Below are 144,179 nucleotides of genomic sequence, written 5' to 3' on the forward strand. Positions count from 1 at the left end.
GGGCTTTCTCTAGTTGCGGCGAGCGGGGGCTACTCTTCGTTGCGGCACGCGGGCTTCTCATTGCGGTGGCTTCTCTCATTGCAGAGCACAGGTTCTAGGCACGCAGGCTTCGGCAGTTGTGGCACGTGGGCTCTAGAGCGCAGGCTCAGTAGTTGTGGTGCACGGGCTTAGTTGCTCCGCGGCATGTGGGATCTTCCCGGACCAGGGATTGAACCTGTGTCCCCTGCACTGACAGGTGGATTCTTAACCACTGCGCCACCAGGGAAGTCCCCAAAAATGTCTATAACTTTGGCTCAACATTTGTAATCTTATATAGAAAACAGTTTCTTTAAATTTTATCTATTTCAGGGTATGTATCTAGACTCTAAATTTTTATTAGAAAAGATTTCTTATTTGGAGATTTCCTTTTTAATGGAAATAACTCTGCAAATTTAAAGCTTTCTAATTCTAATATTGTCTCCTTTCACCATTGCTGAGGCCATTTTGATAGTTCAGTCAATGAAACCAAAATCAAACCATTCAGGCAAAAAACAATTTGAAAGATGGTGCTGACAGACATAATCATACTAAATTTTTAAGAATCTATGACTTTTCTTTTCCATGTAAGTTTAGATGTTTCTCAAAATGTTTTCAAAGAATAAAAACATAAAATACTCAGACTATGAAGAGATATAGTAATTTCAATGTTTACTAAAAATAAGTATGAAAAAAATTTTTAAGTTTATCATTACAGATAAAATATTTACCCTTTCCTAGGGCTTCCCTGGTGGCGCAGTGGTTGAGAGTCCGCCTGCCGATGCAGGGGACACGGGTTCGTGCCCCGGTCCGGGAAGATCCCACATCCCGTGGAGCGGCTGGGCCCGTGAGCCATGGCCGCTGAGCCTGCGCGTCCGGAGCCTGTGCTCCGCAACGGGAGAGGCCACAGCAGTGAGAGGCCCGCGTACCGCAAAAAAAAAAAAAAAAAAAAAAATATTTACCCTTTCCTAGAACATCAGGGTAGCCTCCTAAGGGTGGGGTCAGAATTGTTTCTGGATCTGCTTCTCAGAGGGCCAGTATTCATAGCCCCCTTATCTCCTGGCAGTCCAGTTAGGAGTCATATTTTCCTTTTAAAGCAAAAAATTACAGAAGACCTAAAATTACATGTTATTTCCAGGAAAAATAGGTCCTATCGCCCTGCATTCATCCTTCTGAGTGAAACTTCCTTCACTGTTTCTAGGATCCCCGTCTCTCTCTCTTTCTAAAGCATCAGTGGGACGCTTTCAGTGAATCACAGACATTTTCTGGCATGGTCCTTCTGAAAAAATGGGGCAAGGCTAGAATCTCACAAATTCAGTCTCTTGTGAGGCTCCCTGATACATCTGTTTTCCTTTGTATATTGCGAATCACTGTTAATTTCATTTCTAAAAATGTTTCTAAAAGTTGTTCTGCTTTACAATAATGCCTGTGAAAACCTGATACAGGTAATGGAGAGATAATAAAATGTTTCCAGCATGAGGACAACAGGACCAGCTTTCTAATTTACAAAGAGTGTGTTCACGGCAGCCTGGAAAGTGGTTTGCCATCTGGACCCACAACAGCCAGTACCGATGTTATTTGTAATAGTCTACAGGTCAGAACCTGAACCAAGACACTGACTACGGATGAGCAGAACACAGGAGAAATTTGAGAGAGATTTCTAAAGTAGAAGTACCAGAATTTGGTGACTGATTTGGTCACTTCATTTAAAAGTTATCTTATTGTTTTTGTTGTAGCTGAAATTAATCAGCCCAAAAACAAACTTTTGGTGTTGGCAAAGGTTCCTGGCTACCCTACTCCTTGGTACCCAGAGCAACTCGAGATTTGCTGGGAAAGAGCTGGGAAACTTCACAAAAGAGCAAGGAACTGCCTGTGAAAGAAGCAATCAAGACCCTATTTCCAGAGGGAAACAGTTCTGGGTGTACTCTGATGCTTTTGCAAAAATGTTCCTATAAAAGGGTTTCATCTTCAAGGAATTCATGGAAAAGACTCTGACAAGTACAGATTTCTGGTAACTGACTATACTGCTGAACTGAATGAATAAGCATTTTCAGAACTCTAATGGAAAACTGATGAATTCATAAGAGTGCTAACAAAAGATCAAGATGAAAAAAAAATTAATTACATGGGACTGAGTGAACTGATGAGGATGATTATAAGTTTTGTGACTTTCTGTTTGAATAATGAAAAAAACAATCCCACAAGGACTCAGAGGCAAAAAATATACAAATCAATTTTCACTGCAAGTAAAGGAGCTGTTACCGTGGAGGATTCCTGGACTGTATGTCAACATTATGACATAGTATGAGTGTGTTTCGTGTTTGGCACTTGCAATCATTGTTGCTTTTGTTGTGGTCATCCAAAATAAGTAAATAAAAATGAAAAATAAAAATAGAAAAAAAAAAAAGACCCTATTTCCTCTTCGCTTGGAGGAAATCCCCACAGAGATTAGTAGGCAGGAAAGATGACTCAGATTTCCTCATGGGAGATCCCAGCCTGAAAAACAGGGAGTTGAAACTAGCCATGAGGTACAAGACCAGGGGTGAGGGGATAAAGTTGTCAAAGGATAACTCCTAATTTTCTATTTGGGGAGCCTGATAGGAAAGACATTAAACCACGGAGAAAATGCAAGACGAGGAGGCAACAACGACTGGAGAAATCAAGGAGACAGAACTATGTGAGCTAAAGAGATAAGACAGGACTGGAAGTGTTGACACTTGAGCTAGCAGGGTACGTGATATTTAAAACGTTGGGACAGATGAAATCACCCTGGAAGGGTGTACAGAGGCATGTGGCAGCTTGAGAGGAAGCTGAGCTAATCCTGGCATGTAGAGATGTCTGAGCACCTTTGAAGTAAAACAGTGTGGACAGGTCTAATAGGGGTCTGATAGTAAAGAGGAAACAAGACAACACAGGCAAAGCACCCATTCTGAGGGAATGCCACATTATGAGAGGCAATTTTTAGTCCTGCAAGACATCTGTTCCTCAGACCATCCTCAGACCTGGCTCTTTGAACTTGGACCACCCATGCTCAGTAAATACATGCGATGAGGCAGAAGACAGGGACTAAAGGGAGGAAATGGAGGGTTTGAGGGGCTGTGTTCTCAACGTGGCCAAAGAGCAAAGACAAGCGACTGGCCAAGATGGGAGGCTGTGGTCTGAGAGAAGCATTATCAAAGTGCACGACTTCAGAGGTGTAACAGTTTCCCTGAACATAGAGTCCAAAATGTAGCCCTCAGCGAGAATGATGCAAGCGGAAGAGAGATGAAATGAGTTTGATTTGAAGAGATCAAGCAACTGAAAATTGGAATGTCAGTTGCTCACCCACATAAACATTGAAACCTTGTAACTACTTCAGAGTTAGAGGAAGAGAAGAAACTGTGAACTGGGTTATGGGAGCCACCAGCTTCACATGGCTACTGAATACTTGAAATGTAGCCAGTCCTAGTTGAGATATGCTGTAACTGTAAACTACACACCAGACGCTGAAGACCTAGTATAATAAAAAGGCTGTAAAATAAGCATCCAATTAATAATTTTACATTGATTTCAGGTTGAAATGAGAATATTTTGGATGAGTTGAGTCAAAATATATTATTAAAATTAATTTCACCTACTTCTTTTACTTTTTTAAGAAGATGGCTGTGTGAAAATCTAAAATTACCTTTGTGGCTTTCATTATATTTCTAAGGGCAAGGGTTGACCTAGAAAGTTAAATGGTTTCAGGTAATCATTCTATCCCTTCTTATTACTGACTGCTGATACAGCGAGGGCTAGTTTATTTACAAAGTTTTGATATGTAGTCTTATGATTTAGTAAGAAAATATAAAGTTATTAAAAGTAGATGAGGGCTGGCTACAACAGAATATTGGGGATAAATTTCAGGCCCACTCCTTCCCAGATTCTGGGTTTGGATTGGGGTAGGATTATAAAATCAGATAGTGACACTACAATTAACATTATTCTACTGATTTCTGTTCCTGCTTCTACAGCGCCAAATAAGTTCCTACTTAGATTCTTCCTTACCTAGGAAGAGGACGTCAACCTAGGTCATACATCATGTTACAGATAATTTTAATATTGAGATTTAAATTAAAAAACCTAAATTTTTCAATACTATATATTACTAAGTATACAGCCCCCAGCTAATCGATGCAATAGAATTCCTGTGTCTGATTTGAGATGTGAGCTGATTTGTAAGTTGCAACCTCCAATACCACCAGTGTTTTTAAAACAACTCCCACAACTATTATAGGAAGTGTTCCCTTTTTAATCACACAAACTTGTTTTTTCTTTACCTGCCCTTTTCCATATTAAAAACAAAAGTACAGTTTCTAAAGATAATAATTTCATAGAATATTTTCTTAGAAGCAGCACTTTATTTTTTTTTACTTTTAGACGTAATTCCTCTTTAGAGATAAATATTGATAAAGTAAGACACGGTAAAAATCTAAAGTGACATATAGCATTAGTTTGGGAGCAGGCCAAGGAGGACCACTGGCCAAAGAGAAAACAGTAATAGCGACCTAACATGCAGCTAAGGGAAAGCTGGGCCAATACTACCTAATTTACTTCATCGCTGCAGGAGGCAGGCCAAACATTTGTCGATAAGCTTGAGAGCAGACAGACAAAAGGGAGAAAGGTAATCTGATGAAATATTTAGAGTGACCAAAAGAATAAACCAGTTACTTTGGCAAGCTATGTCTTTTTTGCAGGAGTGAGCCTGAGGAAAAATTCCGGCTGTGGTTCTCTAAATGGAACATAGTATGTGATATGCTTTATTGAGTCCAAGAGGAAATTTAGTTTTTAAAAAATCTGTAATTGGGCTTCCCTGGTGGCGCGGTGGTTGAGAGTCCAGCTGCCGATGCAGGGGACATGGGTTCGTGCCCCGGTCCGGGAGGATCCCACATGCCGCGGAGCAGCTGGGCCCGTGAGCCATGGCCGCTGAGCCTGCGCATCCGGAGCCTGTGCTCCGCAAAGGAAGAGGCCACAACAGTGAGAGGCCCGCATACCGCAAAAAAAAAAAAAAAAAAAAAAAATCTGTAATGGAATCTCTATATTTTTGTGTACACACACACACACACACACACACACACACACACACGAGTCCCCCTTAATCTTTTTCTTACCCTTACCTGTCTCCACGGATAATTCTCTGATTGTCTAGTTTTCCCTATTACGTACTAGAGTCGGGCCAGTCCTACCACGGCTTTTCCCATTAAAAGTTAACTTTCTAAGCTAATTTTTCAGTACCCTGATCTAAGTAACAAACCTGAAAAACTGAGTATTTCCTGGAAGCAATAAGTGATAATAGGTTAATAGGTTACCTCTCCTGAGAACTGTATGTAATTTAATGGCTTTTGGTTATATGCCACACCAGAGATGTTTAACTTTCCTTTATTTAGCAGAAAATGGTATTTTTCCCCCAAAGAAAGCATAAGTGGAGCTCTAATATATCAAAGGGCACAGAAGGAGCTGCCCAGGGTGAAGCTTGGAGCTACCTGCCTCAGCTATGCCTTTGACCTTTCAGTGGCTGCTGGGGACCCGCAGCAGGACGCCAGCATCTACAGGGCACGGTTTCAACACTACTGCCTTCAACAAAATGGATGCCAAATTCCTATAACGGTAGTGGGGACATTCGGGGCTTATGAACCCCTCAGTTCCCTCCACCTAGAGAGCAGCTACTCTGCCACTGATTAGAAGCACCCCTAACTCCCATGTGGCAAAAAGTGTCTCAGAAATATAAAGTCAATACGATAACCAGGAGGTATCATGTTGGTAAGGATACATAAGGATGACGGAGAGGAAATAGGGTTGGTGCTGCACAGGACAGCCAGGCAACTCTACGCCAAGAGCTCAGAGGATTCTCGAGGGGCAGTATTTAAGAAACAGCTAACGTGGTATCAGTCACCCAAGGAATCTGGTTAAAATGCAGATTTAGACTGAGTGGGTCTGGGGTGGGGCACTGGACCTCAAATTTCTAACAAGGTCCTTGGTGATGCTCAGGCTCTTGGTTGGAAGACCACCCTTTGACTAGCAAGGCTCTAGGGAACCTCCTGGTAATACCTTATCTGGCGGTAAGAAGTTCATTGAAACATACTCTTACGATACGATCCATCAATCATACTTCCTGGTATTTACCCAAAGGAGTTGCAAACATGTCCACACAAAATCTGCACACAGATCTTCATAGCAGCTTTATTCATAATTGCCAAAACTGGGAAGGAACTAAGATGTCCTTCAGTAGGTGAATGGATACATAAACTGGGGTCCATCCAGACAATGGAATATTATTCAGTGCCAAAAAAAAGTGAGCTATCAAGCCATGAAGATGTGGAGGCACCTTAAATACGTACCACTAAGTGAAAGAAGCCAGCCTGAAAAGGCTACATGTTGTATGCTTCCAGTTATATGACATTCTGGAAAAGCAAAGCTATGAAGATAGTAAAAAGCTCAGTGGTCGCCAGGCGCAGGGAGAGGAGAAGGATGAATAGGCAGAGCGCACAGGGTTTTTAAGTCAGTGAAAATACTCTGTATGGCATTACAATGATGGACATACACCATTATAAATTCGTCTAAACCCAGAAAGTATACAACACTGAAAGTGAACCCTAATGTAAACTATGGACTCTGGGTAATTATGATGTGTCAGTTGGGTTCACCTTTAGTAAAAAATGCACCACTCTGATGAATGATGTTACTAATGGGGGAGACTATGCATGTGTAGAGGCAGGATGTATACGGGGAATCTCTGTACCTTCCTCTCAATTTTATTACGTACCTAAAAATGCTATAAAAAGAAAGTATTTTTTAAAAAGAAAAGGTTGATTATAGACTACTGCAACCCATATAGGCAGAACCAAAAAGGGCTCAGAATTTGCAGGAATAAAAGTTCAGGTCATACCCTCTGGTAACAAATCCTGACCAGCTGGGGTGCTACCTAAGGGCAAAACAAATATAAAATGCAGAGAAAAGGAGGAAGTGACAAATAATGATCATGACTCACAATGTGCTGCAGAAATGAGGACCCATTAATTTTTTCTGGTACTGTTATATGCCAATTTATTTTTGATTTCATCTTGTGTCTAAGGTGGGTCATTGGCAGGTAACTTTACAATTTAGTCTATAAATTCTAAAGTATCAAATAGTGATTGTGGCTGAAGCATTAGAAATCAAAACCATACAACATACTCTCGAATTTTGCAAACTGGAATTATAGATTCAATTTGACATGACCTTTAATAGAATTAGACACTGGGCAGCAATCATTATGAATTGTGAGGAACAAGAAAGTCAGTGTAATCTAATTCACTTTTATAATAGAATGAAACCCCCAGAGGGCTTGGGTGATGGTGAAAAATTTCATAATTCTTGACATAACCATTCACAATGGTTATATTTCTGTATCATATACTAGTCTCTACAAAATGGAAAAAAAATATAATAAAAAGTTTACTCCAGAACTTTCCCAAGGGTCAGATTAGCTTTATGAAATATTGGGTGAAGCAAAGATGGATTTGTATTTAATATGTATGTGGTCTCTTCTGGACTATCTCAACATAATAACTGTGAACAGTTAATCCTTAGATTCTTAATTTTATTTTTTATCGTTATTATTGAGATTTTTATTTCAAATCACTAGTAACGAAACAGCTTCGTGAAACAAAACAGAAAAACACCCAGTGAAGAAATTTAGGGGAAAAGGACCATTAATGTTCCCTTGTGTTGATTTTGAGAATAGCTTTCTCAGAAGGTATACCTTTTCAGAAATACCTTTCTCATGATCTAATTACTGAATGGTGTTAGAAAAGTCTGAGATAGTCACTATTTACATTTTCTCTTACTTTTTAATTACAGAAAATATCATACACATACAAAGAGAACAGTATAATGAAATGCCACCTTCCATTACTCAGCTTCAATAATTATAAAAGTCCTTTCTTACATCTATACCTGATTGACTTCCTACTTCTCACTCAATAACATTAACAATAATAATTATAATGACAATTACTTTACGGGTATGAGTAAGGACTATTCATATTATTATTATAGGTCTAATTTGGGTATAAGATATACAAAAAGGCTTTGGAATCTCAGCAGTAAAATTTTGACAAATGGTTACAGCTATGCAACCCAAACCCATCAAGATATGGAAAATTTCCATCTCCCTTTATAATGTATTCACATTATAAATCCCTCAATATGTTACAGTTATTGCTTTGCCTAAGAAAATAAAATATGGGTGTGTATTTACAGATTTTTAATTTTTAAAAAATATTTAACTACATATTTACACTTTTGGTGATTTTCATTCCTTCCTACAGAGCCAAGTTCTACCTGTTGTGTAATTTCCTTCTAGCCTAACAAGCTTCCATTAGCATTTCTTACAGTGTAGGTTTGTTTCATTTTGCCTTTCGAGAGTAGATACTCCTCCAGTTTCTGTCTGATTTTGGCAACTTTCTCACTGACTTCAAATAGTCGGAAGTTTTGGGGGAGGAAGGGAATGAGACAGATTTTATCATTGTTATCTGTAGCTGGCTTAGTCCACCGTTACCAGAAGCTAAAACCCCTCACTGTTTATATTTTAACACACTAAATGGTAGTCCCGTTCATTCATTAAAGACACACTCATTAGAACTTAAAAATGTGCTATACATTAACAAAGGCAAAGCTTATTCCAGGAATTCCAAGTGATTTAATATCTTAGAAGATAGGACATGCTAGAGAGCAGTCTATGGGAAAAACAGCTACACAAATACGCATGCATTTTAGCTTGTAGGTGATAAGGAGCTGTTGACGGGATTTAAGCAAAAAAGAAACATGAGCAGATATGAATTTTTGAAAGACCAATAGTATGGATGAAGAAATTTATAGAGTAAAACCTGTGGGTAAAAAGACAAGCTGGAATAGAATTCATGTGGGAGAAGAGGAAAATCAGAGACAGGAGGTAGAACCTGGGGACTCATTGGTTACTGAGAGTAAGTAAAAGTGATTTGATGACAGGTGCTGATCCCAAATCTGATCATTAAAATTAAGTTCTGAGTATTTGTTTTTCTAAGTTTTACTGATACAACTGTCTGAACACGTAGTACATGTTCCCTGATATTTATAACAAGAGCTCCTGTCATCTGCTGGGTGCAGAGGATACTAAGCAAACAGGGACACAGATATACCATATGATCAGAAGCCCAGTATCTCAGACTTTAGGAATTACTTCCCAGAGTAGTGGTTCTTAATCAAGGCTGTACAAAAACGCCAAAGGAGTATTGTTTTTTAATTTTTTAATTTAATTTTATTTTTTTAACCATGCCATGAGGCATGCGGGATCTTAGTTCCCTGACCAAGGATCGAACCTGCACCCCCCTGCAGTGGAAGCACAGAGTCTTAACCACTGAACTGCCAGGGAAGTCCCTCAAGGGAGTATTTTAAAGAACCTGATATTCAGTCCCCACCCCCAGAGACTCTGATGGAACTGGTCTGGGGTTCAGCATGGGTATTGGGATTTTAAAATTAGTGATTCTCAAACTTTACTGTACATCAGATTCACCTGTAAGACTTGTTAAAGATTGCTAGGCACCGCTCCCTGAGTTTCTGATTTAGCAGGCTTCTGGAGCAGGGCTGAGAGTTTCCACTTCTAACAAGTTTTCAGGTGATACTGTCACTGTTGGTCTGGGGGCTGTACTTTGAAATCCACCGTCCTAGAGAGACTTAAAAGTCCCAATAGACTGTTAAAATTAAATAATGACATAGGTGCTGTACTATTAGAAATAAAAATTGCTTTGGCTGATAAGACAATAGTCTGACCAGTTTTGAATTCACTTGTAAAAGTTTAAGCGATATAAGCCATAAGGACAAAAAAAATACAGGCCCAATAAAGATATAGAAGGATCAGCTAAATAATAATAAATTCAAGAGACCATAATTAAGAAGAAGTTGAAGGTAAGCTATCCGGGTGATTAAGAGTGAGTTGAGTAAACTTTCTTTAAAAGAGTGTTACTTAGAAATAAGATCATACCTAACATCTTTCTAGATTCCACATATATGCATTAATATACGATATTTGTTTCTGATTTGCTTTGCTCTACAGTACAAACTAACATAACATTGGAAAGCAACGATACTCCAATAAAAATTAAATAAAAAACCAAACAACAACAAAAAAGTGTTACTTGGTGATCTTATCTTCTACGAGGACAATTCAAGGTGAAATTTACTTTAAGATGCAGATGAACGATTTAGACAAATGTAAGAAATCATTCTTCCCAAGGGTGGTGATGAAAAAAAGCTTACCAAAGTTGCTTCTGAGACAGGGTATTTATGTATCTCAATTCTAGAATGATTTGAATACAGATTTTTCCCAGAATCCGTGCATGTGACATCTGCAGCTTCCACCTGTACTTTTGTCCACTGCTTGTTCTTTCATTCTATCTACATGAATTTAGGAGCTCAGATTATATAAAGAAGTGAGAAGGCACAAGCTAAAAAAATTAATTCAAAATTATGAAACTCATGCCGTATTTTTCTGCCAATCAATAATTTTAAAGGAATTTTCTTTTGCCACCTTGACTTTTGCTTTAACTAGTTTACAGACATTCAGAACTATTAACGCCTTCTTAGATATGATCATCATTTTTAAACATGACAACGTTAGGTGAATTTCTCTCAGAATAAATGTTATTTTACTAAACAATAGATTACTGTAGAAAAAAGTATTCATGTATGCTGTCAACTCTAAAGGACCTATTCAATGCAAATACCAAGTGATGTTATCTATAGCACTTTACAGTGTTCTTTCAGAAAAGAGGCATTTCCTGTTATTTCTTTTGCAGCTTATCTGTATCCTAAAATGTAATAACTATGGATGAAATCATTCCACTTCTAAAACAACTATATATTTATGTGCATGCCATTTTGTTATAATGAAATTCCTATAAATATCTTGTTTTCTTTAAAACCAAAACCTCAAAAATAACCTGTGAAAAAACGGATGGTTAAATATATTCTGTCATGAACTTAAGGTTGTATTTAAACACAAAGAGCCATTTGGCTGACTATGAATAATGATCATTGATAAAGTAATTCACTCGGCTCTATGTGACATTTATTTCACATACTTTTTATTTCCTCTTTAGTCCTTCTTCATTATATTTTCCTAAGCTTATTATCCTGTTAATTGTTTTTAATTTATATACTGTTTAAGTATTACAAACTGACATAAATTCTGCAGGAAAAAAGTGAGAAAAATAGATAATAGATGGATAGATGGATGTCTATCCAGATGGATGGCCATACAGAGACAGATAAGAGATGATGAGTTACAGAAGAGAGAAGGAAAGAGGGAAGATAGGAAGGAGGGAGGGAGGGAAGAGGAAGGATGGAAGGAAAGAAGGAATTTCTATTAATAATTTTGGGTAATAAAGTCTTTGGATTGGATTCAAGAAATGCCATTTAAAACATTACAGTTGTCCCTCAGTATCCAAGGGAGATTGATTCCAGGACGCCTGTGGATAGCAAAATCCATGGAGGCTCAAGTCCCTTAGATAAAATAGCTTAGTATTTGCACATAACCTATGTACACCTTCGCATATACTTTATTTTTTTAGTAAAGTTAGATTTTAATTCCAAACACTTTTAGACATTTGCATTCCCATATCATCTTCTTCCCTAAACTTAGCTTTTTTTTTTAAGTTTTTATTGGGGTATAATTGATTTACAATGTTGTGTTAGTTTCAGGTGTACAGCAAAGTGAATCTGTTATACAAATACGTATACCCAGTCTTTTTTAGATTCTTTTCCCTGATAGGCCATTACAGAGTATTGAGTAGAGTTCCCTGTGCTATACAGTACAGGGTCCTTATTAGTTATCTATTGTATATATAGTAGTGTGTATGTGTCAATCCTAATCTCCCAATTTATCCCTCCTCCCCTTAACCCCTGGTAACCGTAAGTTTATTTTCTACATCTGTAACTCTATTTCGGTTTTACAGATAAGTTCATTTGTAGCCTTTTTTTAGATTCCACATATAAGCAATATCACATGGTATTTGACTTTCTCTGTCTGACTTCATTCAGTATGAGAATCTCTAGGGCCATCCATGTTGCCGCAAATGGCATTATTTTTTTTTCCTATGGCTCAGTAATATTCCATTGAATGTATCTCTACATTGCTTATACAGTCGACCCTTGAACAGCAGAGGTTGGGGCACTGACCCTCAGAGCAGCCCCATAACTTTATGGTCAGCCCTCCCTATCTGAGGTTCCTCCCTGTCTGAGGTTCCTCCGTATCTGAGGTTCCTCATTCTCAGATTCAACAAGCCACTGATCGTGAGGTGTACGAGTGTATATATGAGTGATCCTACTGTACTTCTATTTTATCCTGAATGTTTGTCCATGAAATTCCATATTTCTTGAAAACACAATTTTAATGCATACATAATATTTAATTAGAGATGAAGGTAGCAAAATTTGGCCTCAGTTCCCCCTCTGGCTAGCCCTGAACTCTCTCTTCTCTTTCCTCCACACATTTTCCAGAACATTTTCTATACTCACTGTCTCTATCTCCTTGTTTCCCTTTGGCTTTTCAACCTACTGAAATAAGCCTTATGCTTCCAACATTACACCAAAATGCGTCCATCAGGTCAGCAGTGTTCTAGTGCGTGCTCTTGAGAGCCCATCTTACTTACTCTCTTGGCAGGATTTGACACTGCTGGTGGATACCTCTATGTTAATACACTCTCTTTTCTTGGCCTCTGTGACAACCCCGTCTCCTAGCTTTCCTTCTACTTCACAGGTCACTCCTCGAGCTCCTTTGCAGGCTCATCCTCTTCTTCTTGACTTTTTACGATCATGTCCACCGAGGTTTGGTCTCAGAGTTTTCCATTCTTACCTAATACTTTCTCTGGAAGGGATCACTTTTCACTCTGACAGCTCTAATTATCAAACATTGATTGCTCAGAAATGTATATTTTGAGCCCCAGGCTTCTCTTCTGGGATCTAGTCTTGTATATTGGCTAAGTATTCAACATTTCCACGTGGATGAATCACTGGTGACCAAAACTCCACGTATCCGACATGGAACTTAAAATCTTCCTGCGTACACCTGGTCCTCTTCAGCTTTTAGATCTTGCTGCGTGGCATCATCACCAATCCAATGGTAAGAGCCAGAACCTGAGGTTTAGTTCTAAAACTTTCTTGTTGCTCATTCTTCTGTCCAATAAAACCAAAGTATTGTAAACTTTACCTCTCTTGAATCAGTCCAGCTACTTCCATTTCTATGCACTATCCTAGTTAGACTTATGTCCTTTCTTGACCAAACTCTCATTATTGTATCCTGACTCTTATTTGCTCATAAACTCTTCCATTCCATTTTCAGCACTGTAGTAAGGGTATTAATTTAAAAGTAGAAGTCTAATGATATCACTACATCATCATGAATTCCTCCAGGGCATTATGGGGTCTGGCTGAGAACTAAGTCATCAGCTGTCAGCTGGAAAGTTAATGAGTCCATGCAATTCAAGCAAACTGCAGGTGTAACACTCCTATTGGTACAAGGGGTTTCAAAAGAACAGCAGTAGACAAAGAGAGTTAGCTCCTAACATATGCCAAGCTCAGAGTATACTGAAGGTAGACTATCAGGCAAGTAAAAGTCAGGAGATACTTTTGTTCCTTCTATCCCCATACCTCTCTCCTTTTTTCCTTTCCCTTCACTTCCCTTGACATCAACGCATCAAAACCTTCAGCTAGCAAGGAGGCTGAGGAGTAGCAACCGTAACCACCCCCTTCCTGCCATTGGTAGTGAGGCGGCAACAGGACCAGTAGTGGAGGAAGGCTGCAAGTTTAACAAAGATAGGAACTCTTTTTTTTTTTTTTGCGGTACGCGGGCCTCTCGCTGTTGCGGCCTCTCCCGTTGCGGAGCACAGGCTCCGGACGCAGAGGCTCAGTGGCCATGGCTCACGGGCCCAGTTGCTCCGCGGCAGGTGGTATCTTCCCGGACCGGGGCATGAACCCGTGTCCCCGGCATCGGCAGGCGGACTCTCAACCACTGCGCCACCAGCGAAGCCCAGGAACTCTTTTTATCGATATTATTAAGAAACTGAATGACAGCAATAAACTACAAAATTCAGACTGTTTCTATGTCTAGAAGGAACTGGAAGCCTTTTTATTATCTAAAAATGAGCCGAAAACTCTTTGAGCCCGCCTTATTTTCATGCAACGGGCAGGAGTAAGTGTAAGCACGTACCTGTGGAAAAAATAGGGATTTCTAATTATACACTGTGAATCTTTCTTGTTCAATGCACCAGTTTGAGCAAGTAAAATATGCAGAACTCTGTAATGTAATGACCAGTGAGAATGAGAAATCAAGGGCTGAGGGCATGAAGCCTGAAGCTCTAGCTCCCGTCTTGTGAGCAATAGGACAACCCTGAGATAGAAGCCTTGAGACAGACAGCAAAAAGCAGAAAGACAGCGTGGCTCTGACCTTGGTGAAAGTGCAGCCGCCACACATCAACCCTGTACTTCCCACCTACGGACTCATATTACAGAAGGGAAGAATGGATCTCTGTCACTTTTTAAGCAGATTGAATATATGTACCAGTATTCCCAGGACAACTGAGGTTTATGTCTATTGTTACAGTGTAATTATCATCAGAGCCCCTTTTTACCCTCAAACATTTTTTGGATAAAATACAGCACACGAGAGAGATTAAAGATACATGAAACAAAAATTGATGCAACTGCAAAAGAGATATGGACAAACCCAGCTGGAGGTATCAATGCTCCTCTCTCAATGATTGATAGAACATGTAGACCAAAAATCAGAAGGGATACAGAACTGAATAACACTATCAGTCAACTTGACTGAATTGACATTTATAGAAAATTCCACCCTACCATGGAAGAATATATATGCATTCTTTTCAAGTGCATATTGAACATTTACCAAAGTTGATCACATTCTGAGCCAGAAAATAAGGCTTAATAAATTTAAAAAGATTCAAGCCATACCATGTTTTCTGTTCACAATGTAAATTAGATGTAACAGAAAGAACTCTAGAACATTGGAAAATATTTGGGACTTATGAAACACAATTATAAGTAACCTATTTGTCAAAGAAGAAATCAAAAGGCAAATTAGAAGGTCCTTTTCACTGCATGAAAATAAAAGCACAACATATCAAAATGTGTGGTAAGCTGCTAAAGCAGTACTTAGAAATTTATAGAACTAAAACTTTATATTATGAAAGACAAAAAGTCTCAAATCAGTGACATCTTTTAGTTTAGGAAATTTTTTAAAAATACACTAAACCCAACCTAGACAGAAGAAAATAATGAAGAGTAGTATCAATGGAAGAGAACTTAAAAATTGAGAGAAATCAAGGAAATAAAGTTGGTTCTCTGAGATGATCAATGAAACTGATTAGCCTCTAGCCAGACTGATCAGGAAAGAGAGAGGGAAGGCGCAAGCTATTACTATCTCAGGAATGAGCCCCATCATGATGGACCATACAGATTTATTAAAAAGGAAGAAGGTAATATGAAAACTGTTATGCCAATGAATGTGTGACAACTTAAATGAAATGAAAGAAATCCTTGAAAGGTAAAAACTACCAAAACTCATTCAAGAAGAAATCATTAATCTGAAGAGACCTGCATCCACTAAAGAAACTGAATTTACAGTTAAAAATTTTACTACAAAGAATACTTGAGGTCCAGATGGCTTCAATTGTGAATTCTACCAAACATTTAAGAAAGAAAGAATGCCAGTTCTATACAAACTCTGGGGGTTATTCCAGCAACAGAAGGTTAGTTTAACACTCAAAAACCAATCAATGTAACTCACCATACTAAGCAACTAAAAAAGAAAAACCATCTGATCATCTCATTAAAGCTTTTTTGTTTGTTTGTTTTCGTTTTTGTTTTTGCGATACGCGGGCCTCTCACTGTTGTGGCCTCTCACGGGCCCAGCCGCTCCGCGGCATGTGGGATCCTCCCGGACCGGGGCACGAACCCGTGTTCCCTGCATCAGCAGGCGGACTCTCAACCACTGCGCCACCAGGGAAGCCCATCTCATGAAAACTTTTGTCTTTTTGTCATACAAAGATCTGTATATGAATGTTCATATAAACTTTGTTTGTAATAGCCAAAAATAGGAATGCAAATGTTTATCAACAAGTGAATGGATAAATAAAATATGGTATCTCTGTCCATACTATGGAATACTGATCAGCAATAAAAGGAATGAACTTCACATGTCCTCAGCAACATGGATGAATCTCAAAATAATCATGCTGAAAAGAAAAGAGGTCAGACCCAAAAGAGTACATACTGTGTGGTTTCATTTACATGCAATTCTAGAAAACGCACGCTTATCTATCTGATAGAAAACAGATCAATGGTTGCCTGGAGATGAGAAAGCAGAAGGCAGTGACACACAGAAACCTTTGAAAGTGATGAATAGGTCCACAATCTTGATCGTGGTGATTATTTCATGGGTGTGCGCATATGTCAAAATGTATCAAATTCCACAGTTTAGATATGTTCAGTTTATGGTATGTCACTTATATCTCAGAAGAAAGCTGTTCAAATAATGAATCAATCAACCAATAAATGGATAGATGGATAAATAAATAAATAAGTTTTTGTTTCAAATTCCTTGCTCACTTTTAATTACATTCAAGAAACCACTGCGCTAACGTTACAAGGAAGACCATGACGAGTGAGATCCAGTCCCTACATTCAAGCTGGTTACAGTTAAATGCAAGGGCTAAGGCAGAGGCAAATATAATTTTATCAGACTGTGATTTAGAGAAAGGGGTAGAGAGGGAGGATGGGAAGGAGGAGAAGAAGGAAAGAAGAAAGAGAAAGAGTCGAAAAAGAAGAAGCAACGGTGCTTTGGTCAATCAGAGAAACAAGAGACTCACTCACCGTTCAAGCCTTTACTAAATGTTTATAATTTTCCAGGCACTATGCCCATCATTGAGAAAATACCTTTAAGAAGTAAGCATCCGAGGAGAGAAACGTACATGTAGATCACGGAATACACACCAAAGATGAAGATTTATATTAGAGTGCTCTAGTGACAAAAGGAGAAAAGAATTCACTCTGATGGATTAGAAAGAAATATTTCACCGTGACCTTAAAAAAAAGTATTTCAATGAATCTCAAAACTGGAAAGAATCTGGTGGCTTCCCTGGTGGCGCAGTGGTTGAGAATCCGCCTGCCGATGCAGGGGACACGGGTTTATGCCCCGGTCCGGGAAGATCCCACGTGCCGCGGAGTGGCTGAGCCTGTGAGCCATGGCCGCCAAGCCTGCACGTCCGGAGCCTGTGCTCCGCAACGGGAGAGGCCACAACAGTGAGAGGCCTGTGTACGGCAAAAAAAAAAAAAAAAAAAAAAAGGAAAGAATCGTTCCTCCTATGGAAATAGCTAAAAAATTCCCAGACGTGAGACAGTTTATCTGGTGTGATTGGAGAATGAGAATTCTTCAAGCAGCGCTGGCAAACAGGACACATAAAAGGAAAGTAATGAGAAACTAAGCTAAAAGGCGGGGCTGTGATGATATTGTGAAAGAAACTGCATCCCATAGGAGGCAGTTTGGAACCAATTCTATAAGCACACGGACACTGAAAAACAGTAGCATGACCACCTATTGTTCCAATCAGTTATGAGATGGGCCACAAGTAGTTTGTTAATTATAATGATTATACGACTCATGTTTGTAAATTATATGCTTTTAAAAAGTCACTCAAAATTTTCACTCTCATAACATCACACTCATGAACTGGTTTTCCACTATTCTTTCTTGAGTGTGAGGGTAGGATGTACGATCACAATTGGGGAGTGGTGGAATTTCAATAATCCTTTAATAATCACAGGAAAGTGTCAAAAAAGTGATTTATAAAACAGGTGTATATGGCAGGAAAGTTACATATGTATATATACATAGAAAGAGAAGAATCATTGACACAAACCATGGAAGGTAAGTTCAAAATCAGATGAAAAATTCTAGAATGCCTGAGGAAAGGATGAATAGATGGAATAAACACAAGAAAAGCCAACACACATGAAAATAAAGGTTAAATGTCAGTACCTGTATACAATAAATCCTAGAAAAATATAAGGGGAAAATGTAAGAGTTTGCATAAGTTATCTGAAGACGTGTGATCCATAATTTCACAGATATATCACACACAAACACCCATAAACAAACATAAACTCAGAATGAAAGATCCCAAAGCGTGCCAGAGGTGATAAATAAATCACTCTGGACATACTACAGTAAAACTTAATATCAAAGACAAAGGAAGCATTCTAAAAGTTCCCAACAAGAAATGGCAGATCATGAAACCAGGAAAAGCACCATATCAACATTCTTCAGGAGGCAGTAGGGGGCAGTGCTTGACCTCCTAGACGCTGCGTCAAGTACTTAGAATCCGGCTAACGCTAGCTCTAGCTCTAAAATTAAACAAGACATCTAACTTCCCTATAGCTCAGTTTCCTCATTTATATAATAAAGATAATAATGATTTCTATGTCATAAGATTGTTGGAAGTACTAGATACATCAGAATATGTGAAACCCGTAAAAATACATTAGTAGTCACTATATGGCTATAAATGATTATTTTTCTCAGATTTCTTGGTAGCATTATTTGATGGAGGAATACCACAGGATAGCATTTGAAAGGTGCTTAAGAAAAGATAGTCCATGTTAGAATTTTATATCTATTTGAATAATCATTTAAACACAAGGGTGAAAAAAAATAAGAAAGAAATCAAGATAAATATATCAGACACGACATTAATAACTTACAATTATATATGAATTTGTAACTATTATTCATGCTCTATCCAAAGTTTATTGAGGGACTGTTAAATGCCAAGTATTATTTTAAATTGTTTTTATATATGAACTAATATACTATTCGCATAAGCCCCATGTGGAGAAGAGAGGTTCACCAAGGGTCACGCAGGGTAAATCTGATAGGCAATCAAGTTACCGCCGTAGTAAGCCTTCTTTGTAAGATCTGTAAATGTGAGACAGGTCTTAAATACAAACCATCTGTTCCTTGTTCCCTTTCTGAGTCTTTCCTCCATGAAAGTTTGTTTATAGACGTTATCTCTGAGAAATGGTCCTTGAGTATGGTTTCAGTGGTTGCAGAAACTCTGTTTCTAAGGAGTTTTTCATTTTGGTTACCTGTCCTGTTGTGTTCTCTTCCACAAAAAGAGCCAATCTGTCGTTGAGTCCAATTATGGTTAAAACCAAATACTTCCTAACAAAGGGTTGCCACTAGCTGGTTGGCCCTCACAGGGAAATGTGTGCAAAACAGAGAACTTTACTGTTTGTTTGTTTGTTTGTTTGTTTTGGACAAAACATGCACACATTTCTCCCAGTATGTGAGTTATAGCAAGAAATGACTACAGAGAAAGGAAATAATATTAAAGTTAGAGACCTTGACTTTTCACTGGTTAAGAAATAACAGTGGTTGGTTAACTACCCAGAACCTCAAGGCTACAATCATGTAAGGAAATAGCTAAGGAAAAACAGCTTTAAAAAAAAGCATGCAGATGCAAGCATAGCCACAGTCATCTAAATCTAGTTCTGTAGGTCTGGAGTGGAAGCTGGTCATGTCCTACAACCACCACCTTGACACAAAGCCCTGCGGTGCAAGCTCTTTCCATCTGAAGACCATCTGCTTCTAAAAAATTCTTAAGAATCCCTAATTTTAAATGTCCTAAAGGGATGTCAATTCTGTTGTCAGTGGGTTAAACCCTGTGTCTTTTTTAGCTAGGACACATGAATATAGGTTTTCACTTTCTGAAGTCTAACTGCGTTCTAGTGGTCAAAATTACCCTATAGTTCCTTTCCATTGTGGGTCCTAGGCCTTTTTTTTTTTTTTTTTTAAATGGTGTCTTTTCCAGATGACAAAGTCTCTGTTTTTTAGGGCATGTAGAGGCCACTTGGGAGAATGTGAAGGAAATGCAACTCATACTTCCTCGTGATAAGACTGGTTTTATTGCTTGCAGGAATCCCTTACAGTGTTTTGCCACATCTGCAAGGTAGACCCCAAACTTGGGGGAGAAATACACAGCCTTAAAGGAAGACCTGTGATGTGTTTTTATGACACGAGTCAATGAGTACACATTTGAGCTTAAAAATACCACTGACTTTCTCTGCTTTTCATGAGGATTGGAAGTGATAGGGACAATACAATTTCTGGGTAAACAGCAAGGATTTGCAAAGTTCTCCAGTAAGTATCCCAGTAAAATGAGTGCCTCTAATGGTGGAGAGATAGGTTGGAATTCTCCAGCTTGGAAACACAAAGTCAAGTTAACATTTTTGCTACCGTCCGAACCACACCTTTCCAGCAAAAAAAAGTTTTATTTCACCTTGAAAATTAGCACATATTGAGTAGGACGTTCAAACTCCATAACAAGGTGTAATTGTAGAACCCATTTGTAGGTGTTCAAAGGTATCCTGAGACTTGAGTTCTCATCCATGTCCCCTCTTTACAGTTTTGCCAGGGTTAATCTGGTGCAGGTGAGACATGCAAACAGCGATAGCTTCAGCAACCTTAATGCAATTTTCTCAACGACACTGAGAAAGTACAGTGATCAATGTGTCCTCCTTGGGGTTTGGCATAAAACTCTTGCAACATTCCAGCTGAAGGCTTCTGGTGACACCAAGCAGTCACTCTGAAGGTGACAGAGATTATCCTCATGTGATGTTTCTCGATAACTCTTTTCATCCTCCAAAACAGGTTGTGTCGCAAAGAACACTCTTCAGTTAGTCTTTGGGATTTGAAGGGTAAATGGGAAATTTGAGTGCTTGGTACTACACTGGAGGAGTTTCCATTGATTTCCCTTTTTTTCCCCTTTTGTTTTGCTCATCAAAGTTTTGGAGGTCTGGCAATAGGACTATTTTCCATTCCAGCTTTAGCTTGTCTATTAAATCCCCTATTTCTGACTTAAGGCCACTCAGAGAAAATGGGGAAAGAGCTGTGGTCACATCATCTCTAAGATCTACACCTGAATGTTTTCTGAATGCCTTAAAGAGCCTATCCTGAAAGTCTCCAACGTATTCATCTTTTTGTTTGCTTGTTTTGGAGCATGTCCTCCGAAAACGCTGTCTAATAATTTATAGTTTTCTAAATTCCTCTGGTTTTATTATGGAATTTGAGGATTCTAAAGTCACACTCAGGGTATTCACAGTGCCTTTTCCATTCAGTTTTATTGCACATGTGGTTCCTAATAACATATAAATGACTTGATGTAGATCTGGGAGCCTGGAATTACATGTTCCTAGAACTATTGCAAATTGCTCTCTAAATTTCTGCCGACCCGGCTAGGCTTTTGGAAAGTCTTTGAAAACCACTTTCAGGTCAGACCATGACCAGAGCTTAAATTCCACCATAAGGGGCTTGTTCTGATCTGGGTAACTTTCAGAGCCAATTCAGCTTTTAGAGTTTCTGGCTGGCCACAAGGAAAGGGAAGCTAGTCGGAAAGAGTGTAGGGGCAAGGGATAAGAGAGGGCCACAGGATGGAAGAAGAGGGGTAGTAAAATTAAAGTTTTTATAACAGATTCAAGTTATGATTTGGGTGGATCTAAAAGAGAGATAGCCTTTTGCATTTTTCATTTGTCTCTTCCACAGAATAGTTAGAGAGGCAACTGTGGAATCTGAATTTCTCTTGCAAGCTTCCTTAAACAATTTAAAAAAAATACAGGTCACTGAATGTTTGGAGATCTACTCCATGTCCACTCTAAGGCACTGCTCAAAGGAACCATTCTGTTCTCATGAAAAGTTTCCCCGAATGGCCACTGAAATGCTATATAACTGTTGGGAAAATTATGCCTTTTAGAAAGAGGCTCACATGTATTAGAATGTACCTATATGAACAGGGCAGGAACCTGGCCTGTAGGAGACAGGAACTTGGGTTTAGTCTGAGACAAACCCATGACAGTCCGGCAACAGTCGGTCCAATCAGTGGTTTGCTCACCTTATGTCCTGGGCTCTCCAACCTAGTGGCTAGGCAATCTCCAAAGGCAAACCTGACAAGTCTTAAGCTCTTGGAAGGTTTGGACATGAACTTCCTGCTATCAACTACCAACAGAAAATAATGAAGAGTAGTGACAAAAAGCAACGTTGTAGTAATGAGGCAGCTTTCAACCAAGGATACACTGTTTTCAAAACTGATCAAAGAATCAAAGCATTCCTGAAAGGGATTCTTAGGGGACACAATACACTTAGCGTTTGGTAGCCTGATGAACAGAAATTGGAACTGAGATCCACTGTGAGACTTACCCCCTCACTGTAGGCCTCAGTGGTTTCCCATGTTTCTGAATTGAAGGTCTTAGGCTTCAGCAGCAAGGGAAGTGGCAATAGGATCTTGGTAGGACGTCCAGGTTGTTGAACTTCCCAAAATATCACCAGCAAACCTTTGAACACACAAAAGTCACAGTTAGTATAACTTACTGCAGTACGAGAGAATACTGTTTTGACAGAGTCTAAGCCGTGTTTCAAGAGAGTTAAGTTAGAAGTAGAACAATTGTAGGACTCTGGGGTCTGGACTTGAGTAGGTTAAAGTGGGTCTGCAAAAGTGGAGAACTGTGTAGGACTGGGCGAAGTTCATGATGTAGTAGTTTAAGACTGGCTGACACAGGGGAGTGAGGGTCTTGATGGACAAAATGTCATTGACAAGCAGGTTGTTTGTCACAGTGAGATTACTATCTTCAATATACAGATTTGTGGGCATTTCCTGAAGCAAACAGTGGACTTAATTATTAGTTTACAATCTTATCTTTCCCAGGCTAAAGCTTCCTAGAAGGAACAACTAAATCACATTGACTTTAAGTCTGCATCATTTTATCTAAGTCATGATCACAGATGGTCTCAATTCTCAAAGACTAAGATTTTAATATTACAGAAAGTAGAATTTCAAATAAAATCATCAGAAGTTACAAAAATGGACATTATACACTAGTAAAAGGAAAATTATATCAAAAAGATACAGTCATCATGAACCTCCCAGACTTATCAATATAGAATCAAATTATATAAAGAAATAACTGAAAGAATTAGAGTTAGAACCAGAAAATAAAGTCAATAATTATAACTGGAGATTTTAACAAGTCACTTCCAAACAAGATTTGAATACTATAATTAATAAGCTCAAACTCAATATCCAACAAAGAGAGCGCACAGAGAATGAGTTCCAGTAACTGACCATGTACAAAGTCACAAAGAAAGCCTCAATGCATTTCTAAAATCAACATAATCTGTAATACAACTAAATATAATAAAATTTAAAATTAATAACAAAAATTCCATCAGTCTGTAAACTAGAAAAGGAAAATAAAATAACTTTTCAGGTAAAGAAAAAAATCATAAGGAAATTAAGATAAATTTACAACTGTTCAGCAAAGAAAGCACAACAGGCCAAAAGTGGCAAATATACAGGTAAAGCAGAATTTAGATGGAAACATATTTTTAAAGTATGTTCATCAGAAAATAGAAAGACAAAAGAAAACCAGTCTAAGAATTCAACTAAAGAAGTTTGAAATACAGCAGCAAAGTAAAATTAAAGAAGCAAGAGGGCAGAATAACTGAAATCAGAAATAAATGAACTAAAGAAGATGGTCCGAATGGATACTGGAGGACACAGGACGAATACAGTATTTTCATTATGTGCCTTCAAGCAAAACAGAAACCCAATACATAAGACAGACAAGAGGTGTCCCTCTGGCTGGGGTCTGGGGAGAGGACAAGAGGAGCCCTGCTCCCTAAGTCCCCTTCCTCAATTTCCTTCCTCTGAGGAACACTCTTTGAAAAATCATCGTTTTAGAAGCCCGGTTATTAAATAGGTCCTGTATGAAGCTAGTGCTGGACTCACAAACCAGGAAAAAGGCCCTTGTTATGCATCAGAGTGTGCTGGTGGTAGGAAACATTTTCTAGGGGGTAAGCAGGCAACACCAAAACATACAAACAAACAAAGAAACAAGCCCTGAAACAACTAACGCAGGACTGTTTCCTGGGATTTTTTCTTTTTCCCCACTCAGGTAGACTTTTTGCAGGATTTCCTTTACTTAAAATAATAACTGTAGTAGGAAGATAACATTTTTGAGAGGAAAAGAAAAAGTCTGTATGTGCTTACTGCTGTATTTCAAAGAAACAAATAATATACTCAATATGACACATTCTGATTCTGCTGATTTCACAGTCCTCACCCTGTGCTAGGCTCCAGGAGTGGTGGAAACACCTGAGATTCTCAGCTTGGTTGCCTATCAGGATCCTGAAGCTCACATCTTACCCCAGGCCAATCAAGCAGAATCTCTTACGGTGCACTCAGGCATGCGTGTTTGTGAAGTCTCCTTTTGGTATTCCAGGCACAAAGTTGAGAACCACTGGAATAGGGAATGGTTAAAAGGAAGCTCCAGCGTCTACTTGAATCCCACCCAGATCTGTCCTTAGCTCTTCCCTTTGCAGGGCTTTATCGGTCTCTGAAGACAAATACGGCAAATTAATCAAACAGGCAGATAGCAGGAAGACAGCGGGAACACTGCTACCCTGAGAGCGCCAGCATCCTCGAACAGCTCAACAAGCTATGATGATGGACTCGCTCTGAGAGGACAGCACCTGACCAAGAGAAACAACGAAGCTCAGAGCTTGAGCACAGTAAACCAACTTCACAGATGTAGGGTAACGTGGACGTGACTAAACAGTAGTACAGGTGAAACATTTTTGAGGAATTCAGCTGACTTTCAACGTAGTGTGAGGCAACACTGATTTGGCTGCCAGAAAATAAACTCCATCCAAGGCGGCATCAGCAAATGTATGATGTCTGGACAAGGAAGACCCTTTCTGCAGGCTTGCAGGAACCCTTTCAGTACTGAGCCACGTTCTGGGGCGTATACTGTCTGAAGAACATGGAGAACTAGATCATGGTGGATGAGGGAACTTGGAGCTGTCTTTAAGAAGGGGCGGGGGGAGGAATAGAGCGTAGGGAGAACACGACAGATACTTTCAAAGTATGTGAAGAACTCACATATAGAAGTTAGAGTCGCTCTGCGGTGTAAAGTCCAGAAGTCAGAGCAACGGACAGATGGGAGGAAGCACTTCGCGGCGATGCTGACCGTCAAACGGGCAATGGACAGGCGCGCAGAGCGGGGGCTCCCGTCCCAGGCGGTACCGAGGCTTCAAGTAAACCGGGGGAGGGGAGTTTCAGAACCTGCAGCGCGTTGCCTCAGATGGGAAAGTCTCCTCTCCACCCCGGGCAACCGGCCCCGGGGTGCCTTGCCAACCAGGAGATGCTGTCGCCTTCGGCAGATGTCGCTTCCGACGACAGCGTGCTTAACACGTGTCTCTCCGTCACCCCCTTTCTCACTGAAAGCCAACGCCGCCCCTAAGCTTCTCCGTGAGGAGCCAGTTGCTCCTTCCGCATCTGCCCCGAGTCTGCGCCCCCGGGCCTTCCCCACACGGCCTGCCCTCATCCGGCTGCCCCGGGCCCCCGCGTGGCCCAACAAGCGGGGGTTCCCGGGCCCCGGCGGGGTCTCCCCCCGGGGTTGACTTTCTCTCGCCCCTTCTGGAATCCGGGGCTCCTTCCACCCCTCGAGCGGGACTCCCAGGGCCGGGCTGCCGGGACTCGGACCGGAGCCCCTGGCTGCCGAGGACAAAGGGCGGGCTCGGTCCTCCCGAGCCACCTCCCGGCTCCCGCGCCCACCGTGCCCGGCGCGGGGTCAGCGCCCCCGAGCCCCCGAGCCGCCAGCGCCCCGGGCCGCGCTCCGCGAGCGGGCGGGGGAAGGGGCGGGGGAGGGGCGGGGGGCGGCGCGACCCGGAGCGCGGGGAGCCGCTTCCGAGGAAAGGGCGAGGGGAGGGCGGCCGGGCTCGGCACGCTCCCTCCCTCGGCCGCTTTCTCTCACATAAGCGCAGGCAGAGGGCGCGTCAGCCATGCCCTGCCCCTGCGCCCGCCGCCGCGCAGCCCCGCGCCCCGCGCTCCCCGGCCTCGCCGCCGCTCCCGCCGCCCGGCCGCCCGGCTCGCCCCGCCGCGGGGAAGGGGAGGGCGGGGGCACGCGGGCTCCGGGGGCGCCGCAGGGCCCGAGCCTCGCGGGGCGTCTCGGCCTGCCCCCCTCGCTCCCCGAGGCGCGCGCCGAGCCGCCGAGCGGGGCGCCGTCCTCCCGCGCCCTCGCCTCAACTCGCCTCGCCTCGCGGGCCGCGGCCTCGGGCGCTCGGATGTCCGGTTTCCTGTGAGGCTCTGCCCTGACCCCGTCGCTTCGCGGGCGCTGGCCGGGAGAGCGGCTCGCAGCGTCGGGAGCGCCGAGCCCGGACCCGCTCCCGCCGCCGCGGCTCCGCGGGGTCCCCGGGCGGCCCTCGCGGACAGGGCCGAGCCGCGAGGCAGCCTCGCCGGGGCGCCCGGCCCCGCGCGCTCGCGGCCCGTCCACCATGCACTTGCTGGGCTTCTTCTCTCTGGCGTGTTCCCTGTTCGCCGCCGCGCTGCTCCAGGGTCCGCGCCGGGCGCCCGCCGCCGCCGCCGCCGCCGCCTTCGAGTCGGGACTCGGCTTCTCGGACGCGGAGCCGGACGCGGGCGAAGCCAAGGTGGGTGCGCGCCCGCGCGCTGCGGGGTCGAGCCGCGGGGGCTTCGGGGTCGAGCCGCGGGGGCTTCGGGGTCGAGCCGCGGGGGCTTCGGGTCGCTGAGGACCCGGAACGGGCTCAGAGGGCGGGTTCGTGTTTCACCTTGTGTGCCTGGGCTCCACAGTTACAGCGCTGAGGGTAGGGTTTCTGGGAGGAAGGTTTTCATGGAAAATAGGACAGCAAGTTAGGCGAGCGAAGGGTCCGGAAGGTGGCTGGTGACAGCGATTGTGCAGCCGCCGGAGGGCGGCCCCCGCCGGTGCGCCGAGCGCGCCTGGAACCCGGCGCGGGGAGAGCCCGAGTTCAAGCCGTCGGGAGGGCTCTGCTCTAACCTGGCAGGTTAGCGGGACTCCAGCGGCTCCCGGGCTTGGGTGAGCAGCCCTCCGAGGCTTGCTTTCCTGGAGAATTCCTCCGATATGGCATTTAGTAACCGGGCTTGAGGGCCTCAGACTGCAGATTCACTCGGAGCAGTTGGTCGAGCTGGAGATGCAACAGGATCTCCCATCACCATCACGCATGGCTTTTCAACTTAGTAAACGCTGCGTTTCTGAAATTTGGTCGTCAAGTACTGAAAAGTAAGGTGGATTTCCTTGTTGGTTTTTTAAATGCGATGTTTAACTCTTTGCCTAAAAAATGTTGCCAGGAGACTGTTGAGACATTGGGATTTTCAAGTGTCGTATCGTATTGGTGCCCGCTTCTCCCTTGATCTCCTGAAAGAGTATCTATTTACCTTAAAAGTTCAGAACTGACCTAAGGATGGAGAGTATGCTTAGAAGAGTTCTTAAATTCCTGAAGAAGTTTTATATTCCACAGAAGACTGGAAGTGTCGGTTCACACACTGGCAGTACCCCTGGCTGGAACTAGATTGCAGCACTTTATTTCACCTGACGGCAAGTGAAGGGCCAGGGGTGTGCAGTTGCCACCCTTGAGTGGACTTTATTGATTAGCATCTATCGAATGTGTGCAAATTAAATTGCCTTCCCGGTTTTCTTTTGAAATACGCTGTAAGACTGAGAAGACTGAGTTTTGAAAAACCAAAATACCTTTGTGTTTAAGTTTTGGGAAAAAATTGAAATATTGGAATTTCAATTGTGGGATCAAGGGGGGAAAAAAACTATGGAGTAGAAACATATGCATGAAAGTTCAGAAAAGAGCGCTCTATGTGCGTTGTGAAATAATTTTCAACACAGATATTTACATTGGTGTAATTATTGCCCTGAGAAAGTCTTCCTATCCTCAAATGCCACAAAAATGTAACCTTAGACCCACTAACACTTCCTGTAATTTAAATGCCTTGGATTTCATGGTATCGATTCACTTTGTTTCCTCCGACGATTTATTCAAAGTATGACTTAGGAAGGCAACTCCTCCCTATTGCCTATGTTAACTCACTTTGGTTTACGGCAAGAAAGCGTGAAATAGGAGGTGAAATGAGCAGCCTGTCCTGATAAGCCTAGAGCCTGTGTGAGAGCCGCTGCCTGCTGGGTGGATCCTGAATGGATGGATGGGCCCGTGTGTGCCTGTGTGTACGTCTGTGTGGCTAGAGGATAAAAGTTAATGTGTTTTTAGTTTTCAAAATTGTCTTCATTGGTGATGTAATGAGAGTTTCCCTCTGCCATGAGAATCTTTGTGCATTCTTGTTGGCTTTTCATATTTGACTGTCTCTTATATATTCTGTATGGTGAGTATGGGTTGATAACTCTGTATGCGGTATGGACGCTTTTCCACACGTGACAGCACCTCGTTCTAAGGCTCTGAGTTCCACAGACCACAAGGCAGTGTTACTCCCGCACCGAAGTGTTCCCCAGTGGTTGAGCAGCAGCCTGAGAGGGCATGTGTCATTAATGCCTGTGGCGAACTGCTGTGTCCTTGCCGGGAAAAGTCCAAGACACGTGGTCCAGACTCCATGTCTCTCCCTAGTGGACAAGACTAGTCCCTCATTTGGACGTAAGCCCTGGACGGGAGCTGATTGTTAATTTTCTGTGCTTTACATAAACCCCAAGAAGAGATTAGAGGAAGGTTAATAGAAGATGCTAGATATATGTAATCCCCAATAAATGCATATGTTTGGTAATTTACGCTACAGAAGTGTTTTTTAATATTAAAATAAAATAGAAAACAGCTCACAGGCTGTGAACCAATGTTAGCCATACCCTTCTTCACCTCATCCCCAAAGCCATACAGAAAATTGGAGGTAAAATCACAAATGGAAGCCAGATCTCCTTGTTTCTAGACCTATATTTACTGTTATTAGGTTCCTCTTTCTAATTATTCATGGTTGTAGACTTACTAAAAACTTCTGAAGTGTTTTTCCCAAGGATGTTAGTGCAAGCAAGTCAACATCAGAAAGTAAGGCAAGCAAAGTATTGCCTAATTATATAATTAAAATTAACCACACATGATGGGGATAAAAGAGGAAATATTTAAAATTATCATCAAACTAAAGAAACCTGCAAAACCTAGAAAAAGCACTGGATTACTAACTACAATCATTTGCCAACGTGAGATTAGGTAGAGTTTTTTTTTTTTTTTTCCTTACCTGAGAACAACCAGTTCACTGTGGTTGGTTGGAGTTGAGTGTGGTTTTAAGAGAAAGGTTGGTTTATGATTAACAAAAGGAGGAGTTACTTCATTACTTCATATCATGAAATATGCTTTTATTCCAAAAGGTGGGTTGGACTGGGAGTTTAAATACCTAGATCTTTACAGGTTGTTAGAGTAATAAATGCAAGGAGAGCATATCTTACATTGCAAATGCCTTTGTTAATAAAGATTGAACTCAACAAAAGAAAGCTTAAAGATTTACAATCTTGTGTCAATTAAGTGAATGATCAAAAAGATCAGGGCTTCCCTGGTGGCGCAGTGGTTGAGAGTCCGCCTGCCGATGCAGGGGACACGGGTTCGTGCCCCGGTCTGGGAAGATCCCACAGGCTGAGGAGCGGCTGGGCCCGCGAGCCAAGGCCGCTGAGCCTGCGCGTCCGGAGCCTGTGCTGCGCAACGGGAGAGGCCGCAACAGTGGGAGGCCCGTGTACCGCAAGGAAAAAAAAAAAAAAAGATCAAATATTATTACATAGACAAATGTAACTTACCTAATTTTCTGTATTACATAAATAACTTTAAATATCCCTAAATTTATAGTTTAAATGCAAAAAACTAATTAGCTTAGTATTAACACTAGTTGCTTTAATGAGAATAGCTATTTTCAATTAACATAGTAAGAGTGCATATGGTTTATGGTGACTATCACAAAAAAAACTTCCTAATGATGGCAACTATTTTGTAACATGCCTTATTTTCTTTCTCATCATTTGTAATTCTGCACACTTTTGTATTTGTTTTATTTTTTTATTTACTGTTTCAAAGTAATCAGTGGCAGTGTTTCTCAAAATACCATCTTTGTGCTAACTGCTTCTGAACTCCCTACAGGTCTTTAATTTTTTATTTTTTCCTTACCTGAGAACAAGCAGTCTCTGGACTTGGGTCTAGGAACATACATTTTTAACTAGCATCCTAAGTCATTCTCATGCGCAGTGACAGTCTTACACTCAGTATCTCTGGTGTGTAACGATGACTAATTTCATTGGTTTTATCATATTCATTACATAGTTTTTGTGTTTGCAGGGTAATCTGTTAGGGATGGGGCATCTTAAAAGACAGAAGCCATTTTCCTCTCTTCAAGGAGCTTGCAACTCAGGTAGGAAAAATAAAGCCTGAAGCACAAAAATACTGTGAATTATTGGAAGTAGAGTACCAGAGCATTGTCTGTGTCCTCAGGTTTGGGCAAGAGAGTCACCCATGTGGCCTAGTTGGTCTGGGTGCCTTGACTTAGGGCAGAACTTGAGCTGTAACTTGGATAGGAATTTCCAGCAGATGACTACATCAGACATCCCTTTCAGGTCTTGGATGGAGTGAGGAAGTGAGAGGGCAAGTAGAAGTGTTTGATGGCAGCCGAGGGGTTATATAGAGTAACAGTGAAGACTCTTAAATAAGAATAAGCTTTCAAGGTGGATGGAGATCACAGTGTATATGGCCTGAATCAGTTTAAGGAATTTGAATACTCTGAGTCTTGCTGTGAGTCTTGGAGGGTTATTCATGATTTAAGCACCTGACAGACATAGGTAGTAAGAAGGCTATCGGAAATCATTTATGGGATTGATTAGAGGTCCGACAGACTTCTGCTGGGGGCCTGATCTAGTTGAGAGGCAGCAGTAATAGTCTAGAAGGGAAGTGACAAATAGAGCAGAGTGAGGATAGTGGAGACAGAAGAAAGAGATGTTACAGAGGAAGAACCCATAGATCTGGTGACTGATTAATATGAAAAGTGAGGGAGTGGGAGAAATTAACCTTGGCATCAGTATTTTAACCATAGGAAAATGTTGGTCCTACTTGTAGGACTACAGCACTTCAGAGAATAGAAGAGACTGGTTTCTATTGATGTATGCTGGAAGCTAAAGGCATTATTCCGTAAGTCACTTAAGATTTTACTAGACTTAAGACTCTTAAGAGAAGAGAAGAGAAGTAAAATAAGCTTTACAAATTTACATCCCATAAAAGGAAAATAACTGTCTAGCATCAGTAGGACTTAAACTTTCAAGAACTGTTTGAGCTCTTAACAAGTATTATTACAATCCTGAAAGGAAAATTACCAGTGTGCATATCCTATTACCCTGCATTAGAAATGAGAAGGTAAATTTTATTCAAATAAAATAGGCCGTAAATGTGGCTGTAATTTTTAATCATTTACTTGCAGCCTGCCCTGTGCTTCTTCTTGCTTCATGATATTTCTCTGATGTACTTCAGATACCCATACTTTTTCGCAGTAACCAACCATCAATCTTGAGAAAAGAAGTTCAGTACTAGGGACATGTGAAATGTTTGTGAAAGTGGAAACCTTTGAACCCTCTCCCTCTCTTTACCTCACTCTGCATCAATTCATGTTAGAGGCTCCGAGTCTGACATAATTAGGTTATAACTGTAATGTCCTGAGTATCTGTAAGTTAATTTCATTTTGTTTTTCACTACATCCCCCAGAGATGGATGTTATTATATTTTATTAAAGATGACGAATCTAAGACTCAAGTGACTCAACCAGGAGCAAGAATAGAGCTTTTTTCTTTTTGAAAAACTTTTGCAGCATGTATTTTAGAAAAGCATGGTAATGGGTTTGAGCCTTTGGGCGTTGCTGAAGACCCACTGTCCATACTCCCTTCCTCCTGTAAGCTGTAGCAGTGTGCAAGGGGGCAGAGAGAAGTATTGCTGTACAGCGAGGACCCCCTCATTACTTTTATTTCGGCCACATTCCCCACAATGGAACAATCTGAAAGAAACCTGGACTTTCTTCCAGGGTTCACCATACGGTGCCCTCTGATTAAAGATGGATCATAACTGGCCTAATGCATGGTACTGTTGTAAGAATGGCTGCAGAACTGGAGGCCTAAGCAGGCCTCCTGACGATAATTGAACAGTTTTTCTAAGTTGCACTAATACAACTTCTGTGAAACATTGTGATCTTACTATGTCAAGTGACCTCTCAGGATTAATTGGATTTGGAAAGAACAGACTTTAGTTGCAGAGGCATGATACTTCCTCCAACGTCTAAACATTACCTTGTCCCCCCTTTCACCTGTTACATCATTCCTGGCGGATAAAAGCATTCTCTAAGTACTACACAGGCCTACTTTTTGTTGCAAAACACATATTTGTCACTTCAGATTTGTACAAGTTGTGACTTAAGGTATCATTAATTTTTCACATTAGAAATATTAGTGTAGCAGAGAACTTTAAACAATAAGAGGTAATAGTTCATTTGATTTATAATGTAACGCTAAAATTTACTGTAAATATTTTAGATTTGTCAGTGTAATTGTTTCTTCTGAAATTTACTCAGGCAGATTATTCAGGTGCTTCCAGCCCTCAACTGATTTACTGTTTTTTCAGAGTTCCTAGTTTAACTGTTGGAGAGAGAAGAAGTTGTGTTGATTTAATTCTCTTTATTGGGCATCCATTATAGAATGAAATAGGCGCCTTAAATTAAAATACCTTTTGCCGGTGGATTCTTACCCTTTCCTGGTACTGATAGCACCCTAGTAGCTTTCAGATGTTAGAAGGGATTCCTGATGATCCCTTTTCTGCAATTCTGAAACCCCAAACCTCATTTTCGTAAATTATTTGGTGCTATACCTTGATCTGATCTGACATAAAGCTATTTATAGTCTTTATTTATCCTCTAAGTTTGGATATATCTAAACTTCATTGAAGAAATAGTGATGTATTTATGAGATGCTGCCATAGACCTTGCTGGGGGTTGGGAGAGAATTAAAATGTATATGGACTGGGTTTCTTGAAAATTCTGGGATCTGAAGTTCATGCAATCCCCAGGGCTTATGGTAAGGGATTGGACTGGAGAGCTGTTCTTTTCCAAAGGGCTTCCTTCCTCAGTCACCTGTTGCCTCAGTGACAGCCTGGAAGGGAAATTGAAGGACTCAAGAAGGAGGCCCTGTGGACACCCTTACCTCCATTTTACCCATTACAACAGGGTTTATGTACTTTTCACTCCAGATTCTCATAGTTAAATCTACTTCGATTCAGGGGCATTTTAATTAATTCTCACTAGCGGCAGCTTCAGTTCTAAGCAGGAAATTACAATGCAGTGAGTGATACAAAAAAATGTAGAGTGAGTGATTCCTGTCTATGACAGGAATCAAGAAACTTACTCATTAAAAATACCAGAAATGAGTTAAACTGTAAATGCAGACAGTATAAGGGTTTTTTTTGTAAGAGTCTCCTGCTTTACCACAAGTCGTTGGCTAGGCTTCTGGTGTATGCATGGGCAGTCATGGGAAAGGTGGGGTGATGTTGAGTCAGCTGTGAAAAACGGGTAGATGCCGGTTACGGAAGGGAGGGAGGGAGGGGTATTTCAGATATTGGAGTGTGAGAGCAGAGTACAGAGGCTAGTAATGCCACTGCGGTCAGGGGGTTTTTGGGCAACTGGGAGCAGACCCCTTTGGCTGGAGAGCCCAGAGCTTCACAGGAAACAGCAGGGAATATTGTATTATGTATTACCGATTTTATTTTTAAAGGTACTTGCCGTTTATTCAGTGTTCTAAAGAAATAAGGTTATCTTCATAAGTGAATTTTCTGGACTCCCGAAAAGTTAGCAGTTTTAAGTATAAAAACTCAAATTTATCGCGTTGATTAAAGTATACTATACATAACTTCATTTTAATGACTCAGCTATAATGAAAACAAGAATTACTGCATTCCTCCACTGCCCTTCCTGCGACCATTATTTACCACCTCTGCTATGTGCAGTCACTTAACGCACGTTTTAAAAATTTTTATTCTTCTCTCTTTTGCCTCATTTCCCCCAAGGTTTCTCCTATACTTCTGTTCTTTGATGCCTGGGAGGTGTTTTTGTTTTTTATAGCTATGACCCCACCATTAAAGAATTTTATTTCAGCCTCTGGTGATCTCACCAACTACTTCAAGAATAGCATTTGAAATGGGATTTGGTTGTATGTAACAAGAATCTAACTTCAGTGTCTTAAGCAAATTTGAGTTTATTTTTCGTGCCAGTGGAGTTAAGGGCTGGTGCCATGAGAAGCTCTCTTTGGCTATCAATGTCCCAGACTCTCCCACACATTCTCCCCCAAAGTTGCAACAAGACTAATTCCTCTCCAGCATTATGTCTGATTTCAAGGAAGGAGGAATTAGGAGACAGGAATCTGGTGCCTTAACAGGAAAGCAAAGGCTATCTTGAAATCTGTAGTAGATTTGCACTTATTCTTATTGGACAAAACTGTCTTTTGGCCATCCCTAGCTGCAAGAGAAGCTGAGAAATAAAGCACAGGCAACTTGGAACAAGATTGGAACTCCCTTTATGTGGAAGAAAAGGAGAATGGATTTTGAGTAGCCTGTGTTTGGTTTGTAACATTGTATCAATATGGTTTCTAATTTTTTCTTTTTCCCACAGATTTCTCACTTTTTTCTCATGCTTGCAAACTTAGTGCCTTCCTTGTATACTCATGTGAAAGATTAATGTTATTGAAGGATTAAATTTGAAGTTATATGAATGTTATTATGTAAGACCTTTTGACTGTTCAAAAGATTTCAAGTTTAGTTTGGAGAGAGAGTTCTTACCCGAAACATTTGCAGAACACGAGAATTGAAACTTACTATTTTGTTGTGTCAAAAGTAGGTGTAGTAACAGAAGGGGAAAACTTGGGAAAGCTAGTACCCTTGAAAAATATTCAAGTTATGTAGATTTCTGTGTAAGAAAAATCAATACCAAATCAAGCAAATATAACATTTTTAATTTAAATTTTTTAATATTGGTGTTGGTTTTCCTTTTACTCTGTATTTTGTGTGAGGTTGGAAAGAGAAAGTTTTCTAATTTTACTTGACTTCTTTCTAATGGATTCATCTCCCTTGCTTAATGCTTAACTGTAATAGGACTTTCTTCAGCCAACATGCTCACTTTTTCCTCTCACTGAGCTGTAACTTTTGTGAGACCAATTTGGTGTTTGTGGAGACTTCCAGTGTCTGTGTGGAGGTGAGGGACAACTATTGTCAGATCACAGGCTACTCTGATAACAGATAATCCTGACCTTACTGTGTTGATTTTCAGATCACTAGCTTGTGAGAATGGCAAAAAAAGTACGCATAAGAGGGAGATGGATGATTAAAATTTCTTCACACTACCAATAAAACACCAGGTACAGATTCAGCTGGATTGTCCTCACAAAGGAAAAGCAGGGGTTACTTCTCCCAGGTGGAGTGTCCACGGTCTTACTACCAGATAGAAGAATCTTCACGTGTGTTCTGTGGTTTCTGCCTGCACCTCTTCACGTGTCTTATACATTTACTGAGAAGGAAAATGGGAAACGGAAGCTCATAAGCATGTATTCAGTGCATGTCTGATGCTCATGGAGCCCTTGGGCACAGTTCTCTGTTATTTCTTCATTACCTTTAATATTTTACCATATTGATTTTGTTATTCAAATTTGTAAACCTATGTGTTAAACACATTTTTTTTTCCAGTACGCAGACCGTGTATCAAATGTAATGGGAATTTGACATGAAAAGATATTTCGAACAGAGAAGGAAATGACTATTATGAGTGTTTGAAGTTCAAGTATTTACGTTGTTTAATTTCCATAGATCATCATCTGATACACTAATAAGATTGGACCAGTTTATGTTATCTTAAACTTTTCCCCCTGCAACTGGATTATTTATCCTTAATGGTTTGAATTATTCTTCCTAATCTGCCTTAGGGGCAATTTTCATACGTGCTGATGTTTCAAAGTAGTCTCCATTACAATTTAATTATTGGATGCCAAGCGCTGATTCTTTTGTTTTTTAAGTGCATTTTCTTGAGAAAAGTTAAGTTTTGCACGTTCATTGGTGATTTGCACTTTCATGTGAATGAATGATGAGAGTGTGTTAGGGCAGAGGGAGAGAAGGAATGGGTATGTACCTAGAGGTCATGTCACAATCGGCTACTCTGAAGGTGGGAGGGGAGGCAGAGGAGAAGGTGCTCGTCATTCAGAAAAGCCAGACCTTCGTGTGTGACAGCTGCCGTGGAATTCTCGTAACGGTTATTGAACTCTTTATCCTGATCACTTCAGACCAGCTTGGCAGGGTATTTGTTGCTCAAATAGGAGCTCAGTTAGTTTTTCAGGGGCAGTGGTCCAGAGGACACGATAATAGAAATACATAATTTCAAAGTTGAGTATATGTTAGATACTATTTTTATTCTCTGTTTGGCAAGTCTGCATTGAGAATTTATTCCACTCTGCTTCCTCAGGGAAATAGCCTATTCAGGTCGCTGGAAATAACATGTCAGGTTTGATAAGAGACTTCATATGTAGCCAACTAACCCTGCTAAATATATTTAGAAAATCATTCTAGTGACTAATATCTTAAAGTGTTTCCACAATAACAACGTTGGTAATGTTAGGATTTACCCTTTTGCATTGGAAGTGACTTGTCAAGTCTTCAGAGACTATGAGCAACCACATATACTTGCTAAGCATATTTAGAAAGACTTCTACTAATATAAAGTTCTGTTTAACATAGCCTCTTAATTTTAAGCAGTCATACTGATTGAAATCATTAGGTAGCTGGGAAGAGAAGTTAACCTGGTTTTTGTTCGTTTAACATTTCTAAATATTTTCCATCTACAGTTGGAAGTTTCAATGTGTAGGGTTACCAGGAAATAGGATTTTCAGGGAATGCAGGGGCCCAGGTTTGATTCCCCGATAATTCAAGTATGCCTTCTTTAAATATTCTGTTTTATTTTATTTTTAGAGTGCATAGGATAGTGGAAACAGCATGGACTTTGGGGTGGGAACTGTATTTGAATTTAGCACTGCACTTAGGAGGTGTATGATCTTAACACTTCTGAGTCAGTTTCTCAACCCTAAACTAAACAAGAAAGCAAAGTCTATCATACCCGGAGGAACGGGTCGCCAGGAGAGGTTTTGGTGAAGAGGCAGAAAGCAAGAGCGAGGGGGAAAGCTGAGACTACATACAGCCTTCCTTGGGGTTTCCCAGGGAAAGGCGAGGCAGGGCAGCTTGGACAGTTAGGAATTGGGGAGTTTGAATAATTTCAGTGGCACTAAGCTAGAGGGGCGGTCCCTCGTTGCCTGGTACCTGGCCCTGGGATGGTTAAGGCAGAGGAACATTGCTTCCTGGAGTGTTTGGGCCAGAAGAGAAGGCCAGGGTCTGGATGGGTTAGTTTGTCTATCAAAGGCATGCTCCCAGCTGAGCGCTTCTAAGAACTGGCCAGCCTCAGAGCGGCAGTCTTTCCCCAACCAGAAAGGTGTTTAAATTTTCAGTTGTCAAAACATCAGAATATGCAGAAATTTTTAAATGTATACAGTGTGTCCTATTACTTGACTTGGCAACATTCGCAATAGTTGATCTTTCCTTTTCTTGATACGCTGTCTCTCTTGGTTTTCTTTGACTCAGTGGTTCTCTTTCTTGGCCTCCACTGCTGGCTGTTCTTCTTGCAGAATTTTTAATATTGAAGTGCCCAGGGATTCCCCCCCCGTGTCCTCTGTTCTTACTGACAACCACTCACTCCCTTGGTGGTGTAACCCAATCCCATGGTAGTAAATAGCCCCCAAAGTTTAGAAGATATAACCAATTCACTCTTCCACTTCCTGTTTGGCATTTCCACACTTCTGATCTCCTCCACCCCTGGTGAAATTTGCTCTTTCCACAGCCTGCCCTAACTCAGTCAGGGTGACAGATTTCCTTAATTTGGTCAAGTCACAATCCGTGGAGTCATCCTTGGCTTACTTCTTTCCTACCTCATATCCAAATTCATCAGGGAATCCAGTCCTGGTGGCTAAGCCTTCAAAGAATAATCGAACCACTTCTACACGTGGCTTCTGCCCCTTCTCTCACCTGAGCCGCCATTGTCTCTCAGGGGATCACAGCATGGTCTGGCCACTAGTCCCGCTGGGTCTACACTCAGCCACCTCGTGGAGTATTCTCAACAGAGCAGACGCACTAACGCTTTTGCACTGTAAGTCACATTACATCCATCTCTTATTTAAGGCCTTAGAATAGCTCCCTATTTTACACAAACTAAAAGCCAAAATCTCTGCAAAGGAATAGCAGTCAGGGTCCTGCAAATGTTTTAGTTGAAAAGAACTTAATGAGTGGTCTGTTTTACAGAACTGTAGGTTTTTATGAAGCACCCAGAGACCAGCAGGGGCGGGAAGTCCTAACCATCCTATTCTTGCAGGGCCAGGATGAAGGGAATGGTGTTATCAACCCTGGAAATTGCGGGGCACCATGGCAGAGGGGCTGCCCAACAGGCTCTGGAACCGTGGAATGCACACACTCTCGTGTCTACGGCGAGGCAGGCAGGAAGTGAGGGGAATATATATCCCAACCTATTTTTTGTTCACGTCCTAGTCAAACACTCGGTTTTGTTAGCCTTTTCCATTTTAGCGATTCTGGTGGTTCCATAATGATATTTCATTGTGGTTTTGTTTTGCCTTTCCAGAGTGACTAATGAGGCTGGAGATCTGCTTATAAGTTTTTTGCCCGTTTGAATATTCTCTTTTCTCAAATGCCTGTTTAAGTATTTTGCTGATTTTTCTCTTTGGCTATATATCTTTTTTAAATGGATTTTTTAGAATTTCTTTACGTGATTTGGACCCCAGATTTTTGTAAGATACATACATTACACATATCTTCTTCCATCTCCTACTGGCCTTGTTTTTATTTTTTCGTTTTTGTTCTTTTCTTTTTTTAATGACTGGAACTTTTAAATTTTAATGTAGACTGAGTGGTTCCCTCTTTTTCCTTAATGTAGAGTGGTGTTTCTTCTTTTTCCTTTATGGCTTTTCATATCTTGTTTAAGAAATCTTTGTCTATTCAGTGTCATGATGATAGTCTTATAGAAGCTTTATTGCTTTACCTTTCATGTTTAGATTTATAATCAACCTGGAATTGATATTTGTATAGGGAGGAGAGTATGAATCAGGATTGTTTCCACTTAGATGTCTAAGTATCTCAGTGTCTTTCCCACTGCTCTGCAGTGTTATTCTTGCCATCAGTGATCTCTCTATACGTATACAGTTTTTTTCTGGACTCCCTGTTTTATATTTCACTCTGCTTGTCTTGCATCAGTATCACACTGTCCTAAATTCTGTAGTTTCATAGAAAAACTTGATGCATGGCACAGATACTTCTGATTTGTCCTTTAATATTGCCTTGACAGTATATGGTGGGATTATTGCATTGAATCTAAAGATTGATTTGGGGAAAACTGGCATGTTAGCAATATTGAGCCGCCTTTTAGGTCTTTTAAAATTTCTCTCAAATAATATTAAAACATTTTAAGTTTTCCTTTTGCATAGAGGCCTTGCACATCTTCCTTGTTGGTACCTAGGTATTTGACATTTCTGAAGCTATTGGAAAGGGATTTGTTTTTGTATTTTATTGTCTGTTTTTCTGGGTCAAGTATTCTAGGTTGGCATTTATTTTCTTTCCATACTCTAAAGATTTTTTCCATCATCTTCTGACCAATCTTATTATCACTTCTTTGAACAAGAAATGATTTTCATTGTTGGCTTTTAAGGTTTTTCTGTCTTGGAGTTAAGTAGTTCTGTTACACTTTTAGGTGTAGCTTCCTTTGTATTTAATCTGCTCGGAGTTCATAGCAGTTCGTGAATTTATAGCTTGGGTTTTTTTTATTACTTTGAAAAATTCTGGACTATTATTTTTTCAAATATTTCTTCTGCCCTGCAGTCTCTGTCCTTCAATTGAATGTATGTTAGCACTCTCCACTGTCCCCTCTGTGTCTCTGTGTCACTTTTCTGTGTTGTCTGTGTCTGTTATGCTTTTTCTCTAGTTTTCTCTGAATGTTTTCTACCGATTTACATTCCAGTTCACTAGTCCTCTCTTTGCCCTAATACTATCAATCCAATCTGTTAAGATCTATTTTTAGTTATTATATTTTGCAGTTCTCAAATTTCAATTTTTTTAATAAATTCAGTTTCTTTGCAGACATTCTTCATCTTGCCTTCCATTTTCTTAAACATACTAGTCACCATGTTTTACAATACCTGTTTCAATATCTGGCTCATCTGTGGTTTTATTTGTATTGTCTATTTTTTCTAGGTTTTTTTTTTCCTCTTAGTCTTATTTGTAAGTATGGTTGAAATTTTTTATTGAGTGTCTCACATTGTATATGAAAAATTATAACTGTCGGAGTTATGCTGTTTGGGTTTTTTGTTTGTTTGTTTTTCCAGAGAGGGTTTCCGGTATCCTCTGGTAGTCAGGTAAATTGGGGACAGATCACTCCAATTCAGTCAGAGTGTGACTGAAGTCAGTCACAAGTCAGAGGCTTGTCTCCAGTCTTTGTGAAGGTCATTCTGCTCTGGTTTACCCACATTGCTAGGGAGTTGTCATTCAGAAGAACCATTTGAGAGCTTATGGGTTTATGCAGTCCTTCTTCCTCGGCAGGTCCTGAACTCCGATTTTGGTTTTCTCAGCACTGTGATACTGCTGAAAAAAGTCCTTGTGCTTTTCAGATTTTTGTGTGGTTACTTTGCTTCTTGCCCTGGGCGCTTCAGACGTTAAGCCAAGTGCCTCAAGAGGAAAACCATAAGTGTCAGACTTGTGTCTCTTGTGTTACCTTCTCTCCAGGATCTGAGCCCCTCAAATCCTGACTACTGCAGCCTCAAACTTTAGTGTTTTACCTGTCCATCCAGAGTAGAAAGTGTGCCAGACAGATAGAATGCCAGAAGTCTCACCTTTTTCTTTTTTTCTTTTACCTCTTTGAACTTTTCCTGGACTCTCAGCCTCTTTCCCATCCATGGACTGGCGTATTACCCGAGGGAAAGAGTAGCCCTCAAAATGTCAGTTCACCTCTCTGAGTTTTTTTTTTCCTACCCAGGATCTCGGCCACTGAAGCCTGGGATGCCTCTACAGTTTTGTCTTCAAGTAGGTGTTGGCTGTTTTTAATTTTATCTCCTGTTTTCTAATTCTCAGCAGGAGCATTGTTCTGTCACAAGGTGCTCCATCATGGTTAGAAGTGGAATTCACTAAATAAGCCATCTGAATCATGATCGTGAGGTTAGCATGGCTTAGTGACTGAGGGAACAAAGCTTTCGGATAGGCTCATGGTTTAAATTCCACTTACTGTGTTTGAGATGCTTACCCACTGGAAGTTCAGTTTTATCATCTGTAATCAGAAAATCAGACTTTTTTCATAAGATTTTTGTGAGGATTAATGGGAAAAAATGCACATAAAGAATTTGTTGCCCAGGGTGAGTACAACTTGAGTGCTTATGTAATCTCTCATTTTTCTCTTTCACTTCATTTTTGGCTTCCTAAAAATGCTTACTTTCTTATTAGATCTTCACTATATATGGAGACACACACACACACACACACGCACACACATGTATATATATATATAGATAAGTAGATGGAAAGATAAATGGATGGATGCACTTTATCAGAAAGAATCTGTTCTACCAAACTGTCAGAAACGTAAGTAACTAATTTATAAGAGATTTTAGGATTGTCCTTAAGACTTGCTGACTCGAGGACTCATGTTCTGAGTCTGCCTCTCACCTCAGCTGTAGTGTGCAGATGCCAACCGCACAGCCATGAGCAATTTAATCATAGATACAGGGTGAAATAGAAGATTTTCACTCCTCTCTGAGCGTGGCTGGCCCAAAGGCATGGCAAATTGCTTAGTCATAGTGAATAAATTTATGCTACATAAGGCTAATAAACAGGTCAGAGACAGCTGGGTCTACTACCTGTCACTTGCTAAACTTTCTCTGTCTCTGACCAGATTTTCTTCTCAGACAATGATTTCTTCCAATTCAGAATGAGTTCTAGTACTCTCTGTCATCTCATTTTATATTCCATGTCCTTCTTTCTCCCCTTGGATCTCTCCGACTGCCTATGAGGAGCCTATATGCACTTTGTCTTATTTTTGTGTCCCATAAGATACAAGTAACATAAGTGCTAAGTATATGTTTATTTTTCTAGTGTTACATGGGCTGTATATAATGTGCACGGGGGAGCAGATTGACCAAGGCAAAGAGTGTACACACACACACACAGAGTAATTCATTGTTGTCCTTGAGGCAATATTCAGTAGTAGAAATGCTACAATCTTCATAAATCTGTGACAGTTTTGGGGGGATTTATTTGTTTTTTAGTTAGCACCTACAAAAACTGTATATTTGTTCTCCTGAAAACTCACATGTGCACATGTCACTAAAGAGTTTTTATCAGCTGTTCTTATATTCACGGATATTAGGTTAAAGATACTTATATTAGAATGCCCACTGATATTTGAGGGAAAAGGTTTAGCGAGAAGAGGTAAATATATTTGCTTATCAATTGTATTATTTAATTTTCTAGCAAATTTAGGACAGTTCCATAGAAGATCAGTAATCATAACACTTTTTAGTTTGTTTTGGATTGTCATTTGCTTTTATTAGATCACTAGCAGGAATCTACAGAATCTTTTCACCTTAGGGAACAAATCACATTAAATTCCTAGGATCCCTGACCTTGCTCTTTGGGCTGGGCTTGCAGGGTTCCAGACTTCTTTACACTGACCTTGAGTGATTTTACCATGTGCAAACCGCTGGTGCTGGTACTGTGAGTGATAATAAGCCTAAATGACATCTTAAACAACATTGATGCTGCTTGGAGCTGCCTCAATGTGGTGTGTGTTCAATTATTTAAAATGTAATTCTTTGGTTTGGAATCAGCAGATTATTAATGAATGGCATGTTTCTGGGGAATAAATAGGACTTTTTGAAAGCCCATGCATGGGGAAAAAAATGGCCAGAGAAAGGGCTCTTTCTTCCATTCCGTGTTTCACACAGAAGCTTTAGGTTGTATGAGAAAACTTCTGGAATAAACTTGTGAAGTGTTGGATAAGAAAAGGAAACAGTAAAAGTTTGTTACAAAGTGGAATTCTTGTTACATCTCCTTGGTACCTGCTACTCTGGGGACCCTTTAGTATGTTGGCTTATAAATGTTTATTAAAAATGTATAGACAGTATAGCCTAAAAACATCAGAAGACATTTTGGCTAGACATAATTAAGTCAGATTAATCCTGCGAAGCACTGAAAGATGGTTTTGCCTGGAGACATTTTTTATTCTTTGGCAGTAACTGTTAGAGAAAAGCCCATTGCTTAGTAACCTAATTGAAATGTCTGCATACAATTCAGTTAAAAATAGCTTTTATTTTAAATTATTTTCCTAAATATAGAAAAAATATAAGGGTCTTTATAGGTAATTTTTTAAAGCAGAAATATATTAAAATAATTATCTGTAACATTACCATCAGAACCTGCCATGCTTTGCTCTATATATTCTCAAACTATATTCAGAGAAAATAAAGTCATGCTTAAAATATTATTTTATAGCCCACTTTTAAAGTATAATATTCACTATTATTCATATCCTGAACTATTCCTTAAGAATTTTAATGACTGCATTTCTACTTACGTTTTGTATCCTCCTTGCTGTTAACTATTTTCATTTTTCTCTGTAAATACAGTTATTTCTTTACATATTTTCTCTAGTAATTGGAGAGGTATGCCTTCTTCAGTGATATTCCTGTTTACCTTTTAAGTTTTAAAAAATACCTTAATCTGTTTTACTCTGACAATACCAGTAGTAAAATTTATTTCTCTGGCAAAGAGATATAAAACATTTGCTGCATCCATCCTCTCCAAAAAGCATGTCTAGTGTTGGTGACGTAATTGGAGAATCAAGACATATTATTTTAATATCTTATTATATTTTACATTTATCTCTTCATGAAAAATTGAATAAGTGTTTACAACCACATTGCACATGTATTTCATGCACATGTAATTTACAGCCATGCAACCCCATATAATTTACATTCACATGTAATTTACATGTCGGTGCTTTTTACAACCATATTGTACATGTATTTACAACTACCTTGAGATGTATGTAAACCCAGATCCCTGTGAAATGATGTCCGAGCTCACTCTCAGTTATTTTGTAATGTAAGTTCTTTATTTTGATTTAGTTTTGAGTCAGCTGAATGATGTCTTTTCAACAAATGCCAGGAAAAAGTGTGGGAGTCTGTGGATTGTATTCCTTATACGTATGAGGATATCATTTCGTTCTGCTTTATTCACACATTAATGGCAAAATCCTAGGCAGTAGAATTCATAGCACACAGTATCCCCTACTTCATCCACCCCCCTACCCCCAACTACAAGAACAAACTCTATAAACGTTCTTTAATTGCTCTTTGGCATTTACGTTATGGAAGAGAAATATAAGATATCAGTAGAATTTTACCTGTGTAATTATTCTATTTCCAGGTTTGGGGGGATTCTTTTTATTTATTTTTATTTGTTTACATATTACAGAAAACTTTTCTTATCCTTAGAGTTTAAATATTTCATTGGGATGTGTCTGCCTATTATTCAGTTCTCACAAATTGTGACTGGCGCTCAGACTGGTAATAAGTGAGCGTTCTGCCACAGAGCTTTCATGCACTTGGAGCTATTGTTGATGATACCATTATTTTCTTTAACATTAGTCTCTCAGATGATGCTTCTTCTCTAGCTCCTCTTCTTTTCTATGGCATTCCAATTTCCTGTATTGATTCTCCTGGAATTGTTTTGAAATTTTATAATTTTTCTTGTTTTTATAATTTTACCACTTTCCTCTGAATTCTGAAAGAATCTGCAAGGATTATCTTTTAATTCACTGATTTTTTTGTCACAGAGTGCCCCTTTAGCAATTTTGAATTAAGTAGTTTGATGCTTATCTTAATTTCAGCTTTCCTCATTTAAGGGGTTTTTTGGGCCCTTTTTTGTGGACACAGTGTGATATTTTGAAATAATCTCCTATGTTATACAGTTTTATAAAAAGTCATTTATTCTAATTTTCAAGGTGAATGTTTTGAAGCTGTTTTATACTTTCACAGCTGATCATTTTTCTCTGATCTCCGGCCTTATAAATGAATGAAAATTACCGCATAGTAGAAGTTGAGGAGGGTTTTGTTAGAGGATATATGACTTCCTGTTAAATAGAATATTTTAGGTCCAAAAATATAGCTGTAAGAGTTTTGAATTCTTTCAGCTTCTGTCCCTTTTTTTATGCAATTAAAACTCCCTCTCTCTATACTTACATTCAATGAGAATCTTGGAGGAATGGGGTTAGAAATATGCACTCAAGTCACCATTTAGATTGTAAAGTGAAAATAAAGCAAACAAACCCAGATATCTTCATGTATGAACTGTTTCAATATGCTTCACTCATTTTAAAATAATGTTCAAAGTATCCTAATGGTTAGATTTTTCTACAAGTGTCTTTTATTTCCCCCGCTCTCTTAAATGAATTGGCTCAGCCCCCAAATACCAGGTGTAAGAAGTCTTTCCAAAGGGAGGCATATTAAATTTAATTTCTAAATATAAATTGAGGAATAGTTATCCTGACAATTCTAAATTTCAACGAACAGTATAGTTGCTGACTTTTTACTTTGATGAGACATTATTTTAGCTTCTTCTGTGTTTATGAATTTTTACAATTCAGTTGTGACTTTTTACTGGTTCTCTCTTTCACGAAGGTAGATAATTTTCATAACACTGAAAATTGTCCTTCCAGTGGGAGTTTCTTGGTGTTTTGGAAAGTCCCCTAATCATATCAACAGGAAACTCTTCTAGTGCATTTAAAATACAATTCAGTAACAATGGACCTGAAGATGAGTTACCTTGGCTCTGCTATCACTGGGTTTGGATGACAGTGGGATGAGCTTACAAAGGCTGGGGTAGCACTCAGAAAACGCCAGTCAAGACTAATACATGGAAGAACCAGGGTCTCTTCTAGGGATGGCCATGGGATAGTGCCAAGACATATGATACATAGTTGGAGATTTATGAAATACAGGCAATGTCCTGGAAAATTATGCTTTCACTTGTATGGAGTTTTCTTATATAACTATGAATATGTGTGTATCAGTGGCATCGTGTTACTTCTGAGTGTCTTAATTTGGGCTTCCATAGAAGTAGACTTTAAGATGGGGATTTGAGGCAAAGAGTTTATTTGGGAGATGATCCCAGGGTACACTGATAAGGAAATGATAAGAAAAGACGGGATAGGAGAGGACCCAGTAAATGGCCCATAATCGAGGAAGCTACCACTGTATCTGGAGTTTAATTCCACTGTGGAACTCTGGGAATCAGCATAGAACCAGCACCTCAGTGTGTGGTGATCTACTCCAGCAGCAATGGGAAAATCATGGGCTACCTAATCAAACACATAGCTGCTTCTGTCACTTCGAGTAAAGAAAATGTTGACCAGCATTTTAAAAATCGTATCGATTTCCAAATATATATGTGGTGATAAATGCTGTGTTTTGAACATTATAAAGAATTTGGAATTTGAGAAAACAACTGGTTTGGAATTCTGCCTAATTACTCTCTATTTGATCTCAGTTAACATTTAATTTCTCTTCGCTTTAAGTTCATCATCTGGAAGCTAGTGACAATAATAATATTCTTGCCTCTCTCAGGAGTCTGTTGTAAGAATCAATTTAGGCAATTGACATGAAAGTACATTCTAGACTACAAAATAGTACATGCAGTCTTTTTTTTTTTTTTTTTTTTTTTGCGGTACTGGGGCCTCTCACTGTTGTGGCCTCTCCCGTTGCGGAGCACAGGCTCCGGATGCGCAGGCTCAGTGGCCATGGCTTACGGGCCCAGCTGCTCCGCGGCATGTGAGATCTTCCCGGACCGGGGCACGAACCCGTGTCCCCTGCATCGGCAGGTGGACTCTCAACCACTGCGCCGCCAGGGAAGCCCAGTCTTTTTTTTTTAAACATCTTTATTGGAGTATAATTGCTTTACAATGGTGTGTTAGTTGCTGCTTTATAACAAAGTGAATCAGCTATAAATATACGTATATCCCCATATCTTCTCCCTCCTGCGTCTCCCTCCCACTCTCACTATCCCGCCCCGCTAGGTGGTCACAAAGCACCGAGCTGATCTCCCCGTGCTATGCGGCCGCTTCCCACTAGCTATCTATTTTACATTTGGTAGTGTATATATGTCCATGCCACTCTCTCAGTTCGTCCCAGCTTACCATTCCCCCTCCCCGTATCCTCAAGTCCATTCTCTACATCTGCATCTTTATTCCTGTCCTGCCCCTAGGTTCTTCATAACCATTGTTTTTTAGATTCCATATATATGTGTTAGCATACGGTATTTGTTTTTCTCTTTCTGACTTACTTCACTCTGTATGACAGACTCTAGGTCCATCCACCTCACTACAAATAACTCAGATTTCGTTTCTTTTTATGGCTGAGTAATATTCCATTGTATATATGTGCCACATCTTCTTTATCCATTCATCTGCTGATGGACACTTAGGTTGCTTCCATGTCCTGACTATTGTAAATAGAGCTGCAATGAACATTTTGGTACATGACTCTTTGAATTATGGTTTTGTCAGGGTATATGCCCATTAGTGGGATTGCTGGGTCGTATGGTAGTTCTATTTTTAGTTTTTTAAGGGACCTCCATACTGTTCTTCATAGTAGCTATATCAATTTACATTCCCACCAACAGTGCAAGAGGGTTCCCTTTTCTCCACACCCTCTCCAGCACTTATTGTTTCTAGATTTTTTGATGATGGCCATTCTGACTGGTGTGAGGTGATACCTCATTGTGGTTTTGATTTGCATTTTTCTAATGATTAGTGATGTTGAGCATCCTTTCATGTGTTTGTTGGCAATCTGTATATCTTCTTTGGAGAAATGTCTATTTAGGTCTTCTGCCCATTTTTGGATTGGGCTGTTTGTTTTTTGATATTGAGCTGCATGAGCTGCTTGTAAATTTTGGAGATTAATCCTTTGTCAGTTGCTTCATTTGCAAATAGTTTCTCCCATTCTGAGGGTTGTCTTTTCGTCTTGTTTATGGTTTCCTTTGCTGTGCAAAAGCTTTGAAGTTTCATTAGGTCCCATTTGTTTATTTTTGTTTTTATTTCGATTTCTCTAGGAGGTGGGTCAAAAAGGATCTTGCAGTGATGTATGTCATAGAGTGTTCTGCCTATGTTTTCCTCTAAGAGTTTGATAGTGTCTGGCCTTACATTTAGGTCTTCAATCCATTTTGAGTTTATTTTTGTGTATGGTGTTAGGGAGTGTTCTAATTTCCTTCTTTTACATGTACCTGTCCAGTTTTCCCACGATCACTTATTGAAGAGGCTGTCTTTTTTCTATTGTATATTCTTGCCTCCTTTATCAAAGATAAGGTGACCATATGTGCGTGGGTTTATCAGTACAGGCAGTCTTAATTGGCTTTGTTAGCAAATGGTAGTGCCAAAGAGTTAATCTCAGAAATCAAAAATGCAAAAGATCTGTTAAGCCACATAATTTTAGTCAATTTACAGATTTTGTAGTGTTTCTGAATAAATATGGCAAGTATATGTTATATTTATATTGAACAAGCCATAACTATGTTAAAAGATTGTTTACTGAGAGTGAAAAATCTCATTGTTATTTTTCTATCATACATTTTAAAATTGCATTGTTTTCTCTCCCTTCATTAGAAATGTTTTAAACCAATTCATTTATGTAGGAATAAAAACATTTCCGTGGTCTATCAGACATTGAACTCTGCATCATCTACTTTGGAGGGGTTATAAGACTGTGTTCTGATTCTAGATTTTCTAAAACTTTGGCAAAATCGGATTCTGAGTCTTCCTTTGCATCTGTGTTAATATTAGCAAACTTTCTTTGGGGGCACAGTGAAGAACAAACCGTCTTTGATGAAGGGGTCAACCTAGCTGCCAGTGACCAAAAGCGGTGCCTGCTGAGAAGCTTTGTGGCAATACTCCAGGCAGACAAGGATTCAGGGGTGAGGAATCCACACACTAATGAATTCCAGAAGGTGTGATTGCTGGCTTCTCTCTTCTTAAGCCCTAGCCATAACGCATTGGTGCTCAGGTTTTTTATCCTGTAGGCCATGCTTCATTCTTTGACATCCCCTGCCATTTCCCACCCCTACCTAAAAGAAGCCCCAAACAAAACAATAATAAACAATTTGCTGTTTGATTTTTAGACAGCACTACCATCAAACAGCCCTTAAGAATGCCACAGCTGCAACCTGTCACTTGGTATTTCAGCAGGATCAGGCTGGAGGCAAAAGAAAGGGGCAGGGAAGGCCAGGGTGTGTCAGAATTTTTCTTTCTTACAGATTTGAGTTCATTGCGGTCAGTATCAGTGAGCTGTTTTGGACCTGTTTCTATGTGTTTAGTTCCTGCCCTTCATCAATAAATTGTAACTAACCCATTCACTGAACGCTGTATGCCTTGCACTGTAGTTTTTGGTCCTTAAAAATAACATCCGACCATAGGTATTACTGTTCTCATTTTACAAATGAGGAAACAGAGACTTCTAAGTCACGAATCTAGCTCGTAAGCGGCAGAGCTGATGGATATCTTAGCTCTTTCGGAATACCACCTCTCTTTTTATTAGCCAAGTTTCGATTCTTCTGTGAGAAAGTCATGTTTCTGACTTATGTGTGAGGGACACCCTTTTTGGCTATATAAAATGTGCACATTTATATCTTACATGGAAAACTTTTATTAGAGGATGTCCTCATCTTTGCAAGACTGTTGAACTAACAAAAGACTCAAGAAATTTCCATTTTAATAGTGAGTAGAAGGAATGATTCTCTTTGCATTTTTCATCCCTTTATATCTAAGTGACTTTACTCTGTCAAAAGGTATCAGAGTGAAGGAGAAAACAGGTTTTTGTTGGCAGTGCCATTTGTATCTTTAGAGCTAGAAGATCTTGTCTGTATTACATGCAGACCATGGAAAGTCAGGAGACCATTACAAATGCCAGTATGAGCTATGTCTAAGCCACACCACCAATAGGAGAGGACTTACTCTTCAGGCCTCTATTTTCCGTATAAATTTTGTCCTGCTTTTTCCTGGCATTTACAGGATCCTGGACAGTCTGATGTTTTCTGTTTGTTTAGTGTATTAAAATTTCTAAGAACTTCTTGATTAATTGTGTGGAGGTCTCCACTTTAATATTGAGGAGACTGAAGTATCCAGCCCAGGAAAGATCCATTTCAAAAGTTTTAATGCAACTTAATGGAAATTTAAAGAAAAATTATTATATTTAGCAGTAATTTTGTATCACACTTTACAGAATGCAAGTTAAATTGGGCTTTTCTTGTTAGTCAGATTTTACAGATGAGGAAACCAAAGCAGAAAGATGTAACATGAAATGTGAAATCAGTTCATCTAATTATTCTCTCTCTTTCTCTCCCCTCTCTTCCTCCTCTCTCTCTTTTTTCTTTATAGCTTTCGATCTAATGCTATTTATCTAGTACCTAAATATCCAGACACTTTACTAATTGCTCTTCTGTATTTAATTCACAAACCATCTAAATATATGATATTATTGTTCTCAGTTTATAGCTGTGGTTAAAGAAACTGAGAATGATGTTCGGTAACAGCCCCACATATTTTGTAGCATAACCTTGTAAAGCTCGAAATTGGATTTAGGTCTTTGTTTATTGCAGAACCATGCTCTATCTACAATGTCGGTTTGATTTGTTATTTTATAGCAAGGTAATTATTCATTACTTCAACAGCTACCTAAGAACTGTTTTTAAAACACAAAAAATCTTATTTTACAACAGATTTTACATATGTCATCACATGATAACGTGACCCATTTGAGGTCTATACAAAACTAATCTAGTGCAGTGTGAGTATAGTCTAAAATTTCCAGGATGTTTTGCTCACATTTTAATGTCTCGATACACACATAAAAAGCCTTTGCCAACCCCAAAGGGATTGTTTTAATACTTTGAGAAGTATTAGGCTAAACCCAAGGTGTATCTAGGCAAAGTAAATATTGTTTGGTCTAAGCTGGCTTCTCCCTCCCTCCTGACCGTCGTTTCATCTGCTCTCCTCATAAGCTGCTTAATGAAACAGAACTTGATCGTTATTTGCATGGTGTACTTAACAAGTCCCATCTTTGCTTCTGACTCAGAGTTTTCAGTCACATTCCTTATAGTTTTTGAAGGAAGACTGATTGTAATATTTCTTTAAAAAATGGTGGATTTGTTTTTATCTAATTTATCTCTGCTTTTATTTTTACTGTTACTAATTACTCAAAATAAGATTGGCATCACCATTCTTGTGTAAATCATTCAAATTAGTCTTTTTTTTTTTTTTTTTGCGGTACGCGGGCCTCTCACTGTTGTGGCCTCTCCCGTTGCGGAGCACAGGCTCCGGACGCGCAGGCTCAGCGGCCGTGGCTCACGGGCCCAGCCGCTCCGCGGCATGCGGGACCCTCCCGGACCGGGGCACGAACCTGTGTCCCCTGCATCGGCAGGTGGACTCTCCACCACTGCGCCACCAGGGAAGCCCAAATCAGTCTATTTTAATGCAGTGCCCTAGTGAAGATCATATTCCGTTCATAACTTCAATCTGTATCCGTCTTGATTAGTTTTTAAAAAGTAATTTTAAAAAAAGCATCTCAGGGCTTCCCTGGTGGCGCAGTGGTTAAAAATCTGCCTGCCAATGCAGGGGACACGGGTTCAAGCCCTGCTCCGGGAAGATCCCACATGCCGTGGAGCAACTAGGCCCATGAGCCACAACTACTGAGCCTGCGCGTCTGGAGCCTGTGCTCCGCAACAAGAGAGGCCGCGATAGTGAGAGGCCCGTGCACCGCGATGAAGAGTGGCCCCCGCTTGCCACAACTAGAGAAAGCCCTCGCACAGAAACGAAGACCCAACACAGCCAAAAATAAATAAATAAATTTAAAAAATTAAAAAAAAAAAAAAAGCATCTCATTTCCCTGTGCTTCCACTTTCAAAGCATATATACCCATGCTGTTAAATTTCACACATGATGTCACGGGATACAATCCCATGATACATTTTCATGATGTCAAAGCTTTGAATTATGAAATGGGAACCATGAAGCAGAAGCATATGCCTTATTCAGTGTGCGGTGCCATGCAGCAGTGAAATGGTGCTGTGTATCCCCCTATTTACATATTCTTAAAGTGCATGTCTCCCTGGAAGCTAACCGCTCAAGCAGTAAGTAAATGTCTACATCCGGTTAATCAATTAAGCAAACAGGAGTTTATCAACATCTGGCATCTGCCTTACTTTACTAGCTTTATGTGAATAACTGATGCCTGGTGACCTTTGATAATTTGGGGGGTTGCTTGGAATTTCAGCAGTGGTTTAATAGTGTCAATGTGCTGTTGTGAATTTTGATATTGTAACCAACATCCTCTTGGTTGCTTTACTCACACTGAAAATCACAGCGTCTTCCAACCAAAGTCTGTGTAGCCTTCTGTTTTAACACAGATACTCTAGCTTGCGCAACTTTCCAAAATATAAGCACCAAGAGAGAAAACAAGTCAAAATATAAGAATGATTATGGGAAGTGGGAGATTTTCAGAAGTACATTATTCAGCAAGTAACACACACTGAATCTTAGTAACTGCTAACTTAAACTTAGTTAAAAGGGATTTTTTCCCCTTAAAAAGCCTGTTACTGGTAAACTGCAAAGAACCAAGTAAAAACTGCCTAGTCAAGAGTCTGGAAGGTTCCTGGCTGCTTCCGCTTTTCAGCAATAGAACTTCATCTCTTTCTCTGACATATTTATGTTCAGATTGTTCGGTTCCACAGACTGTCCTCCTCTGCATTTTCTTTATAAGTTTGGAATTCCCAGAAGGGGGAACTTACGGGTGGAGCATTGGTTGCTTTGATGCCAGCATCACTGCTGTCTCAGATTAGGAGACAGTGTCCACCTGCCATCTCTAGCACCTGGCCCTGTTCTTGCCAAATAAATACTTGTTGGAATAAACTTAATGTTTGGCCCTTCACATCATTATAAGCAAGACTTACACCACCAATCATGGAAAAATTTGAATAGAATTGACAAAGAGTAAAGTTGTTAGAATTTTACAACTTAATAGTGCCAACAAAATGCATGAGGATGATGACATGCAATTACGGAATACACTGAACATTTAATCTTCAGAGTAACCCTGACGATAGTTATTAGGGAACATTTAAACCTAATAAAACTGTAATTGAGGATGATTATTAATAACAATTTGGAGATATATGTGATCCCAAATTCATGATCTTCCCTTAAACCATGCACTTAAAGATAAGGAAGAGAAGAAGAAAACAGAAGGAACACTTAACTAAATAAGAGAATTAATTAATACTACATCATGTATAGCTTTTCTTCCTAAATTAGGTGGTTTCGTGCCAAGGAAAAGCATGAGGATCACTCCAGTTCACCTTTACTTTCCATTATGTAGGTCTTGGGTACAGTCCAGAGTTTTCTTCTTCTAATGAACAGCATGATCAGTAACAGTTGCACCAAACATTTCAATTTAAAATACACATTAAATGACTTTTCAAGTAAAGGTTACACTTTATCTTTTTTATTCTTCACAGCACGGTGTGTTTTAGGATGTATGGGACACTGCACATTCTTATTAGTTTACAATTAGGAGCTAGAGGTCTAAGGCATTCAGTAGCAATCTGGCAGTTTCCCAATTTCGGTGATACTAAAGATAACCGTGGCAGATAAATCAAGCCCCAAAGTAGACTCTGGCCTGGCTTTCTCACGTTTTAATATGCCTACAGAGTGTCCCAATACAGTCTTCATCAGTGTTGATTGTTCAGCTGGTACAGCCCTGGGCACTAAAGAGATTTACTTAAACTAAGTCATTATTCCAACAATTAAATCAGCTGGAATTAGCATAAGAATTGTTTTGTTTTCTGTTTCTTATATTAAGGGTGTTTTTGTGCTACAGTGTTAGGATTGAAGTCAAATGAACGGAACCTTCCCTGTGTTCTATAGCTTTCCAATTTACTGAAAGAGGATTTTTTTTTTAACATCTTTATTGGAGTATAATTGCTTTACAATGGTGTGTTAGTTTCTGTTTTATAACAAAGTGAATCAGTTATACATATACATATAGCCCCATATCTCTTCCCTCTTGCGTCTCCCTCCCTCCCACCCTCCCTATCCCACCCCTCTAGGTGGTCACAAAGCACCAAGCTGATCTCCCTGTGCTATACGGCTGCTTCCCACTAGCTATCTATTTTACATTTGGTAGTGTATGTATGTCCATGCCACTCTCTCACTTTGTCCCAGCTTACCCTTCCCCCTCCCCATATCCTCAAGTCCATTCTCTAGTAGGTCTGTGTCTTTATTCCCGTCTTGCACCTAGGTTCTTCATGACCATTTTTCTAAGTGTCCGTCAACAGATGAATGGATAAAGAAGATGTGGCACATATATACAATGGAATATTACTCAGCCATAAAAAGAAACGAAATTGAGTTATTTGTAGTGAGGTGGATGGACCTAGAGTCTGTCATACAGAGTGAAGTAAGTCAGAAAGAAAAAAACAAATACTGTATGTTAACACATAAATATGGAATCTAAGAGGATGATTTTATATGGACAGTACATCAAATGGAGCTTTGGGTTTAAAAATGAGTACTTAGACTTTTCTATGTGGCAAAAACAAGATCCAACTTATAATAGATATTGGATAGTGACATTGATAAACTAAGAATGTAAAGCTAAATATTTATTCATTAGCTTCTTTTCATTTTTTGGTTATCGCTCAAATTCAGGGAGTTCTCATTAACTCATTAATTAATGGATTAATAACTATACAACAAACATTTGTTTATTCCTTGATCATTGAGTTATTCATTTAAATCAGTAAGTATTAATTGAGGTCCTACTATACATAAAGAACTGGTTATGGTGCAATGAAAAAAATTACCTGCAGTTGGGACAAATGAGAAGTTTTCTTTTGCTTAAGACATTTTTGGAATATTTACTTTGGAAAATGTCTCCATGAGCTATAGAGTTTTTTTTTTTCTTTTGAATAATCTAAATGATGCCAAATATAATAACAGCCAAATCATTTGGAGCCAAGTCTGGTAATAGTGTAAGTGTTCCAATTATTATGAAAGGCTGGTTTTGATCAAAGTGTCTATATAACTATAAAATGATGAGATGATTTTTTCCTTTGTATTCTGAAAACCATTTCAGACCGTTGGTTGTGGCTTGTTCCTAGCCCTTTTCACAGCCTCTGAGGACAAATCCTCCAGACAACTTATAAGAGGAGGAAGCTGATCCTAGCTTAGGGCTCCTTGCATTTTCTTGCACAAGACTAAAGGATCTTGGGGTTGATTTCTTTGAGGACCAGTCTAACCATCATCAAGCTATAAACAAATGGTTGGTGCCATAAATCAGTATGGAAACTAGCAAGTCACCATGTAATTTAAATGTGGCATTTATGAAAACTCCTGCCTCTGATTTGTTTTGAGAAGGTGATCCGCAAAGTGACTTTAAATTCTTGAAAATCTGGTTTCAGCTACAGCAGAGGCACTTTGGCCCAGAGCCAACTTTGTGCAAAATATCTTCTCAGTCACTTGTCCATCACAAGTTATTAAAATTACAAAGCATAACTACATATTAGCCTGCCATCTAGAATCAGAAGTTTCAACCCATTACTTACCCTGTTCTGTTTTATTTCTTAAAATATTTTTTTCACATCTTTATTGGAGTATAATTGCTTTACAATGGTGTGTTACTTTCTGCTTTATAACAATGTGAATCAGTTATACATCTACATACATCCCCATATCTCCTCCCTCTTGCGTCTCCCTCCAACCCTCCTTATCCCACCCCTCTAGGTGGTCACAAAGCACCGAGCTGATCTCCCTGTGCTATGTGCCTGCTTCCCACTAGCTAGCTACTTTACATTTGGTGGTGTATATATGTCCATGCCACTCTCTCACTTCGTCCCAGTTTACCCTTCCCTCTCCCTGTGTCCTCAAGTCCATTCTTTACATCTGCGTCTTTATTCCTGTCCTGTCCCTAGGTTCTTTAGAACCTTTTTTTTTTTTTTTTTACATTCCATACAGATGTGTTAGCATACGGTATTTGTCTTTCTCTTTCTGACTTACTTCATTCTGTATGACAGACTCTAGGTCCATCCACCTCAATACAAATAACTCAATTTCGTTTCTTTTTATGGCTGAGTAATATTCCATTGTATATATGTGCCACATCTTCTTTATCCATTCATCTGTTTATGGACACTTAGGTTGGTTCCGTGTCCTGGCTATTGTAAATAGAGCTGCAGTGAATATTGTGGTACATGACTCTTTTTGAATGATGGTTTTCTCAGGGTATATGCCCATTAGTGGGATTGCTGGGTCGTATGGTAGTTCTATTTGTAGTTTTTTAAGGAACCTCCATACTGTCCTCCATAGTGGCTATATCAATTTACATTCCCACCAACAGTGCAAGAGGCTTCCCTTTTCTCCATACCCTCTCCAGCACTTATTGTTTGTAGATTTTTTGATGATGGCCATTCTGACTGGTGTGAGGTGATACCTCATTGTAGTTTTGATTTGCTTTTCTCTAATGATTAGTGGTGTTCAGCATCCTTTCATATGTTTGTTGACAATCTGTATATGTTCTTTGGAGAAATGTCTATTTAGGTCTTCTGCCCATTTTTAGGTTGGGTTGTTTGTTTTTTGATATTGAGCTGCATGAGCTGCTTGTAAATTTTGGAGACTAATCCTTTGTCAGTTGCTTCATTTGCAAATAGTTTCTCCCATTCTGAGGGTTGTCTTTTCGTCTTGTTTATGGTTTCCTTTGCTGTGCAAAAGCTTTGAAGTTTCATTAGGTCCCATTTGTTTATTTTTGTTTTTATTTCGATTTCTCTAGGAGGTGGGTCAAAAAAGATCTTGCAGTGATATATGTCATAGAGTGTTCTGCCTATGTTTTCCTCTAAGAGTTTTATAGTGTCTGGCCTTACATTTAGGTCTTTAATCCATATTGAGTTTACTTTTGTGTATGATGTTAGGGAGTGTTCTAATTTCTTTCTTTTACATGGACTGATGTAAATCAGTCCAGTGTTCCCAGCACCACTTATTGAAGTGGCTGTCTTTTCTCCATTGTATATTCTTGCCTCCTTTATCAAAAATAAGGTGACCATATTTGCGTGGGTTTATCTCTGGCCCTCTATCCTGCTCCATTGATATATATTTCTGTTTTTGTGTCACTACCATACTGTCTTGATTACTGTAGCTTTGTAGTATAGTCTGAAGTCAGGGAGCCTGATTCCTCCAGCTCCGATTTTCTTTCTCAAGATTGCTTTGGCTATTCGGGGTCTTTTGTGTTTCCATACAAATTGTGAAATTTTTTGTTCTAGTTCGGTGAAAAATGTCATTGATAGTTTGATAGGGATTGCATTGAATCTGTAGATTGCTTTGGGTAGTAGAGTCATTTTCACAATGTTAATTCCTCCAATCCAAGAACATGGTATATCTCTCCATATGTTTGTATCATCTTTATTTTCTTCATCAGTGTCTTATAGTTTTCTGCATCCAGGTCTTTTGTCTCCTAGGTATTTTATTCTTTTTGTTGCAATGGTAAATGGGAGTGTTTCCTTAATTTCTCTTTCAGATTTTTCATCATTAGTGTATAGGAATGCAAGAGATTTCTGTGCATTAATTTTGTATCCTGCTACTTTACCAGATTCATTGATTAGCTCTAGTAGTTTTATGGTAGCATATTTAGGATTCTCTATGTATAGTATCATTTCATCGGCAAACAGTGACAGCTTTACTTCTTCTTTTCTGATTTGGATTCCCTTTATTTCTTTTTCTTCTCTGATTGCTGTGGCCAAAACTTCCAAAACTATGTTGAATAATAGTCGTGAGAGTGGACAACCTTGTCTTGTTCCTGATCTTAGAGGAAATGGTTTCAGTTTTTCACCATTGAGAACAATGTTGGCTGTGGGTTTGTCATATATGGCCTTTATTATGTTGAGGTAAGTTCCCTCTATGCCTACTTTCTGGAGGGTTTTATCACAAATGGGTGTTGAATTTTGTCAAAAGCTTTTGCTGCATCTATTGAGATGATCATATGGTTTTTATTATTCTGTTTGTTAATATGGTTTATCACATTGATTGATTTGCATATATTGAAGAATGCTTGCATTCCTGGGATAAACCCCACTTGATCATGGTGTGTGATTCTTTTAATGTGCTGTTGGATTCTGATTGCTATTATTTTGTTGAGGATTTTTGCATCTATGTTCATCAGTGATATTGGCCTGTAGTTTTCTTTTTTGTGACATCTTTTTCTGGTTTTGGTATCAGGGTGGTGATGGCCTTGTAGAATGAGTTTGGGAGAGTTCCTCCCTCTGCTATATTTTGGAAGAGTTTGAAAAGGATAGGTGTTAGCTCTTCTCTAAATGTTTGATAGAATTCGCCTGTGAAGCTATCTGGTCCTGGGCTTTTGTTTTCTGGACGATTTTTAATTAATTAATTTTTTTTTTTTCGGTATGTGGGCCTCTCACTCTTGTGGCCTCTCCCATTGCGGAGCACGGGCTCCGGACGCGCAGGCTCAGCGGCCATGGCTCACGGGCCCAGCCGCTCTGCGGCATGTGGGATCTTCCCAGACCACGGCACGAACCCGTGTCCCCTGCATCAGCAGGCAGACTCTCAACCACTGCGCCACCAGGGAAGCCCTGGACGATTTTTAATCACAGTTTCAATTTCAGTGCTTGTGATTGGTCTGTTTATATTTTCTATTTCTTCCTGGTTCAGTCTCGGAATGTTGTGCTTTTCTAAGAATTTGTCCATTTCATCCAGGTTGTCCATTTTATTGGCATATAGTTGCTTGTAGTATTCTCTCATGATCCTTTGTATTTCTGCAGTGTCAGTTGTTACTTCTCTTTTCATTTCTAATTCTGTTGATTTGAGTCTTTTCCCCTTTTTTCTTCATGAGTCTGGCTAATGGTTTATCAGTTTTGTTTATCTTCTCAAAGAACCAGCTTTTAGTTTTATTGGTCTTTTCTTAAAATATTTTAAAAGCTTCTTCTCAAGCTGAGGTGTATTCCCACCTTTTGCCTGAGTTGAGCATCTTACTCTGTCAAGTGGACATTATAGAGACTTTTGTTCAATTTATCATCCTCAAAATCAATAAACTTAATTTGGCAGCTACAGAATGTTTAACAATATCTCTCAAAGTTTGCTAAACATTCTGCTCATTTTCTGCTTTCCGCATCTGCAGCTTATAAAGATACAGAAATATGTTTTGAACTAAATTTAGTAATATAATGTAATTACATATAATGGAACTCATGGATTACTTTTAAATAGCCACTAAGGAATAAAATGTGAAAAATAAATTATAAGGAATTGATGTGATTTCCCAGGGAGTGTTTTTTTTGGGAAAAAAGCAAAGCTATCATATAAAAGTTTTATAACTAGACTATCTTTATGATTATTCTGTTCAGAACACTACATTGTTATTTGTGGCCTTTTTTTTTATCAGATGAAGGAAGATATTTCTCCTTTTCAAATAATTTTTAATTATGAGTATTACATGGATACTAAAAGATGAATTCTTTTTTTAGAAACACAGTAAATTCTGGATTAATCTAGATCTTATTGATCTGGAAAACATCTCACATTTAACATTTTATGTTAAATTAACAATTACAGAATATTTTCAAACTTATTTTATAATAATTCCCTCCCCTTTAGTAAATTTTTATATTCATTTACATTTCTTTTTCAATGTTGGTTTACATGTTAGGGTGTTTATTAGTTAATGTAACAAACTGTGTGGTCTTTTAATTAATACTACCACTCAGGTTTATAAATAATACGTTTTGTATAACCATTTAGAATTTGTACACTGATACATTAGATATTTTTTTAAGAAGAGTTTTTTTAAAAACAATTATCATTTGTTGAACTAGTAGAATCATTATTTTAAAATGCATCCTTAAAAATAAAATGAGTTATGATTCACTGTGTAGCTTACTAATAAATATTTAGTCTATAGTTTTCTTCTTTGTGTTTCTTCTATGTCTGTGTGTTTAGCTAAGAATTGTTTTTAATTTGGTTAACAGTACCCCATTTAGGAATATGAAAAATGTTGAAGCAATTACAAAATACTTAACAATTTTGTAAAAGAAGAAGCATTTTAAAAATCACAACAAAAGATATTCTCATTGAAATGAATTTTTATATCCAAGATAATCTTTCATTCCTTATATGTGTATAAGTTTAACTTTAAAATAAATACTTCTCTCGCAGCCTCAGAGAAAATAGTTTCATACTTATACAGTGTTTATTATGTATACCAAGAATTACACTGAATTCTAATGCACATCATCTCTTTTAATCATCACAAGTCGTGAGGCAGCTGCGTTTATTATATCCTTTTTAGAGTAGCATTAATTGAGGCACAAAGAGACTAAATAATGTATATGCAGCTGAGTTTTACCTCTAAGGCTAGATCTAAAATCTAGGCTTTTAACTTATATATTGAGTGCATAGACAGACTAATAGTTATTTAAAGTTACAATTCGAGAGAAAACACCACAAAATCTATCTATAGGCTAATTAAAGAAAATATGGTCACTTTATTATGAAAACCTCACTTGAAATGTGGGTGAACTTTAACAAATAATGAAATTCAAAGCTATCTATTGTCTAAAAGCATGCAGTCTTTTATTTTTGTATTAGTGATTTAGGTGCAAATTATTCCAATATTTTTCTTCTCATTCAAGAAAAAATTTTCAGAGCTGGAGCCCTTACAGAATTCTCTGCTTACAAAAATTAAGGCATAAATCTCCCTGGAGGAGATGATCCTCAAAAGGGGAGATGGTGCCTTTGCTCTAGCAGGAAAGAATGGAAGTAAATCCATTTTTGAATAAACAGGTACCCCTTTTTCAATTAAGACCAATTAATTTCCAAAGCCTTTGCTATTTTCCATATTACAGAGAGCTATTAAAATGTGCCAGTTTACGTAAGATAGATTTCAAAAGACTATGAGAAAGAATTTTACATACCTCACGGAAACAATAGTCTTTTCAAATAGTAATTTTGGAACTGAGCCAAATGGCAAGCACCTCCTGAAGCAGTAGGTGTGATGCTACTTGGCCCAATGTCCCTTCACACTTGTAGGTCAGTATTAGGTCCCCCAAGATTAAACCTCACGGTATTCTATTCAAAGTGTCAGCATTCATAAGCCTGCAGTTGCAAGCTCTTATATGTTTCACAATCTCTTACTCCACTGAATTCCTATGCACCAAAATAGGCAAAGATAAGAATTTAGTTTCTGGGAAGATTTCCTTTAAGAGCCTCTGTCCAAAGCGTCCAGTGCTGAAGAAAAAGAAAAGGTAGTGGTGGTGTATATCTGCTAATATTTTGTTTCTTTTTCTTTTCTGTCTTATAATATATAAAGAATAGAACTGGGTCAAAAACCTATGAGTCAGAATTCTATCTTTTTACATGCAAAAGATTTTCACTGTTCTGAATAATGCAAGTTATTTTATACTGTTGAAATTTAAATTGTTAAAGTAAAAACACATGCAGTCACCACTTTTACCGAGGTGAAGTAGAAAGATTACAAAGCAATCTTATTTTTGATCCTGAAAGTGTGGATAAAAGTGTTGGATAAGAGAGAATGATGTTTGAAAAATATGTGAAGAAAAATAAAGAATGAAAGACAGATTTTCATTGTACCTGAAAGACTAGTTTTGAGAACTGTTAATAGAAGTTGGGGAATTGAAAGATGTGTTTGAATCTATTTAGAGTTAGTATGTGTTGTAGGAAGAAGCTCCAAGAGAAGAGAGAACTGAATATTGCCAGAAAAAAGATTCCCTGTAGATTGAAAAATAAACAGCAAAATTCCATCACAGAGGAATCCACTGGAAACTCTTTCCAAGCAAGGAATGGCCCCTTCAACAGCTATAGATGACATCTTTAGCAAAATCAGAAATAGTTGCCTTGCCAGTAGTTTAAAGGAAAAGGAAGAAACTTCTGCCTTTGTACAGTCATAAAATGATCATTGTCTTTAATATTTTCTTAAAATTATTATTATAAGTCCACATACTTAGAAGTTGGGTAAACATTTCTCCACAACCATTTTATTAATGACATCCTAAACTTTGCATGTGAGTATATAATTTATAATGAATATGTTTATATACGTATACATACAGACAACATATTATATTTATTTTAAACATTTTCTTTTCAAATAATTTTATACTCCTTTAGGTTTCTCCTACTTTTGCAGTTTTTACCCGTTTCTTATAGTCTACAAATTCCTTTCACTCACTTTTCCTAAAAGTAATTAGTCAATGCTGACTACAAATTAGGTTTTGTAAAAGTGGTTGTTTTTATTTAAAAATATAACCATCACGAAATTGTTGTGCATTTTTTGTTACCAGTCTAAAGATGGGTTTTCTAACATAAGAACGTGATAGTTCCTTCTATTTATTGAGTGCTTGTATTGAGCACAATATAACTCATATATTATAATTATTAAATGTTTTTAAATTATAAAATATTTGCTAAAATTACAGATGATAATGTAGCAGACCACCATGTAGTTTTCACCTAAACCCGAAGTAGACTTGACTTTCTTATTCAATCTTTTACTTAATCGTACTTTGCATGTGTCTATAAAAACAAATCAATAGAACAACTTTGTATACAAGTATTAAAATCAGTATCTTTTTAATGGGAAAACAAACCCAGAGAATTTTAGTAACTCTTCCAAAGTTGCTTAGCTAGTAACAAAGCCCAAATTTGACCGCAGTTTACCACTTTTCTCAAGTCCTGCAAGATAGTACAATATTGCTCTCAACTCAGAAGGTAAAAATCATACTATTTGAAATGAAAAAAGAAGAGGAATCTCATGAAGTCCTGTGTGTACCAAACAGTTTTTTCTAGGAAAAAGCTAAATTATATATTTAACTTTTTAAAGAAAAAACAGTAATGTTAAGGTTGTGTTTCCGCTTTAAACTGACCTGTTAGTTTCTATTGGTGTAAGTACTTTGAGGATGTTTAAAATTTTACTTTAGCCTTCAGTTTACATATATTTAAATTTTAGTTAGGTTTAGGTTCCATTCTTTTTAATTAAGATATAATTACATATAGAGAAATTCACCCTTTATAGTGAGTTTTGATAAATTATATACATGTGTTAACCATTGACACAGTCAAGATGTAGAGTAGTTCAGTCAGCGCCCTCTCCAAAAATTGTTGCCTTGGACCACTTTGGAGTCAACCTTTTTCTCCACCTCCAGCCTTTAGCAACCACTGCTCAGATCCGCTCCCTGTAGGTTTGCCTATTTCAGGATGTTATATAAAGAGAATCATACAGCAAGGAGCCTTTTGAGTCTGGCTTCTTTTACTCATTATAATTCAGTTGAGATTTCTCTATATTGTTGCAAATATCAGTAGTTCCTTTTTATTGCTGAAATAATATTCCATTGTATGGGTGTATCATAGTTGTATCCATCTACTCTCTTAAAGGACATTTGCATTGTTTTCAGTTTTCATGATTATGAATAAACTCTCTGTAAATGCATGTGTACAAATTTTTATGTGAACTTAAATTTGCGTCTCAATTAAATAAGTATCTTGGAGTAGTATGGCTGCTAAGCATATGTTTAACTTTATAGGAAACCACCAAACGGTTTTTACAAAGTGGCTGTACAATGTTACATTTCCATCTACGATATGAGATTCCAGTCTCTCCACATACTTGTTAGCACTTAGTATTGTATTTTTTTAAATTGTATCCATTCTAATGGATGTGAAGTGGCATCCTGTGAAGGTTATAAGGACCATTTCCCTGATAATCAATGACGTTGAGCATTTTTTCATGCAATTATTTGCTGTCTGGTAATCTTCTTTGGTTAGGTGTCTGATCAGATCTTTTGCCCATTTTTGTTGTTGTTTTCTTACCATTGAATTTGAATGGAAATTTTTATATTTTAGAATGAGCTTTATCAGATATGTTTAAGTCATGTATTCATGCCTTTTTCAGCCACTTTCATGGATTCCACTAGAAGGTGAGGCGGTTTCAAAGTCTGTTCTCAAAAACTGGAGAATCTTGGATCTTGGATTTTGTGATTGTTATTAATATTTGGCTCCCTTGAAAACCTCCTGTAGGTGCGTTTTTAGTAGTCTCTTTCTTGTCAGGGTTCCTCAAATCTGTATCTCAGAGACCCCCAAACCCAAGTTCATTCTTTTAACAAATTAGAAAGAACTGGTTAGGAAAATTCTCAATCTCTTGGGTTAGACATCAACCAATGACTCACCACCTCTCTGTCTCATCCACCTGCTCTCTGCCCTGCACGCTGCTAGACCAGTCACCACCCTCGCTCTAGTGCCCAGTGACGCAGCTTTTCGGTTGTCATCTTACAAACTGTGCAGAAGAATTAGACTTACTTTTTTTTTTTAGCTTTTTAAATTTTTATTTATTTATTTTTGGCTATGTTGGGTCTTCATTTCTGTGCGAGGGCTTTCTCTAGTTGCGGCGAGTGGGAGCCACTCTTCACCGCAGTGCTCTGGCCTCTCACTATCACGGCTTCTCTTTTTGTGGAGCACAGGCTCCAGACGCGCAGGCTCAGTAGTTGTGGCTCATGGGCCTAGTTGCTCCACGGCATGTGGGATCTTCCCAGACCAGGGCCCGAACCCGTGTCCCTGCATTGGCAGGCAGATTCTCAACCACTGCGCCACCAGGGAAGCCCTAGACTTCCATTTTAAACTATTCCCTCCCTCCAGAAACACTTTCTTATCTTTCGATTCCATGACCATACCTCTTTCTGCCTCTCCTTTGGCTATTTCACTGGTTCATCCTCTGGATTCTGAATGTCAGGTTGTAGCTCCCCAACCTATGTCCTGTGCAGCTCTCTGCTCACTCTGTACCTTCTTAACCGCACACATGGCTTCATTTTCCAACCAGACACATAGACAGCTGTCATATTTAAATTTACAGGATAGGCTTCTCCTGATCAATAGAACCATATATCCTACTGCCACCTCATTTACACATGGATGTCTTAAATGCTTCCCAACTAGCATGTCTAAAATGAATCTTTTTTTTTTTTGTTTCTCTTTTATTATTAACTTGTATTGGAGTATAGTCGCTTTACAATGTTATGTTACTTTCTGCTGTACAACAAAGTGAATCAGCTATATGTATACACATATCCCCTCTTTTTTAGATTTCCTTCCCATTTAGGTCACCACAGATCACTGAGTAGAGTTCCCTGTGCTATACAGTAGGTTGTCATTAGTTATCTATTTTATGCCTAGTAATTTATATATGTCAATCCCAGTCTCCCAATTTATCCCACCCTCCCCCACCTTGGTGTCCGTACATTTATTCTCTACATCTGTGTCTGTATTTCTGCTTTGCGAGTAAGTTCATCTGTACCATTTTTCTAGATTCCACATAAAAGCGATATTATACGAGATTTGTTTTTCTCTTTCTGACTTACTTCACTCTGTATGACAGTCTCTAGGTCCATCCACGTCTCTGCAAAGGGCACAATTTCGTTTCTTTTTATGGCTGAGTAATATTCCATTGTATATATGTACCACATCTTCTTTATCCATTCATCTGTCGCTGGACACTTAGGTTGCTTCCATGCCCTGGCTATTGTAAATAGAGCTGCAATGAACATTGTGGTACATGACTCTTTTGTTTGTTTGTTTGTTTGTTTGCGGTACACGGGCCTCTCACTGTTGTGGCCTCTCCCGTCACAGAGCACAGGCTCCGGACGCGTAGGCTCAGTGGCCATGGCTGACAGGCCTAGCCGCTCCGCGGCATGTGGGATCTTCCCGGACCAGGGCACGAACCCGTGTCCCCTGCATTGGCAGGTGGACTCTCAACCACCCGGCCACCAGGGAAGCCCACATGACTCTTTTTGAATGATGGTTTTCTCAGGGTATATGCCCAGTAGCGGGATTGCTGGGTCATATGGTAGTTCTATTTTTAGTTTTTTAAGGAACCTCCATACTGTTCTCCATAGTGGCTGTATCAGTTTACATTCCCACCAACAGTGCAAGAGGGGTTCCCTTTTCTCCACACCCTGTCCAGCATTTATTGTTTGTAGATTTTTTGACGGTGGCCATTCTGACTGGAATCGGTATTTGCCCTCAAAATGGGTCCTCCCATAGTCTTCTCTTTTCATCCTTTGTCGCACACTCTAGAAACTGGGTTTTCACATGGACATTTTCCCGTCTCCCTCACTGTGCAAATATAAACGAAGTAGTCCAGGTTTCAATGCCCAATAGCTCTCCAATTACCAGACTCCACAAAGAGAATAGTCTCGCATACACAATAACTTAAGTACTTGTTGAATAGTGATAACTGCAATTGCCACATGTTAAAAAAGTGAATAATCAGGAGCCAAGAGACGAATTTAAAAATATTGCTTAAATGCCTGAAGAAAAAATACGCCTCTAAGAAATTGTTTTGCCTGTATGTGTTTATCTCACTTTAGTGTCAGTAATAACGGCTTCATCGAATAAGATGGTACGTGTATTTTTCCTACTTTATTTTTTCAAAGTGTTTGTGTAAGTTTGGTATTATTTCTTCTGCTGTTGATGTTTCATAATGTCTTCTCTAATAATATCTGAAAATATTATAGGGTTTTTCTTTAAGGGTTATTCTACTTCCTGTATTTTCTGTTTTTGTTAGATTCCATTTGTTTGTTTTATTTCTCTTTTTGTTACATTGGAGATTTCCCTCAAATTTCTTACCTTCCTTTGCTGTTGTTATTGTTTATATTTAAGGCTGAATCACTGAAAAAAAATCAGCAGAAGTTCCCTCTGGGTGTGGAGCTAGTCAACTGATAGGATTTAATATAGAGCGAGTGGGTAGACATCTGGGTTTTTTTTTCCTCACTGGGGGAGACATCTCTGTAAGCAACTATATATCTTTTCCCTGCGGCCACAGAGACTCTCCAGAGAAAAAACATTCTATGACTTCGGTGGGCGGGGGTAGGTGTGCACGGTGGTGGACGGCTATTGAGGGTGTGTGAGTCCGGCTGCCAGCCAGGATGGGGACCAAGCAAAGTAAGGAGCTTGAAAATGTACTGTTTTCTGCGTAGGCTTTTCCTTAGTTCTCTCTTCTTTTCAGTGAGTCTTGTCCTGCTTTTCGCTCTCCTAGTGACCCTGGGTTTGGAGCTGTCTCTTTCAGTTTCTCCCTGGAATGAGCCTCTAGGATCAGGCTAGGATTTCAGAGACTTATCTCCTTGACTGGGTGGAGGGGATAAATGGAGTATCTGAGGGCTCAATTTGGGCTTTACATTAACTTCAACCAGTCTCCCCGTGTTCACCTGTTTCTTCACCTCCGTTTAGCCAAGTACCTATGAGTAAATACATTTGTGGATCTGAGGCATAAAATGACTTGCTTCTTCCCAGCTCTAGGCACATGGTTTTCAGCTCTGTCTCCTCTGATAACACTTCTATGTATTTATCTTAAAATAAACATCAGTATCTTTCATCTACCATGCTCTCCTATCCTGTTCTTTTTACCTCTGTGCTCATAATACATTACCCCTACTTTAGGGTGAAGCTCTGGGGAGGAAAGCAGAGCTGTACGATTGCTTTGAATTTGCCAAATTTAACTGGAAGTTGAAAGATAAATTTTTCATTCATGACCGACTTGGTTTTAGCTCTGATGCCAATAAATATCGTTAGTAAACTTTAAAAAATGTGTGTAGAAGCATCAGCTCTATCGGAAAAACTGAAACCAACTAGATGACAGGTTTTGATATTACTTCATCATACATTTGTCATGACCCATGACTGCTTATGCTCATTGACTGATACAAGAATCGACACATTAGAAATGTTATGTCTAATGATATTTTACCATCGCAAGGGGAAGGCTATATAAATTAAATATTTAATTCTCACTGATACTGAACTCATGGTCCTTACCCCTAAATTTTCTGTGGACTTTGTGGTTGTTGATTTTGGTTTTTCGTTTGGTACCCTTTTGCTTTGGGTCTTTGGCAAGCACCTCTGTCCTTATGTCCTTTTCACCTTTGTTTTCTGGGTGGCAGGACTTCCATTCTGATGAAATGGGGATAGTTATAAACTTCTATTACTTTTTCTGGCCAATAAGAGGTTAGGGCCAGACAGGGTACGTGACAGTCCAGTAAGGCTCTGTGTACTAGAGATACAGAGGTGGTGAAAGGAAGATCATTCTCCAACATCCTGGACTTTAGATCCCTGAGTTTGAGGAATAAAATGAATGGCAGCCTTATAGAGCTCTGCAATGCTTTTGATAACCTTTATGATGTGAGGCAAAAAGGAGCTAAAAGTGTAATGTTTCAGTTACAACATAATTCTGTGTTTCCTGTTCATGCCCCAAACTACTGACTTCAGAATGTATTTCTGAGGCCATGTGCTTTAATTCACTTTGCATTACCTCAAGGGGGAAAATGCAATTAAGTGCTTAAAAAATTTCCACTTAAAATATAAAATGAATAGAGTCTTCCTTAATCCAATATTATTTATATATCTTTTCATGGATAAACACTTGTTTTGTGACTTTTTATGAAGTCTGTGTGGATCAGACTTTCTTTTTTTCCTTCTTTCTTTCTTGTATTCCTGGATTTAAAATTTTTTTCCTATCCATACATGATTTTTGAGTATGAAAATAAGATAGAGAAAACTATTCAGATTAAAGTATTGTGGATTTCCTATGTTTACTATCTACCATTGACTTAACCTTGTCAAAGAGTTTAAATATTGAAATAGTTAAAATAAAAATCTTGTACTGTTTTTCAATATTATTTTTAAAAAGAAAATTGTGTTTATTTTCTTATTCCTTGATTCAGTTTAAACAGGAAACTCTTTCCTAAATGATCTTTCCTTTGTCATCTTAAGGAAAAAAATACATCATTATCAATAATTACTTTGGGGCCATTTTAATAAGATTTGAGTTAAATTACATTTAAATATTTTTCTAACGTTTTGGGTTTAGGAAAGCATTATTTATAGAGTTCTTCCATGTCATGAAAAATGACAGGAAACTGATTTTAACCTATCCTACTCTTTCATTTATTCTTTGACTAAATTCCATATGCCAGCCTACAAAGGTAGTAGACAGTAGGCAATAAGATAGGCATGCAAGGGAGTAAATAAGAGTAAATAAGCTAGTGTTTGCAATGTCTGAAATAATATGGAGGAAACAAAAAGGTGCTGAAATAGTTTATGTCAATTAGGATATCTAGTTACAGTGGATGGAAAGCTGCAGTAATTATGTGACCTTACAGTTGAAGTCTCAACGAAGAGAAAGCACCACCCGTGTATAGTGCCTCGACATACAATTTTAGGAATGGAACAGATTTTTCTGAGGTTTTAAATTTGAAAAAAGCTTGGCATTTTGGAGATACCAGTGTTCTATGACTGAGGGTGGGAATGATATGAGATGAGATTGGAGCATTGATGGGAGTCAGATGCTCAGGGCCTGAGATTGGATTTTATCTGATGTCTAAGCCACCAAAACCTGGATGAGTGGGATCATTCCATCAATGAGTGTTTTTCAAGGATTCTTGTGATTTGTGGGTGGAGAGTCCATTGGGGGGGTAAACAGAGCAGCTGAGAAGATCAGTTATGAAGGTAATGCAGTAAATCAGGCGAGAGATATTGGTGGCGGAAACTAGGAGGTCAGCAAAGGACATGGAGAAAAATTGCTATATTTTAGAGGTAAGATTATTAGTACTGGCTGATACATTATATTTAGGAGTAAAGGAAAGAGAGATAAGTGTTAATTCCCAGACTCTTGAATGAGCAATAGGTTAGTAAGTTTTAATGAACTGGGAAAAACCCGGGAGGAAGTGCATTTGGAGAGGAAATTCATCAATTCCGTTTTAGATGTGTTAAGAACGAGACCTTAAGAAACCTAATCATTTTCTCAGGGTTGGGAATGGATGACGATACTCAGAAAGAAGTGTAAGGAGGATGTAAGGGAACTATTTCTGAGCCCTGAGAACGCAAACATTCAGGATTATGTATCAGAGAAGTCAGCAGAGGTTACTGATAATAACAGCCACTAAAGGAGAAGGAATAGCAGAAAAGTGTGACTCAGGGAGAAACAGAACTCATGGTTTTGGAATAACAGCAGGTGATCCGCAGGACGGAGGTGTGAAGTATGGTGGGGTACAGAGGGTTCGCACAGAAGCTGTGGGAAGCCAGTTCCAGTGGGTTAATTGTGGGAGCCTTGACAAGTGATTAGGAGGTAGGAAAAGCACAGATACAGACAGAACATTCCAGAATGGAAGCTGTGAAGGAGAACAGAACAATGGCAATAGCTCAGTAGGGATGTGGGCTTACACAGGGTTTTCTTCTGCTTGTTGATGCTTTTGTTTGTGTTTATTTTTTTAAATCTGGGAGAACCACAGTTTCCTATGCTAATAGGAACAGTACAGTAGAGAAAGAGCGAGAGAAAGGCTGAACAAGAGGAGTAGTGTTGCTAGAACAGGATGGTTCCAAGCACCTGTAGGGTTGCTAGCTTTTTGTTTTAGTTTGGTTTGGTTTGGTTTGGGTTTTTTTGCGGTATGAGGGCCTCTCACCGTTGTGGCCTCTCCCGTTGCGGAGCACAGGCTCTGGATGCACAGGCTCAGTGGCCATGGCTCACGGCCCAGCCGCTCCGCGGCATGTGGAATCTTCCCAGACCGGGGCACGAACCCGCGCCCCTGCATCGGCAGGCGGACTCCCAACCACTGCGCCACCAGGGAAGCCCGGGTTGCTAGCTTTGGACAGGATGAGGAGAAACATTTTACTCGCTCTGTATCTGAGTTGCTCTTTAACATCTGTTTCCTTTACGAAGTGTGAGGTAGGTTTGTCCACTGAATGCAGGAGTGAGGGAATGGAAGTAAGTGGAGATGGTTTGAAATTAGCATGGGAATAAACCAGCATGGGATAAATGAACTGGTGGTGAGCACTGTTAAAGGAAGACTTATTCTGACACTGGCTAACACCCTAAGGAAGACTACTGAGAACTTCATCAGGGTTGAGCGGAGTTGTTTCTGAAGTAAGCAGCTGGGGATCTAGGAGTACCTGGCTTGATAAGGGAATGGCTGTGGTTCCCCCAAAACTGAGAGGTCCTGTCCCCAGAAAACATTCCAGATCCGGAACGCTGAACTCTCATCATTCATCTGCGCTGAACGCAGCAGACCCTCATCATTCTTCTAGCTCGGTTACCTACTGAGTGTGTATGCTCAGCATACCCCACCACACACACACACATGCACTCTCACACACACACACTGTCACACAGACTCACACACACACTCACACATACGCACACCCCTTTCAGAGCCAGAGTGCAACTGTGGTCCAAAATCAGTACCAAAGAAAAATAAGTAGTTGAGTAAATGAATTTATAAGTAAAAGCATGCTTAGAATTTATGCTTATGCTATTTTGAAAAAAAATCCTTGAATGGGTTTTAATTATAAAGAGAAATTTAAGAGCTCAAAGGTTAGTAAAAATGCAAAATGAAATTTTTGTGTTTTCAGACACAGTACTTCTGGTTAAATAAGTCAACTTTGCTTTACTCAACATTGTTTCATAGCAACAAATTCCCCCCACCCCCGCCGACACTTTGGTAAATAATCTGGAACCTTTTAGACATAGAAGCACATAAGGAACAAAAAATTTAATCTGGATGTAATTGCAATATACAAAACAGGTATGCCTTAAAATTAGCAAATTCTTTGGAAAAAAACAAGTTTGAGGATCTTATAATTAATATTCTCAGCCCTCAAAAAATTATATATCATTTCTAGCAGGTAAACTCAATGAAATCTTGGTTATAACTAGCATGCCTAGAACAGTCTTTGGCACAGAGTAGTCATTCAGTAAAAAGTTGTAAAAGCATAAAATTTTCCCTTTGGTATTTATTTTAAACATCTTATAGGGACAAGTGTCTGCTTAGTGTACCAGCCTTCTTCCTATGAGCTTTACCTTTCCAAATACTGTCTTATTTACATACACAGAAGCTTTGCACAATACATTTTAATATCTACATTTATAAATGGGAAACCAGAGGCTTAGGGTATTATATCAGCATTTTCTACACTTATGAAAAACCTACTATAAATAAGCACTGGGCTATTTACATACTTTATTTCAAAGTAGCTCATTTTTACAGCAGTCGTCACATTTCACAGGGGAAAATGAGCCTCAAAGGTCACACTCATAGTAAGTGAAGGTGAGATTCAAACGCAGGTATATCTGTGCCCCAAACACATGTTCTTAGTGTTATTCTATATGAGGTATGTGTGGTTCTCCAAAACATGATCTGTCCTAGAAAAATCAGAATTCAGTTAGATATTTTGTTAGAAATGTATCTCTGTGTATGCATTATGTGATTTTAAGTACTGTGTAGACATGGTGGGAGAAAACGAGATTTCACAAGGAACACAGGTTTTAAGTGAATAGGAATTAATGTTAAAGTATGCTTTGAGAACTGAACCTTTTATGGAGTTTAATGAATATCCCTTAATGTAATTATTGCCCACATGTTTACTGCTATTACCACCACTACTACTATTACTAAGCTATTGCTATCCTTGAGTGCCTAATGTAAACCAATGCAGGGGACACGGGTTCGAGCCCTGGTCCGGGAAGATCCCACATGCCGTGCAGCAGCTAAGCCCGTACGCCACAACTACTGAGCCTGCGCTCTAGAGCCCGTGCTCTGCAACAAAGAGAAGCCACTGCAATGAGAAGGCCGCGCACCGCAATGAAGAGTAGCCCCCGCTCGCTGCAACTAGAGAAAGCCCGCGCGCAGCAACGAAGACCCAACGCAGCCAAAAACAAATAAATAAATCATAAATAAATAAATTTTAAAAAAAGAAACAGGACCAGTGGAACGAAAGTTCCAAAGCAGACCCAATGTAAATAGTCACATGATTCACAACAAAGGAACTAGTGCAGTGCTATGGCAAAAGTGTGGGCTTTTCATTAAAATTAGATGTGGGAAAAAAGAGAATCAGGACCTCAACCTCACACTATACTAAAAAGTCAAGTCTAAGTTAATCGTAGGTCCACGTTTGAAAAGTAGAATAATAAAGATTCTAGAAGACAACATAAGATAATATGTTCATGACTTTGTGGTAAAGATTTTTTTTAAATACACCAAAAGCACTGACCGTAAAGAAAAGTTCAAACATCATTAATATTAAGAATTTTACTTCATCAAAAAACACCATTGAGAGAGTAAAATTACAAGTTTCGTAGTGGAAGATGTTTGCAATACACATATTTGACAAAGAACCTGTATCCAGAATACATCTTACTCTTATAAATCAACAACAAATAAAACAGCCAACAGAAATGGATCAAAACCTTTTAATTGGCACGTCTTAAGAGAGGGTAACCCAGTGACCAAATAAAATGAAAGTGTTCGGTGTCATCAGTCCTCCAGGCATTACTCATTAAAACCACAATGAGTTAGTATCCCATACTTATGAGAGTGACTAAAGTTTAAAAACTGCTAGTTGTGGGCAAGGGCATGGAGCCAGGGAACAGCCCTCGGAAGTATAAATTGTCATTTGGTGCAATCACTTTGGAAAATGGTTTGGCCATATTTATAAATACATACCTCCTGAACTGTCAATTCTGTTTCTAGCTATGAAGTCCCCCAAATGCATACTTTGTCCATCAAAAGACAAGTGGGGGGCTTCCCTGGTGGCGCAGTGGTTGGGAGTCCGCCTGCCGATGCAGGGGACATGGGTTCGTGCCCCGGTCCGGGAAGATCCCACATGCCGCAGAGCGGCTGGGCCCGTGAGCCATGGCCGCTGAGCCTGCGCGTCCAGAGCCTGTGCTCCACAACGGGTGAGGCCCCAACAGTGAGAGGCCCGCGTACCGCAAAAAAACAAACAAACAAAAAACTAAGTATGTATTTTACATTTTAATTGTGGTATTTAATTTCATTTTAATTGTATTGATTCAAATTAAAAGATGAATGTAATTTTACCAAGAATAGTTAATTTGGGGAAAATTAATATTTTAATAGAAATTTAGCATATATAACATATATAACTATATATACATATATATTTATACATATATAACAAGCCTAAAGGTTTTCTAATGCATATATTATGTATATATATATATATTTTTATTTATTTGTATAGGTAGATAGATATAAAGCAAGGCTAAAGGTTTTCTGGTGCATCTGTCCCATGTGCCTACTCTGACAGGTAACCGATCTTGCACGCCACTTTGACAGGCTTATGCAGGCAGAGAGCTGGAGGAGCAGCTGCGGTCGGCGTCCAGTGTAGACGAGCTCATGACTCTGCTCTACCCTGAATCCTGGAAAATGTACAAGTGTCAGTTAAGGAAAGGTGGCTGGCAACACAGTAAAGAGCAGACCAACGCCAATACGAGGACAGAAGGGACTCTAAAGTTTGCCGCAGCACACTACAACGCAGAGATCTTAAAAAGTAAGTATGGGAAAGAAAATATATAGTAAGCTTCACATGTCAGCCCAGGGAAAGCTGTCACTCTGGTCCTTTAGTTTCAGCATTTGTGATACCACTGAATACCTTTAGGGCCGAAAGTAAATAAAACAACAAAATAAAGAATTATTTTCAAACTACAGAATTTTATGATTTCACTGTGAGTGGTTAAGATGATTTCTTGAAAAAGAAAGACAGGGAGGTGCGTGCATATCAACACACTGTAATTTTTTTTTTAATTGAGGTGATGTCCCATCGGAAAAAATTTTAAAACATACAGATCAATTTTACACACTATACCAGTTTAATCACTTAAACATTCTGCATCATAAAAATAATTGCGCATACATTTTCTTTAGCTTGGGATATAGAAACGTTTAATTTCTAAATCATCCAAAATCACCTTATCAACTGCTACTTGCTTCTGTGTTGCTTCAGGAACTTGCTTGAGAGCAGGACTTTGGTAAAGCTACAGCCACAAAAAATTATGATGTTGCTCAGAATGCCATAGCATAAATAGGTGGACACTTTTAAAACGTTTAACTCCTTCCTGTTGTTGGATGTTAACTGCTGTAAAGGTTTGAGATTGCAAATTATTTTGGGAACAAACGCAAACAAGCAAAATGGTTTTATGGTTGAATAGCAGTTGCTTATAGCAGTAGTTTGTATCAGTTTAAACTACTGTTTATAGCAGTAGTTTATAGCAGTAGTTTTTATGGTTGAATAGCAGTAGTTTATATCTTTTTTTTCCCCAAAACTTTATTTGAGGGGAAATAGGGGGAAAATAAACTAGAACATTTCAGAAGTACATCATTTTTAATGCAGTCTTTAAAGAGTCAGCAGTGTTATAGGTAAAGCACTGACTCATTGGGAACAGAATTCCAAGAGAGAGCATGAAAGGACTAGACTTTGACTTTCTTGAAAAAGCTTAAGTTCAGGATGCATGTCCCAGTTGCTGGAAAATACCCTCTCACTTCAAGTACCTATCACCAGGGCACTACGGAGGTTGCCAGATCGCCTGCCTGAAAATGAGTTTTGAATTGAACCCAAAACCAAAGCCGTCCTCTCATTTACATCTCAGTTTAAAAAAGAAAAATTAAACACGTTTATGTTTGCTCTGAGACGTCAAAATTGCTACGTGTGATAGCAAATGAGCACGAGTCTCTGTGGGTTTTATAAACACCTGTATATTAAATGTTCGTTTTCTTAAGTAAAGAAAACCAAACATAAGGACCGTAGAATCAATATTCTATTCTCATTTTGAGAAAGCGTCTGGATGTTAGCTGTTTTTTCTTTTAGAGAATACCTTTAGCTGCTCTGTTAAAGATTATATGCTATTCCAATTCACGGGGCGATGCAGGATCCCATCAACCATTCCTCTGAAGTTATGCATTGTACTTAACTCTTCACTCTGAAATCAAATGTGAGTGGCTTCCAGCTGCTGTGGGTGTCTCCGCCTTGGCAGCTTCCGTGCGACTCACGGCCTTCCCTGTGACCCGACAGGTATCGATACTGAGTGGAGGAAGACCCAGTGCGTGCCGCGGGAAGTGTGCGTGGATGTGGGGAAGGAGTTCGGAGCAGCGACAAACACCTTCTTCAAGCCTCCGTGCGTGTCCGTCTACAGATGCGGCGGCTGCTGCAACAGCGAGGGCCAGCGGTGCACGAACACCAGCGCCAGCTACCTCAGCAAGGCGGTAGGCCGGGCTCTGCGTGAGCCCTGCACCCGGGCGCCTTCATCCCTGCGGCCTTCAGAGGGCCTTAGTCCCGCTCACACTTGCTTGTCTTGTCTCTGGGGAATGAAGTTAACGTCCCAGTAGTTGGTGCTTTCCATGGTAGACCATCACCGAAAGAGTAATTGATGCTTCGTGAACTCTCTTTGCAGAGTGGCATCCAAGCCACGTTTTAAAGATCAAATAGAAATGCTTATGCCAGTAGCGTATTCTGCAGAAAGTAATATTCATTTTAAAAAGATATTAAGATTTAAAAACATGATGCTGTTTTTATATTCAAGCCAAACTCTATCAAAGGCATGGCGGCCTTCTGAGTCTCTTGAAAAGAAAACGCTATCTTTTTCAAAGTTAGAGAAAATAAACATGAAGGATTTTGGAATTAAAATAAATTTTTTTGAATACCTTTAATTGTGTATATTTTAAAATAATTCAGCTCAGCAGTATGACATGTGTCCTAGACAATACTGTTTATTATTATGGTACTTGAGCTGTATTTAATCTTCTTTCACCTCCAAGCTTCACAGAATTTAGGATTACTTTTATAATACATTTATGATGTTGCTATGATTCATTTTACCTGCTTCCTCCCAATTACCTGCTCATATGAAAAAAAAAAATCGGGATTTGCCTATGCCATTTTTGAAGTCTGTCTGGTTTCTTGTTGGTTTATGTTTTCACATTTTGTTTGGATTTTTTCGATAGACTTGATACTTGCGATAATCACAATTCTTATAAATTCTGATCTGCATAGCAGTGGCTTTAAAATGTGTAACAACGGAGTAGCTTTCATTTTAGCATTTCAAGTTTTTAAAGATGTGCAGAATTTTGGAGTTAAAAGTTTGAAGTCAGTTGGGAAGGAAGTACTTAGTCTTCCGAGTTCCGCTCCGGACACCCGCCTCTGACTGTACACACCCTTTTTCCTCACCTTCTCTTTCTGCTCTTCCTGGTGATTACTCCCAAATCTTTATCTCCAGCTCAGACCTCTCTCGTGGTTTCCGCACAACCAACTCAGCCTCGTGACTCAGCTTTCCCCAGACAGGTCAGAGTCAGCCTGTATCACGCTGGAGTTACGGCCTGTCTCCCACCTCCACCCACCCTCACAAATAAACAAAAAAGTCAATGAATCTTTTTCTTTTTCCAGCGTTCTCTTAGTAGATGATGCCGTTCTTTTAGTTGGTTGGTCTGATTATTCTTGCTTTCACCAGAAGCCCGGTCAATAATTCCTGTTAACTCTACCTTCCAAACGTCTCTCGAACCTGTCTGTGTCTTCATTCTGCTGACTCCACTCTGATCTGGGCTGCATGCGTCAATCACCTGGGGCATGACGCATGGACCAGCCCACTAACTGAGGTCATACCTCCTCCCTACTTCCCTCCAATCCCTTTGCCACATTATAAGCAGTGAGTTTTTTCTTTTCTAAATGAGAAATCAGATGCTGCTCAAAACTCTCCTGTAACACTGCCTGTTGTGACTGAGCCAGCGTACAGCGAGGGTATTGATAAGCTGGCCTTCTCTGATTGGACCGCTCAGACTAGCATCTCTTCTGATCGGTTGATACCAACCTTCTGAGTTGTGAAATACTTTGAATGACGCTCCTCTTCAGGTGTCTTCTTCAGGTGAAATCCTTTAACTGGTTTCCTGGGCACTCCATGATCTGGCTGCTACTTAAATCTGCAGCTTCAATCGTCTCTGCTCTTCCCCGCAAAAACTGCTTTCCACAAATACCCCAATTCCTTTACTCTTTAAATTATGTCAAAATCTCTTACCTCCAGGTCATGCCAGTACTGCATCCTGGGTTTGAAACACCTCCTTACACATCACCACCACGTCCCCACTTATCGAGCTGATTTCTACACATCCTTAGGCCTAGACATAAACGTTGCCTTCACAGCATCCTGTCCTGTGCTCCGATAGCACCCTTTATTACCCATACAATAGAGCATCATTACCTTATCTGTCTGTCAGATTATTTTATTCCCCAGGCTCTACACCCTGTGAAAGCAAAGGCTGTGTTTTGTTATTACCATGGGGCATAATAGCGCGGTAGGTGGCACGTAGTGAACACTGGGCGCTAATTAAATACTTCAGTAAAAGGGAACAGATTTGGAGTCAAAGGCAGAGTGTCGAATAGGCTGGTTTTGAAGCATCTGAGTGGTATTTAGGTGGAGATACCAGAGGAAGACTGGGCATATAATTCTAGAATTCTACAGCAGTGATTGGATCTCCAGCTATAGATTTGGGAGGAAACCTCATAGTGATGAATGTGGTTTGAAGCCATTATGTGGTTGCTACTGCTGAGAGAATTCTTGTCTCAGGAGAGAGATCGGAAGCTAATACCCAGGGAAAGCCAATATTCAGTCGTTGATATCCCGCCCATTTCTCCCTTTGATTTTGTAATATCATGCCCTTCTCCCACTCAGATTTATTCTTTAAGGTAAAAGGGATCATTTGAATTTAAATTCAATTAAGCAAATGTGGTGAAGCACCTACTAAGTAGTGTTTATCAAGGAGGTTTGCAAACCAAGGAGAACAAGACACGAAATTCCTGATGGCACTGCTTTCATTTGCCTTTGACCTTTTTACTGATTTTGCAGCTTGTAAAAGCTTGCACTCAGGTAACACTCTTTCCTGAGTTTATCTGTTTTTTTATATTTTCCATATAGTATAAATGGGAGCATGTGAAGATGGCTTTCAAACATAAAAGGAAGTTTCTTACCGATATTTTCTGAAGGGGAAAGAAAAAAGTGTTTTGTTCCAGAAATTCCAGACACATCTTTTGGCAACAAGTCACCAGTTAGAATCACATAACAATGTACCTTAAGTCATGTAAAGCCCAAGTTTTTAGTAGGAACTTCATAGAAAAATTTTATGGGGTTCCATGAAGGACAGGTTATCAGCGTGCGTGAGGAAGCCAGCCGTGAGTTGAAAAGTGAAACCACATGCACTGAGCATTCCAGAGTGAGCTAATCCATAACAACCACTCCGAAGTCCTTCCCAACTAATACCTAAGTGACTTTGAAAAGTTACCCAGATCGGATGTCTTCTTGACCTCTTTCCTAAACATATGCTTTAAGTGTATTTTCTCATGAGAAATTGTACGTTTAAGACACATCACCAAAAAGTAGAAAGTGGATTTTGCAGAACGTAAATTATTTGATGGCCAAAGTAGAAGCAGAAGAAAGTCATCTGTTTTTGAGCCAAACATATGGACAAAAAGTTATTTAAATGTTGGTATTGTTGTTGAATAGTGTCACTGAAGATAGGAATGAAAAGATAACTGCTAAATCTATGGGCTTTCCTTGGACATCTTGGAGTTAGAACTGGAGAAACTGTATGTGTTCATTAGTATCAACTGAAGGAGCAGCTCAGTCTGGGCCCTAAACCTCCTTTCCTCATTCTGACATACATGAACCACACTATTTAAAATTCTGTGTTGCTGTCTTAGAAATAGCTGTTCTATGTTTGTGTTATCTTATAAAGAAATCATATGAGCATATAGACTAGCAAAAGCATGCCAGATCATATTGGAGTTCAAGTGTTTCCTAAAATTGTCTTTTACTGCAAAATTCACTTAAACCTAAGTAAAATGTACAACTCTGGAATGAAACTTAGAAGTATTATTTTGCACTGCCGACAGGGATAGTTCTTCCATTAATTAAACAGAACACCAGCAGTCTGAAGGATTACTTTATTACATTCATATGTATTTAACAAGTGGAATGCGATTTGTTCTGAATCTTTAGCTAAGTAATATTTGGCAAGCATGGTTGTTGGAAATCAGGTTTTATCCAGATGTGGGAAAAGAACTCTATACCAATACCAGTTATCAGAAGTTAATGCATCTGTTAAACATACCATTTTTTTTCAACTTAATGTACTGATCATGTCCACAAGTTTTATTCAGTATTTCTAAAACTCCTGAATTGGGGTTTTTATTTTAATTGTAGCACTGTATGTACATTTTATTTATAAAAACATGTAAAATGAATTCAATACCAGATGTAAATCTGTTAGGACCTGCTGTCTTCCCAGACCCAATTTAAGTTCCATAGACCCTTGATAGCTGGCCATGTGGTTAATATACTCAGTTAAAAGGTTAAAATAAACCCTCAATTTTCATCTTTTCACATGTTTAGGGATTATTTCTTTAAATGTTGTGCAGTTTTTCTGTCTGACTTTGCAGTTATTAGCCATGCTGTCCAGGGGCTACAGATGTGTCTATACTTAATTAACGGACTCAGGGTTGGAATATTTAAATTACATATGGTAGTGAAATATTATTCTCTGGAGAGAAACTGGTCATATTTTGAGATAAAAAGTTGTAAAGGAAGGCACTTTTTGTGTCATATTTTTATCCACTCAAACATTCTCTTGAATTTGGTACTAAACTGTAATCCAGGATCTTCTCAGAAAGGAAGTTCTACACCTTTTTCTTGCATAGCCTGCAAGAGAAGTAGAAATAGGAATTGTTGTTTTACAACTGTTGCTATGCTGGTGTAAACGACCTATTGTTTCAAAATGTGGCTTTATTTGAAGTCCATTCTTGTTGGTGGGAATGGACTGTTAAATATTCTTATTAAAGAATTCCAGTAGATAGCAAATGGGGACCTGTCTGTTGGAAATGTTTGTTATTTCCTCTTGTTTATTACAGTTTTTACTGAATACACAATCAAAAAATTTTTTCAATTTCCATCTTTGTTTAAATGCCATCTTTATGTAAATTCTTTTGATCTTCTCCAAAACCAGCAACTCTTTTAATAGGCATATGCTGATAGTATAGCATCAGTCTCCATAGTGAATTTTATTATTATTTAGATGCTTAATTATATATAAGCTAATACCATCTATTGTTCAACAACAATTCACTTTATGGTATAAAACTATTTTAGGAAAATCATCATGTTCAAAATATCAAGTTATAAGTATCATCCATTAATGATGGATGACGATACTAAATACATCCATTAGTATTTACTAGGTGCATGTATATACATAGAATTATTAGCTAAAGCTGAACATAGTACATAAATTTTGCACTCTATGAGTTTAAATTTAAAATAGAGAGTACAATTGTGCACACATTAAAGAACAAAACAATCTGACAAGAGTATAAGGATTTTTACTGCATTAAAATATAAAGAATCTATATATTGTTTCAAAGACTGATGTGTTTGGATAGACCTTAACTCTTTTGAGAGAAAATTATAGTCACTGTGTTGGTTTCAATCTTTATATAAATGACAAGCACAGATTTCATAAGGGAGTTAAACTGCAGGTTCTTGCTTACCGAGAGCATTTGTGGTAAACTATTTGCTGTGTTTAAAATTCTAACCTAGTATCATCATACATACACAGAGATTTTTGTTTCCCTAATTCGCTCTCATTGTTAGTTTTGCTTAACTAAAACTAGGGACAAGCGTCATTGATTGATGACTGTTATCTTGAGATGACTGTTGGCTTGAGATGACTGATGACGTATAGGTTCTCAATAAATAGTTATTGAAAACTGAACAAAGAAAGATTTTAAATAAGTTAAAAAATTGTAATTCCTCTAACGAAGGCTCAGCTCAGTTTTAAAGAAGAGGAAGAAGAATCATCCAAACAACACTGCCATGAAATCACCACCATTATTATCCCTATTTCATAAATCATGAAACAGCGGCTAAGAGAAGTTAGGTAATTTTTCCAAATCACAGAAGTAGCACAGATGCAGGACTCTAATTAATGTCTGTCTCTTTTTAAGACTAAGATCTTGGTTATTCTTATATCTATAGTAGAAAAGGGAAGTTGCCAGTTATTTGAAAAGTTTATTTATTTAGGGAAACGTAAGTTTATAATGTGATTCTAATTATTAATATTTTTCAGCTCAAAAAAAGTTTACATTTTCTGAGCATACTATCTAATTAGGAAAAAGGGCTATAGACATTCTTAGTAACATAGGGATTAAATATAGCAATATAAAATTCACAAATTGGTCTGTAAAAAAGAAAGTGGAATTTATTATACTTATTAAAAAGGAGTAGAAACTGTATTTAATCATTTTAAATGAAAAAAAAAGTCAATCAGTACTCACATTTAAAGCTAGTGCAGAAAGGAGGTGGGAAATGAGAGCAGCTCCTTTAATGTGTGACAGCAGCTGGCATTGGCACAATTACATCTTACTGTCCACACATACAGCACATCTCAGTAGATGTTTCTAATTCTTCTGAAGTCAGCAGATGAATGAAACTCAATTATCAAAAATCTTTTTCCCTTTAATATTCGTCCAAAGCATCTTTCTCTGGACCCTTAAATTTTTTCCACACTGACACAGTCAATTAGAAAGTTAAGGAAACTGCCTGAAAATCTCAGGTCAAAATTTGGAGGTGGAAGGTGTGTTTCAAAGAGAAGAAAAGGGTTTTTACTTTAATCTTCAGCCTGTTTCTTCCTTTTGATCAAATTAACTGAATTGAGCTGTCAAATTGCCTACTTAGACTCAAACAAGAGACATTTCTATGACATCAATAATTAAATATTTATTTTCCTTAATTAGAAATAATTTTTCTCTCAAACTGCACCACAGTTTTAATGCCTATGAAAAATCTTCAACTTACAGGAAAAAAACAGTTCTCTGAACAGTGATTTGTTTTTTCAGTGCCTCTTTACCTGTCCCTTTATCCTTTTAGTCAGTGTATTCACCAACACAAATCCCTTCCACCCTTTGAAAGTATAGCGCCAGGCTTATTTTACCAGGAAGATGCCTCTTAATATGCATTTGACTGATCTCCATCTCACTAGAACATTCTTCGAAGCCCTAGTTCCTGAATACACACCTGGTGCTTTGGGGCAGGTCCTGAATGGGGACACTGTCCACCCAGGAATGGCCGAAATCTGTCCACAATCACTGATAACACTCACTGTGGTCTCTTTCCCCTTTGGAAACCATGCCAGGGTGGAACCTGGAATGGCAGCAGTCATTGAAAGGAAGGATGCGGCTGAGGTCTGGGGGTGGGAAAGCATCACTCTTCTACAATAGCTGTTACCTCATAGTGCCTTATCCCTCGCTCTCAGGCCCTGTTCTGCCTTGAGTCACTTGAGACGATGCCCCATCTTGCAGTGGTTATTACACGCATTCTGTAAGCAGAAATGCCCTCGTGGCCTGACCCGTCTCATCCCTTTCTTTCCAATCGCATGAGGCCACCCTTCTTGTTTCTTCACTCCCACCTGCTCCAGCCCTCAGACTCACTCTGGTACCCAGTTATCTCCACTCAGTCCTTAGCGCGCTTGAAGACCTTTGACCCTGTGACCACACCCACCTTCTTGAAGCTCTCCTCTCTTTGTTTTTTGTTTGTTTGTTTGTTTGTTTGTTTTTGCAGTTCGCGGGCCTCTCACTGTTGTGGCCTCTCCCGTTGCGGAGCACAGGCTCCGGACGCGCAGGCTCAGCGGCCATGGCTCACGGGCCCAGCCGCTCCGCGGCATGTGGGATCCTCCCAGACCGGGGCACGAACCCGCGTCCCCTGCCTCGGCAGGCGGACTCTCAACCACTGCGCCACCAGGGAAGCCCTCCTCTCTTTCTTTCGCTTCCCTTGGCTTAACAGTTCCCCTCCTGGTTCTCCATGGAGGGTCACACTTCTTCCCAAACATATTCACTGGTTCACGTGCCTTTGTTCACCCCTTATACGTTCCTGTTGCCCAGGTTTCTATTATTAGGCGTGTTCTGTTTTCATTCAGAATGAGCTCACCAAGTATTCTCATCAATGCCCAAGAATTTAATTCCAACTTTAATACCGCTGGCCTTTAAGGGGCTCTCCTAAGCTCTAAGTACATGTATCTAATTGCCAGTTAAACATAAATTCTTAGGTTTTTCTGAGCTGACCTGTACATCTTTCTATCATTTCCACTATGACAGAGTTTAATTAAGTAATTTATAAATATGAAAATGAAATAAGCAATTCTAAACCACTTTATATTTCTTCTATAATGCTGGTTCTTAATGTAGGGTCGAGAGATGTCATAAGAAGTAGAAAAACTGTAGTATATATAGGTAGTACAGAATTCTCTCTCTTAAAATAGTTATATGTTGTGCAAAAGATTTCTGCCAGTGTGACATTTTACCTAATAAAAGGCTTTCATCCAAACTGCATAAAAAAATGTCTTTTTAGAGAAGAAACTGGTCAAAATGGTAATACTGGGATACATTGAGGCCATACGTTGAGATTATCTACGTAGAGTAGGAAGTATTCTGGAACACATCTAGAATCTTGAGAATATATGCAAATAATAATAACTCACATCTACACAGCAATCAAAATACATATCATATACGTTAGCTTACACAATTTTTAAAACAGTCCCATGAATTAATGGGTCAAATGTTACCCTGAATTTACTGGTTGTTAAAGAAATATACAGCTTCGAGAAGTTAAATGACCTTTCCAAGTTCACCTAACTTGTAAGTGGGGTTGCCAATAAAGGTGCCCTGTCTTGTGCCCATTCCTCCTAAGGCACTTAGGCTAAGAAAGTAGCTGAAGTTTTACGTGAATATATAAGAAATACATTTCAAGTGAAGAAAATGTGCATTTATCATTGAGATATTTCTATATTTCAAAATTCATTTCAGTGACTCTCCCTGTAGGCATGGACAGAATGGGCAACTAATTCTATTCCCTAAATATCTGCAGGGATCTTCAACTGTTGGCATGAAATTACAGCAAAGGGTGGAATCACAAGGCTCTGGGGTGTGTTGTCTTTTTTAGCACGACACAAATGTCTGTAAAGGTAGCAAACAACACGTGGTTTAACTACAATTAAATTACTATGAACTGATCTTATCAAGCAGGTAATGGTCAGGATTTCACTTTCACCACTATACTGATCATAATTTAGATTTTAAGAATCTTTGGCATTTAAATCCTCTTAGTTTTACTTAATCACTAATTTATTTGTATATTCAACTTAAAACATTGTTTTTGTGGAAGGAAGAGGAAAGGCTGAAGTTCTCCACTAATGAGGCATTCAGAATGAGGTTTTAAACGAAATGTTAAGACTCTAATCCACCATCATGTATAATGTCCTACCCTGTTTTACACTTGTATTCTCATAATGCCTTCGTCAGAATAGCAGAAACGATCCTTTACTAATGAATGTATTTATTTTTCTTTTAAACATAATAAATTGATAAGATATCTCAGATAAATGTAAAACTACTTTGAGGTTGAAGTTTAATTTGGAATGAAAGTCAGTTTTACATCTATGTATTTTATGTCTGTGTATTCAATTTACATAAAATAGGACTTAACCAAACATTTCAAGGTTGTGTGACCAATAGATTTGCTCTTACATCACAAAGATATTTACATCAGTGCCATTTTTTTAAACCCCTGGAATAATCTAGGACTCTGAAACAATCCTTTTTTCCTTGAACATGTTGGTTTGTCACATCTCTGCTCTGTAGTCATTAGTTGGTTATCAGAATTCTAATATGCTTTATAATAGTGACATGAGATAAGCATATGGACTGTTTACTATTCTGATAAAGGATACTTATTAGACGCAAAACAGTTTTTACATTGTAATCATAAAAACTTTAGCATCCTGAATACATTATGCAGCACTACCTAATCATGAAGAGTTAATCTCACTCTTTTTGGACTCCAACATGTACCATAAAAATGCTTTATAGCATCTATATAATTTTTCTTCTTTTGTCCCTTCTTTGTAGTTGTTTGAAATTACAGTGCCTCTCTCTCAAGGCCCCAAACCAGTAACAATCAGTTTTGCCAATCACACTTCCTGCCGATGCATGTCTAAGCTGGATGTTTACAGACAAGTCCATTCAATTATTAGACGTTCCCTGCCAGCAACACTACCACAGTGAGTATGAATTAAATCTATTTTTTTCTTCATCCTCTACTAATATAAAATTATTTCCAAGTAAACACAGTTGATTGAAAGAATTTTTGTGAAATTTGCGATAATATACTTCTGCATCAAATAAAAAGAAGACATTCAACATTCATGAAATCAACTGTGCAAATTCATAGATGATGCTAAAACTAAAAATATTTGAGCCTAAGATTTTTGGTCCAAAACAAAAAGTAAATATAAATACATTCTTTTCCATCTATTAGCATGCAGTTGCCTCTCTTCAATCTCAATTAGTTTTTCTCTATATATCGATTCATATTTTTTATTTCAGCAAGGATTGAATACTGAAATTTTGATTAATACTTGAAATAATTTTTCTTAATATTACTTCAAATTAACAATCAAAGTAACATTTGTTATTCAAATTTTTTTCGCATCCTATTTTTTAGTTTGGTATATGGCAACATATGCTTCATTAGATCTTATAAAGGGCCTGGGTAGAGCATCACGTATTGACTCTATGAACAGTTTATAATGAATCATTATGCACTGCCATCTGAGATCTAGGAACTTTTTGCCCCCAGATTAGGATGCAGCTCTTTGTTCTTTAGTATAGCCAGGGAATATGGAATGGGCGTGTAAATAAACCTTAGATAATTCCAACATTTGTAACAAAAGTGTAAATAAATTGATGGGTAAACATATACATTTACCAAAAACCTTTTTAGAAACCTTTCATTTTCGTGGGCTTGACCATAAAAGTGATGAGCTAATAGCAGTTTTCCCTGTTGGAGCTCTTTGTGCTGCTTTACTTAGTGTGACAGATAGGAGGCGTTACCTTTCCAGGGACACCGTAGGAAAAACTCAAGGGTAGCCTAATTTGACTGACAGAAAGAAAAAATCTTACAAGCATCTGTGAATAAATTCATACTAATGCAAGTGGAGACAACGGCCCCCTGAAGTAGTAGGTGCGATTTCATTTACGCAGCCCTGGGAGCTCTATTCACCTGTGTCCCTTGGCAACTCATCCATTCTAAGCACTTCAGTTGTTATCTCTGTATTGATGGTTTCCAGAATTACAGTTCAAGATCTGACCATATTGATGACTTATAATATTTTATTAAGTCCCTTTTACATAGCTGTGTTTATTATTATATTAGACGTAATAGGTACAAAGTCAAAGATTATTAAGTCTGTTTATTTACCTCTACGTTATTCACAGTAATGGCCTTTCATATTCTTTGAGGCCTTGAAATCACGCAGTTGTCATTAATTCCTTCTTTCCCTTATATCACACCCAAAAGCTATTGATTGTTTTGGGGGAGAGGGGAGATATCTGCTCCAACGTAAACTTATTTCATTTCCAACACTGTCACCCTGATCCACTTCATTCTGCATGGATTTCTGATTTAATGCAGTGGTTTCAGTACTAGCTTTCCTGTGTCAAATGTGTCTCCAACTCCTGTATAATGTCACAAGTAAGCTTTCAAAGGCATCATTTCATTCATCTGACCAGAAACTGTCAGTGACTTTCAACTTCTCAAAGAATTGGGCACCGATTTTCCACCTCTGTCTTCTGGTGTCAGCCTTCCTTTCTTGTTTTGCTTCTCATTCTTCACCAAGTCTGTGTTTCACAAAGTCTGGTTCCCTAAATACCACGCTTATTTCCTGCTCTGTAACTGTTTCTATTCTGACCTGGCTTAAAATAAATTTACTTTCTTTTCTGCCTTTCCAAAGCCGTATCCATTTCTCAGAGTTCAGGTAAAGGTCTTTCTGCTGCCTTTGTCGTGTCCAAATACCACAGTCACCTTCGCTTCGTGAATTCCCATAGCAATTACTATACTTACTTTATCCTTGCATGGGTTGTTTAGGGGTCTATAACTGTTGCATGTGAACCTGGATCACGAGAGTATTTCAGGTAGGCTTATGTCTTCTGTAATGTCCAGCTAATAACACTTAAAAATAATTGAGCTGTTAACTACTTTCAGGCCCTAACACACATTGTCTCATTTAACACTGACAAAAGCATCTGTGAAGTTGGTGGTACTTAGCCTTATTTTACAGTTGAAGCTGGTAATTTCCAAACTTGGGAGCTAAACAAGTATACTACACTCATCAACAAATGCTTCTTAAATAAATAACTTATTTATCTGTATATATCTCATAGCATTTGTGTATTTTACTCATACTTTCATCATTACTTATTCTTCTAACTACTATACTGTATGCTGTTGGAGGTCAAGAAGAGACAAATGTTTGAGCAAAGAGAGCTTGGGTCTTAGTAAGCAGAACTGAGTTAGGTCTGCCATTAATGAGCATTTTAACATTGGGTATTTCATGTCTCTGAACCTCAGTTTGCTTATGTGTAAAATGTAAAGATGTAAAGAGGATTGAAGGAAATACTGAATGCTTCCGCAGTGCTGACTATAGTGTCCAGCATCTAAGAGATAGTCATTAAAGGGCAGATTTATTATTATCGTTAAGATTCATGTTGGATTCATTTCCTTGTCTCTTGTGTTTTTCAATGTGTTTCACTGTGTACAATAAGAAATGTATTTTATATTCCAAGCCAGTGGGCACATAACTATGTGTATATGTAATATCCATCTATGTATGTGTGTAATATTTAGAATATATATATAATTTTAAAGTAGATGACTATATATAACTTTACATGTAGTTATATACCCATATATAGCTATAAAAATAAAACAAAGTATTATTTAAAAATATTTCCTTTAGAGTAGTGCTATTCAACCTTTTTTTTTTTTCCATTGTCACCCCCTAAGGATCCTTTTATAGGCATTTTTTCCTAATCACTTCCCCCATGAAATCTGAATACCACAGACACATTTATATCTCTTTATATACCTTAAGTATATCTGGGCTTCATACATTTAAAAGGAAGTAGAAAGCTTACTTTTTTATTCAACGTAGGATTAAAAAGGACAAAATAAAAATGTTATAGTGAAAAGTTAAATAAAAATGTAAAAGCTATCAATATTGAACGTAACATAATTATTTGCTGAGAAATTTTTAAAGTAATTTATTTACTTATAAAAATGGTAATATGTCAAATTACATATGGAAATTAGCAATTTATATAAACTAACAATACAAATATAATAATTTTTAAAACATTCAAAATAATCATGTTCCAGCAAAAGGAAAATAATTTTAAAAAATAACTAAAAAATTTTTAAGAGAATTTAACTTCGGCTTCATATGAGAAAACAGTGTTTAACCTATATAACTACTAGATATTCATTTAGAGGGTATCAACAATTTTTCTTCTCGGCATATGACATACTAATGTTTTGATTAACATTTAAGCTCAAACATTATTTGAGCTTAAATACACACAATATGATCAATAACTTCCCACCTAGGTATTTATCCAAGAGAAATATAAATGTATTTCCACACCATAACTTGTAGACAGACGTTCATATAAGCTCTTTAGCCTGTAACTGGGAAGAAACCAACGTCCATCAAAGATGAATGAATAAACAAATTGCAGTATATCCATACAGTGGAATATTACTGAGCAGTCTAAAAAGAATGAACTGTTAATACACACAACATGAATGGATCTCAGAAATGTTAAGCTGAGTGAAAGAAGCTGGACTAAAAAGAATGCATACTGTATGATTCAATTTACATGAAACCCTAGAAAAGACAAAGATAATCTAGACTCAGAGAAAGCAATCAATAGTTGCCCAAAGATGCAGGGGGTGGGGATTGACTGGGATTGAGCAAAGGGAACTTTTTGTGGGTGATGGAAATGTTCTATATTTTGATGGTGGTGAGCGTTACACAGGTGCACAAATTTGTAAAAAGGCAGTGAATTTAAAATAGGAGCATTTTGGGACTTCCCTGGTGGTCCACTGCACTCCCAATGCAGGGGTCCTGGGTTCGATCCCTGGTCAGGGAACTAGATCCTGCATGCTGCAATTAAGAAGTCTGCATGCCGCAACTAAGACCCAGACCAGCCTAAATAAATAAATTTTTTTATAAAACAAATTAAAAAAAAATAGGAGCATTTTCTTATATGCAAATTATTCCTCAGTAAAATTGATTTTTGAAATGCCAAGAGAAAAAGACCCCTTTCATTAACTATAATATTGAAATTAGTTGAGGTTCAAAATGGTAGATGTCTTAACATCTTTATGGTGACACTTTAAGTCAAGATTATGATGATTCCTTCGGGGGGAGGGCTTCCCAGCACTCCTTCCTGTGGAGATGAAATCCCGCTCAGTGCTGCCAGGAGGAAGATGAGTCATGTCTTTTCCGGACTCTTGGTGTTATGTTTACATTATTATGAGGTTAAATAAGTAGCATATCATTCGTTTTACATTATTTAAGAACAGATATAACTAAGTAATTGAGAGAATCATTCACAAAATGAGCCATTCATAAAATAATTCTTGAGTCTCTAAAAAGGACAAAGAATGTTTCTAGGTTCTGTGCGAGAGGACAGAGATGGGCTTGGTTGCCCCTAACCTCTGCACATTCAGAGTCAAGGGACAACGTGTGTTATGTTGATATTAATATCGTTATTATTTATTTTCCTAAATATTACTGTGCACCAAGCCACTCATGCTCGTAACTAGTGCTGCCAGGTGGTGGCCTTGATGACACACACCACAGAGCAGAGTGTGCTCGCTGTAGGTGGCTTCTTGGTTTGAAGATTCCTCCTCTGCTCACTAGCCCTTTTGAGTTCTGCTAAGTTCTATAAACTTTTTGTGACACTTTTTCATCTTTAAAACAAAACAATAAAATGTTACATATAACACAATACAGTGTAAGATTTATAACCTATAGTCCTCACAATCTATTCAATAACATGACACTATATTACATATTAATCTAAGATTATAATACCATAATAGAACAACAATGATGATGATGATAACATCTAACCCACGAGGGTGTAATGATGTTTATTGTCAGTATTCATGTGAAATATTAGCCCAGTGCCTGACACACAGTAAGCGTTCAATAAACATTGGCTGCTATTTTTACTAACATTTTACAAATGAGAAAATTGAGTCTTAGAAATGTAATTAGCCTATACAAAGCTAAAAACTAAAAAAAAAAGTGTCAGAAGGAGATAAAAAGTCAAGTTTTCCTTTTTCTTAAGCTCTCCCCCAATAGCATAGAGCATTTCTAGTATTTTCAAAACAAAATTCAAGTCTCAATAGCAGCAGCAACAAAAACTACCATAAATTCAGAGGTGGAGGACAGTATCTAACAGAAAGGGTTAGTTATCATGTTCATATGGATGTTCTCATAGATTATTCTCTTTTTTCCAATTATTTCCTCATATATTTTCCTTCAGATTAAATTCCATGAATTTCTATGGCCCCGTTAATGATGGAGACTCTCTTTTTATGGAGGGAGCCGTTTATGCTTAAGAAGCAATGCCCAAGATCTTTCTACTTGGTGTTTATTCATTCATGAGTATTTATGTTGAGTCTTCTATGTACATAGCACTGTGCTAGGAAACGTAGGAGTTTTATAAATGGATTATGTAATTTCTTAACTAAAGCAACTTATGTACCAGAGGACAAACATACACAAATATATCTAATATAATAAGTGTACAATACACTATGCTCTGCTTCATTCAGCCATTCAGCAGACAGTTATTATGTGCCCTCTAGGTACTACTGTTGTGCTAGGCTATAGAGATAGATAGGATTGCTATTCCAGAAGAAATCCCATAAGGGAGTCAGACATGTAACCTTAGGACTGGAATTGGTGTAGGAGAGGAGGTGACGGTGGATGCCTGACTGCAGCAGAGTGTGTGATGGAGAGGGTCTACAGAAGTCCAGAGAGGTCAGCAGAAGTGCAAACGCCATTCCAGGGATGGACTTCTTCTCTCTTTCCCTTCCAGTCGCTCAGGAACCACTAAAAGACACATGTAGGGACGTGATATTTACATCTTATATGATAGAATGAACAGCCTGGTGGCAATGTAGTATGTGAATTAGAGAAGCCAAACAGGAGTTGGAAAATGTGGAGAGGAAACTTCTGAAATAATCCAAGAGAGAAATAATAAGAGTGGGTACCAGGGCAGTGGAAGTGGGGATGGAAAGACATTTGAAATATAAGAAAGTATATGACTTGGCAACTGCATGAGTGGGACGACAAAGAGGGAGAAGTTGAAGATGAAACTTCAGGTATGATATTCAAAAAGATGGGGAATACCTGTTCACGGGAAGAACGGGTTTGTGAAGGAGAATTTAGTATTTACGTGTGCACTTTGAGTTTTTGCAGCATCTCTGAGAAATCAGAGTGGGACGTTCAGCAGACAGTGGATCTGGGGCTGGGGAGACACTGGGGTGGGGGGGCATGCCCATTGGGTAGCTGCCAATAGGTAACTGGCACTTAGAGCAATTGGAAGAAATTAAACCAGCCAAGGAAAATATGGGACATAAGCAGGGAAGAGGGGCAGCAGATGACACCATGGGGAATATGAATGTTTCGGAAACTCGGAGAAATCATAGACTAGCACGAGACTGAGAGAGACCAATCAGAAAATTTAGGCATAAAAACTGGGGGAGAAATATATTACCAAATCCAAGAGATATTGCAAAAGCCAACAAGAGTTGAAGGAAAGAAGGGGTGAGAGGATCAAATATCAGAAAAAGCTTAAGAATGGTTAGGACTGACTCCATGACCTGAAGGACGTGATACAGAGATAACATATGCATTTATTAATGACCTACTATGTGCTAGGCGCAGAGAGAGAGGGTGAGAAAGAAAGAGGGTAAGCCAGAGAGTGAGAGAGAAAGTCTCAATTACGCATGAGAAGCTGAATCAGAGGGATCAAGTAACTTTCCCCAATGTCACACAACTAAAAATGTAGGAAAGCAGAGATTCCAACTAAATTAGGAGTCAATTCATCCCTTTGGGGGTGCAGTCATTACTGCATTTTTAACTCCTTGAAATTAAAAACAATAACTTCAAGCATACAGTAAAGGACAAAAAATGACATCTTTCTGCCCCAATTCAAAACTTGACAAACATTTTGTCATATTCACTTAAGATACAACCCAAAGCCCCAGTCACCGTTCTTCATCCTTGATTCCCAGAAGTAACCACTACGCAGAAATTGTGCTATTCTCATTCGTGCTTTGCTATTTTTATAGCAGGTGGATGTATTAACATACCACGAGAGATTATAGGGTACACCTTGGTGTGTTTAAATTTTTGTGTTAAAATTGGGCCATTAGTTTTAGTCTCAACAGTATGTTTTATAGATGTAATCATTGATTTCTGTAGGCCTGGTTTGTTCATTAAACAGCTGCATAGTATTCCATTGGATGAATAGATAGATAGATACAGATAGATAGATAGATAGTTTTTTCATGATTATTCTATGACATTATACTATAGGGAAGGCAATATTCAAGCATTAGGAAAAGAATAAAATCAAAGGAGAGAGATGTCACATTTGAGAGACAAGTGCCTTGCAGTTAATTTTACCCACTGGTAAATTTATTGGTTAGTCAATTGGTTATCATTAACAATGTTCCTAAAGTTATCCTAAAGAAAATAACACGTTCTGGGGCCAGTGAATAGAATCGAATAATTTAACTGGATTTAAATCTGTAAAAGCAGTAGAGATAAATTACAAAGGCAATGCTGAGACTATGCTTCTGGACCTTTGAGCACAGCCTGCGGTGTTTTGCCTCTGTACAGGTATTGGGGAAGCATAGGGAGTTCTGTGAGTAGAGAAATGACAAGACATCGCTCACCATGGCCAAGGTACCTTGCGTTGTTTTAATGGTTAATAAAGATGGAGGATAGGTATTATTTCAGCCTGATAAAGAGGCTGTATCATGGGGGAGAGTCATGTTATGGTGAGAAAGACAGAAAGGAAGGGTGAAGAGAGGTGCAAAAATGGACAAATCTAGCCTGAAGGCTAATCTGTGAGTTTGTTTACTGCCTTTATTTCTTTTACAAAAGTGTGAACAATGTCTACTAAGATACCCAGTAAAGCATACCTGCTTCTAAGAAGTTACAGTTATTCAGGTTTATTAGGGAAACTTCATTCTTGTGACAGTTCATCTGTTCAACAAACAGAGTAGATTTACAGCCACGAAAACCTTTGATTTAGAATCTGAGTGTCTTTGGACTGTTCATCTATTACAATGGATCCTTAGTCCTAATGCTTAGAAACTTGAATATCCATGAGTTTTTCTTTCTCCCCTTTTAATTTTTCATTATTTCCCTTTTGATTTCAAGATTGTACATTGTTGCTTTACACAAAATAGAGATAAACAGAATAGCATGTTGATTTTAATAAACTATTTCAGAGCAGAAATGTGAAGATAATTTACCTGCCAATTAAACTGTGACATAGTCTAGCACCAGTTGATCAGAAACCACCCTTTTTTTCAGCATTTTAAAACATGAATTTTTATTCTTCCCTGAAAATATCCTCTTTGCAGGTCAAGCCCTAGGTTCATATGCAATTATTTTTGAAATCTTAATTCATATGTCTATTCATCCTCTTTCCTACAAAGCTCATCATCTAAATATTGTCAAACACCTTCAAATGAGCACCTATGATAGGAACTCAGGTAAGAGATTCCAGACCCTGAAGCGTATTTTTTTCCAAAAGGAAGCCAACCATGCTGTAGAGTGTGCCTGTCTTTGGGCTGTCTGTTTCTGCTTTCTAAAAGTTAATAATGGAGAGCACAGCGTCCCTGTGGCTTGCTGATTGACTGGTAGAAATGACAGCAAAATGTATATGACTGAAAAGATTTCATCAGTACATCCTCTGCGCTAGGCTGTTTCTGTAATGTTACCCGTAGGTAGGGGCTATTAGATCAAAGATTTTGTGACATTTAGTGTCAAGTTTACCCAGATCACATTGATGATTATTTTTAATAAATGTCCATATTATTAGACCACATCTACCAATCATCTTCTAAAAAATCTATAGACTTTTTTAGAAATTTTAGGTTTATAGAAACACTGAGCAGGAAGCCATTGCTCTCCCCCAACTAGTTCCCCTATTATTAGCATCTTTTTTTTTTTAAATAGGTCTTTATTGGAGTATAATTAGTGTGGTACATCTGATACCATTGATGAGCCAATACTGATACATTATCAACTAAAATCCATAGTTTAGTATCTTTTTGTTGCACATTATATGGATTTTGACAAATGCATAATGACAGGTATCCACCATTATATTGTCTTACAGAATGTTTCACTGCCCTCATAACCCCTGTTCAGCCCTACTTCCCTTCCCCGAAACACTGCCCTCAACCAGTCATTTTGATGTCGTAGCGACTCTCTCATGCCCTCAACACATGTTGTCATTGTTTTGGTTTTCCTTTTTTGTTGAGATGTGACTGTGATGAGATAATGAGACCAGTGGCTATTGAAGGACATTTTTACTGAATTCCTGGTTGCTATTTTATCATTTCTCTGTTCTGATTCTGTTAGTTCGAGTTAAATATAGCAATAAAAACTGACAAACTGACCAATAGAGTAACTGCTAGATTTCCATTGTTTCAACCTACCATACCTCTCTCAACCTTGTATATCCAACCAAATCCAAAAAGTTTAAAAATTTAAAAAAGGAAACCACCTAGGCTTCTAGCCTTATCCTAGCATCCTGTGCTGCGGTGCTCCGGTTCTAGTGACCATCCAACTCAAAAACAAGCACTCCTGCACGCAGCTAGCCAAGCAATGACTACATGGCATAACCCATGCTTTATACCCAAGTCTTAGATGGTAGCTGGGTTGTTGTATATAGCAGGTTACTGCTTTAAAACAATCATTTATATTCGCACAAAAAGTGAAAGATTAGATTTCTAAGCCCACTTTTTATACTAATGCAACGATTGTATTAGCCTTTCACTTATTAAGTCTAGAAAAATTAGTAAAACTATGGATTTTCATCAATCAGACATAATTACTATTTTTTTTTATATCTTAACAAACCCAACTCCATCCACTGTTCTTCCAGTCACAAGTAACATAAGCAGACGTAAGCACAAATGAGCATGAAATCAATAAAAATCAATACCAGGTATGATAAATATATGTGTTTTATTTAGATATATTTCTGTTAAACATGTTCCTTTTTTAAGACAATTTATATAGAGCCTTTAAAATGAATATAATTCTGAGTTCTACCCATAGTACTGAAGAAGCTACTTAATAACATTCACTATCAAGGCCATTTTTACTTAACCACTTTTCATTTGATATTTACCACTCTTGCAAAAATATAAGCAAATCAACATCTGTGTAGATTGCTGAGTGTATTCAAGGGCCACGCATGACGAACTCAAGATGAACACAACAGTTCAAAGACTTTTGGAATAAAATTGTTGAAACCAGGGCGCTGATAATGAAAGAATATATTTGCCCCCCCCGCCTCCTATGCTGAGAGCAATCTTGAGCAAAAAGGGTCTAGATTGATATTAACCCATAATGTATTACAGGTCTCAGTGATGTTAATCATAGTGGTCGAAGTTCAAACGACATCAACAGTTGGCCGTTAGGAAATCAAAACCCTATTTTGATTTTTTTCAAAATTAATTATGTAGTCAGAGTTCCCTTACGGTTTTCGCAATGGAGTACAAGAACATCTTATTGAATGTCCAACTGAATGACGTAAAGCTCCTTGGAGCTCGTAGTACATGCTTTCAAACTAATATTACTGGATCATACACCACTTTTAACAAGATTTAGCAAAGAATAGCTATTTGAAGAACACACCTGTGGACTATAGATGCCACATGATCAGCAGAATTTTAATCTGCTGGGTTGTTGTAAAGATACCTAATTAAAAGAGCTTCCAATGAGATTAATCGATTAACAGCACAGTTCATCTCCATAGAAAGAATTTGCTTTTTAAAGAAGTCATTGAGTGCTACAAGTTGAATTAGTATTCAATTAATGTCAACATTCATTTTGAGCAACCTATGAAATATTTTTAAAGAGATACTTAGTAAATTATATCAATAAGCATTTTAATATAAATCAAGATGCAGTTCATTTTTTCCACTTAGAAATACATTACCAAGATGATAGTGATTTGAAAAAGAATAACATTTCAGCTCAGCTCTAACTAATGCCAAATAAAGGTGGTAGTATGTCTTCATTCCTTAAATATTGATTTGGAGAGTCAGGGAATTTCAAGTATATAAAAACCCGAGTGACGAAAAGTAGAGATGAGAGTCCAAAACATAGGATGCACAAAATAGCCTACTACAATGTTCAGTGCACAAGAGCTAGTAATTATTACCCAATGTGTAGAACTTAACCTAACACATTTTGGAGCAGATTAATCTTTTAGCATTTCGAAAGGAAGGTCAATGGCAAAGTAAGATTGATTTGATCATTAAATTTGTTGTTCTCTAACACACAAACCGTTAAATTTTTGTTCCCCGGTTGTTGTTTTTTTTTTTTTTTTTGGTAACGCTATTTATTTTTTGGCTGTGTTGAATCATCGTTGCTGCGCGCGGGCTTTCTCTAGTTGCGGCGAGCGGGGGCCGCTCTTCATCGCGGTGCGCGGGCCTCTCACTATCGCTGCCTCTTTTGTTGTGGAGCACAGGCTCCAGACGCGCAGGCTTAGTAGTTGTGGCTCACGGGCCTAGTTGCTCCGCAGCATGTGGGATGTTCCCAGACCAGGGCTCGAACCCGTGTCCCCTGCATTGGCAGGCAGATTCTCAACCACTGCACCACCAGGGAAGCCCTGTTCCTCGGTTTTCATTAGCAAAAAGGAATAGCTACCAAACCAGCCAAGTGAAGTTTTGAAACAATTAATGAAATAATTCTTAGAAAAGCATCTTTATCCTCCATACAAATGATAAGCAGGATTGTGGATGTGTTAATGTGTGTAGGGATGGGAAAGGAAAAGTAGGAAAGTTAACCTATTTACATATGATTCTCAACATAAATTACTTCACAAATAATTGCACAATGTTCTGCTTTTCTATGCAAACAAAATGTGCCTTTGAATCAATAGGTTTTATAAATACAGTATACAAGATAACTGATTTATAAAATTTTTAAATATGTTTACACACATTAATATTCAGAACTCAAAGAGAAATTTCAGTAGGATAAAAATGCTTTGGAAATTAAGTTGTGTAGAAGGTAAGTAAATTGTGCTAAATCTTCTATCCACCATGAAAACATTTCCTTTCATTCTAACATAACAATATTTTGGAAATTGTGTCTCCCATCTTTTCACATGAGAAGCTTTAAACACTTAGAAGATGCTATTCACTTTTAGAGCAGGGAACCTGAAGTAATTATAAAAATATATTCTATCCAAATATGCTTTTTTATTGAAGTATAGTCAAATATATGTTTCTTTAATTAAGTCGTATCTTACCAGGATTCCAAATTTCAGCATTGAATTGTGTGTTAACACTGATGAGTAGAAGTTTTTTTTATTTTTGGCAAAGCTTCTGAAGCTATAGTTTTCTAGAAATTTAAGTTTTAAGAATATTAGAAATTAAAATATTTAATTAACTTTGAGCAAACCATAATTAGTTGGCAATAAAAGTTTATGTTGGCAAAACATTTCAGGTATAATATAATTGAAAGTGTTATTCTGAAGGCCGTATTTTTATCATGAACATTCAAAAGCAAAAGAATGAAATCACTATTTAATTCTATAAAACTAGGCAAGGCACCTTCTTGTTTTTTATGACACTTCCAGAAATGTCATTTCCTACATTCATTTCTACACACAGTCCATACTTTTGAATTCATACTTCTGAAGATATGAAATATTAGAAAACTATATTTTTCCTCACTACATAAAGAGAGAGGAAATTGTTTTTGCTTCATACCTGTTTGGGATAAGCAATTTTGCATACATATTTATACTTAAGCACAGACACATTAACACATACTCCTGCAGTTGAAGATTTTATCTTTCACCAACCTCTCTTAGGCTAGTGATGGAGATTATTCTTGACACTTTCCATTTAAATAGCTTAGATGTGTTTTGTCTACTTTAATGACTGTAACTAAAACAAATACATCTGGCATTGCAACCATCTATACGCAAACACACATACACCACACATGTGGGAGACAGGGAGGTTGTGTGTGGGGGGGTTGTATATGCATATTTATACACACGTATCTGTCCATGCACATTACATACATTTCAAAAATATTTATATGCATATATATATATAATTGAAATAAAGTTGCAGAAAACATGCTTTACCACGTGCACTCTAGTAGTTGATATTTTATTATATGCTATTCTTTTATATTTTAAAAATGCATTTCCCAGCCCATATAATTGAGCTCAAGGTCCACTAATGGGTTGCTGCTAACAGCTGGAAAAACACTGGCTTAAGTAACGGCAGCATAAATCACATATTGGCAAAATTAAAGATGCTTTTCTACTGCGACCACAACAGCACTGTACCCACCTGATACCAACACGGTATCAGGAATGTATTACTTAAACGACATATACGTCAATGTTGGGACAGCGTAGCCAGAATGGTTTCATCATCATTGATAGACAGAAGAGTGACTTGAGTTTCATGAGCCAGGATTAATTGCATTGCTGTTACACACTTACACATAACTGCTTCTTATTTGATGGAAGGCTGCTAAAGTTTTGGGTAGGATGTAAATTTAAAAACACAATACTATTTTGGCAAATTGATAAATACTGTCTAGATTTTATGTGGAACAGAAACATGTTCATGACTTCCCAAGAAAATAATGACAAAAATATGTAATGAGTAGAGATTTGCTCTCAGGGATACCTCAAATTATTAGGAAAGTATAATGTTCTCCAGGAAATATTATTCAGTGAAAAAGCAAGGTCTGGAACAGTGTATAAGGGATGCTATCTTCTGTGTAAAAAAATACATACATATAGACTTACATCTTTTCTTTGCAAAAAGAAACACTGACGATATAAACCAAAAGCTACGAAAACAGCATGCTGGAGATATGAATCCAAAAGACCTCTGAATATACTTTTTCTCATAATTTTAACTCTGATGATCACATAAATGTTTTCCACTTTCAAAATAATGAGTTGAAAAGAAAAAACATGTAGTATTTGCAGGATAAAGCAAATATCTCAATATATACTTACATTTAAGCAAAGATGGTTAGAAACCAAGATTTTAATGGAAGTTGAAGTCAAAGGACTAAATTTAAAACCCTAGTAATGTTCAACTGGATTTGGAAATAGCACTATGAACTTTTTTCCCTAAAAATATGTACAGGTATTTCTTGCTTAAGATCAATAACCTATTCCCCCAAATGTAATAATGCTCTTCTCCAAAAAAGAGAATTAGGGCTCCCTGAAGGGATGGCTGATCCAGGCACGGGGGAGAAATCGGGCAACATGAGTGTATGGCATCGGTTCATCCCAGAAAGCAGAGAAGCTGGAAAAATAAAGGGGTCATGCCATACAGGCACCAACACTAAGGGGTCCCAGTTAGGCAACAGTGAGACAATTGGCACATCAAAGGAGCATTTGAAGCCCATATGTTCAGATTTTTAGTTAATTAAATAAGGAAGACAGAAGGAGGAAGGGAAGGAAAAACTAGAATAACAACAAAGAACATGGTCTTTGATTCCTTTCCGTGGAGCGAGGAGTGGGAAATCTGTATTAATGGACGCTTTACAGCTATGGGCATCTGTGCTTCAGAAATAAGGCCGTAAAGGTGCATGTATAAGGATGTTTCCTGTAGAACTGTTTGAAAAAGCCATAAATTGGAAGAAACTCCAATGACTACCAATAGGAGATTAATAAAATAAATAATAGTACATCCATTTATGGACTACGATGCAGCCAGTAAAAACGATGGAGCAAACTTCATGAAGTGACATATAAAGAGGTCCATAGTATATTGTTTAATGGAAAAAGGAAATTTCAGAATAGTAAAAAAGGCTTTATCCCATTTTTTCATGAAGTAAAACAGTATGTGATTATACAAATAAATGTATTTGCCTTAAAAAGATAGAAATCTGGAATGAATGATACAAGACCATTCCACTAACGGTGGTCACCTCTGGGATTAGAATTTGACAGCACCTGTGGGTGGGAGCAGTTTGAGAGGGAATGTTTGCATTTCATTGTATATATTCTTACGTCATCTTAGTGCTTTTTTTACAAGCATTGTTGATTTTGTAACACATAGGTAAGAAAAGAGATGATCCCTTCCATGTAACAATTACTCTCTTGCTTAACCCATCTCTCCCACAGATGCCAGGCTGCAAACAAGACCTGCCCCACAGATTACATATGGAATAATCACATCTGCAGATGCCTGGCTCAGCAAGATTTCATTTTTTCCTCTAATGTTGGAGACGGTAAGCCGAATGCTGTATTAAAGACTACATGTCTCTGTTTTGATTAACAAATATTGTAATATTAAAATCACATGTACAATATTCATCTTCATGCTTTGAAATCACTCACTACAAAATAGGACACTTTCTGCTTTGTACTGGTATTATTTTGAAATTCTTTGTAAAGGAACCTACCTGTGTGTGGGCACAACCCTTTAATGAACAACATGGAAATGAAAACACTTTTAAAGGCTTTTTATTGTTTCCCACCACACCCAGCACCAAGTAAGGGATAGTAAAGATGTCCTGACTGTGTTTATCTAGACTCTGCAGACGGATTCCATGACATCTGTGGGCCCAACAAGGAGCTGGATGAAGAGACCTGTCAGTGCGTCTGCAGAGGGGGGCTTTGGCCTTCCAGCTGTGGACCCCACAAGGAACTGGACAGAAACTCATGCCAGTGTGTCTGTAAAAACAAACTCTTCCCCAACTCGTGTGCGGCCAACAGAGAATTTGACGAAAACACATGCCAGTGCGTATGTAAAAGAACCTGCCCAAGAAATCAACCCCTAAACCCTGGAAAATGTGCCTGTGAATGTACAGAAACTCCACAGAAATGCTTCTTGAAAGGAAAGAAGTTTCAGCATCAAACATGCAGGTAAGAAATCTTCATAAACAAGTATTCATTTCTCTTACTAGAAATAGTTTTCTCAACGCAAAGCAGTTTTCTCAACCAACATATTGGTTCTTTGTTAGAATGGAACTAGTTAAGTTCTGGAAGATGAATTCTGATATTTGTAACCAATGCTAAATTTTTGTGAGACTTTGCCCCCCAAAAATAAGGTGGGAGTCCTGGGAACCAAAACCAGATCCAAGCTCAGAATGCACTAAATCCTTGTTCCAGAGACTAAGGTAGTAGCTCTCCACATGAGTTAGAGAACAGATGCAAAGGACAGTCACTTGTGGAGCATTTTCAAAATAGATCCAGGTAGCGCACACCTGCCCCCAACAAAATGATGATGCCACCAGATGTAATTTTGTACAGCTGTTCTAAGTGCAGAAAATGTGCAAGCTTTACAAAGGATAGGATGATACTGTTTACTGTGGAATTGTATCTAGAAATGAAAATAGTTAAGCTAAGTATAATATTTAATGGAATCAGAGAAATAAATTAATACGTTGTTCAAGGTTACTCAAGACATTCCTTAAACCTGATTCTGCTCCCTTCTTCACCAGAAAAAAATAAGTCTCTTGGACTCAAACACTTTCAGTGTTAAGCCCTGAACCTCTTCCTCTTTGATCTGAGAAGCCAGACCTGTGCTTTTGACATTTGCTCCCACTCTCCTTCAGCGTCTCGCTCCACCAATCACGCCCTCTCCCTTCCATACCTTCAATGCCCTCAACTCTAGTGTTCGTCCCCCTCAATTTTTTCTATTTTATTGGCATCTCACTGTGATTTTGAGCATTCTATAGCAACCAAGCTCTGTCCTTGTCTTCTGAGTTGCACCAAGACCAGGCATTTGGCATTTGTCTGTTCACCTCTTTCATCTCTCATTTATTCAACCAACTGGAACCTGGTTTATGCCCTAATATTCCACGATCAAGTTCAGTAGACCCTGCATTGTCAAATCCGATGGACAATTTGGTCTTTCTGTAAAACTGTCCTGTCCGTAGTTTCTCTTTAGGCTCTCCTCTGTTTTGAGTGAGACAACGTTGTTCTTTCCTGGTTGTCCTTTAGGTTTTCTGACCACTTGCTGTCCATCACTGGAGTTCTCACTGGGTTCTCTTTTTCCACCCACTCTTTACAGATGGTGATAACACCCTTTCAACAGATGATTATTCACACAACTTAAAACTTTATTTACATTTATTTATTTACAATTATTTATAATTGTAAATAACTACAATTTATTTACATTTATTTACAATTTAGTATCTGCATGAATACTTCCATTTATCTACAGTTTAGTATCTGCATGAATGTTCATCATTACCTTTATCTTCAGTAAATAAAGAATCCTTCTTTTTGATTCTCAAGAGTTTGTATTCCCACTTCAGTTTATCTTTCTGATGATTTGTCCACACTAACATGTTAGCTAGTGCATGAGGAGACTTCCATGAATCTAGGTATCTCATTAATGACTTTTATTTTCTTCCATTATCATTTCAGAAGACCTGATAGGAATCCTTGTTTTTCCTCTTTAGAATATTCTGGGCAATGATATTCCAATTTTACTTGCATATCCTACTCTAATCACCAAAAGGATATTTCAAAAATGCAGAATATAGATACTAAATCTTATTAAAGATCATGAAACCATTTTTTCATATTGAATCTGAGTGAACCCAGTATACATTGAAAAACCTGAAATTTTTGTTTACATAAAACTAACCAGCTGGGCTTTCCTGGTGGCGCAGTGGTAGAGAGTCCGCCTGCCGATGCAGGGGACACGGGTTCGTGCCCCGGTCCGGGAAGATCCCACATGCCGCGGAGCGGCTGGGCCCGTGAGCCTTGGCTGCTGAGCCTGCACGTCCGGAGCCTGTGCTCCGCAACGGGAGAGGCCACAACAGTGAGAGGCCTGCGTACTGCAAAAAAAAAAAAAAAAAAAAAAACTAACCAGCCATATTTGTCTACAGAATTCTTATATTAACTTAGTAGAAAAGATTTCTGTCATTGTGTTTCTCCTCATTGCATACACTGTTCCTTAATGGCTTTCTATTTACTAACTCTCTCCCCATGTTCATTTTTCTAAGTGTATAATTCCAGGTTTTATGCATATACTGAAGCGAAAAAAAAGTTTACTATTTTGAACATATACATACTCCTCATTTTCTCTTCATATTTATTCCAGAATTGTGGCAGGCAGAGTGTACATTCTGTGGTTCGCTGCCTTAGTCAGCAACTTACATTGATCATTGAGAATTGTATCTCTTTAGTAAAGGAATACCAGTGGCCTTATAATAATGTCATTGTATTTAGAACTGAAAATAAATAAATAACATTCTAACTAGATATGCTTTCTTTTCTGGAGTAAAAGAAATGCTGTTTCAAAATCACATCTGTAGTATTTCTGTGGTGCATGTTTGATCTCCAGGTCACCTTGCCTTTTTCTTGCATTATATCCATCCCCACTGCCACATGTTATGTATAATCATCCTCCAGAAAAATCCTTCAAAGATAGCTCCCATTCACTGGAGCAACAGGGCTGCTGATGTGATTGGCTGCTGGGTCGTTTGTCCTTTTGCCACTACTAGAAACTGGACATCTGGGGTAGGAGGAAAGGGACCCTCACAGTGAATACTGTCCCTCCCAGTGCCTTCCCCCAGACCGCACTGTTTTCACATGGAGCCCAGGTGGAGGAGGGAGGCTGAGCCACTCTCGTGCAGCCAGCCAGCTGCCAGTCTAGTCAAGTCAAGAGTGAGGATGGGGCCCTCACTGTGGACCACGGTCCTGCCAGAATGGCTGGGTTTAATCGCTCCAAAGTCTGGGTTCCAAACGAGTCCCAGAGTCTTGTGAATTCTGCCATGCTTACGTGATCACGCTAAATCAACAGACCTTAAATATTCACTTCCAAAATTTCTGTTTTATGTTACTTTCATCTACGAAGCACAGAGCACCTCAAAAGAACTAATGCTCACAACACCTCATTCTTCCATTCGTTATTTCTGCAAGCAAGACTCTTCCTTTTTTTTTTTAGGTTTTTCCATTCCTCTTAAATTTGGTAATTCCAGGCACAGACTTTAGCAATGTATAAACTGGAGAACAATTTTATGATAAAATGAGTAACTCTGTTCTAGTTTGGAACTTAGAAAAACACAAAAGTGCATTTGTAGCTTAACAAATTCATCTCCTTGGTCTTTAACAAAAGTCTGTCCTTCTTTGTTCCCCTAGTTGTTACAGACGACCGTGTACAAATCGAGTGAAGCATTGTGAGCAGGGACTTTCATTTAGTGAAGAAGTGTGTCGCTGTGTCCCTTCATATTGGAAAAGACCACATATGAACTAAGATTGTATCTTTTCTAGTTCGTCATTTTTCTATCATGGGAAAACGGTGTTGCCATGTTAGAACTATGAGCACAGAGACTTTGTGGGACTGAACCATGTGGATAATGTTACAGAAATGGACTGGAGCGCATCTGCAAAAGACCTCTTTAAAAGACTGGTTTCCTGCCAATGACCAAACAGCTGAGGTTTTTCTCTTGTGATTTTAAAAAAGAATAATGACTATATAATTTATTTCCACTAAAAATATTGTTTCTGCATCCATTTTTATAGCAATAACAATTGGTAAAGCTCACTGTGATCAATATTTTTATATCATGCAAAATATGTTTAAAATAAAATGAAAATTGTATTATAAGCTGGTAATTTGAGTCCATTACCATCTTACGCCATCAGCAAAACTTGATATTATGAAAACTGTCATCTCCCCCTGCCCTTTCCCCTTTTCTCTAATTGGATGTCAGATTTTGATTGCTGTATGATCCTGTAAAAGAAAGTTTCAGAGGGACAGCGGTTGCTATTAATTTTATTTAAATTCATCTCTTAATATATTTAATGAGTAGAAATGTTTTAGCACATGACGCTTTTGAATTTATAGCCAAATGAATCAATAGAAAACATATCATCTTATAAGATAGTCTGCTTAGCATGGTTATGCAGTTGAAAGTTATTCAATGCCCTTGGAGCATTCAGACTCTTAACCTGATATAATAGCTCTCAGTACATATTAAAATGCCTTTAAAATATTTTTCTTAAAAAGAATCTTTCCATATATTTAATTTCTTCTGACCAGCTAAATACTTTTTATAAGCTGAAGCGCTCCTACCCAATCCATATAAAATAAATTGGAAATGACATTTAAATGCTCATATGTGCGAAAAAGGAAACCTTTCAGTCACACAATTAAAGCACTTGTTTTGTTTTTTTTAAAAAGGCAGCACACTAAAATTTCTTTTTCTGGAAACAAATATTTTGCCTACATAAATGCAACCACATAAGTGGTTGGCTGGTTGACAGAGTATTGATTATTTGCTCGTAGGACATGGCTACTAGCAAATAAAAATACATAGCTACTAGCAAATACATGAAAATAAGTAGTCCTGAAAGGAAAAAAAAGAATCTATAAAGTTATGTAAAAATGGCTTTTAAAACTTGCAAATTTAATATAACAAAAACATTTTAAATGGTATAGGTGACTCCTCAGTACAGTACAAAATATTAGTATCTATATGTTTTGCTACAAAATAATTTATTTTTTATAATATTTGATTAGAAGGTCGATGCCCTAAAAATGTTGAAACACTATTTTCAATACTGACTTTTAAAACAATGTTACATGCAAGGTTTACTGAATTACAGGTACGTACTCTGCACAACTTTAACATCTCGTTCATAAAGTCAGATTTTTTTTTTTTTACGTACTGGGAAAACAAAGTAGTCTTTTGAAATTCTCTCGTTATACATTTATGGACCATCTTTGTATTTTTTAAGTAAAGATGAACCTGAAGCCTGTAGGCAGAAAATATATGAAAATATGCATTGTACAATCTATGAACCAGCTACGGTCTGGGTAATTTTCAAACTTGAGAACAGCAAAAACAAACAAACGAACACAAAAACACAACAGCAGTAGCAACAACGATAATAATGAAACAAAAGCAAAAGATAAGTATATTTGACAACAGCTATAGTTTTATCAAAATCTCCCCAACAGAACAAATTAGGGAGTCATTACAAAAGGAAGAATGGAATCATAATAAACAATATCTCTCCACCTGCTGGGGAGGCAAAGTCCCTTGGTGCATAAAATGCACCAGCTATACAATTCAACTGAGATCCAGTTTAATAAATTTTCACCACATTTCAGCCAAGAATGTAAGCAAACAAACATTATATAATCTGTTATGCTGATCTAGCATCAATCATTTTTAGTCTTGATACATTTTAAATATATTAATTTTTTTTAGATAATGCAGAAAAAGTCTATTCTAAGTTTCCAGTGAGCCCCCTGAGGCCATGTAGAGAATATTAGGATCTGATATAATGACCGTTACAAGTTATCAGCTTAAAAAAATCTAAACTATGTGTTGACAATTGGTTTCTCAGAATATATGGGTAAGCCAAAGAAATCACTAGACCAAAATATAAAGCGTGAGGCATGCCAGAAAAAATAACATTTAATTTGTCCCTGGAGATGTAATAATTTTGATGAAAGGCGAAAGTAACATCAACAAAGACAATACTTTGCCAGAGAATCTTGCAAACAATTTTATATGGACCATAAAAATCTCACTTCACTACATTATAATAATTGAGATTCTGTGGTACTGGTTAAGAAAGTGGACTAGAGATCAAGCTAAACGGTGATTTAAAATATTAGCAAATAGGATTCAGCAAGAAGCTAAAATAGACAGCATTTTCATGAACTCTGCAAGAGTCTCCAACTACAAACTGGTCAAATCTCAAGGATAAAGATGAGAAAACACTGGAAGCTTGCAGCAACAGTTACTATATCCAAATCTTGAAAAGTTTATAAACAGAATTTTATGTCTAGAAACCTAACACTGTATACTCTGTTTAAAAGACTCACAGAACAAAATATTTTGGTAAGCGGTTATAAGATTTAGCTTCCATATCCTTTTTTCTTTCTTTCTTTTTTGGAAGTGGGTTTTGACATTTGCTAACTGCTTGAGTGAAACAGACTCCATTATTAGAATTTCTAAAAATAAATTTTGTCCTCCGTACCCATACTGCTCAAAGCAGAAATCTGAGGGGTGACCACCAGTGGCATACCCCGGGTAAACTTCTTTAAGAGGAGGGATAAAGGTCACTCACTTACCTCCACACAGTCCAGGCTTCCTCCAGGGGTACCCTGCTCTGCGGGAATTGTATTCAATGAGTGTGAGAGAGAAACAGACCCAACAGGTGACAGAGATCACATTGAAGCCCTTGTTTTGGCATTTTGCCAAAGTTTATGCACCTCCTTATGTGCTCAAGTTTCTATATTAACCTCCCCGGGAAGTGCTGTGGCAAAGAGCCGAACCAACATCCTGTGAATCCACTTTGTCTACGTTTCTACACCGTTTCCCAAGATATGAGCTCCCATTAGCAGATTTTTCAAAGGATGCTTTTTAGGGACTTTACCTTTTGAACTGAAAATGAGAATAACATAAAAAATAGTATTGCCCACCACTGCAACAGAAGAGAGTGTGTTGACGTGTCTGATTTTTTTATCTAGAGGAATTGTAGTAAGTTCTGAATAAATCCAATGATTGTATCCTAAAGAAGCATAGAGTCCACCCAGAGAACTGTCTAAGGAAGTCCATGACACGTACATTATAAAGTAAGTACTGGTTTATATGTTCGTGTTTGAATTTTTAATATATTGGCTATTTTTTTAAGTGGAGAATAGCTATCTGTTAACTTGTGGAAGTGTAAATGGGGTTTGATGGTTTGAAAAAAAAATTTAAACCAAAGTTTCACACGCTCTTTTATCTTCATTCCATAGCCAACAACTAATTGCTTTTAAAAAAAGCATTCTGTAAGAAAAGGATCACTGGACTGGGAATCGAAACCCAGGTTTTTAATCCTGACTTTTCTGCTTTGTCCTTGAGCAAGTCACCAAAATCTTCTGAGTCTCAGCTTCTTAATCTGTGAAAACAAGGAGTTGAATTAAATTGTGCAGGATATCTAACTCTGAAGTTACAAACTTTGTACTAAACTACATACAGAGTGGGGCAAAGAAAAAAAAGAACATTTTAGAGAACTTCAGGGAAGCCCCACTCCTGTGATTAGTGACCCCATTAAGAGGAAATATTAATCTTTTAAAAGTGTTTCATAGGGCTTCCCTGGTGGCACAGTGGTTGAGAGTCCGCCTGCTGATGCAGGGGACATGGGTTCGTGCCCTGTTCCGGGAAGATCCCACATGCTGCGGGGCGGCTGGGCCCGTGAGCCACAGCCGCTAGCATGCACATCCAGAGCCTGTGCTCCGCAATGGGAGAGGCCACTACAGTGAGAGGCCGCATACCACAAGGAAAAAAAAAAAAAAGAATAAAATACCTAGGAATAAACCTACTTAAGGAGACAAAAGCCCTTATGCAGAAAACCGTAAGACACTGATGAAAGAAATTAAAGATGATACAAACAGATGGAGAGATATACCATGTTCTTGGATTGCAAGAATCAACATTGTAAAAATGACTATACTACCCAAAGCAATCTGTAGATTCAATGCAATCCCTATCAAACTACCAATGGCATTTTTCACAGAACTGTAACAAAAAACTGCACAATTTGTATGGAAACACAAAAGACCCTGATTAGCCAAAGCAGTCTTGAGAAAGAAACACGGAATTGGAGGAATCAGGCTCCTGGACTTCAGACTATACTACAAAGCTACAGTAATCACGACGGTATGGTACTGACACAAAACTAGAAATACAGATCAATGGAACAGGATAGAAAGCCCAGAGATAAACCCACACACATATGGTCACCTTAACTTTGATAAAGGAGGCAAGCGTATACAATGGAGAAAAGACAGCCCTTCAATAAGTGGTGCTGGGAAAACTGGTCAGCTACATGTCAAAGAATGAAATTAGGGCTTTCCTGGTGGTGCAGTGGTTGAGAGTCCGCCTGCCAATGCAGGGGACGCGGGTTCATGCCCCGGTCCGGGAAGATCCCACATGCCGCGGAGCGGCTGGGCCCATGAGCCATGGCCGCTGAGCCTGCGCATCCGGAGCCTGTGCTCCACAACGGGAGAGGCCACAGCAGTGAGAGGCCCGTGTAATGCAAAAAAAAAAAAAAAGAATGAAATTAGAACACTCCATAACACCATACACACAAAAAAAACTCAAAATGGATTAAAGACCTAAATGTAAGGCCAGAAACTATAAAACTCTTAGAGGAAAACATAAGCATAACACTCTATGACATAAATCTCAGAAAGATACTTTTTGACCCACCTCCTAGAGAAATGGAAATAAAAACAAAAATAAACAAATGGGACCTAATGAAACTTAAATGCTTTTGCACAGCAAAGGAACCATCAACAAGACGAAAAGACAACCCTCAGAATGGGAGAAAATATTTGCAAAGAAAGCAACTGACAAAGGATTAACCTCCAAAATTTACAAGCAGCTTATGCAGCTCAATATCAACAAAACAAACAACCCAATCCAAAAATGAGCATAAGAACTAAATAGACATTTCTCCAAAGAAGATATACAGATTGCCAACAAACACATGAAAGGATGCTCAACATAACTAATCATTAGAGAAATGCAAATCAAAACTGCAATGAGGTATCACCTCACACCAGTCAGAATGGCCATCATCAAAAAATCTAGAAACAATAAATGCTGGAGAGGGTATGGAGAAAAGGGAACCCTCTTGCACTGTTGGTGGGAATGTAAATTGATACAGCCACTATGGAGAACAGTATGGAGGTTCCTTAAAAAACTACAAATAGAACTACCATATGACCCAGCAATCCCACTACTGGGCATATACCCTGCGAAAACCATAATTCAAAAAGAGTCATGTACCACAATGTTCATTGCAGCTCTATTTACAATAGCCAGGACATGGAAGCAACCTAAGTGTCCATCGACAGATGAACAGATAAAGAAGATGTGGCACATATATACAATGGAATATTACTCAGCCATAAAAAGAAATTGAGTTATTTGTAGTGAAATGGATGGATCTAGAGACTGTCATACAGAGTTAAGTAAGTCAGAAAGAGAAAAATAAGTACTGTATGCTAACGCATATATATGGTATCTAAAAAAAAAAAAAAGGTTCTGAAGAACCTTTGGGCAGGACAGGAATAAAGACATAGATGTAGAGAACGCACTTGAGGACACGGGGAGGGGGAAGGGTAAGCTGGGACGAAGTGAGAGAGTGGCATGGACATATATACACTACCAAATGTAAAATAGATAGCTAGTGGGAAGCAGCCACATAGCACGGGGAGATCAGCTTGGTGCTTTGTGACCACCTAGAAGAGTGGGATAGGGAGGGTGGGAGGGAGACACAAGAGGGAGGAGATATGGGGATGTATGTATATGTATAGCTTGTTCACTTTGTTATAAAGCAGAAACTAACATACCATTGTAAAGCAATTAAATTCCAATAAAGATGTTCAAAAAAATACATAAGGATATCAAATCAAATGTTGTACATCTGAAACTTACACAAAGTTATATGTCAATTATATCTCAATAAAGCTGAGAAAAAAAGAAACGAAATTGAGTTATTTGTAGTGAGGTGGATGGACCTAGAGTCTGTCATACAGAGTAAAGTAAGTCAGAAAGAGAAAAACAAATACCGTATGCTAACAGATATATATGGAATCTTAAAAAATGGTTCTGAAGAACCTAGGGGCAGGACAGGAATAAAGACACAGATGTAGAGAATGGACTTGAGGATATGGGGAGGGGGAAGGGTAAGCTGGGATGTAGTGAGAGAGTGGCATGGACATACATACACTACCAAATGTAAAACAGATAGCTAGTGGGAAGCAGACGCATAGCACAGGGAGATGAGCTCGGTGCTTTGTGACCACCTAGAGGGTTGGGATAGGGAGGGTGGGAGGGAGATGCAAGAGGGAGGAGATATGGAGATATATGTATACGTATAGCTGATTCACTTTGTTATAAAGCTGAAACTAACACACCCTTGTAAAGCAATTATACTCCAATAAAGACGTTTAAAAAAAGAAGATTCAACTTTCAGGTGATACTTTTATTTTACTGTAACCATATAAAGCTCTTCTCTAATGACTCACTCTGCACACATCAGGGAACTCAGCTGGTCCTGAAATAAAACACTCATCCATATGAATTTCAATCCGGCAACTACAAAACCTTGCAGATTATATTTCCAAGTTTGAAGGTGGCTGGATACCCAAAATTCTAAGAAATCTTATCATTTTGGAAAAATTCCTACATGTAGGGATAACAGTATTTCAAAACTATATTTAAATAATTACCAAGTAAAGTTGTACATACCTCATTTTATCAACATAAAATACAAAAAATAATAGATTGATCAAAATCAACCATCCTAATGGAAGTTCATTTGGTCTAGTAGTTTGCATCTTTACTGTCCTCAAAAGCTGTAAGACCACTTGACCTCACTAAGCCGCAGTTCCTTAATCCACATTGAAAGCAGTGTTGCTGTTCAGATTCAATGCAACAGTGTATGTGAAGACCACAGATTTTGCATGTAACGTGTGCTCAGTAAACATTTATTCAATATCATTCATTGTGTGTGTATATGTTTTGGAGTTAGGCATATCATAAGGTGATAATCTACTTCATTTTCCCCATATTTGTTTACTCCTTTGCAGAAAGGTCAATTCCATTAGTCAGATTCCACAAGATCTTTCCTTTTAGAATCTGCGCTTGCTTTAGGTAGGTGCAAGGTGGGTGAGGAAGGATCAGAGAAAAAACTCACAATTCTGGATTTTGAGGAGCAAATTTTATGTTGCAGGAGGGAAGACACAAGACTACAGATAATATGAAATAAAAATCCACGTAAAAATATCTATTATAAGCTATTATGTCTATCTATAACACAATTTAGGTGGCCTGTTATACTGTCCAAACATAATCATTATGGTACACTGTGTATATTTTTAGGACTATTTTCATGAATATACAAAACTGGGATCATAAGATTTAAACATTTGTTTCATGGATTTAGTGCTTAATTTTTGTGTATACTTTTTTCTTTTACAATGTTTCAAATTTGTATGACTGCATAACAGCACAGCTGAACAAAAATTTCTTTCATGATTCTATTACATTTGAACATTAATTTCCTTATAATTTTCACTCTTACCATTACAATCATTATCTGCAATTCTTTATGCATTTTTTGTCATAGCTCTATTTCCTTAGGCTGCCTCCTATTTGTAGAACCTATGGGTCAAAGGCATTAATCTTTTAGGGATCTTGATACATAGTCCCAATATTGCCTTCTGGAAATTGCCTTAGGAACTCTCACTACCATTTTGAGAGCTTTAATAAATTTCCATCACAACTCAACTAATATTATCTTTAAAAGAATCTCAACTAATTTTTAGGTTAAAAGGATAACTTATTTTAATTTGTAATTCTTTTGATCAATAGCGAGGTAGAATATACTTCCCTATGTTAACAAATCATTTCTCTGTGACAGTCCTCTTCAGTCTTTGTCAGTTTGTATCAGGTTGCTCTACTTATCAAATTGTATGAACTTTTAAAACAGTAATACTACTTAAATTTTTTTTTAATTTTCTTTATTTTTTTGGCTGCGTCGGGTCTTCATTGCCGTGCAAGGCCTTCTCTCTATTGGTGGCGTGCGTGCTTTCTCTCTCTAGTTGTGGCGCATGGGCTCTGCAGTTGTGGCGCATGGGCCCCAGAGCACGTGGGCTCTGTAGTTTGTGGCAAGCGGGCTCTCTCATTGAGGCATGCGAGCTCAGTAGTTGTGGCTCACAGGCTTAGTTACCCCGCGGCATGTGGGATCTTATTTCCCCAACCAGGGATCGAACCCGCGTCCACTGCATTGGAAGGCGGATTCTTTACCACCGGACCACCAGGGCAGTCCCCTATTTAAATTTTGACTTTTCTGCTTGTTCACATATTTCTTGTCCCTTGTTTGCTGTTGGCCTGCTCATGTGGTTTATGTTGTCTCTCTGTACAAACATGTTATGGAGCCAAACCATTGTTCTCTATCTGCTCTTTTCATTTCCTTTATGTTACGCCTCCTTCCCTTTGCTGTTGTCAGAAGATATTTCAGGATTATGAAAATGATGGAGAAAATGGTATTGTTCATCACACAGAGGACTATCTACAAGGCACCGTAAGACTGGAGCTGGGATAGGAGCTAAATCTGTGCTCCTTCTCAGAGAGAGGAAACTCACTACAGACAAGTCTGATTTCAAGCCTCTTTTCTTTCCGAGGTTCTACAAGAATGGCATTTGATTGTCCTGGTCAGCGCGTTCAGGTGCTCCTTAGAATTGTAACTTCAGTGCTAATGTCACTGGACATTCTTTGTTCCTAGGATATAAAATTCCTAGGGTAGTAGAACACCTGGCAGAAGGAAGTAAAACTATCTAGAGGAGGAAACAAACTTACAAGTAAGATTGCAGAGAATCTATGACATAAATGTTAATTATTTCATCTTAGAAAAAAATCTTATTATAAAAAACTAAATGGTTCCTTAATGGTAGCATTTACAAAAGTTAACTTTTTAAACCATCAGAAACTTATTTTAGTGTGTGGCTTAATTTAACTTTTGCCCCAGTTATTTAGTCAATTGCCCTACTGATATTTTTGAATAATTATTTCCTCGGGAGGAGTGAGTGAGTGTGTGTGTGTGTGTGTGTGTGTGTGTGTGTGTGTGTGTGTGCGTGTGTTCTTATTCTATGTATCCGTTATATATTCTTTTCTTATGCACTCTTGGTTGCTTCTAAGGCCACTGACTTTTTTTATCCACCTGTTTTTGATTCTTTCATCAGTGCTCTGAGAGTTTAGATACAACAGGTGTCTCTCCTTTCTCTTCCTTTGCCTAATTTTCTTAGCTCCTGAAAATGACAGGGATTCTATCTCCTAAGACATACTATCAATCACCCCACAACTTCCCTGACTGGTATTCTGGAAATTATAATCTCAGAAAGATGTATAAAGATGGAGAAAGGGGAGAATATTAGCCTAGTCACCTCGAAATTACCATCAAGACGTAAGAGGAGAGCTGCCTAGGGCCTTGGTGATCTCTCAAACCAACTGTCACACTATGGGATAATTACGGCATGACTTTCTATTTTATTCAGTTCCACCTGACTGCATTATTTCAGAAGGCAAAAGACGGCTTTTTTAAAAAAAAAATCTAACTATTCAACCCTCTAGTTTGGGTAAATTCTTCCCAGACACTACCTATCATGTGTCATTCTTTAGGGTCTTCATAAGAATTTTATTACAAAGTTGAGGGGAATGATGAACTCCTAGAGGGCAGGTGGTATTTTATCCCCGAGTCCCACTGCCTCTTAAGACCTTAATGTTCATGGAACACAATTACTGGAAGAAGTCACATCTTACAGTGTGTCTTCTTGACATGCCGAGGATGAGCATGCCTGAACTTGGAAATGGCCTTAACTGCTTCTGTACGGGAGGGACGCCCGCAGGTGGTTACAGGACTGAAACCAGAGCTTGTCACCACCCACCAGGTAAAGCTCAAGGAAACCTTGTGAACACCTTTTCTCCTAAGAAATATATAAGACTACTTCTTCCTCTCTAATGGCATTTTGGGTTGTTGGCCTTTAGACATAAATATAAAACCTCTCTGTTAAAGTAAAAAATAATTTGGGTGGGAGGTAAGTTAGAAGGAGTGGGGGACATGACACCCTCTGAATGAAAATGTTAACAGAACCTCAACGGAAATGTTTTCGTCAAATTATACACACTCTTTGGCATTAACTTTGGCAGTAGGTATGGAATGCATGAGGTGCATAGTTTTTATTGTTCAGATTAAAGACATTAAAGTAATAAGGGTCTTTAGACTCTGCTTGTGGTATAATTTGTGCCTCAAGATTGAAATCTATTGGAATGGAAGTGTCTTACCATAGATAATCTTAACTCATAGTTGGTGGTTGGTTAATCTAAAAAGTTGGATCTAATCTAAAGAGTGAGGATCATTAAGTATAATATGATCATGATTTAAGTATAATTTTATTTTTTATGTGCATGTATACTGATTCACTAGGCTTTGCTGTAGAAACAAGACCTTGTCTTTGGGGTTGGATATTCACTTTATATACAAATACTGCAATGCTTTGTTTGTTGAGCAGTTCTTATTTCATTAAAAGGGATTGAGAAACTAAAGTCACTTGCAAAGCAATCTGAAAAAAATTCTTATGTTACATTTGCCCTAAACGTTGATAGTTGGCTTTCCCAGACCTAATTGGACACATTTTTTTTTTCTTTTTTTTACTGACTCTCCTTGACTGAGCCTTTCCAACGCATTCAGTTTTCTTAGAGTTTGTATCAATTTTTCCCTATATTATGGTTATTTTCAATTGGAAACATTGAATAAATACGCATTCATTCATTTCACGGCATAAGTTACAATGTAGAGAGGACCAAGTTTGGATCACATAATTCCATAAACTTGAGAAAAGCCATTCTTTTTGTAACTAAGATAGACCCTTGTATGATTAAAAGATTTCCAACTATGGACTGTGATGTTTCAAATAATTACTTTTTCACTTTTAAAGAAGATTGTCCCTAAGTAAATAAAAACAAAAACGTCGAGCCAAACACTTGCAAATAGAGAACCTAAAACTAACATTTTAAATTTGAAAGTGCTAGTGGTCTTTCTGTATTTTCTCATTTTGTATCTTTCCAGTGATTTTAGTAGTGCCCAGGGCATGCTCTAGATGAACGTGCTTACTTTCTCTGAAACTTTTAATTCCCAAGTCTTCTATTTCTTGCACCTGCACTCTCTTACATCAACCCCTAAGCGGCAGCTCGAAGCTTATCAAACCTAGGAGACTTCAAAATAATGTGTCTGCTTACAAGCTGAGTGATGTGTGTTAAAAGCTTATGCTACTCGGGATAAAAAATAATAAAGGAACAGGAATGTAACCTCTGACCTCTTTGAACCATGAAGTGGTTTTTCCAGTTACAATGCATTTCCCTTTTCCAAACAGAAGTCAAGTGTATTTAACAGTAAATTTAAAACATTATACCTGGCAGCCTTCCACATGTTTTTCTTCACCTGGTGTTACGAATGATGATCTTTTTTTTTTTTTTTTTTTTTTTTTGCGGTATGCGGGCCTCTCACCGTTGCGGCCTCTCCCGTTGCGGAGCACAGGCTCCGGACGCGCAGGCTCAGCGGCCATGGCTCACGGGCCCAGCCGCTCCGCGCCATGTGGGATCCTCCCGGACCGGGGCACGAACCCGTGTCCCCTGCATCGCCAGGCGGACTCTCAACCACTGCACCACCAGGGAAGCCCTGAGATTTCTTTTGTGCAAAGTCCCAGGTGCTATGTTTAGGCAATAATAGTAAATTAAATAGAACTGGGTGCCATGAAATGAAGAACTGCCAAAACAAACCCTAAACCAGGCAGAATTTGTCTTTAGACTATGTGTGATGTAGAAGTCTGAAAAGCCTGTGGTAAAGTGAAATATTGCCACTGAAAGACACCCACATCCTCATTCCTGGAACCTGTGAATATAACCTTATTTAAAGTTCTTTGCAGACTTGATTAAAGATCTGGTGATGGGGCAATTATAACTTATCCAGGTGGGCCTTAAATGCCATCACAGTGTCTTATTAGAGAGAGGCAGAGGGAGGTGTGACACACAGATAGAGAAGAAGGTCATGTGAAAACAGAGGCAGAGATTGGAGTGATGCAGCCACAAGCCACAGAAGCTAGAAGAGGCAAAGAATGGATTCTCCACTGGAGTTTTCAGAGGGAACTCTGCCCTACCGACACCTTGATTTTGTCCAGTAAAACTAATTTTAGACTGGTTCTCCAGAACCGTGAGAGATGAATCTCTGTTGTTTTAAACCACTCAGCTTGTGGTAATTCGTTAGCAGTCCTAGGAAAGCAGTAGCCCACAGAAAGACAGTCCATGAAGGCTGAAAGAGACTAAGAAGATTGTTATTGGAAAGTAGAGGAAAGGAAGCCCTCAGTCCTGGGGAAAATCAGAAAAACACCAATGAACTCAATAAGCTGGGTAAGGGGGTTTCAGGAGAGGAGCTGGGTACGTGTGGCTTCTCTAGCTGGTTATGGTAGAAGGTTAGAGCAGACAGATGAACTGGAAAACAAACTATATTCCGTTTTCAGGAAAAACTACAGAGGGCTTAGGAAAGCAATTCAAGACAGAAAAATCTTAAATAAGAAAGGATCTTTGGTTCAAATATTGAACCCAGAGTGCTAGCAGGAAAACATCGTCACAGTAAAGATGAAACCTTATGTCTGACCATGAAGACCTCAGAGAGATTTACATTCATGACCTGCAGACACATTTAGATGGACAAACAGCTTTCTAAGGCTCTTCAGGGTCTACCTCTGCTAAGAAAAAATTAGGATTTTTAAAAATCTTAATGATGTTATTCCAAAGAAGTCACATAAGTGGCCAATGTAAAAATGGGCTTATCGCTAAGAGATTTGTGAGTATGGATTTCCTCTAAAGCATTAGGTTCATAAGTTGAAATATAACAAACCCACAAATGTCTTAAAGAAGTGTATTCACTGAAATTAAAAGGAACAGAGATAGTACAAAATGAAGAGTCTTTGAATCCCTGAACTTCTATAGGCAAAATACAGGATAAAAACAAAAATAAAGAAAGAAACAAACAAAAATCTGCTCAGCTGTAAACATAGGCTACAGCTTATGAAAAAGAAGAATGTCTTTGGGAGAGGAACGAAGAGCCCAGGGTGGATCCAAAAGCCTCAGAGAGCATCTCTCAGGTTGTAGGTCTAAGCCTTCATCAGGGAACCAGTAACATGGTCCTGCTGGATTTCAGAACTGCTATGGAACAGTGATTCTGTTTTTGAATAGGAGGGTCTATTTTGGTTATCCTAAGTCTGACCATCACATATTTGCTATTTTGGGGACAGATAACCTGGCTCATTTGTTCTCAGATCCGATTGAGAGAAACCATACTTGAGGAATTGCATCCAATGCATCTTATTGCATCCAATAAGACATGTCTTATCTACATGTCTCCTGATTTAGATGACAAGAGTCTGGACCTTGAGCCTGAGTTGGAAACCAAAATAGAATGAGACTTCTAGAGTCTCAAAAGAGAGTGACTGTATTTTGCAGGCTGTGAGATTTGAACTCTTGTGGCCCAAGGGTGAATTTGGCATACTCTATTTCCTGAAGGTGGCCACCAAATGCATCCCACACAGAATACTTTTCTGAAACATGCTTTGCGACTCTCCCATCAAGAAATGCAGTCTATTCTTCTTCCCTTCAATCTGGGTGAGCTTGTCAATTGAGTACAGTGCAGGTGCTGGTGTATGACCTCTAGGCTGGGTCAGTAATCCCGTGCTGCTTTTGTGGTCCCAGTCATTTGAGACTCTCATTCTTTGGACACTGCCTCTGGGGTGTTCTCCCACAGAAACTCCTCACTGTGCCATGGGTCTCCTAACCCACATGGAGGGGCCATGGTTAGAAGTCCCCGACAACAGTCCCAGCTGAGTCCAGCCTTTGAGTTTCCCCAGGCCAGATACCAGACATGTGAGTGAAGAACTCTCCAGATGACTCCAGCCCTCAGATATCTGAAAATCCCTCAGCAGAGGCCCCAGAAGTTCTCTGGCAGTCCCAAGTCATCCCTGCTGGGCCCTATCTGAATTCCTGACCAGTAGAATCAGTGAACGTAATACAATTACGCAGTTTTACGGTAATTAATATGGATAGTTTGTTACATAGTAACCAAAACAAGGATGATCAAAGTGTACCAATTAAAAGAAGAAGTCACTAAGGAAACCCTGGAGAGGTAAACAAACATTGATACTACAACTGATCTCGTTTACGTGCTCAACAATGTCAGCAGCTGGGCTTTTCGTGGGATATAAAGGCCCTGGACGTGGATAATGGGGCCATTAGAGCTCCGTGCACCACACACAGCTCATGATTAATACGGGAAAATCAAATACATGCACAATAGCGGCACGGGGGAAGCATGCCCATCAATACATTTTTGTGTCATTATTAGAGAGATGCTTGACAAAATGTTAAGCAAGTCGTTTGTTTTCAAGTCTGCCTGATTTGCCAAAATACCAGTGATGTTTTAAGCAAGGGGGTTGGAGGTGGGAGGAGGGAGAGTGGAAAGGAATTTTAAATTATCAAAGAAAGTTTCAGCCCAAACCATTTTAATGAAAACAAGACTTTATAGCAAAGTTGCCAGATATTCCAGTGGATTCAAAGCATTCTTAATTCTTAACAGCACACAGACGCTTCTTCTGTGATAACTTGCTTCCTTCACAAACACACGGATGCCTTTTGCAGGCAGCATGCTATCACCGGGTAGGTCTTTGCATCCTTTGTTGAAAACGTGGCTCAGTATTCGTGCATATGAGAAATACTCGGTTTTAGATCAAATTATATCCTCTTTATAAACAACGTGTTTTTTTCTTTCTTTTATTTTTATTTATATTTGGCTGCGTTGGGTCTTCGTTGCTGCGCGCGGGGACTACTCTTCGTTGCGGTGCGCGGGCTTCTCATTGCGGTGGCTTCTCTTGTTGCGGAGCACGGGCTCTAGGCACCCGGGCTTCAGTAGTTGCAGGACGCAGTCTCAGTAGTTGTGGCGCACGGGCTTAGTTGCTCCGCGGCATGTGGGGTCTTCCCGGAACAGGGCTCGAACCCGTGTCCCCTGCATCGGCAGGCGGATTCTTAACCACTGCGTCACCAGGGACGCCCATAAACAACGTTTCAAAAGGTGACAGAATCCATGTATTATCCTGATTTGGCACACGACAACCTGCTCAAATAAGGGAGAACAAGACTTCCAGGCGAGCAAGTCTCTTTACCCTAAAGAAGAATCACAAATGGATGCAATTATCCAAGGAGGCAGCAGGTTCATGGTTGAGAACTGTGTCAAGAGGAACACGGGCAGGCGTCACCAAGTGTAAACAATGGGAACCGGACCGTTCGCTCAACGCAGTGGGTCTCTGTCTTCGCAGGGCAAGTGACCAGAGCCTGAGCAGCTTCAAACGACCCCTGTTTACGAACTTACGTTCCACAGACCGGAAGTCCAGAGGGGCTGAGCCCTCTGCTCCGAACCTCACAAGGCTGGATGCCCGATGCTGGGCTGGGCTGGACCCCCGGGCGGGCCAGGGGAAGGACCTGCTTCGAAGCCCACTCACGCTGCTGGCAGAGACCAGTCCCTCCAAGGGCTCCCTGCCTCACATAGGACCCTCTCATGCTTAGACTCGCTCTGACTCAGTCTGCAACCAGGTGCAGAAGGTTTCAAAAGGCTCGTGTGACTAGATTAGGCCCACCTTCACCACCTCCCTGTTTTAAGGTGAACTGGTTCGTCATCCTAACATCAGTGGAACCACATTGTTGAAAAGAGGAAAAAAAAAATCCTCTAATTTACTTTCAGCCCTCCCTGTATAGATGGCCAGTTGCGGCTCTTCAGCACTGTGGCCTGTCAACGGGGTCTGAGTTTCAGAGTCACAAAGCATACTCTGAGTTCCCCTTCTGACTCTGACCAACTCTGTCATGTCAGATATATCCCTTTATCACACTGCATTTGGGGGAAAAAAGGAGGAAACACTACACATTCCACAGGGTTCGTGTGAGAATTAAGTAAGCTAATAAGTGTAAAATGTATCTCGTCCTATGCTTTTTATTGCTACCTAGTGAGAGAACTCAGAAGAAATCCCCAAGCTCTGTCTGCCCTTACAGGTGAGCTATAAATATACTGTCCACCCCCATCACCTCAGGTACTCAGCATCTTTTATCAGTCTTCTTCTATGAGCATCCCTCATGTGTCAATCTTTTGCTGCATGTAATACTCAAATGAAGGCAGAGCGGTAAATCACTGGCAAATGAATATTTAAACTTCATTTTAAATATTAAAATAAATTTAAATATAATTCCAGTTATTTATGGAGTTGGGCTACACCAGTTACTATCAATGTATATTTAGTGGGAGCATTTGACAAGTGTAAAATGAAAAACTAATAAACATCTGGTAAATTTGATTTCAGGATGATGCCAATAAGCCCTGGAAATGTTCTATTAATTTCAGAACAAGCTTATTTTTTTGAGAGTAGATCCTATATTAATCATATCTTTCTCTATTAATTTATAAAGTAAGTTACTAATAACTATATTTGTCATGGTTCAGAAAATTCCAATGATGTAGGTCAGTGTACTTACTTCCATGTCGCTGATGAAAATCGAGATCTGAGTAGCTCCTCCAGGATCATTGAATAAGTTAATGGCGGGATCTGGACAGTCATCTCTTACTGCAGAGCAAGCCCCAGGTCTTACACACACCCATGCGCCATAATGCTACCTTCAGCGTCACTCTCACCCCTTCCAAAGGTTTCTACCCTCAACTTCATGGAGGCAGCTTGTTGAAATGAGATGAAAACAAACCAAATGCAAATAACAAGTTAACCCAGGTCACAGTTTGGTTTAAGAACCGAGAACTGCTTGCCAATCCAAAGTGCATATCTTATGGGTTCAGAAATATTACCTTCCTAAGTCTATTTATTCCTATTTTTCTGTACAGAGCATTATAGAAAAATCATCCACTTTACAATCAGTTGTTGGTAATAACTGAGGTATGGACATGGAAAGTCACAGAGATGTGAAGGAAAACAGATGTTTCTGGTTGTTTTTTTTTCACCAATACTGAAAAAAAAAAAAAAGGCTTAGAAAAACATGTCTTGCTTGAGTGTAATTTTCTCCAGAAGACAAAAGTGAAAAGAGCTGCAATTCTCCTGTAAATGAATTCAAAAGCACCACCTATGAAAAACTACCACCAAAATCATCATACTAGACCAGAGCGGAAGGCTGGCATTTATAGCGACTCATCTGCAACTAGTCCAGAAATCTGGAAGCACAGAGCTGGTTTCTATCATTGGAGTTGCAAAAGGAAAAAAAAAAAAAGCTAAAAGGATTTTGGAAATAGATTACTGGGGAGAACTCTAAAATTTTATTTCCCAATTAAAGTTTTTTAAATTTTTGGAAATTTTCTAACTTTTGGAAATGTAGGTGAATTCAAAAATTAGAGTTATGATTATTAATAAATAAACGATTGAGGAGTCACACATATTAAGATAAAATTTTAAATTAGCTTTCAAGAGGTAAATGCAAATTGTTTTCCTATTTGGATAATTTGTCTAAATTCTCTTTGATTCTTTGCTCGTTCCTTTCCATTTGGCCGGTATGCTTCCAACAAAATAACTCAAGCTACATAAGACTCCTGCTGGGCTGAGAGCTGTATTTCAACTGCCAGATCACTAGTAATCCAAAGTACCAGTCACAGAAATACTTTGTCAATTAAAAAGTTAAGATGGAAGTTTTACTAGTTCTTATGAACTAGCAAAGACTATTATAACAAAGACTTTAGTAAGGAAAACCTAGAATGTAGAAACTCTTTTGTAAGTAAGGCTGTTTCACAAGATCTACAGAGAAACAGGTAGGTTTTTAATTCAGGAAGAATACAGTACGATCAGACGTTACATATTGTATTATTTTTCTTCCTTACCCTCAGTAAAGCCGGTTTGACTCTCAAATTAGTTTGTGTACATAATTAAATATTTCTTTTATCCTTATGAGTAAAGGACAAATAACTTAGCATTATTTTATCCAGTCTCCTCTCCCCCATTTTTCACTGTATTTCAAATTAAGCACCACAAATACACTAATATTCCTGAAACACTACTCTGAATCTATTACCTGCCTAAGAATTTACAATACTGCCTTACTAATCAGAAGCAGAATCCTTTCCTTAGCATTCAGAGTGCGCCACAAAAACCCCCAGAGGATTTTCCCACTACTATCCAGATTTTGATAACTTCGGACTGGACCCTTCACTCTTCCCACCACTACCTTTCCTGTTTGGGGATAGCCGCCTCATTCCCGCCCACCTGATTGATACCTTACCCTTCCTAGTAATGCCACAACTTCTCAAAAATGATTTTCAAATCAAACCAGATTATAAAAAGAATGTAACTCCATTCTAAAACATTCGGAAAATACATGAACATAGGAATTAAATTTACTCTAATTCTATCATCAAGGGATACTCATAGTTAACATTTTGATAAAACACCCTTGACAGGCTTTAAACTTTGTTGTAGTACATACTTTGAAAATGGTATCACGCTGTACATAATATCTCATAAGCTATATTTTCACCAGCAACCACACGATAGATATGCTAATATTATCTTTTCACACCTCATTCCTTGACTACTTCTCTGTGTATCCTTCACCTTTGTGTTCCTTGCAGCACCCAGCACAGAGTGTGACACGCAGTCACAGAGATCGATGTACAATCAGTAATATACGGTAGTTTTGCAACTTTTGTCTATTTACAACTGTTGGGATAAAAACAAATTCAGAGATGTTTAGTGACTTAATTAAATTTTATATGACATTTTGTTTTGTATACAAAAAACAGATAAGAAAATTTGTCACCTAAACAATGTATTTAATAGTTAATAAATGATGTTCTTAATCACAGTACTATTACATAATTAATTTATAATGAATAATATTAATAATTAGCAAATAATAGCATACTTATATTATGTAAATAATACAAATATTCAAATATTTGTTAAAATACATTGTATCAGAAAAGACTCTGAAAAGGAAGATAGCTCAAGAGAGAGAACCTTCTCTAAAACAAAACAAATTCTGATAAGATCTTTAAAAGAATCCATATGACCAAAACAATGGGGGCAACACATCAAAGCCAGGATTTTGACTGCACGGAAAAAAATCTCTGACCGGGCACCGACTAGTGTGTTTCAAACCTGAGCAGTGGATGGATCCACGTTAAAGAGGGATGTGGGAATCCCTTGGACGTGAAACTGAATCTGGGAATTCATGGTCTCTGCTTCACAGTTCAGGTAACTGGCTTTGATTTTTAAACGTGCATTCACAAAGCAGGAGCCAGTTAGAAACATCTGGTGTGTTCTTGCCACTAGCTTATTGGAGAGCAACAATTGTGCACATACATGATTAAATTACTTAAAACCCTTTTTGCATGCCAGAACTGTGTGGTTTCTAGCTCAGCTGGAGAATAAAAATAACTTCTCCATTGCAAGGGGATCTAGATGTGACAAACCACATGGTGTTTGCAAGGATGGCCCCGGGATATACCAAACTGGAGATGACTGTATGCAGGTAGCGGTTATGTTCACCTTGAATAGAGAACATAAATCTTCCTTTTTCTTTTACTCTTCGGCTTTCATTTACCAATTCCCTCGACCAAATTCCTTCCTCATTCTCTGCTCCTAGCACTCTTCTATTTCAATCTTATGGAAACCATTGTACTGGAGGAAAGGGACGAAAAATGTAGATTCATTCAAGGAACCGTAACAATTATAACAAGACTGTAGGTATTAATTCACACTCTTTGCTTTGTCTAGGTTTCCACATTAACATTGCTAGATAATATAAAACATTAATAATTTAAGAAAAATAACCACATATATAAAAAAATAATGAAATTATTCCCAATGTTATGATACAGTAATTAATACATTTAAAATACTGAGACTGAGTTAAATGTTTTAATAGTTTTCTCAGTTACTATGGAAGTTATGAAATGGATTCTCAGCAGATCAGGAAAATCTATTCTTATCTTTAATCTATTTTAGTCAGTTTTTTTTTAACATTAGGCCCACTAAGAAATTGACATATTCACTTTAGTTTCATTCAGAATTCTTCACTTTAATTCTGCATAGACTTATTTTTCTTAATTGAAATTTTTATTCAGAGCTTAGCTTTTAGGAAGAATGAATATAAAATGCACTGTGCTCTTCTATCTAAGGTATTCCAGAAATCTCTGCATATCCTTATATTTCATCATCAGAAAATCACGTTAATATTTCCCTTAAATTAGTATTACGCTTGTTTATTTTCTAGGAAATGGTCTCCTGTGAAGATAGTAAAGAAAGACCATATTCCAGAAATAACACAAGTCACCTTTTTTCATTAAGACTATATTTTTAGAGCATTTTTAGGATCACAGCAAAGCGGACAGGAAGGTACAGAGATTTCCCAAACGCCCTGCCTCCTACATGCCCAGTATCCCCACAAGATGGTCCATATGTTACAACTGATAAACCTACTGACACATCATCATCACCCAGGGTCCACAGACTATCGTAGACTCCACTCTCGATGTTATACATTCTGCGTTTGGAAATATGCAAAATGACATGTATCCATCATAACAGTATCATACAGAGTATTTTCACTGCCCTAAAAATGCTCTGTGTTTTGCAGACATCCATCTTCCGCCCCCACTTCCTTCCAACCCCTGGCAACCACTGATCTTCTTCTGTCTCCATAGTGTTGCATTTTCCAGATTGTCATAGAGTTGGAATCCTACAGTATGTAGCCTTTCCAGATTGGCTTCCTTCACTTAGTAATAAGCGTTCATGGTTCCTCCATGTCTTTCATTTCATTTATTCAGTCATGCGAAAAATTGTAATATTTTTCTATAATTTCATCTCTTTTGAGGCAATATGTGTCTGATGACAAAAAGAAATAAACATTGGCCAACTACGGAAGAACCCTCATCCCAGATTTACATTCAACCAGATAGCCTCTTAGCTGTGACATAATACCTTGGCTTTGGGAGAGAGCACCTATAGCTGGATACTGGCGTCTGTTCACACGGAACCCTCTGTGAGTTACTGCGCTTTACAGTCCTTGGATGTGGTCAGCCAGGAACACCAGCACATGCTGAGATGCCTGCCTTCCTGGATTCTCCGTTGGTCTGTGTGATCTACATCTTCCTTTACTTGACTCTGAGGGACCTCATTTTCAACTACCCCCAGCCTGTTGGGGGACTTGGAGAAACACAGAGATGGTTTTCAAACCTCCAGAGGCAAATGAATCTTATCCAGGCTTTTCTGTCTCAAGAAGTCTTGCTGCCATTTCTACACTTCTGCTACTGTGACAGGTGGGCACGCATCAGGAAAACCCCACCCCCTGCTTTCTCACTTTCTCGAGGAAGCTGAAAGCATGCCTCTGCGCCACATTTTCTCAACTCGAGGCTCAGCCTCCAAAGGCTACTCTGGAGATGGAGTAGGGGAATACCTGGTCCCTACACAGATACACCCCCTGGGTTCCTCTTCTCTCTCCAGTTTTTCCTCCTTTTCCAGCCCATGGAATCTTAAATATGATCTAGGTGGTCGAGGGGAGAAAAACCAGCTCCTACTGTATATTCTTTGCTTATTGTTTAGATAGGAAACCTCGGCTCTTGCTATTCAATGGATAGAGATTAAAACTCCAAAAAGGCCTTTTCTCAATGACATGTACTCTGCCTTGAGGTTCTAAAGTCTATTGAAAACAACAACCACCAAAAAAGCTCATCAGATTGCGTGTATCACTACTGCAAGAATCTCTACCTGAGGACAGTAATATAAATCACCATTTCCCCACTGCTCCCTGCATTTGAGAAGGAGATGGGGAAGGATAGAGATAGCTGGGTGTGCTAGAGATGAAGAACACAGGAAGCCTTTATAATTTCACTCTGCCACCCGTGTAAAGTACTCGGAACAGTGCCAACTATATAAGCGCTGATAGATTTCACATCCGTAGGAGACTAGCAGAGCATATATTACAAGTTTACAGGATAAGGAAATTGAAACACAAAGGTTTACTTAATGCCTAACAGTCTCAGGCAAGTGCGAGAGGCTAAAACAGCTTCCCTGATCCTTTTCTGTTTTCCTTCCAGGATACTGTGTGGCCTCAGGGAGTTGGTTAAACGTAAGAGATACTAGATTAATTTGTTCTTCATGTGCGCCAAGGCAGCAGTTCACAAATCTGTCTTCTTTTAAATAAAAATTCAACAGGTCTAAGATCAAAATACCACTTTTGAGATATTTTGCAAGTTATAAGCCTTTCCCTAATGCTATGTCAATCTTTTGAAAATGGATTTCTCTGCTAATAGAACGTGTACAAGAAGGTACAAGAGCCTGAAATCTGTCAGTGTCTCAGTAGGCTGCACCAGAGTAACACTTTGGGAATCTTTTGCACGTATTTCATATATATTTCTATATAACTCCATATGTCTAAGAAAACAAGGCTTGAGAGGGGTATAAGTTTGGTTAAGTGTGTGAATGTGAAAAAGAAAGAGTGTGCCTTCACCCCCAAATCAACTTTCAGGATGAGAAATAAAGTAACTAAAGAAACAGTGTGATAATATTTTTGCTAGGCAAAATTGTGAGGGCAAATTTTAGACATTTTGTTAGCTCTGTGGACTTCCCTGATATTATTTATAAAGGGCCAAGAAAAAATATAATAAGTGAGGATGACAAGTAGATTTCAAACTCACACTGATTTCTGTAGAGCATAAAGGAATATTCGATTCAACTGGAGCAGAGTAGATGGGAAAAAATCTCAAGTTCCCAACTTCCCAGAAACCTGGTCAATATATATGATACGCTTCTACAATTCATTTTCATAAAGAGGGCTGAAAAGTGTCAGTGGTGAAAAAAATGGAGAACTAATTTAATGATGTACTTTTGTGTAAAAAAATACCACCCAACTCATCTCTTTTTCTCTACATCCCATCTCACTGTTACTGGAATTACTTCTTATTTTGTGAAAAGAGAGAGAGAGAGGCAGGGGGTAGGGGGCAACTTACTTAAGGAACTAAATATTTTCTTCTATAATATATTTAATATAACTGCCATTACTGATTAATAAGAGATCTCCATAGACACACAGTGTAAGATAATCATTTTCTCTGTGGTTGCATTAAAACAGCTGAATACTAAGACGTTCTGAAATTGCTACTCTGTCAGCGTCCATGAGAAAATCTTGCATTGAATACTGAGCAAATAATGTATCATAACCTGTTAGATGTTCCACAACAGCTTGAGAAGCCACAACATAAAATTTTGTACGTGGTGACCTTATAAGGAAAGGCTTCACGTAAACTTTGGAGACATGCTGATGATTCAGGAGGAAATGCATTTCTCATCTAAGCCATTTTGTTCTGTTTCATCTTGTGTGGCTTTTACTTGATATGCTTTTTTCCTTCTTTTTTTTTTTTTTCTTTGAGAAAAAAATATAAATATTTTTGGACTTGATTTATGTGTAATAGTGATTTTAGGCATAGGTATATATGGTGTGACTATTGAAACTGTGTTTGGGAACCAAATCTAAGAATTCTTTGCTTAGTGCTAGATTCCCAAAGACTTTCTCCATTTTTTCTAAGAAGTTGTATAGTTTTATCTCTTACATTAAATCCTTGTTTCATTTTGAGTTAATTTTGTACAGAGTATGAGGTTTGGATAGAGGTTCATTTTTTTCCTATTGCTCCAGCACCATCTGTCAAGAAGTCTATCCTTCCGCTATTGAATTGCTTTTGTAACTTTGTCAGAAGTCAGTTGGGCTTATTTGTTTGGATTTATTTCTGGGATCGCTCTTCTGTTCCATTGATCTTTGTATCTGTGATTCCACCAATTCAACACAGTCTTGATTACTATAACTATACAGTGCATCTTGAAATTGGGTAGTGTAATCCCATCCAAGTTATTATTTGTATCTTTTGCTATATATTAAATGTTTTCAACTATTATTTGTTCAAGTACTTTTCAGCCCCATCCTCTTTCTCCTGTCCTTCTAAGACTTCTACGACACAAATATTAGATATTTTGTTATACTCTCAAGGATCCCTTAGCCACCATTCGTCTTTTTCCAAGTCTATTTTCTCTCTGATTTTCAGATTGGCTAATTTCTCTCGTTCTGTTTTCCAGTTCACTGATTTTTTCTCTTCTCTATTCTGCTCTTAATCCTATCTGCTGGACCCTTTATTTCATTTTTAATACATTCAGTTCCAAAATTTCTATTTGGTTTTTCTTCATATCTTCTATTTGTTGATACTTTGTATTTTGTGGTGAGGGTTTTTCATTTATTTCAAACGTGTTCATAGTTATTCACTGAAGCATTTCTATGGTGGCTGCATTAAAATGTTTGTCAGATTATTCTAACATCTCTGCTGTCTTGGTGGTAGAGTCTATTTACTGTTTTTTATTTTAATTCAAATTGTAGTTTTCCTGGATCTTGGTATGATAAGTGATTTTCAGTCAAAACCTGAATGACTTGTGTATTAAGTTATGAGACTCTGGATCTTATTTAAATCTTCTATGTTAGCTGTTTTGGGGAAGTGGGGATTGCTGCCTTGTTACTTGTAGCCAGGTTGGGGTAGAAATCTACTTGGCTTTTGTTGACGACGGGGGCAATAAGGAGAAGGGAGGAGGGAGGTTGCTTTTTACTCTTGGGTTGGTGGGACTTCTGTCTTCCCTCTGGGTCTCCACTGACACCACTCTGGATGGGAGGGGTGGGAATTCCTTCGTTACTGCTCCCCGCTTGTCTTCCACTGACACCACGGCATAGGTCTCATGGCCACCAGGCTGGGGTGAAAATCCACTGACAAAACTTCAGCAGGAAGTGGGAGGGATACGTCATTACTGACTGATGGGATTGGAATCCCTGGATCCTCAAACTTCTTCCCCTACACTGAGTGGGGAAGGGGTGCAACACTACCACCTGGCAGAGATGAAAGTTCCAGCTCCTAACTTGACCTTCTCTGACATCACCTTGGCAGGTGGGCTGGGGTCCCTCTTTACAGTCTGACGGGAGTGGAGGTCTAGGCTACTCACTCACCATTTACTGACATGGGTGGGGTGGGAGTGAGGCCACAATACTTTCTGTGGTTTTTGACTGGAGTAGAGTGGCTATTGTCTAAAACTTTTCTTTCTAAAGTGCGCTCTCCCTGTCTTTTGACTAGAGCGAGGAGGTTTTTGTTGGGGCTTTTTTTGTCTGCACCTGTTGGTGGGTCTGGATCACCAACTTCTTCATCTCCAAGTCTGGGATATATGAGGGCAAAAAAAAAACAGGGGAATTCACCCCTGTTTTAATCCTTGGGTCCCGAGTTTCCCAGCTAGTCCTCTTTCTTCTCTTCACTTTTAGAGTTTGTTATGTATATAACGGTTGTGGTTTTTAGTTGTCCTTAGAGGGAAAAGTATGTCTACTCCTTCTTCCCAGAAGCAAAGTCTTTTGGTGCGATTTTTAAACAGTGCTGTCTCAAAGGCATAAGTGAAAAAATTCACATTATCAGTGATTTTACAAAACACCATTAGCCTCAAGTTGAAACTACCATTGGAGGACTTTCATGAGGAACTACTATAGGGAACCTACACATAGAAAATACTCTTAAAGAGTATTCTTGTGATTAAAGGCATGTTAACATAAATAGTAATCCCATATGTCAGTGTATTTCCAGTTACCTAAAATTTACTTAAGCACAGAACATTGTTGGCAGATGACTCCAAAATGATAATGCTCTCTCATATTTTTGATGGGAAAGAGGAAACCATATAACATGAGAAATGCCTTTGCATCATCAGCCTGGACCGAATGACTTTTCCCACAGTTTGTTCAGTTTGTGAATATCATTTTCATCTGACTTCACCAACCCAGTTATCAAGGTGAAAACCATCCAGACAACTGCCTTCAGGGAATACAGAGGCTGAGCAGACCACGGAGGCCCGAAAAGAACAACTCGCATCCCAGATGAGGAAATAATTTTCATCCATGTTATTTTCACTTAGGAGGTCATCACCCCATAAAAACAATAGATGCGAAAAACTAAATGAGAATTGGCCACAGAATACAAATGCTCTGAGTGGTGAGAAGAGCAGTCCATTGCAGAGGCTCTGGTATTTAGTATAAGAAGTCCGAAAAGGCGTACTCTGTCTAAAAGTCACTTTTTGTGTAATATTTACTTGAGGCCAAGATTCTGAATGAAAAATAGCTATACAGTCAATCAGGTAGGTGTTTCTAATTATCATGATTTTGACTTTATGTAAGCATGGTCTTGAGTTCAGCATCAATTTTGGTATGTAATACGCTAGGCATAAACACACATACTAAAGAGGAAACTAAGGACGGGTGAGGGGAAGGGATAATATTAAAATAGCTCAAACGTTTTCTAAAACTATGACTTAGAATCTAACATTTGGTGAGGATTGTATATGCTTTGGACTATATGGTTTCAACTATGAACAGGGTCATTCTCCTGCTTTTTCACCATCTGTTTGCAGTCATAAACCCAATTGTGAGAAAAATTCTACTCTATGACATCTTTGTGTTAATGGATTTGTGCCCGTTTTTGCAGTAGTTGGACATTTCAGGGTCACTAAAAGGGGTAATTTAATCAAGATGTAGGGTTCTTTCATTCTAGATACAAAGAGATGCAATGATGGTGTTTTGGTGATGTTGACATGCTACAAATCTACCTCAGTTTACATAGTAACTCACTTAGAAACTGTCCCCCTAATGACTTAATTTGCTTAATAAACAGCATTTCCAAGTTTCTTTTAATAAAGGCTCACTGTGGATTCTTCCCCCAAATATGTTGATTGTGTACAGAGCCCTTAATACAGCATCAACATTACCTGCTGTCTGAAGCCTTTCTTGATATATTAAAATAAAGTTTACTGATCTGTCCTCTGTGCTCTCAAGATTTCCTACACATACTTACATGAGTGGTCTCAACTGGAGGTGATTTTGTCCCCCAAGGAACATCTGGCAACGTGTGGAGACATTATCAGTTGTCACAAGTGAGGGAGTGCTCCGGGAAGCAAAACGTTTCAATCGTGACAAGATGGAGAAACCATGATCTAGATTAAGTCACCTTGATGGCCACACCTGACCCTGGATTTTCAGTGAACGAGGACGTGGAATTTATGTCCAATTCCACCCTATCTGCCCCACGCTGTAACAGCCACTTCACCGCTCGCCTCCTGACACGCCAGCTGAGTCCAGAGGAACCTCAGGGGTTCTGCTTCCGATCCCAGAAAATTTAATATGTTTTCTTAACTCACGTCTTAGGTGGGGTTCCTTTCTCAGGTTGTGACTACAGCACGTGTCCATTTATAAACAAGAGTGAGCAAGGGAATGACTGGCAAAGATGCCCTAGCAGATGACCTAGGTGTCACAGACAGTCTTTTCTGCCCACATGGCATGACAGTAGCCTTAACTCCTCCTGATAGACAGGGTCCATCACCGGAGCCGGGATGGTGACTCTTCTTCCCACTCACTGCTGGCATGAGAAACTCAAAAGTCACCAACAAATAGTCATAACACAATTAAATCCTTGGGCTTGTAATTGTCTGCTTTTTACTGCTCTGTGGATGCAGGAGGTGAAGGTCTCTTTATCTGCAGCCAGAGAGACCCTCTGACTTTCACACTTCCGTTCCAATTGGTGATTAATTCCCTTCAGTCTTTTATTTCCTTTCTCTAGTTCATCCATGCTACTCACGAGAAGCCATCCGATTCCACTGTTCTTATATCACCTTCCAGTCTTCCAAACACCTGTGGTATTGCCCTGCTATGTGTCCCAGAGCATTCCTTTCCACCCACATCCCATCACAGTTCACCAGGAATGAAAGTCTTAACAACTGAAATGCTGCAACAGGCGATTATCACTCCACCTACTAACTGGATGGAGTACTCATTGCCTACAACCAGTTAGTAGTGAGTAATCGAGTACCAAATCTCATGTTAGAGTCTGCTCCTTCTACTAGAGTGCGGAGCTAGCTACACCACAGCACAAGAAGCGATTGGACACATCTTTTCCCAACTCTGCATTCAGTCAGATCTTCCAAGGTGGGTGTATTTACACCATGGAAATTCGCGAGAACCACAAATCATGGCGTATTTTTTCCCAGAGAGCCAGTGTTTTAACATGTACCTGCACACCACTGGTTTCCTCTCCAGTCCCCTCTGGCACCTACTGTCTTAGGTTGTTTTCCTGGAAAACAGATTTTGAGATGAAGATTTGTCTGCAGGAAGTTTATTGGGCTATTAAGAACAGTACCTGTAAGGAAGTGAAGGAACCAGCATAGGCAATAGGGAGAAGTTAAAGTATAATGCAGTCTTGTAAAAGGTTTCAGACAATCCCAGGAGCTCGAGTTGGGATTCCCCAACAGAGTGGCTCAGAATTGAAACAGGGAGCTGGACCTTTGTGTGCCTAAACTGATGAGTCAGAGGATGCTGGCTGCCCCCAGCAGGGTGTGTGACCTTAGGGAGCCAGTTCCCCTCAGCTGAGGACAGTTCCTGGGTGTGAGCCATAAGTGGCCAAAAAGCATTCCTGAAACATCTGGGGCAGTGAGTGTTTTGGTCCTCAAAGTGGGATGTTGAACAATTGTGTGCATCCTTCTGTCAATAAATATTCATTTCACTTTATTTCTTAAGTACATCATTTACTTAAGAATCTTATAAGATTCTCTACAGAACTTGCTTGTAGATAAATATTTGTATACATTGATATTTATTTTAATGGAAAAGTCCTAAGAAATATGGTTTTCAAATGGGTTGTGTTAACTTATGGTTCCATCAGCCGAGAGTCCCCTTTCCTTGCACTTTCCCCAACAGTAGTTATTATTAATATTTGCAAAATATAACAGCCGAAGAGTGCATTTAATATTTGGTTAAACTGGCACTATTTTATTGCTAATGAAACTAAACATATCTCATATACTTAGTGACTATTGTATTTCTAAAATTGTAGACTATCTTCTCATGTTCTACCCCCTTTTTCCACTCTGAATAGTTTTCCTTATTGATTTGAAAGGGCTTTAAAAAATATTATTAGGATTCTAGCTCTTTTTCAGTGTTACATATTGAGAATATTTTCACCAATGGCTTTATTAATTTTTTTTGCTATTGGAAGTTGGTTTTATTGCATCATCAAAACTTTCAATATACTTTCTTGCACATTACTATTGTTATCACTATCAATATGGCTAAATGTATTGAATTCTTACTATAAAGTGGGCACTATTCTAAGTGCTTTGAATTATTAAGTCACAAATCTTTATGAACCTTATGAAGTATGTGTACTACTGTTCACATTTTATCAGATGAAGAAACTGGAGAATGGAAAAGTAATTTGCCTAAGCTCACACAGCTGTGACTGACAAAACCAATAGTCTGACCCAGGGAGTCTAACTCCAAAGCCTGTATCCAGAATAAATTATATATATATAAATTATCCCTAATAATCTCACATCAGATACACTTAGTGAGCTAAGGTTATGCCACTGCTATATTGCAGTGCCTATCGGTAGAATTTAATACAATTGGACTCGGGTTTATTTTTCATGATAAAATTACAGTGTGTTGGTGTTGGGTTGGAATTTAGGACATTTTACTTTCCTACTATAATTTATCTACACTTTCTAGGAATTCTAGAATATCCTTTTCCATTACCAAATCATTCTAGATGATTTGGTAATGGAAAAGGAATAAAATAACATTTGGTTTGGAGTGAAAAGGGGGAAAATATAGCATTCACCAAGTGACCAATCTTTAACATTTAAATCAGCTCAAATTCTGAAAAGGAAAGGAAGAGGAAGAGGTTTTTTTTCTAGCCCGTTTCTTTTGTTGTTCCTCTCCTTACAAAAGAACTTTAAAAACCACAATGATTGATAGCACTTATGAAGATAGTTCACAAATTTGTTTTAATAATAATTCCAATAATGTTACCATTTTAGAGAGACCCACTGAATCCTCAAGATTATTTATACTTAATTGTTTTTGTGTGCTACCTTGATCACTTCTTAATTATATGTTTAAATCGCTGAAATGAGGGTGTTAGGAAAGTTTAGTGAGTTACTAGGACTGACAGTTTGGAGTTCATTAACAAAATGAGCAGTGCATTGTTATTGAAAGAAATATCAATTTAAGTGACTGTCAAATTATAGGTCCTTCTTCCAGACCTGGAAGCAATTGAGTCCTGTACATTCCACACTTCTGAGGAATCTTCTTTTGCATAATCACTTAACAATTTTGAGTGGGCAGCAGTACAGCTTTTAGATCTTTGCTTGTTTCTTTTTCATAAGCACTCAAATCTAATTGTAATGTGTATCCTTGAAGACAAGGAGTCATCTTTCAGAAACTCCATCATCTTGGCAAGACATATTTGATTACTAGTTGCCTGCCCCGTGTCAGGCAGGACTCTCTCTGTGCTTTGTGTTGGACATCACATCACCCTCAGGCTCTTCAGAGGAAACCAGGCCTTTCTATTCTTCTGCAGATGACTGCATGCAAGGCACGTATTCCCAAAGAGCATCTCAACAGGTTTGAAGCCTCTTCGACCATTTTCTGCAGTAACTCCATTTGGTGGTTTCTTCAGCTTCAGAACAATTCCAATGCAGACACTCCCAGCCCTGATGCTGTAATTTTAAATGACCTTCCCTGGGTTTTCTGTGTGACAGTGCCACAAGGGAATGACGCAGTGGTCATTCAGTCATTTTGAGAGAGCCTGGGATATCCCTGGGGAGCTGTTAGAAACAATCAGCCCCTCCTTCAGGAAATGAAAGGAAATGCCAACCCAGTGGAAATTTATTTATTACCTGTTTGAAAGCTGCTGAAATAACAAAACACCCTTAACAGACCAACCAGGGCTACACAAAGAAACTGAGGATATTCTCACACTGGGGCCGTGAACGTCATTCAGGCAAGTGAGTGGAGTATTTTGTTATCGGCACTCCCAAAGAAGGGAGAAGGCAACGTGGTCATATAAAGTGAATTAAAAATAAATTAAGCATCAGTGAGAAACTTTCCTTGACCTGACTCATGGCAGGAAATCTTCTCAAAGCAAGCCTTGGGGCCAACCAGGTCAACAGCTCCTGTGTCAGAGCAGACGTCCTGTCACACCTCCACTGAGCTGGGAACGCACTACACTCGAGTTCAAGGAGGTAAAACGAGCCCTGCCCCGGGAGCAGCTACTGTCCAACTCAGTCCTCGAGCCTGCGGGAACCCTCAGGACTGAAAGTCATAACTGTCTTCTTTCCCTTCCCAAGGCTCAGCTCTGCATCTTAGAGACTGTGCGTGGGCCCTGGGCTGAGGCAGGCCAGCCCTTACCTACACGGTGCTTTCAGAGTGAGGTCGAGAGGGAGCACTTGTCTCTTCCTTCGATCTTTCTGAGTTGCACTGCAGGTGGCCCCTCTGCGTTGTAAACCTCTGTCAACGCCTGAAAAGGAGGTTTTCTCCCTATTTACGCTGCCTATACTCTCTCGTGACAGTGTGTATTCTTGGTCCTCTTGAGAAAGTCTGCCTTGTCTCCAGTATACAGAAGTAAAATGATACAGGAAAACATAGGAAGAAGGAATTCAACCTCACAGACTGTAACCTAGAAATATGGCCTGAGCTGCCACCCTGCTTGGCCTGCCCTACACATCTCAGACTCAAGAGTGTAAAATAACCTCTCATCTAAACGTCCAGCCTGTGCATCTGTGCTCTGGATTTCGGACTTGCCAGCCCCTATAATCATCATTGACTCCAAGCCATGGGCTGATGGTCCCCCACGAGGATGTGAGCAACAGGCCTTCGGTTCTGGGGGCCCCTCCCAGCAGCTCTGCTGGCCCAGGCACCTTTACCCCTCGGACTCTGAACCCGACGCCCTGCGGTCTGGGTGCTGGAACGCCCTGGGAGAGGTGCCTCCTTGCGTTGCTGTGCAAGCTCCTCTCCGCTGGGCGGACCGCATCCTCCTTTCCTGGGCCTCCTTTCCCGTCAGCAGTGGGAAGAGCCAGCGCCACCAGGAAACACCCCCAGTGCAGGTGTGCGACTAGAGATGCCAGTAAGCATGTTCGCTCCAGAGGAGAAACCAGGGAGTGAATCCTGCCCAAAGACGCAGAAGCCGTTTTCTGACCCAGAGAACGCAGACAGAGAGAGCCTTGGAAGTAGTCCTGGGGACCAGCCTCTCATGGCAGAGGCCCGGTGATTGGCAAGGAGGCTCTGAGCCTCAATCTGAGATTTTTTTTTTTTTTTTTTTTTTTTTTTTTTGCGGTATCCGGGCTTCTCACTGTTGTGGCCTCTCCCGTTGCAGAGCACAGGCTCCAAACGCGCAGGCTCAGCGGCCATGGCTCACGGGCCCAGCCGCTCCGTGGCATGTGGGATCTTCCCGGACCGGGTCATGAACCCGCATCCCCTGCACCGGCAGCCGGACTCTCAACCACTGCGCCACCAGGGAAGCCCCTGGAGAGTGAGATTTGAAGAAATGAAAGTTGGCAAATTTAGCCCAAAGAAGGAGTCCCTCTCTCTGCAGAGGCACACTTCTGAGATGACTCGGTGGACTGGAGACAATCCCCAGGGCGACCGTGGGAGGCACGTGCTGAAGATGGCAAAGCCACGTGAAGGAGGGAGCCCGAGTCACTGAGTCACAGCCTGAGCCCCAGAGGAACGTCACCCCTTCTAGGAACACTGGGATTGAACGGGGACACACTAGCTCCACGGAAAACCTGTAAAATGTCAAGACCTTGCCAGTTTCAACTGATTTCACCTGAGTTCTTGCAAGTGCAATCGAAGTCTCTCATTTTGATGACACCCTTGAGTCCCCTGCCCCTGCCTGCCTGAGTGACCATCACAAAGGAGAGCAGGTGCCTGCAGGGGACGGAGATCCCTGTGACCCTTGCAGGGAGAAGCCGCATTCCCTGCTGCAGAAGGAAACTCTAAACCAAGGGACTCAGCCTCACCCAGGGACGTGATGTCAGCAGCCCTCACGGCAGCCCCTCCGTTGTGACGGGACACCCACGTCGGAGGGCGGGAAGCGGACGGCGCGGCAGCACTTTGATCCTCCATGTTTGCCGTAAGGCCCGAGTTCCAGGCTGGTCTCTGGCTGCAATCGGCTCTTTCCACCGCCTTCAGCGCACCGACTAGCGATGCCACTCTCCCGGGTGTGCAGCCAGCAGCAGAGCGAGAACTTCACTGTTTTCCAGAACATGGCCACCCTCCCCTCTGCCAGCCCAACCGATGCTCGTCCTGCTGGCCAGGCACTTGTTTTCTCCAGGGACAGAACAGTCCTCAGGGCTCTGCGCAGTCAGTTGTGCCCACGGGATCCCGGCCGTCAGCGGAGAACCCGGGGCCCTCTGGAGCCAGGGAAGGCCTGCTGACCTCGCAGGAATGCCTGCCCTGCCGGCCCCAGGCAGCTATGGGGTCTCTGCTCGCGCCGTCCAGTTGCTTGAGGCCAGGCCCGGGTCTCCCTGGGTGTCCCCGGGCGATCCTGGTCACACAGTCCCGTGGTCGTTTCCACAGTGCACAGCCCACGCGCTTTAAGGAGAGAAAAAGAGTCACAGCCGGAAGATCGTCTGCCGAGTCAGGACCGTCCCACAGCCCACGGCACAAGCCTACGCAATCCTCAAGTCTCCAGGGGTGGAAGCCGGTCCTCCCGGTGACAAACCCCAGCGACTGGCAGCGCGTAATAAAAATGGAACAGGGCTTCACTTGAAGGCACAGTACACGTTCTCAAGACAGAACAGAAAGAGGAGCCCCCAGCTGCCCCCAGCAGGCGCTGTCACCACCTCCACAGGCCACCGCGACCTGGCCTCGCGTCACCCAGAGAGCCTGAGCACCGCAAAGACGCCCCACGTGCCGCCACCCCTGTCCTCCGCAGCCGCAGGGACGAGACGCCGTCCACCCTGCCTGCCACCCTGGCCCGCTCGGACCCCAAGCACTGCCCCGAGCAGGCCCGGCTGACCGAGGCCCCGCGCACCCCAACTCCGGCCCCGCCGTCCCCAAAGCCCAGGGACTGGCGGGGGCACCAGGTGAGCTCAGTGAAAAGGGAGGTCGGCGCCCCTTGTCCAGAAAGTCCCTGGCTCCCCAAGGGGCCGCTCTAGGCCCATCCGGGTGGGTGGGCGCCCCGCCCGGCGCCGGGTCTACCTGGCGCGTCTACCTGCCGCGGGCGGATGACGGCGAGTTCGAGCGCTCACGCGCGCTCCTCTCGTCCCCGGCAGGACCAGCGCAGGGTGCCGGGCACGCGGGCCGGGCTGGAGGCTGCGGGCCGGCAAGCGGGTCAGGACCGCGACCGCCAGGGAACCCTGAGCCCCGCCTCCACCCAGGGCGACGCGTGGGTGGCAGCAGCGGAGGCGCGGCCGGCACCGGGCGCTGGGCGTCAGGTGATGGACAGCGAGAGAGCCGTTTCCGTGCAGGGAGCCCGTGCAGGGCGTGGTTCCACCCGGCCCCTACACCCACCCTCTCGTCCCAGAGTCTGCCACTGTCCTGGGATTCATCTGTGTCAGAAATTAGCCAGCTACTCTGCTTGGCCAAAAAAGTAAATAATTCATCGGCTGGTGATGATGACTCCCCTTCGGGAGCAGACACAGCCGCTCCAAGAGGCATCAGCGTCCTTCTAATCTGCTAACGCAAAAAAACAGCTTAGCATCTCAGGAGAACGCAGAACGACTTCAGGAGAAAACAGTGCATGCTTTGAATGAAAATATCTTCAGGAAAGTCTAAAAACTGCTTGCTTAAGAAACTGCAGCATGAAGTACCTGCAAGCCGAAGGAACAGAAAAACGTGCTTGAAAACTCAAACACACAAACGTAACAGGTTGTGAACGATAAAGAGAGCCAGTTAAAATCTCCACCTGAAACTGTACTGAAGGTTGTAAATTTGCCTGATCTCTTTAGAGAAGATTATAGGATGACAGCATCTTGGAATTCGAGAAAAAGTGTGCATTAGAAATGGGAGATCAACTACTCTATCAGTCAGAAGTTGATCTGAAAAAACTCACGGATGTTGTTATATGTAGATGTTTCTTTTAAAAGACTTGAAGGAGAAAAATAAATATTCAAAAAATTATCTGAAGACGACATGCGAATTAAGAATTTACAGGACAAGTAAAAAAAAACAAAAACCTTCAAACTGAGTGAACATTTTTGCAGACTGAAAATTCGGAGCTTGAAAGAGATTCAGAAACTTCCGCCGAAACTTCAAACACCGCCTACATTATGTTGAGAACGTATAATGCAACTTCAGGGAACATTGCTAGCGGGAATGTGTTGCTCACAAATAGAGACCAAGCTCCCCAAAGTGTACGGAAACATAAACTACACAAATCAGAACTCAGCCTCTCCAGGGAGGGATGAAGATGTGGACAAAGAATTGGAAAGAATCACTTTCTTCTATCAAAACCAGATTCTCCTCTGTGGGAAAAGAGCTCATGAAAGTTGAATGGCAGCCCTGCCAACCTAGAGAACGCCCAATGAGCTAAGAAAATGACCGCAACAGACAAATAGTGGCTAAAATACAGTTCAAATTCCAGCCTTCCCTGCGTGAGCCCTTCAGTTCCTGCTGTTCCACCTGCAGCCACAAAGGCCTGCAAGTATCAGGGGGTCCCCCTGGATCATAAGATCCCCAAGGAAGGAGGAGGTTTCGGCTGGGAGGGCTCAGAAATTCTGAGTCACGTGCAGGCTTGATTCAACTTTCACAGCAGCAAACCCCTGAACTTCCACAGCCACAGCGCAACAGTTGCCAATGTTTTCTCTCTTTAAAAGTAATTTTGATTGAGCTCTTTTTAGTTTAACTGCTGATACAATTGATGCTACAATATTTCCTACTGTAGTTTGATAGCATTTTAATTTTAGGACAGTATTTTTCAAATGCGGATTTGTTTAATGTAACTCTCATGAGTATATATTTCCACTTCATTGGACCCTCTAGAATTAGATTGTATACGTATGACATATTGTATTTTGATTTTATATAAAAAGGCCACTATTACTTAAACCACCTTTGAAGCTTAATATGAATAGAGATGTTTGAAACAATAGAGACCATTTCTGTATGCTAAAAAATATAGTCTACATTTTACACAAAATGTGGTTGAAGTTTCGATACATCTGGTCTACTTCTACCTTCAAAAATATCTGAATCTTCTGAGCTTTGGATCACAACACTTAACTAAATTTTATTTTGAGAAAAGGAGAGGTATTACTAGAATTCTTCTCTACTGAGAGAAATATTCAACTGCAGAAGGAATAAGAAGAGGACCACTTTTATTCTCGAAGCAGGTTAAGCACATGGTAATTGCTTTTAATCCGTCCACTTGTTGCACACACACTGATTGAGAACCTACGGCTGTCAGACCCCCGGCTGGGGATGCTGGGCTCACGGCAGCACCGCCCTCAGTTCACGTGCTCTGGAGGGTTCGGGGAGCAGAGAGAGGCCGAGAAGGCAGTGCTGGGGAATGTTAGGAAGCAAACGCTTCCTAAAACAGAGAAGTCACTACCTGAGGGAGAGCAGAAACTGGTCCGGGAGACAGAGGGAAGAGCATGCCAACTGGAGGAACGAGGGAGAGCAAACGCCAGAACAAGAGCGATCAGGGCAGTCAGGGTAAGACAGCAACTTACTGTCCATGTGGGCGGGGAGCAGGTGTGAAGCTGGTCCGATTATAAAAGGTCTTACCTATCATCCTAAGGCGCTTGGCGTTATCCTACACTTTGATGAAAGGGTCTGAGCAGGGCGTGCTGCAGAGTTTCACGTTGGAGAGAAGATGACGGCCGCTCTTTAGAATGCAAGCTAGCATCAGAAACGGGCAGCTAGCAGAGAGGTCGCCTCCTGACCTGGAGGTGGAGAAGGATGAATGACCTCGGCAGACATCTAGAAGGTAGAACACGCAGGACACAGGACAGACAGGAGGGAGAGGGAGATGGAGAGACAGAAAAGTGTAAAGTTGGTTTGTTTTGTTTTGTTAAGACTTTCCAAAGAGGGATGCCTTTAACTCCGATAAGATGCACAGAAATATGGACAAGTGGGTCAGGAAAAACACATTACCTTTCTGGCTCTGGTCCCCAACACACCCCAGATAACCAGATCAACTTAGAAAGAAACCTTTGCCTAGTGTCGCAAGAAAAGGCTTTTGGATCAACTGTTGTGTGTTCTCTCCCTATGTCTCTTTACTTGAGGGCTTAAATCGGGTTTATCGTATTGATGTACGCAAGGCCCCTTTTCCCTCTCTCCTTCTTTTTTCTTCTTCCCTTCTCCCTAATAATGTAATCAGCACCTGCAGATCCCTACCATGCAAATCGAGCTCAGATAAGGACAGTCATCTGCATCCAACATTGTGGTTCCTCGTCTCCATCCTGTCACTGCCCCCGGGCAGCCTAACGTAATCACCATCCGGAATCCCTTACTTCTGTTTTTATGTGGCTTCATGGTCTATACATCCCTAAAATGGAAATGTAAACGTTTTACCTCTTTTTAACTTTTTACTTTAACATGATATTGCCACTGGTGTCACACGCCGCTCAGTGCCTGCCTGTCTGTGCTGTATTATTCTCTTTTTTTTTTTTTTTTTTTTTTTTGCGGTACGCGGGCCTCTCACTGTTGCGGCCTCTCCCGTTGCGGAGAACAGGCTCCGGACGCGCAGGCTCAGCGGCCATGGCTCACGGGCCCAGCCGCTCCGCGGCATGTGGGATCTTCCCGGACCGGGGCACGAACCCGTGTCCCCTGCATCGGCAGGCGGACTCTCAACCACTGCGCCACCAGGGAAGCCCTGTATTATTCTCTTTTATGTGAACTTACCCTTGTTCATTTATCCAATCTCCTGCTGAAGCACATCGGGTGGTTTCTGAGCCTTTTGTACACTTTGGCACGTGTTTCTTTTCCAGCGTCCAGGACGCTGCTAACACGTTGGGGTTCCTCGTGTTTTTCAGAAGAGGAGGAATGCCGTGAACTCTCTTTACACATGTTCTTCCCACACAGGCTTAAAAAACACTTATTTCAATCTAAGTGATCTGTCTTTTCACACTGACTATTGATCCTGAATCCACGAATAGTCTCTTTTTACGTCACACCAAAAGGACAAGCCCCGCTGCTGAATTCAGGCTACTGGTTAACGCAGCGGAAAATAAATCCGTCACACGAGTTATTTGAACTAACCAGCCCAACGAGCGCAAACAGGGCACACGGAAGCCCCGTAAATCCTCAGCACTGGAGGCTTGCTTGTGTCCTCTAACTGGCAGGTAAAACGTTGGAGTGAAACGTACTGCTGACCCTTAAGACTCTTGGTCTTAATCGGAGCGGAGACAGGTCCCCAGGCCTATAGGCAGCCAGAGACTGATTCAAAGACACACCACGGGGCAGAGAGAAATGTTTCAAGTTCTGAGGAGAAGCAGCAGCGCCGCTTCGCTGTCAGGGCTGCTCCTCCCTCGTGCCTCCCCAAGTCGTAAGCAGC

At 39.3% G+C, this 144,179-nt stretch overlaps 1 protein-coding gene across 1 annotated transcript; it reads left to right on the forward strand.

Annotated features, from left to right (window-relative positions):
- Positions 1–26,321: 26,321 nt before the first annotated feature.
- On the forward strand, positions 26,322–105,735 carry VEGFC (vascular endothelial growth factor C). Its single transcript, XM_082863698.1, has 7 exons — positions 26,322–26,605; positions 74,309–74,522; positions 76,041–76,231; positions 85,968–86,119; positions 101,352–101,458; positions 101,762–102,095; positions 105,330–105,735. The coding sequence occupies exons 1-7, from the start codon at positions 26,453–26,455 to the stop codon at positions 105,442–105,444; spliced, it is 1,266 nt and encodes a 421-aa protein (XP_082719824.1). The 5' UTR covers positions 26,322–26,452; the 3' UTR covers positions 105,445–105,735.
- Positions 105,736–144,179: the final 38,444 nt, after the last annotated feature.

This window comes from Leucopleurus acutus, assembly GCF_964270905.1.
Source record: "Leucopleurus acutus genome assembly, chromosome: 21".
In the NCBI taxonomy this organism is placed as follows: domain Eukaryota; kingdom Metazoa; phylum Chordata; class Mammalia; order Artiodactyla; family Delphinidae; genus Leucopleurus; species Leucopleurus acutus.

Bases quoted from the DNA above. Each gene is read 5' to 3' on its own strand.
- VEGFC (XM_082863698.1), top strand. From the start codon at position 26,453: ATGCACTTGCTGGGCTTCTTCTCTCTGGCGTGTTCCCTGTTCGCCGCC. The intron at 76,232-85,967 runs GTAGGCCGGGCT...CCTTCTTTGTAG, and splicing joins CCAGCTACCTCAGCAAGGCG to TTGTTTGAAATTACAGTGCC. The intron at 102,096-105,329 runs GTAAGAAATCTT...TTGTTCCCCTAG, and splicing joins TTTCAGCATCAAACATGCAG to TTGTTACAGACGACCGTGTA.